General features: G+C 43.6%; 7 protein-coding genes and 1 non-coding gene across 9 annotated transcripts in view; 2 read left to right on the top strand and 6 right to left on the bottom strand.

Annotated features, from left to right (window-relative positions):
* Window positions 1–2,287, bottom strand: part of LOC139375854 (3',5'-cyclic-AMP phosphodiesterase 4B-like) — an 87,450-nt gene extending 85,163 nt beyond the window's left edge. The window contains exon 1 of the mRNA XM_071117777.1: window positions 2,233–2,287. Coding sequence (XP_070973878.1) covers window positions 2,233–2,274 — 42 coding nt within the window. The 5' untranslated portion in view covers window positions 2,275–2,287. The remainder of the gene's footprint in view (window positions 1–2,232) is intronic.
* A 37,982-nt stretch (window positions 2,288–40,269) lies between these two features.
* On the bottom strand, window positions 40,270–47,504 carry LOC139375853 (leptin receptor gene-related protein). Its single transcript, XM_071117776.1, has 4 exons — window positions 47,370–47,504; window positions 43,546–43,621; window positions 43,083–43,269; window positions 40,270–42,406 (listed from the first exon to the last, which is right to left on the bottom strand). Exons 1-4 carry the CDS (start codon window positions 47,383–47,385, stop codon window positions 42,290–42,292), a joined length of 396 nt encoding a protein of 131 aa, XP_070973877.1. The 5' UTR covers window positions 47,386–47,504; the 3' UTR covers window positions 40,270–42,289.
* A 239-nt stretch (window positions 47,505–47,743) lies between these two features.
* Window positions 47,744–70,915, top strand: LOC139375851 (tyrosine-protein kinase JAK1-like). The gene is made up of 25 exons (XM_071117775.1): window positions 47,744–47,957; window positions 50,787–50,982; window positions 51,537–51,654; window positions 51,845–51,983; window positions 52,108–52,271; window positions 52,418–52,622; window positions 52,808–52,960; window positions 53,684–53,866; window positions 53,969–54,126; window positions 54,310–54,424; window positions 54,650–54,839; window positions 57,095–57,198; window positions 57,589–57,744; window positions 60,452–60,539; window positions 61,376–61,503; window positions 62,334–62,469; window positions 62,543–62,694; window positions 63,067–63,217; window positions 63,702–63,796; window positions 64,215–64,395; window positions 64,494–64,618; window positions 64,912–65,084; window positions 68,192–68,309; window positions 68,750–68,860; window positions 69,628–70,915. The coding sequence occupies exons 2-25, from the start codon at window positions 50,799–50,801 to the stop codon at window positions 69,751–69,753; spliced, it is 3,453 nt and encodes a 1,150-aa protein (XP_070973876.1). The 5' UTR covers window positions 47,744–47,957; window positions 50,787–50,798; the 3' UTR covers window positions 69,754–70,915.
* A 1,448-nt stretch (window positions 70,916–72,363) lies between these two features.
* On the bottom strand, window positions 72,364–79,044 carry LOC139376772 (ubiquitin-conjugating enzyme E2 U-like). Its single transcript, XM_071119689.1, has 10 exons — window positions 78,976–79,044; window positions 78,713–78,794; window positions 78,444–78,536; window positions 78,259–78,350; window positions 77,174–77,300; window positions 74,181–74,217; window positions 73,610–73,698; window positions 73,414–73,504; window positions 72,609–72,727; window positions 72,364–72,524 (listed from the first exon to the last, which is right to left on the bottom strand). Exons 1-10 carry the CDS (start codon window positions 79,042–79,044, stop codon window positions 72,364–72,366), a joined length of 960 nt encoding a protein of 319 aa, XP_070975790.1.
* A 6,762-nt stretch (window positions 79,045–85,806) lies between these two features.
* On the bottom strand, window positions 85,807–89,661 carry LOC139375850 (angiopoietin-related protein 3-like). Of its 2 annotated transcripts, none has more exons than XM_071117774.1 (7): window positions 89,049–89,661; window positions 88,594–88,698; window positions 87,931–88,054; window positions 87,663–87,776; window positions 87,283–87,378; window positions 86,903–87,175; window positions 85,807–86,689 (listed from the first exon to the last, which is right to left on the bottom strand). In XM_071117774.1, exons 1-7 carry the CDS (start codon window positions 89,562–89,564, stop codon window positions 86,472–86,474), a joined length of 1,446 nt encoding a protein of 481 aa, XP_070973875.1. In that variant the 5' UTR covers window positions 89,565–89,661; the 3' UTR covers window positions 85,807–86,471. The 2 variants fall into 2 exon arrangements, with proteins under 2 accessions (XP_070973875.1, XP_070973874.1); XM_071117773.1 differs by having other exon boundaries at window positions 88,588–88,698; window positions 89,049–89,660.
* Window positions 89,662–96,119: 6,458 nt separating this feature from the next.
* trnav-cac (transfer RNA valine (anticodon CAC)) lies at window positions 96,120–96,192 on the bottom strand. Its single transcript has one exon. It is a non-coding gene; the product is annotated as a tRNA-Val (tRNA).
* Window positions 96,193–97,985: 1,793 nt separating this feature from the next.
* Window positions 97,986–128,584, top strand: LOC139375849 (KN motif and ankyrin repeat domain-containing protein 4-like). Its single transcript, XM_071117772.1, has 10 exons — window positions 97,986–98,181; window positions 116,751–116,892; window positions 117,077–118,717; window positions 120,528–120,603; window positions 122,989–123,348; window positions 123,533–123,617; window positions 124,707–124,926; window positions 125,639–125,781; window positions 126,064–126,264; window positions 127,298–128,584. The coding sequence occupies exons 2-10, from the start codon at window positions 116,874–116,876 to the stop codon at window positions 127,394–127,396; spliced, it is 2,844 nt and encodes a 947-aa protein (XP_070973873.1). The 5' UTR covers window positions 97,986–98,181; window positions 116,751–116,873; the 3' UTR covers window positions 127,397–128,584.
* Window positions 128,585–137,111: 8,527 nt separating this feature from the next.
* Window positions 137,112–144,179, bottom strand: part of LOC139377244 (low-density lipoprotein receptor-related protein 8-like) — a 166,253-nt gene continuing 159,185 nt past the window's right edge. The window contains exons 17-18 of the mRNA XM_071120250.1: window positions 142,432–142,500; window positions 137,112–139,747 (exon numbers count right to left, since the gene is read on the bottom strand). Coding sequence (XP_070976351.1) covers window positions 139,401–139,747; window positions 142,432–142,500 — 416 coding nt within the window. The 3' untranslated portion in view covers window positions 137,112–139,400. The remainder of the gene's footprint in view (window positions 139,748–142,431; window positions 142,501–144,179) is intronic.

The following is a 144,179-nucleotide window of genomic DNA, read 5'->3' as shown; positions in this document are numbered from 1 at the left end:
TCAGGTGGATGGATAATCTTAGCAAAGGAGAAATGTTCAACTAACAGGGATGCAAACAAATGTGTGCACATAATTAGAGAGAAATAAGCTTTTTGTGCGCATGGAACATTTCTGGGATCTTTTATTTCGGGTCATGAAACATGGGACCAATACTTTACATGTTGCGTTTATATTTTTGTTCAGTGTATTCCTTATGAATGTGATATGAAATACTTATTTACCTACATAGTGCACTTAAGTAATCATCATTTGTTACGAAGTCCTTATTTACAGTGCATTCGGTAAGTATTCAGACCCCTTGACTTTTTTCACATTGTTACATTACAGCCTGATTCTAAAATGGATTAAATCATTTTTTTCCTCATCAATTTACACACAATACCCCATAATGACATCACAATACCCCATAATGACATCACAATACCCCATAATGACATCACAATACCCCATAATGACAGGTTTTTAGAATGTTTTTGCAAATGTATTACAAATAAGAAACCGTATTTACATAAGCATTCAGACGCTTTGCTATGAGACTCGAAATTGAGCTCAGGTGCATCCTGCTTCCATTGATCATTCTTGAGATGTTTCTACAATTTGATTGGAGTCCACCTGTGGTAAATTCAATTACTTGGACATGATTTGGAAAGGCCCACACCTGTCTATATAAGGTCCCACAGTTGACAGTGCATGTCAGAACAGAAACCAAGCCATGAGGTCCAAGGTATTGTGAGTAGAGCTCTGAGACAGGATTGTGTCGAGACACAGATCTGATGAAGGGTACCAAAACATGTCTGCAGCATTGAAGGTCCCCAAGAACACAGTGGCCTCCTCCATTCGTAAATGGAAGAAGTTTGGAACCACTGAGACTCTTCCTAGAGCTGGCCACCCGGCCAAACTGAGCTATCGGGGGAAAAGGGCCTTGGTCAGGGAGGTGACCAATAACTGGATGATCACTCTGACAGAGCTCTAGAGTTACTCTGTGGAGATGGGAGAACCTTCCAGAAGGACAACCATCTCTCAAACACTCCACCAATCAGGCCTTTATGGTAGAGTGGCTAGACGGAAGCCACTCCTCAGTAAAAGGCACATGACAGCCCGCTTGGAATTTGCCAAAAGACACCTAAAGACTCTCAGACCATGAGAAACAAGATTCTCTGGTCTGATGAAACCAAGATTGAAGTCTTTGGCCTGAATGCCAAGCGTCACGTCTGGAGGACACTTCCCTACAGAAGCATGGTGATGGCAGCTGGGGATGCTTTTCAGAGGCAGGGACTGGGAGACTAGTCAGGAATCAAGTAACATAGAGATCCTTAATGAAAACCTGCTCCAGGGCGCTCAGGACCTCAGACTGGGGTGAAGGTTCACCTTCCATCAGGACAACGACCCTAAGCACACAGCCAAGACAACACAGGAGTGGCTTCGGGACAAATCTCAATGTCCTTGAGTGGCCCAGCCAGAGCCTGGACTTGAACCCGATCAAACATCTCTGGAGAGACCAGAAAATAGCTGTGCAGTGACACTCCCCATCCAACCTGAAAGAGCTTGAGAGTATCTGCAGAGAAAAATGGGAGAAACTCACCAAAAATACAGGTGTGAAAAGATTGCAGCGTCATACCCATGAAGACTAGAGGAAAAGGTGCCAAAGGTGCTTCAACAAAGTATTAAGTAAAGGGTCTGAATACTTATGTAAATGTAATATTTAAGTTTATTTTCCATTTGTTAAAATTACTAATAACGTGTTTTTGCTTTGTCATTATGGTGTATTGTGATGTCATTATGGTGTATTGTGATGTCATTATGGTGTATTGTGATGTCATTATAGTGTATTGTGATGTCATTATGGTATATCGTGTGTAGATTGATGAAGAAAAAAAACGATCTAATACATTTTTATAATAAGGCTGTAAAGTAACAAAATGTGGAAAAAGTCAAGGGGTCTGAATACTTTCCAAATGCACTGTAGGCACTCTTCATGCAAAGTGTAAGGCTACCGATAAGGCTGTATGGAAGAACTTACTAGCTAGCTAACTCTTCCACACTGGGTTTTGTAGCCATTTGAGAGGGAAGCTAATGCCATTTCACTCAGTGGGGTAAATTATTATCAACAGTAATGAATGGATACATTGCTACATTGTTGCCTTGCAACCGATGACTACCTAAAGCAGACTGCTCAACAACCTGAATGGAACAATACTGTCAAAACAAGGTGTAAGTAGCTAATGTACTCACACCGCCTGGTGACACCGCTAACACACTTCTGCTCTTCTTCATCCTCAGTGGTGTCAATCAGTCAGTCTCTCTCTTCTTTCATAAACTCCTCTTCTGTCCCTTTTTCACTGGGCACCTCTACCAGCGCACCTGACCATGGAGAGGGAGGGAGGGATGGAGGGAAAGAAGATCATTAAGTTAAGTAATCAGACAGTAGTATCCCTTTAAGTGGTGAAGTTATCAGCAGTGGTGGGATGACTTCTGACACAAACCAAGAGCGTATAAAAGGCAAGAGGCTACTCTTCTAGGAATTTTACGTCACACAGCTATCGTACTGCTTGAGAGTAGAGTGAACACCAGAGCACATGAAGGCTGCTGAGGGGAGAACGGCTCATAGTAAAGGCTGGAATGGAATGGAGTGAATGGAATGGAGTGAATGGAATGGAGTGAATGGAGTGAATGGAATGGAGTGAATGGAATGGAGTGAATGGAATGGAGTGAATGGAGTGAATGGAGTGAATGGAATGGAGTGAATGGAATGGAGTGAATGGAATGGAGTGAATGGAATGGAGTGAATGGAGTGGAATGGAGTGAATGGAATGGAGGAATGGAGTGAATGGAGTGAATGGAATGGAGTGAATGGAATGGAGTGAATGGAGTGAATGGAATGGAGTGAATGGAGTGAATGGAATGGAGTGAATGGAGTGAATGGAATGGAGTGAATGGAGTGAATGGAGTGAATGGAGTGAATGGAGTGAATGGAGTGAATGGAGTGAATGGAGTGAATGGAATGGAGTGAATGGAATGGAGTGAATGGAATGGAGTGAATGGAGTGAATGGAGTGAATGGAGTGAATGGAATGGAGTGAATGGAGTGAATGGAGTGAATGGAATGGAGTGAATGGAGTGAATGGAATGGAGTGAATGGAATGGAGTGAATGGAGTGAATGGAATGGAGTGAATGGAGTGAATGGAATGGAGTGAATGGAGTGAATGGAATGAATGTGAATGGAGTGAATGGAGTGAATGGAGTGAATGGAGTGAATGGAATGGATTGAATGGTGAATGGAGTGAATGGAATGGAGTGAATGGAGTGAATGGAGTGAATGGAGTGAATGGAATGGAGTGAATGGAGTGAATGGAGTGAATGGAGTGAATGGAGTGGAGTGAATGGAGTGAATGGAATGGTTTGATGTGTCTGATACCGTTCCATTTATTCTGTTCCAACCTTTACTTTGAGCCCGTCCTCCCCAATTAAAGTGCCACCGGCCGCCGGTGACACACACAAATGCTTTCACAGCCTCTCTGAATGAGATCGGCCTCTTTGGAAGCCCTGCTGTTTACACGACATGCTGGGTCTCTGTAGAAAATTGAGTGAAGCAGAGCCATTAGAAAACAATAGGGTTAATCATGAACAAAGTAGGTTGAAGGGTGTGACAGTTAATCAACCCACAGCAATCAATCTTGTACCGTCACACACTGTGCCTGAAGGTCTTGGCCTGTACAGTCTGTAATCTTTGAACTACAGGACTTCAGCTGGGGGCTTGGAAAGAGCTCAATAATAAATCAGGAAAGGGCGGTACATCTTTGTGACAGGACAAAGTCAATATCTGACACCATTATGGATTTTTTTTAGTGACAGGGAGAATTTGCGTCATAGTGATAAGGCTGACATAAAGTCCATATAATATGTTGGCCTGTCTGGTGCTCCAAGGCTAGTGTCGAGGTGAGTGACCTGGAAACACAACGGACAGTGGCTCTCATATAATATGTTGGCCTGTCTGGTGCTCCAAGGCTAGTGTCGAGGTGAGTGACCTGGAAACACAACGGACAGTGGCTCTCATATAATATGTTGGCCTGTCTGGTGCTCCAAGGCTAGTATCGAGGTGAGTGACCTGGAAACACAACAGACAGTGGCTCTCACTAGGGTAGCCTAGTGGTTAGAGCGTTGGACTAGTAACCGGAAGGTTGCAAGTTCAAACCCCCGAGCCGAAAAGGTACAAATCTGTCGTTCTGCCCCTGAACAGGCAGTTAACCCACTGTTCCTAGGCTGTCATTGAAAATAAGAATTTGTTCTTAACTGACTTACCTAGTTAAATAAAGGTTAAAACAAAATTGGGTGGTAGGATCACTGAGAGGTCAGCCCACTCACTCCCTTATCAACTGACCCAGTTGTTAAAATGACCTTACCAGTCCAATACATTGAACTGTACTGCAGTGTCTGATGCTATGATTCACTGTGCCCTTAGCGTAATGGCTGCTGACATTCAACATTGCGTGAATGTGGCCCTAAATTTCATCAGGTAGAAATGTTGGAGCGAGTAATTGTTTTCTTTTTTAAAACAAGAAAGCAATAGGAGTGCTACTGTATCTGGGGAAATTATATATTGCAGATTCAGAAGCAAATGACTGACTCCGTATGTCCGTTATCCATAAAATATCAAGTAGCCTCCTTCAGAATCAGTTTTCTTGCCATTCAGATTCCTACATTTTCCACAGAACAACTACACACTGTCCTTTGTAGTTGTCATGAAGGAATTCAATAACTATTCAATAACTATTCAAAATAGATTCTTAAGTTTCATAATTTTATGTTCATTAATGAGGGAAAAAAATTGCCATTTTCCCATGGTGCTCTAGGGACTCGTGTGGCGGGCTGGACGCATGCACATTGATACGGTCACCAGGTGTACGATGTTTCCTCCGACACATTAGTGCGGCTGGCTTCCGGTTTAAGTGGGCATTTTGTCAAGAAGCAGTGCGGCTTGGTTGGGTTGTGTTTCGGAGGACGCACGGCTCTAGACCTCCACCTTTCCCAAGTCAGTATGGGAGTTGCAGCGATGGGACACGACTGTAACTACCAATTAGATACCACGAAATTGGGGAGAAAAAAAAGTAATATATATATTGTCGAAAGGAAAAGGTGCAACACAATATATTATAAAAAACAATGCATTGTGTTGCACCTTTTCCTTTCGACAATCTTTAAAAATATATATATATTATTTAACTTTTATTTAACTAGGCAAGTCAGTTAAGAACAAATTCTTATTTACAATGATGGCCTACCCCGGAACTACATTAATTTCTAATCTGCTGTCTTGCAGCATAGCGTTGCAGAGGCAGTTGCAGTGCGTTCTGTGTGGTGCAGATGATGGATGTATCGAACGTATGTGTAGACGGCTTGACAGAAATGGTAGCAGAAGGTGAATATTTAACTGAACTTCTGTTGCGCACATCCAGATGATGCTGCGTACCACTGTAGGTCTGATCGAGGCACAAAGCTTTGATCACACAGAGTCATTGCGCAAAATAGTATTTATTTAATATTTATTTAACTAGATAAATCAATGACAGCCTACACCAGCCAAATCTGGGACAATTGTGCGCCGCCCTATGGGACTCCCAATCCAGTCCGGTTTTGATACAGCCTGGAATCGAACCAGAGTGTCTGTAGTGACGCCTCTATCACTGAGATGCAGTGCCTTAGACCGCTGCACCACTCTGGAGCCCGATGACTCTATAGAAGAAATAATTCAAACACTGAGCATAACCTTAAATGAGAACCAATTCACTGTCAGGGTGCTTGTGGCAAATTGCCTTTGGTGCGCTTGAGAGCCTTTCTCATTCGCAGTCACCACCAGCAGTCTCTCATGCCCATCGAACGTTGTCCAAGTTCTTCAGATATTTTCATCTGCTACACTGCCACCGCTTTTGCTTCAATTTATTTCAGTCTCACTGTGTCAATTAAGACCGTGCACAGAGCACGCCAACACAGCCTTCAGCGTTTCATCCACTTAAACCACTTACACATGTAGTCGGTAAAGGCATACCCAGATATGATTTCAAAAGCAAAACCTGTGTGAAAAGCATTACTAGACATCGAGATTTCTTTGTATTTTATTAGGATCCCCATTAGTTGTTGCAAAAGCAGCAGCTACTCTTCCTGTGGTCCAATACAAAACATGATACATAATACAGAACGACATGATACAGAACATCACTAGACAAAAAGGGCTCAAGGACAGAACTACATGAATGTTTTAAAAAGGCAGACGTAGCCTACATATCAATGCATACACACAAACTATCTAGGTCAAATAGGTGTTGTGCCTCGAGGTGTTGCTTTATCTGTTTTTTGAAACCAGGTTTTCTGTTTATTTGAGCAATATGAGAAGGAAGGAGGTTCCATCTCATAATGTCTTTAAGAGACCCTTTGTAAAACAGCCGTCACTAAAAAAAAATAGCAGAGGGGGGCAATTCCAGTCCTTGAGGGCCTGATTGGCGTCACAGCCCCAACTAACACACCTGACTCCAATAATCAACTAATCATGATCTTCAGTTTAGAATGTAATCAGTTTAATCAGCTGTGTTCTCTAATGAAGGAGAAAAAGTGTGACACCAATCAGGCCCTGGCGGACTGGAGTTGCCCACCTCTGGTCTACAGGATGAAAACAACCCAAAACAACAGTTTTTCAATCTTTTTTTATCCTTTATTTAACTAGACTACCTGCCGTCCCTCCACTCTAACCACTAGGCTACCTGCCGTCCCTCCACTCTAACCACTAGGCTACCTGCCGTCCCTCCACTCTAACCACTAGGCTATCCTGCCGTCCCTCCACTCTAACCACTAGACTACCTGCCGTCCCTCCACTCTAACCACTAGACTACCTGCCGTCCCTCCACTCTAACCACTAGGCTATCCTGCCGTCCCTCCACTCTAACCACTATGCTACCTGCCGTCCCTCCACTCTAACCACTAGACTAGACTACCTGCCGTCCCTCCACACTAACCACTAGGCTACCTGCCGTCCCTCCACTCTAACCACTAGGCTACCTGCCGTCCCTCCACTCTAACCACTAGGCTAACTGCCGTCCCTCCACTCTAACCACCTGCCGTCCCTCCACTCTAACCAGTAGACTACCTGCCGTCCCTCCACTCTAACCACTAGACTACCTGCCGTCCCTCCACTCTAACCACTAGGCTACCTGCCGTCCCTCCACTCTAACCACTAGACTACCTGACGTCCCTCCACTCTAACCACTATGTCCCTCCACTACCTGCCGCCCCTCCACTCTAACCACCTGCCGTCCCTCCACTCTAACCACTAGACTACCTGCCGTCCCTCCACTCTAACCACTAGACTACCTGCCGTCCCTCCACTCTAACCACTAGGCTACCTGCCGTCCCTCCACTCTAACCACTAGACTACCTGCCGTCCCTCCACTCTAACCACTAGACTACCTGCCGCCCCTCCACTCTAACCACTAGGCTACCTGCCGTCCCTCCACTCTAACCACTAGACTACCTGCCACCCCTCCACTCTAACCACTAGACTACCTGCCGTCCCTCCACTCTAACCACTAGGCTACCTGCCGTCCCTCCACTCTAACCACTAGACTACCTGCCGCCCCTCCACTCTAACCACTAGACTACCTGCCGCCCCTCACCTGCCGTCCCGCCACTCTAACCACTAGGCTACCTGCCGTCCCTCCACACTAACCACTAGACTACCTGCCGTCCCTCCACTCTAACCACTAGACTACCTGCCGTCCCTCCACTCTAACCACTAGGCTACCTGCCGTCCCTCCACTCTAACCACTAGACTACCTGCCGTCCCTCCACTCTAACCACTAGACTACCTGCCGTCCCTCCACTCTAACCACTAGACTACCTGCCGTCCCTCCACTCTAACCACTAGACTACCTGCCGTCCCTCCACTCTAACCACTAGACTACCTGCCGTCCCTCCACTCTAACCACTAGACTACCTGCCGCCCCTCCACTCTAACCACTAGGCTACCTGCCGTCCCTCCACTCTAACCACTAGGCTACCTGCCGTCCCTCCACTCTAACCACTAGACTACCTGCCGTCCCTCCACTCTAACCACTAGACTACCTGCCGTCCCTCCACTCTAACCACTAGGCTACCTGCCGTCCCTCCACTCTAACCACTAGGCTACCTGCCGTCCCTCCACTCTAACCACTAGACTACCTGCCGTCCCTCCACTCTAACCACTAGACTACCTGCCGCCCCTCCACTCTAACCACTAGGCTACCTGCCGTCCCTCCACTCTAACCACTAGGCTACCTGCCGCCCCTCCACTCTAACCACTAGTCCCTCCACTCTAACCACTACTACCTGCCGCCCCTCCACTCTAACCACTAGGCTACCTGCCGTCCCTCCACTCTAACCACTAGGCTACCTGCCACCCCATCTGGATGCTTTGATCTTGTGTCAAGGTGATGAGAAAAGGTGGGAAACGACAAAGGGTTTCATGTGGGGGTTCATCAACTCAGAGACCACACCCCACTACAGCATGAGGAATCATCATAACCTCAACATCAAGACCACCTCTACACGGACTGCCTGTTGATGTGGGAGGGACCTGTTACCGTGGCAGCGGGGTACTTAAAGGCACCGGGCATGAACACTCGCCGGGGACGTTGAAGTGGCAGGTAAGGGTTAGTGGATTATATTTTTACCCCAGCGCATAAAATGGCTCCGCAATACCCTAAATATGGATCTGTAGTTCAATCGGCATCAGTGCTCGAGGTCTGGCTTTCTGAGGCTGATAAAGGAGAGGCCTGGCTTTCTGAGGCTGATAAAGGAGAGGTCTGGCTTTCTGAGACTGATAAAGGAGAGGCCTGGCTTTCTGAGGCTGATAAAGGAGAGGTCTGGCTTTCTGAGGCTGATAAAGGAGAGGCCTGGCTTTCTGAGGCTGATAAAGGAGAGGTCTGGCTTTCTAAGGCTGATAAAGGAGAGGCCTGGCTTTCTGAGGCTGATAAAGGAGAGGTCTGGCTTTCTGAGGCTGATAAAGGAGAGGTCTGGCATTCTGAGGCTGATAAAGGAGAGGTCTGGCTTTCTGAGGCTGATAAAGGAGAGGTCTGGCTTTCTAAGGCTGATAAAGGAGAGGCCTGGCTTTCTGAGGCTGATAAAGGAGAGGTCTGGCTTTCTGAGGCTGATAAAGGAGAGGCCTGGCTTTCTGAGGCTGATAAAGGAGAGGTCTGGCTTTCTGAGGCTGATAAAGGAGAGGCCTGGCTTTCTGAGGCTGAGTTAAGGAGAGGTCTGGCTTTCTGAGGCTGATAAAGGAGAGGTCTGGCTTTCTGAGGCTGATAAAGGAGAGGCCTGGCTTTCTGAGGCTGATAAAGGAGAGGTCTGGCTTTCTGAGGCTGATAAAGGAGAGGCCTGGCTTTCTGAGGCTGATAAAGGAGAGGTCTGGCTTTCTAAGGCTGATAAAGGAGAGGCCTGGCTTTCTGAGGCTGATAAAGGAGAGGTCTGGCTTTCTGAGGCTGATAAAGGAGAGGTCTGGCTTTCTGAGACTGATAAAGGAGAGGTCTGGCTTTCTAAGGCTGATAAAGGAGAGGCCTGGCTTTCTGAGGCTGATAAAGGAGAGGTCTGGCTTTCTGAGGCTGATAAAGGAGAGGTCTGGATTTCTGAGGCTGATAAAGGAGAGGTCTGGCTTTCTGAGGCTGATAAAGGAGAGGTCTGGCTTTCTGAGGCTGATAAAGGAGAGGTCTGGCTTTCTGAGGCTGATAAAGGAGAGGTCTGTCTTTCTGAGGCTGATAAAGGAGAGGTCTGGCTTTCTGAGGCTGATAAAGGAGAGGTCTGGCTTTCTGAGGCTGATAAAGGTTGCCGTGTCTCACTACAACGTGAGTGCTGATAATTTTATTTGTTTGTTTATTTGATTTGCTTACTTAAGGTTGTGTTCATTAAAACCTGCACTAGGGAAACGTTTACCTCTCATGGCCACATGGTGCCATCTTTAATGTTATTATGTTAAATGTTTATGCACACAAAAAGCGCATAGTGTTGGTAATTTTATTTTTGTTTGCTGGTTTTCAATATAAAACTTGGTGAAACTATTTCAGTGTCAGTACTTTAAAAAAAATTCCAGTACGTTTGAACAATACAGTGATAACACTGATAGTACTGATAACACTGATAGTACTGATAACACTGATAACACTTAACACTGATAGTACTGATAACACCGATAACACTGATAGTACTGATAACACTTAACACTAACACTGATAGTACTGATAACACTGATAACACTGATAACACTGTTAACACTGATAACACTTAACACTAACACTGATAGTACTGATAACAATGATAACACTGATAACACTGATAGTACTGATAACACTTAAAACTAACACTGATAGTACTGATAACACTGATAACACTGTTACCACTGATAGTACTGATAACACTTAACACTAACACTGATAACACTGATAACACTGATAACACTGATAACACTAATAGTACTGATAACACTTAACACTAACACTGATAGTACTGATAACAATGATAACACTGATAGTACTGATAACACTTAACACTAACACTGATAACACTGATAACACTGATAACACTGTTAACACTGATAGTACTAATAACACTTAACACTAACACTGATAGTACTGATAACACTGTTAACACCAACACTGATAACACTGTTAACACTAACACTGATAGTACTGATAGCACTGTTAACACTAACACTGATATTACTGATAGCACTGTTAACACTAACACTGATAGTACTGATAACAATGATAACACTGATAGTACTGATAACAATGATACCATTGATAGTACTGATAACACTGACACTGATAGTACTGATAACAATGATAACACTGATAGTACTGATAACAATGATACCATTGATAGTACTGATAACACTGTTAACACTGATAGTACTGATAACACTGATAGTACTGATAACACTGATAACACCGATAACCCTGATAACTGTTAACACTGATAACTGTTAACACGGATAATGGTTAACACTGATAACACTGATAACGGTTAACACTGATAACACTGATAACTGTTAACACTGATAACGGTTAACACTGATAACACCGATAACTGTTAACACTGATAGTACTGATAGTACTGATATCAGTGTTATCAGTTATCATAACACTGATAACTGTTAACACTGATAACCCTGATTACACTGATAGTACTGATAACACTGATAGTACTGATAACCGTGATCATTTTGGTCACTATAATTGTGATATGAAATTTTCATACTGTTTCATCTCTACTCAACAAGAGTGAGACTCATGTCACCTACGGTAGGGCCTACAGTATTTAGAAAAATATGGCGTGACTCTCTGCCAATAATTACATATAAAGGATTAGAGGATTCTAAATTAAAACCAAAAGCCGCCTCATGGGTCTCCCGGTGCCGGCCGGCACGGGTATCTGTAGCAACGCATTTTGCATTGCGATGCGGTGACTTAGACAGCTGAACCACTGGGGAGGCCCCATTCACAAAGTATCAAGATACAGAGAGGTGTTAGTGAAGGTTTATTGTCCTGCCAATAGCCCATAATGGGCTATAATAATACTGTACATGGTGTCCAGGTCAGGATAACCAAAACATTTCTTTATTAAAGACTATCAGAAAGAATGTTGATACTTATTTATTTTGATCCAAAGCCATGAATGACTGAGTCACTCAGCTTTATGTAGGTGCTGAGGCTATATGACTGAGTCACTCAGCTTTATGTAGGTGCTGAGGCTATATGACTGTGTCACTCAGCTTTATGTAGGTGCTGAGGCTATATGACTGAGTCACTCAGCTTTATGTAGGTGCTGAGGCTATATGACTGAGTCACTCAGCTTTATGTAGGTGCTGAGGCTATATGACTGTGTCACTCAGCTTTATGTAGGTGCTGAGGCTATATGACTGAGTCACTCAGCTTTATGTAGGTGCTGAAGCTATATGACCGAGTCACTCAGCTTTATGTAGGTGCTGAGGCTATATGACTGAGTCACTCAGCTTTATGTAGGTGCTGAGGCTATATGACTGAGTCACTCAGCTTTATGTAGGTGCTGAGGCTATATGACTGTGTCACTCAGCTTTATGTAGGTGCTGAGGCTATATGACTGAGTCACTCAGCTTTATGTAGGTGCTGAGGCTATATGACTGAGTCACTCAGCTTTATGTAGGTGCTGAGACTATATGACTGAGTCACTCAGCTTTATGTAGGTGCTGAGGCTATATGACTGAGTCACTCAGCTTTATGTAGGTGCTGAGGCTATATGACTGTGTCACTCAGCTTTGTGTAGGTGCTGAGGCTATATGACTGAGTCACTCAGCTTTATGTAGGTGCTGACTCAGCTTTATGTAGGTGCTATGAGTCACTCAGCTTTATGTAGGTGCTGAGGCTATATGACTGAGTCACTCAGCTTTATGTAGGTGCCGAGGCTATATGACTGAGTCACTCAGCTTTATGTAGGTGAGGCTATACGACTGAGTCACTCAGCTTTATGTAGGTGCTGAGGTGCTGAGCTATATGACTGAGTCTCAGCTTTATGTAGGTGCTGAAGCTATATGACTGAGTCACTCAGCTTTATGTACTGAGTCACTCAGCTTTATGTAGGTGCTGAGGCTATATGACTGAGTCACTCAGCTTTATGTAGGTGCTGAAGCTATATGACTGAGTCACTCAGCTTTATGTACTGAGTCACTCAGCTTTATGTAGGTGCTGAGGCTATATGACTGAGTCACTCAGCTTTATGTAGGTGCTGAGGCTATATGACTGAGTCACTCAGCTTTATGTAGGTGCTGAGGCTATATGACTGAGTCACTCAGCTTTATGTAGGTGCTGAGGCTATATGACTGTGTCACTCAGCTTTATGTAGGTGCTGAGGCTATATGACTGAGTCACTCAGCTTTATGTAGGTGCTGAGGCTATATGACTGAGTCACTCAGCTTTATGTAGGTGCTGAGGCTATATGACTGTGTCACTCAGCTTTATGTAGGTGCTGAGGCTATATGACTGAGTCACTCAGCTTTATGTAGGTTCTGAGGCTATATGACTGAGTCACTCAGCTTTATGTAGGTGAGGCTATATGACAGAGTCACTCAGATTTATGTAGGTGCTGAGGCTATATGACTGTGCCATCAACTTGACAATATATAATGATATTTTGGAGGTTATTTTGTTTTCAAGAAAACGAAAGTGAGCGATTATAATGTGAATAAAGGCCAAATAAATATTTGTAAATGCCAAAACATTTATTTCTGTTTTTAGAGGGGGAGAAAGGCTGGGCCAGTTGTGCGTAGCCCTATGAGACTCCCAATCATGGTCGGATGTGATACATAATCACAATAATACTTATTGTTGTATTATTTGTTTGGTCTTTTCTGGTGGATTAAACTGAAATTGCAACCAATCACGGCCAGTTGTCATACAGCCAATTTAACTAAGAAATACATTTGACGATAGAATTCTCCCCCTACCCTCCTTCCAGGCAAGTCTGTTTTCCCGCTACCTGCTAATAGCCATAATGGCACTGTATGACGTGACCGTTTGTGTGTGTGAAGGAGAATATTCAGTATGCAACCATTTGTTGACCTTCATTAGACAACTTTGTTCCAATATTTCTGTAATTCAGTGATATTTATTCCCACAGTAATTCATTTTCATTTTGAAAGTGTATTTATGTCACTAAGAACAGCGAGAACGTTTCTCTAGTCAGCTCCATTATTAGTGCATTATTAGGGCCCACCCCCCACCACCCCCACGGGCTAGGTCCGTCTTCTGTGTGCGGCTCTGATGCCCATCCCGTGACCCCTGCAGCTGGAGAACTGCAAGTCCCATTGTGCGCCACTCGGGAGCCATGACCAATATGACCAATATATATATTGTCCTGCTAATAACAGGGTTAATAATATATCTGTGAGAATATCCAACTGGCTTTTATATAAATCAAAATTATTTCTAATAATAATACATCTCTTTGATTAAAAAAATAACAATATTTTGGAGATGATTTTGTTTACAAATAACGTAAAATTATTGAGAAAAAGGCCATTCTTGAACATGGGGTGAGACATTGTTACTAATTTGTAAATAAAGCCAGTTTGTTATTGAGAATGATTTATTTATATTTTTAGAGAGAGAAACCAAAAACCTAGTCATCTCATGGTTCACTCAGTCAAGGCCGGCACGGGTATTGAACCAGCATCTGTAGCAACACAGCTTGCACTGCTATGCAGTGTCTTAGACCGCTGCATCACTCAGGCACTGTACAATGTGACCTGTCGGGAGTAGGCTACAATACTACAGTAAGAGCAAAAATAATCTTAACAAAATAAAAATTAGTGTAACAACAGTTTTAGTAAGTAATACTGAAGTCGTGGACAATTATCAGTTTCTATATAGGTTTATGTCACCCATCCATTCATTGTCAGTTAGAGACACAGTAGGACCCAAAAGCATAATCAGTGCTCTAACTCCCCCTTGAGCTGGTCTGGAGTGATGAAGTGGTGACGGAGGGTACCGTACTAAACCACAAATGACCTCTAAGTCCCGCAGAATAATCACACAACTTTTAGTGGAGCAACCACTGTATATTCAATGTGCGGCACGTTATGCTCCCTGCCCCTACCCTACCCTGCCCCTACCGATATCTGAACAAGAGAGCCTCATCGAAATTGCGACAAGCGGTTCTGTGAAATTTGAATTCAATCAGAAGCCACTGCCAGATTTCTGGATTGGGCTGCACTCAGAGTATCCTGTCTTGGCAAATCACGCTGTTAAGACACTATGTGAGAGTGGATTCTCGGCCCTCACCAGCATGAAAACTAAATACAGGCACAGACTGTGTGTGGAAAATGATTTAAGACAGACTCTCTCCAATACAACCCAACATTGCAGTTATGTGGATCCTTTCAAGCACACCCTTTTCATTAACCTGTGGTGAGTTATTCACGATAAACAAATAAGGTTTTATATGTAAGATGGTTAAATAAAGAGCAAAATGATTGATTATTATTATTTGTGCCCTGGTCCTATAAGAGCTCTGTCACTTTCCACAAGCTGGGTTGTGACAAAAACTCACACAAATTTGTATGTTTAATAAATGTATCGTATAGTGTGTGCGTGGCAGGCTTACATTAATGGTAAAAACAACAACATATGAGATTGCGCTGACCCTGGTGCTAGAGGGGGTACAGCTGGAGGTTGAATGTTTGAAGGGGTACGGGACTATAAAAAGCTTGGGAACCACTGATCTAAGGCTAACTGCTGTCAAATGCCGCCTCCGTGTAGATTAGCACGCCAAGACACACACTAAATGAAGGGGTACACGCAGAGGACGAATTGTCAAAAGTTAACAAGGGGGGTGGTAAAAGTTGTGTAGGGGTGGTGGTGTTGGGTGGTTCTGTTAACGTGGGTTTTTTTAGTCAACGAGGAGGGTGGTATTAGTTGTGTAGGGGTGGTGGTGTTGGGCGGTTCTGTTAACATGGGTTTTTTAGTCAACAAGGGGGGTGGTATTAGTTGTGTAGGGGTGGTGGTGTTGGGTGGTTCTGTTAACATGGGTTTTTTAGTCAACAAGGGGGGTGGTATTAGTTGTGTAGGGGTGGTGGTGTTGGGCGGTTCTGTTAACGTGGGTTTTTTAGTCAACAAGGGGGGTGGTATTAGTTGTGTAGGGGTGGTGGTGTTGGGCGGTTCTGTTAACATGGGTTTTTTAGTCAACAAGGGGGGTGGTATTAGTTGTGTAGGGGTGGTGGTGTTGGGCGGTTCTGTTAACGTGGGTTTTTTAGTAGGGGGGATGGTATTAGTTGTGTAGGGGTGGTGGTGTTGGGTGGTTCTGTTAACATGGGTTTTTTAGTCAACAAGGGGGGTGGTATTAGTTGTGTAGGGGTGGTGGTGTTGGGTGGTTCTGTTAACGTGGGTTTTTTAGTCAACAAGGGGGATGGTATTAGTTGTGTAGGGGTGGTGGTGTTGGGTTAACATGGGTTCTGTTAACTGTTAAACATGGGTTTTTTAGTCAACAAGGGGGATGGTATTAGTTGTGTAGGGGTGGTGGTGTTGGGTGGTTCTGTTAACATGGGTTTTTTAGTCAACAAGGGGGGTGGTATTAGTTGTGTAGGGGTGGTGGTGTTGGGCGGTTCTGTTAACATGGGTTTTTTAGTCAACAAGGGGGGTGGTATTAGTTGTGTAGGGGTGGTGGTGTTGTGTATGGGTTTTTTAGTCAACAAGGGGGGGGTTGTAGGGGTGGTGGTGTTAACATGGGGCAAGGGGGGTGGTATTAGTTGTGTAGGGGTGGTGGTGTTGGGTGGTTCTGTTAACGTGGGTTTTTTAGTCAACAAGGGGGATGGTATTAGTTGTGTAGGGGTGGTGGTGTTGGGCGGTTCTGTTAACTCAACAAGGGGGGTGGTATTAGTTGTGTAGGGGTGGTGGTGTTGGGTGGTTCTGTTAACAAGGGTTTTTTAGTCAACAAGGGGGGTGGTATTAGTTGTGTAGGGGTGGTGGTGTTGGGTGGTTCTGTTAACATGGGTTTTTTAGTCAACAAGGGGGGTGGTATTAGTTTTAGTAACAACAAGGGGGATGGTATTAGTTGTGTAGGGGTGGTGGTGTTGGGTGGTATTAGTTGTGTAGGGGTGGTGGTGTTGGGCGGTTCTGTTAACGTGGGTTTTTTAGTCAACGAGGGGGGTGGTATTAGTTGTGTAGGGGTGGTGGTGTTGGGCGGTTCTGTTAACGTGGGTTTTTTTAGTCAACGAGGGGGGTGGTATTAGTTGTGTAGGGGTGGTGGTGTTGGGCGGTTCTGTTAACGTGGGTTTTTTAGTCAACGAGGGGGGTGGTATTAGTTGTGTAGGGGTGGTGGTGTTGGGTGGTTCTGTTAACATGGGTTTTTTAGTCAACGAGGGGGGTGGTATTAGTTGTGTAGGGGTGGTGGTGTTGGGCGGTTCTGTTAACATGGGTTTTTTAGTCAACAAGGGGGGTGGTATTAGTTGTGTAGGGGTGGTGGTGTTGGGCGGTTCTGTTAACATGGGTTTTTTAGTCAACAAGGGGGGTGGTATTAGTTGTGTAGGGGTGGTGGTGTTGGGCGGTTCTGTTAACATGGGTTTTTTAGTCAACGAGGGGGGTGGTATTAGTTGTGTAGGGGTGGTGGTGTTGGGCGGTTCTGTTAACATGGGTTTTTTAGTCAACGAGGGGGGATGCCAAACACCCCCGATCTCCACTCAAATCCCCTGCGTCGTAAATAACCATTTGAGACCTGCCATGAATTCACATGAACTAACAATGGGATATCTGTTGCCGTACACCAGAGGGGCTAGGTTTCAGAGCTCAGTCAGACAATACGAATATCAGATGAGACCTCAATCATAATGTTTACAGTAAAGAGAAAACATCCTCTGTCTCACAAGACATAAGTGTACAAAGGAAGACTGTGTAGAGGGTGAGGCAATGCCCAACACACACTCCAGGTCATTGGGCACCCAGTCACCCATACAAAGATTGCTTTTGTGAAACCAAAACAAAGGAGTTTAAAGACGTCATGTGTTCAATTGCGTTAACATTACGTTCAAATACCATGTGAAGAACAGTGAATGCATTCAAGGCTATCTTGGCACAATCATTAATATTAATTCACTTATTTTTGGGGTATATGAAACATCTTTATCTGTCCTTGAGGAAAAGGCGCCGTCTGCACGATTAAAAAATCAAGGATTGATGGATTAAATGGAAATCAAACCAAAGAAGAACCGTCTTCCATTGCTGCATGGGGTACTAAACTATAATTGGCTTGGCCATATTCAGGGATTAGTAGCAGATTATAATAGCATGGGGTACTAAACTAGAATTGGCTTGGCCATATTCAGGGATTAGTAGCAGATTATAATTGCATGGGGTACTAAACTAGAATTGGCTTGGCCATATTCAGGGATTAGTAGCAGATTATAATTGCATGGGGTACTAAACTAGAATTGGCTTGGCCATATTCAGGGATTAGTAGCAGATTATAATTGCATGGGGTACTAAACTAGAATTGGCTTGGCCTTATTCAGGGATTAGTAGAATATTATAATTGCATGGGGTACTAAACTAGAATTGGCTTGGCCATATTCAGGGATTAGTAGCAGATTATAATAGCATGGGGTACTAAACTAGAATTGGCTTGGCCATATTCAGGGATTAGTAGCAGATTATAATAGCATGGGGTACTAAACTAGAATTGGCTTGGCCATATTCAGGGATTAGTAGCAGATTATAATTGCATGGGGTACTAAACTAGAATTGTCTTGGCCATATTCAGGGATTAGTAGCAGATTATAATAGCATGGGGTACTAAACTAGAATTGTCTTGGCCATATTCAGTTTTTGTAGCAGATTATAATAGCATGGGGTACTAAACTAGAATTGTCTTGGCCATATTCAGGGATTAGTAGCAGATTATAATAGCATGGGGTACTAAACTAGAATTGGCTTGGCCATATTCAGGGATTAGTAGCAGATTATAATAGCATGGGGTACTAAACTAGAATTGGCTTGGCCATATTCAGGGATTAGTAGCAGATTATAATAGCATGGGGTACTAAACTAGATTATAATTTAGGACAGATCAAGTGCCCATTAAGACATTAAATGGCTAGAGTTCCAGCTATCCATTAATCATCTATGTCGTAAAGGACCATTCGACAAAACTGAAAAAATATAGCAAGCTAAAGACCTCCTTTTGCAAGTGGAAAGAAAACAGTTGACAGAAACTTACTAGCTATGTTAGCCTACTGGGCTGATAGAGAGCTACTCTCTCAAGTTCTTGTTGGGGCGAGTGACTCTTTGAACTTACAATGGCTAGCCCCAAGTCTTTATATATATATATTTCTTGTGCTTTATGCTATTTGTCTCATGACTCCTGCGTGCTTTGTTGACTATGAACTTGCTTGTTTACCCAACTGTGGGACAGACTGTTTGTTCCCACACTCGGGACTCTGACTCTCTATTGGATACACGGACTCTTGGCCTCCCATCCTATTCTAACCACCTCTCGCCAGCTTTGTATTCCTGTTATCTGATGAAATTGCTGTAAAATATGATCTTGTTGCCATCTGATGCACATTAAAATGTCATAACAAAGCTCTCCTTGACCTCTATATACAGTGGGACAAAAAAGTATTTAGTCAGCCACCAATTGTGAAAGTTCTCTCACTTAAAAAGATGAGAGGCCTGTAATTTTCATCATAGGTACACTTCAACTATGACAGACAAAATGAGAAAAAAATTCCAGAAAATCACAATGTAGGATTTTTTATGAATTTATTTGCAAATGATGGTGGAAAATAAGTATTTGTCATGTTTGACAGTCTCCTGGAGGGGAAGGAGTCTCTCCAAGAAATGGGCATATCACAGTCTGCCAATATGGACAGCCCCATCAAGAGGATCCTCCTGGATGATGTATTTTGGGAGCGTGGTAAGCGGCCTGAAACCTATAGCAGTAGCCATTGCACGGATTGAGGGAGACAATGCCATCCAGTCTGATGTTCAGACTCTGCTTTCAGATGTAAGAGAAGAAATCCGTACTGCCCTGCCCACTTCACTGTTGCTCCAAGCAGAGGAAACTGCAGTTCTGAAATACATCAAAAAGCGTGAAGACTACTACTGCCTGAAGCCCATACACGCCACAGCGTACATGTTGGACCCCAAGTACGCTGGCAAGAGCATCCTGTCTGGTGTAGAGATCAACAAGGCCTATGGTGTCATCACTACCGTGTCTCGCCACCTTGGCCTGGATGAGGGCAAGGTTCTTGACAGTCTAGCGAAGTACATGGGATGGAGATGCAATATGGCAGTCGTGCCAACATATCTCATCAGCCACCTGGTGGAAGGGATTTTGTGGATCTGAGGCTCTTTCCCCTGTTGTCTCCATCCTCCTCCAAATCCCACCAACATCAGCCGCCTCAGATAACAACTGGTCCTTGTTTGGGAACAGACACACCAAAACACTCAACAGGCTGACCAATACAAGGGTTGAAAAATTGGTGGCCCTCCGGGAAAATTTGAGGCTTTTTGAGCCTGACAACGAACCATCCTCAACAGGGTTGGAAAGTGACAGTGAAAATGAGGCCTCAGAGTCTGATGTTCAAGAGGTGGACATTGAGGAGGTCCAGGAAGAAGACATGGAAGCCAGAGAGGGAGACAACCAAAGCTTTAGTTTCTAGACTGTCATTTTATTATATGTTGAAAACGTTTTTGGGAGATGTGATGGATCATTGGGGATCATTCAATATTCCCTTTATTTTGTTGTTCAGTGAAATCATCCCATGTGAAGAGTCAACTCATTTAATTAAAGTTCAATTCATAAATGTTTTATTTATTTTTTCTATTGGAAGGATTTAATCATTTGCAATTATGTCTACTTATGATAAGGTAAAAGGTTTATGTTTCTGTCTCCATGTGATATTGTATATATATATATATATATATATCTCCAATGCAAAAAAACATCTACATTTCAATGGTATTAATATTAAATTTGCATATATTTCCGTTAATTCCCATATATTTCCGTTAATTCCCATATATTCCCATTAATTCCCATGGAAAGTTTCCACCTCTGAATATTCCCCAAAATGTGCAACTCTACAAAGCAAAAACAGGTTTTTAGACATTTTTTCAAATGTTTTAAAATAAAAAAACGGAAATATCACATTTACATAAGTATCAAATTATATTTGTCACACCTGCCCGAATAGAACAGTAAAAAAATGTTTTTAATTGTTTAGCTTTACTCAGCACTTTGTTGAAGCACCTATGGCAGCAACTAGAGCCTAGAGTCTTCTTGGGTATGACGCTACAAGCTTGACACACCTGTATTTGGGGAGTTTCTCCCATTTTTCTCTGCAGATCCTCTGAAGCTCTGTCAGGTTGGATGGGGAGCGTTGCTGCACAGCTATTTTCAGTTCACTCCAAAGATGTTAGATCGGGTTCAAGTCCGGGCTCTGGCTGGGCCACTCAAGGACATTCAGAGCCTTGTCCCAGTCTGAGGACCTGATCACTCTGGAGGAGGTTTTCATCAAGGATCTCTCTGTACTTTGCTCCGTTGATTTTGCCTTGATCTATACTAGTCTCCTAGTCTCTGCTGTTGAAACACATACCCACAACATGATGCTGCCACCACTATGCTTCACTGTAGTGATGGTGTCAGGTTTCCTCCAGATGTAATGTTTGGCATTCAGGCCAACGAGTTCAATCTTGGTTTCAGCAAACCAGAAATTCTTGTTTCTCATTGTGTGAGAGTCTTTAGGTGCCTTTTAGCAAAACTCCAAGCGGGCTGTCATGTGCCTTTTACTTAGGAGTGGCTTCCGTCTAGCCACTCTACCATAAAGGCCTGATTGGTGGAGTGCTGCAGAGATGGTTGTCCTTCTGGAGGTTTCTCCCATCTCCACAGAGTAACTCTGGAGCTCTGTCAGAGTGATCATCCAGTTATTGGTCACCTCCCTGACCAAGGCCCTTCTCTCCAGATAGCTTAGTTTGCCAGGCGGCCAGCTCTAGGAAGAGTCTTGGTGGTTCCAAACTTCTTCCATTTACGAATCTGTGCCTCGTCAAAATCCTGTCTCGGAGCGCTACTGACAATTCCTTCAACCTCATGGCTTGGTTTTTGCTGTGACATGCACTGTCAACTGGTGGAACCTTTTATAAACAGTTGTGTGCTTTTCCAAATCTGTACATTGAATGATCCTATCTAGACCTAATCTATTTCAGAAGATCGGCACTGACTGCAATGCATATCACAAAGGGTCAATTTCAAGTCTCATAGCAAAGGGTCTGAATACTTATGTAAATAAGGTATCGTTTTTTTATTTAAAATAAAATTGCAAACATTTCCAAAAACTTGTTTTTGCTTTGTCATTATGTGGTATTGTGTGTAGATTGCTAAGGATGTTTTATTTATTTAATCCATATTAGAATAAGGCTGTAAAATAACATTTGGAAAAAGTCAAGGGGCCTGAATACTTTCTGAAGTATATTAAAATAATTGTATCACGGGAAACCTGTTTAATGTTATAGAAGTTAAAGGATGTATTCATCAATTATATCTAATCATCTCAGCCTATCAATCCCAATGTCAACTGCCTCCGGATCATGAGTTGAACATCCCAATTTACCTTCTTGATTGACGATTGATCTTTTTTTTTTATTTTATTGACCATGGATCAATTACTGTACATTGAATTACCCTCTCTAGGCCTAATCTATTGCAGGAGATCGGCACTGACTGCAACGCATATCACAAAGGCTCAAAGCCAAAAGTCATAGCACATGACCTTTGTAGGCCACTTAAAACATTGTGACCACAAATCCCAAGACAGTTGACTGGTCTTCAACGTTTGGCCTGTTGTAGACATCAATAAGTGTTCCAAGTGTCTCGAAAATGCTTATCTACATGCCAACTAGACAGAAAGACAACACGCAGACAAAGACAGGGACAGCAGTTTGTTTCTTCAAACAGAGACAGAATTAGCCATGCTTGATGGAAAGAGAGAGCAGGGAGATGTAGGCCACTGACAGATGGCACAGACAGACATACAGACAGACATACAGACAGACAGACAGACAGACAGACAGACAGACAGACAGACAGACAGACAGACAGAGGGAGGGAGAGACACAAAGACAGAGAGGGAAAGAGAGACAGAGAGACAGACAGAGAGACAGACAGAGAGACAGCTGTGTGTAGCAGCTGTGAGATGAGATAATGCTGGGCTACTGTATATGGCACAGACTGACAGACAGACAGACAGACAGAGAGACAGACAGAGAGACAGACAGACAGACAGACAGACAGACAGACAGACAGACAGACAGAGAGACAGAGAGACAGACAGACAGACAGACAGAGAGAGAGAGAGACAGACAGACAGACAGAGAGAGACACAAAGTCAGAGAGGGAAAGACAGACAGAGAGACAGCCATGTGTAGCAGCTGTGAGATGAGATAATGCTGGGCTACTGTATATGGCACAGACTGGACAAGACAGACTACCCCAGGGCACTGCCAGAGATGCCAGGGTTGTTAACTAGTTTTGGCCATGTTGGAACCAAATGTTCCATGACAATAACATTGTAATTTACATCCTTAGTAAAATGTAATGATCTTTGAACTATGGGTGCCAAAATGTGTTGTGATGGGTTAAGTGCCTTGCTCAAGGGCACAATGGCATCGAGCATTTGATACCAGCGATCCTCCGGTTGCCAGTTCAATTCCAGACAGATTTTTCCCATCGGACAGGAAACCCTCCGGGTGCTGGCTGGCTCGCCTCTCTACCCACTAGGCCACCAACTGTCCCCTTTTGTAGAGCACTTGTCTCTAAGACTATTGGCCATTAAACTTCTCCACCAACGGGAGAACAGTAGTTACGGTAGGGACTAATTCATCACAGGATTTTAGTGCGCTAACGCAGAGCGCTGTGGCTAAGTGACACGGCCACCCGTCCACAGGAAAATCTAATTGCGCGGACACATTTATGATCTGGGTGAGTGATCGTCTGGTAGGAGAGCTGAATAAGCACAATAAAATCAGCATGGTAACTAAGTCTGTCGCTGCCTAACACACATTTTTGATCTATCATATTGAGGGCAACCCATTAAAACTCCATTGAGGTATCACTGATTTTATATACTGACGGTGTAAGAACTTAGTCAATGGCCCCCATTCAATGGCTGTGGACTGTGTTGCCTGGCGGATTAAAACCCCTCCTGAGTCACAGTGGCAGACAGAGAAGTATAACGGAGGAATTGTCAACCGGGAGACAAAGGAAGGGGCAAGTCCCGTGTGAATTTCACTAGATGACATGTACTGAAATCAGGCCCACGGCACCTCAAAATGTCTGCAGATGGGAACATAATGCAAGGTGCGGCTTTGACCGACCTACCACGCATCTGTCAACGCTTCAGCTATGCGAATCCATATGTGAATCAAATTTACAGTTGAAGTCGGAGGTTTACGTACACCTTAGCCAAATACATTTAAAAACTCTGTTTTTCACAATTCCTGACATTTAATCAGAGTAAAAAATTCCCTGTCTTTGGTCAGTTAGGATCACCACTTTATTGTAAGAATGTGAAATGTCAGAATGATAGTAGAGAGAAATATTTATTTCAGCTTTTATTTCTTTCATCACATTCCCAGTGGGTCAGAAGTTTACATACACTCAATTAGTATTTGGTAGCATTGCCTTTAAACTGTTGAACTTGGGTCAAACGTTTCTGGTAGCCTTCCACAAGCTTCCCACAATAAGTGGGGTGAATTTTGGCCCATTCCTCCTGACAGAGCTGGTGTAACTGAGTCAGGTTTGTAGGCCTCCTTGCTCGCACATGCTTCTCAGTTCTACACACAAATGTTCTATAGGATTGAGGTCAGGGCTTTGTGATGGTCACTCCAATACCTTGACTTTTTTGTCCTTAAAGCCCTTTTGCCGCAACTTTGGAAGTATGCTTGGGGTCATTGTCCATTTGTGACCAAGCTTGAACTTCCTGACTGATGTCTTGAGATGTTGCTTCAATATAGCCACATCCTTTTCTTCCCTCATGATGCCATCTATTTTGTGAAGTGCACCAGTCCCTCCTGCAGCAAAGCACCCCCACAACATGATGCTGCCACCCCGTGCTTCACGGTTGGGATGGTGTTCTTCGGCTTGCAAGCCTCCCCCTTTTTCCTCCAAACATAACGATGGTCATTAAGGCCAAACAGTTCTATTTTTGTTTCATCAGACCAGAGGACAATTCTCCAAAAAGTACGATCTTTGTCCCCATGTGCAGTTGCAAACCGTAGTCTGGCTTTTTTTATGGCGGTTTTGGAGCAGTGGCTTCTTCCTTGCTGAGCGGCCTTTCAGGTTATGTCGATATAGGACTCGTTTTACTGTGGATATATAGATTTGTACCCATTTCTTCCAGCATCTTCACAAGGTCCTTAGCTGTTGTTCTGGGATTGATTTGCACTTTTCGCACCAAAGTACGTTCATCTCTAGGAGACAGAACGCATCTCCTTCCTGAGTGGTATGACGGCTGCGTGGTCCCATGGTGTTTATACTTGCGTACTATTGTTTGTACAGATGAATGTGGTATCTTCAGGTGTTTGGAAATTGCTCCCAAGGATGAACAAGACTTGTGGAGGTCCACAAATTTTTTTCTGTGGTCTTGGCTGATTTCTTTTGATTTTCCCATGTTAAGCAAAGAGGCACTGAGTTTGAAGGTAGGCCTTGAAATACATCCACAGGTATACCTCCAATTGACTCAAATGATGTCAGTTAGCCTTTCAGAAAAAAAAACATTCTAAAGCTATGACATCATTTTCTGGAATTTTCCAAGCTGTTTAAAGGCACAGTCAACTTAGTGTATGTAAACTTCCGACCCACTGGAATTGTGATACAGTGAATTATAAGTGAATTAATCTGTCTGTAAACAATTCTTTGACCGACCTACCACGCATCTGTCAACGCTTCAGCTATGCGAATCCATATGTGAATCAAATTTACAGTTGAAGTCGGAGGTTTACGTACACCTTAGCCAAATACATTTAAAAACTCTGTTTTTCACAATTCCTGACATTTAATCAGAGTAAAAAATTCCCTGTCTTTGGTCAGTTAGGATCACCACTTTATTGTAAGAATGTGAAATGTCAGAATGATAGTAGAGAGAAATATTTATTTCAGCTTTTATTTCTTTCATCACATTCCCAGTGGGTCAGAAGTTTACATACACTCAATTAGTATTTGGTAGCATTGCCTTTAAACTGTTGAACTTGGGTCAAACGTTTCTGGTAGCCTTCCACAAGCTTCCCACAATAAGTGGGGTGAATTTTGGCCCATTCCTCCTGACAGAGCTGGTGTAACTGAGTCAGGTTTGTAGGCCTCCTTGCTTTGTGATGGTCATTAAGGCCAAACAGTTCTATTTTTGTTTCATCAGACCAGAGGACAATTCTCCAAAAAGTACGATCTTTGTCCCCATGTGCAGTTGCAAACCGTAGTCTGGCTTTTTTTATGGCGGTTTTGGAGCAGTGGCTTCTTCCTTGCTGAGCGGCCTTTCAGGTTATGTCGATATAGGACTCGTTTTACTGTGGATATATAGATTTGTACCCATTTCTTCCAGCATCTTCACAAGGTCCTTAGCTGTTGTTCTGGGATTGATTTGCACTTTTCGCACCAAAGTACGTTCATCTCTAGGAGACAGAACGCATCTCCTTCCTGAGTGGTATGATGGCTGCGTGGTCCCATGGTGTTTATACTTGCGTACTATTGTTTGTACAGATGAATGTGGTATCTTCAGGTGTTTGGAAATTGCTCCCAAGGATGAACAAGACTTGTGGAGGTCCACAAATTTTTTTCTGTGGTCTTGGCTGATTTCTTTTGATTTTCCCATGTTAAGCAAAGAGGCACTGAGTTTGAAGGTAGGCCTTGAAATACATCCACAGGTATACCTCCAATTGACTCAAATGATGTCAGTTAGCCTTTCAGAAAAAAAAACATTCTAAAGCTATGACATCATTTTCTGGAATTTTCCAAGCTGTTTAAAGGCACAGTCAACTTAGTGTATGTAAACTTCCGACCCACTGGAATTGTGATACAGTGAATTATAAGTGAATTAATCTGTCTGTAAACAATTGTTGGAAAAATGACTTGTGTCATACACAAAAAGATGTCCTACCCGACTTGCCAAAACTATAGTTTATTAACAAGAAATGTGTGGAGTGGTGTCATGTACTGTCATGTTGTGTCTTGTCTCTGTCCTTTCCTTTCACCCTGTCTCCCTCTGCTGGTCGTCTTAGGTTACCTTTTCTCCCCCGCTTTCCCCCAGCTGTTCCTTGTCTCCTCCTAACTACCCATTCACCCCGTTTCCCACCTGTTCCCTTTTTCCCTCTGATTAGGTCCCTATATCTCTCTCTGTTTTTGTTCCTGTCCTTGTCGGATTCTTGTTTGTTGTGTTTCATGCCTGAACCAGACTATCGTCATGTTTGCTGTAACCTTGTCCTGTCCTGTCGGAATCTGCCGGTCTATCTGAGCCTACCTATGTTTGGTTATTAAAGAAGCTCTGTTTAAGTTAATTCGCTTTTGGGTCCTCATTCACTCAGCGTAACAGAAGAATCCGACCAAGAATGGACCCAGCGACTTCGGATCCTCTCCACTCAGCCGTCGGGATCCAGGGAGCGATGCTAGGCAGACACGAGCAGGAAGTGTCTGCTGCTCGACATGCCGTTGAGACCCTGGCCACCCAAGTCTCCAACCTCACAGAACAGGTTCACCATCTCCGCCTCGATCCACCGGCCACTTCCAGGGCTTTCGAATCTCCGGAGCCCAGAATCAATAACCCGCCGTGTTACTCTGGGGAGCCCACTGAATGCCGCTCGTTCCTCACCCAGTGTGATATTGTGTTTTCTCTCCAGCCCAACACTTACTCCAGGAGCACTGCTCGTGTCGCCTACGTCATATCTCTCCTTATTGGACGGGCTCGTGAGTGGGGCACGGCAATCTGGGAGGCAAGGGCTGAGTGTACTAACCAGTATCAGGACTTTAAGGAGGAGATGATACGGGTTTTTGATCGATCTGTTTTTGGGGAGGAGGCTTCCAGGGCCCTGTCTTCCCTATGTCAAGGCAATCGATCCATAACAGACTACTCTATTGAGTTTCGCACTCTTGCTGTCTCCAGTGGCTGGAACGAGCCGGCCTTGCTCGCTCGTCTTCTGGAGGGTCTCCGCGCAGAGGTAAAGGATGAGATTCTCTCCCGGGAGGTTCCTTCCAGCGTGGATTCCTTGATTGAACTCGCTATTCGCATTGAGCGACGGGTTGATCTTCGTCACCGAGCTCGTGGAAAGGAGCTCGCGCTCTCCGTCGCCCCCCTCTCCGCATCACTACCATCTTCCTCTGCCGGCTCGGGTGCTGAGCCCATGCAGCTGGGAGGTATCCGCATCTCGACTAAGGAGAGGGAACGGAGAATCACCAACCGCCTCTGTCTCTATTGCGGTTCCGCTGGTCATTTTGTCACTTCATGTCCAGTAAAAGGCCAGAGCTCGTCAGTAAGCGGAGGGCTACTGGTGAGCGCTACTACTCCTGTCTCTCCTTCAAGATCCTGCACTACCTTGTCGGTCCATCTACGCTGGACCGGTTCGTCAGCTTCCTGCAGTGCCTTAATAGACTCTGGGGCGGAGGGCTGTTTTATGGACGAGACCTGGGCTCGGGAACATGACATTCCTCTCAGACAGTTAAAGGAGCCCACGGCCTTGTTCGCCCTGGATGGTAGTCCTCTCCCCAGGATTCAGCGTGAGACGCTACCTTTAACCCTCACTGTTTCTGGTAATCATAGCGAAACCATTTCTTTTTTGATTTTTCGTTCACCTTTTACACCTGTTGTTTTGGGCCATCCCTGGCTAGTTTGTCATAATCCTTCCATTAATTGGTCTAGTAATTCTATCCTCTCCTGGAACGTCTCTTGTCATGTGAAATGTTTAATGTCTGCTATCCCTCCTGTTTCCTCTGTCTCTTCTTCACAGGAGGAGCCTGGTGATTTGACAGGGGTGCCGGAGGAATATCACGATCTGCGCACGGTGTTCAGTCGGTCCAGGGCCACCTCTCTTCCTCCACACCGGTCGTATGATTGTAGTATTGATCTCCTTCCGGGAACCACTCCCCCCCGGGGTAGACTATACTCTCTGTCGGCTCCCGAACGTAAGGCTCTCGAGGATTATTTGTCTGTAGCTCTTGACGCCGGTACCATAGTCCCCTCCTCCTCTCCCGCCGGAGCGGGGTTTTTTTTTGTCAAGAAGAAGGACGGGTCTCTGCGCCCCTGCATAGATTATCGAGGGCTGAATGACATAACAGTTAAGAATCGTTATCCGCTTCCTCTTATGTCCTCAGCCTTCGAGATCCTGCAGGGAGCCAGGTTTTTCACTAAGTTGGACCTTCGTAACGCTTACCATCTCGTGCGCATCAGGGAGGGGGACGAGTGGAAGACGGCGTTTAACACTCCGTTAGGGCACTTTGAATACCGGGTTCTTCCTTTCGGCCTCGCTAACGCTCCAGCTGTCTTTCAGGCATTAGTCAATGATGTCCTGAGAGACATGCTGAACATCTTTGTTTTCGTTTACCTTGACGATATCCTGATTTTTTCACCGTCACTCCAGATTCATCTTCAGCACGTTCGACGTGTCCTCCAGCGCCTTTTAGAGAATTGTCTTTTTGTGAAGGCTGAGAAGTGCACTTTTCATGCCTCCTCCGTCACATTTCTCGGTTCTGTTATTTCCGCTGAAGGCATTAAGATGGATCCCGCTAAGGTCCAAGCTGTCATTGATTGGCCCGCCCCTAAGTCACGCGTCGAGCTGCAGCGCTTTCTCGGCTTCGCGAACTTCTATCGTCGTTTCATCCGTAATTTCGGTCAGGTGGCAGCTCCTCTCACAGCCCTTACTTCTGTCAAGATGTGCTTTAAGTGGTCCGTTTCCGCCCAGGGAGCTTTTGATCTCCTCAAGAATCGTTTTACATCCGCTCCTATCCTTGTTACACCTGACGTCTCTAGACAGTTCGTTGTCGAGGTTGACGCGTCAGAGGTGGGCGAGGGAGCCATTCTTTCTCAGCGCTCCCTCTCTGACGACAAGGTCCACCCATGCGCGTATTTTTCTCATCGCCTGTCCCCGTCGGAACGTAACTATGATGTGGGAAACCGCGAACTGCTCGCCATCCGGTTAGCCCTAGGCGAATGGCGACAGTGGTTGGAGGGGGCGACCGTTCCTTTTGTCGTTTGGACTGACCATAGGAACCTTGAGTACATCCGTTCTGCCAAACGACTTAATGCGCGTCAGGCGCGTTGGGCGCTGTTTTTCGCTCGTTTCGAGTTCGTGATTTCTTATCGTCCGGGCTCTAAGAACACCAAGCCTGATGCTTTGTCTCGTCTCTTCAGTTCTTCAGTAGCCTCCACTGACCCCGAGGGGATTCTCCCTGAGGGGCGTGTTGTCGGGTTGACTGTCTGGGGAATTGGGAGGCAGGTAAAACAAGCGCTCACTCACACTCCGTCGCCGCGCGCTTGTCCTAGGAACCTTCTTTTCGTTCCCGTTCCTACTCGTCTGGCCGTTCTTCAGTGGGCTCACTCTGCCAAGTTAGCCGGCCACCCTGGCGTTCGGGGTACGCTTGCTTCCATTCGCCAGCGTTTTTGGTGGCCCACCCGGGAGCATGACACGCGTCGTTTCGTGGCTGCTTGTTCGGTCTGCGCGCAGACTAAGTCCGGTAACTCTCCTCATGCCGGCCGTCTCAGGCCGCTTCCTATTCCCTCTCGACCGTGGTCTCACATCGCCTTAGATTTTGTCACCGGACTGCCTTCTTCAGCGGGGAAGACTGTTATTCTTACGGTTGTCGATAGGTTCTCTAAGGCGGCTCATTTCATTCCCCTTGCTAAGCTTCCTTCTGCTAAAGAGACGGCACAAATCATCATCGAGAATGTTTTCAGAATTCATGGCCTTCCGTCAGACGTCGTTTCGGACAGAGGTCCGCAATTCACGTCTCAATTTTGGAGGGAGTTTTGCCGTTTGATTGGGGCTTCCGTCAGTCTCTCTTCCGGCTTTCACCCCCAGTCTAACGGTCAAGCAGAACGGGCCAATCAGACTATTGGTCGCATCTTACGCAGTCTTTCTTTTCGTAACCCTGCGTCTTGGTCAGAACAGCTCCCCTGGGCAGAATACGCCCACAACTCGCTTCCTTCGTCTGCGACCGGGCTATCTCCTTTTCAGAGTAGCCTCGGGTACCAGCCTCCGCTGTTCTCATCTCAGTTCGCCGAGTCCAGCGTCCCCTCCGCTCAGGCTTTTGTCCAACGTTGCGAGCGCACCTGGAAGAGGGTCAGGTCTGCACTTTGCCGTTATAGGACGCAGACTGTGAGGGCTGCTAATAAGCGTAGAACTAAGAGTCCTAGATATTGTCGCGGTCAGAGAGTTTGGCTCTCCACTCAGAACCTTCCCCTTAAGACGGCTTCTCGCAAGTTGACCCCGCGGTTCATTGGTCCGTTCCGTATTTCTCGGGTCATTAATCCTGTCGCAGTTCGACTTCTTCTTCCGCGATACCTTCGTCGCGTCCACCCGGTCTTCCATGTCTCCTGCATCAAGCCCGTCCTTCGCGCCCCCGCTCGTCTTCCCCCCCCCCCCCCCAATCCTTGTCGAGGGCGCACCCATCTACAGGGTCCGTAGAATTTTGGACATGCGTCCTCGGGGCCGTGGTCACCAGTACCTCGTAGATTGGGAGGGGTACGGTCCTGAGGAGAGGAGTTGGGTTCCCTCTCGGGACGTGCTGGACCGTGCGCTGATCGAGGATTTCCTCCGTTGCCGCCAGGTTTCCTCCTCGAGTGCGCCAGGAGGCGCTCGGTGAGTGGGGGGGTACTGTCATGTACTGTCATGTTGTGTCTTGTCTCTGTCCTTTCCTTTCACCCTGTCTCCCTCTGCTGGTCGTCTTAGGTTACCTTTTCTCCCCCGCTTTCCCCCAGCTGTTCCTTGTCTCCTCCTAACTACCCATTCACCCCGTTTCCCACCTGTTCCCTTTTTCCCTCTGATTAGGTCCCTATATCTCTCTCTGTTTTTGTTCCTGTCCTTGTCGGATTCTTGTTTGTTGTGTTTCATGCCTGAACCAGACTATCGTCATGTTTGCTGTAACCTTGTCCTGTCCTGTCGGAATCTGCCGGTCTATCTGAGCCTACCTATGTTTGGTTATTAAAGAAGCTCTGTTTAAGTTAATTCGCTTTTGGGTCCTCATTCACTCATCGTAACAAGTGGTTGATAAACTAGTTTTAGTGACTCCAACCTAAGTGTATGTAAACTTCCGACTACAACTGTACCATAGATGGCCTTTAGGCAAAGTCCAAAAACATATTCCCTCTGTGCATATATTTTGATACGTCAAACGGCACCACACACTATGATGCTTCAGCTCCAGCAGCCACAGACTTGATATTTCATATCAGAGACCAGCCTGAGACGGAGTGGGGATCTGGGATTTCATTTTCACTCCCCTGACTTAGGGCTGGGACTATGACCTTATAACCGACTGTTATGGATGAAGACCAGGGCTCTAGCCTTTTTGGGGCCCCAAGCTGAAACATGGACTCTTTAACAAAGTGATGAAACTTTGTTGCTCCTTTCTGAAACAAGCAAACGAGTTTTGCACTAGCACACATATAAATAGAATGAATAGAATGGGCTTGGAAGTTGGAACCTCTAACCCGCGTTTTGAATGGTCAACTCATGGGTACAGTGCATTCGGAAAGTATTCAGACCCCTTGACTTGATCCACATTTTGTTACGTTACAGCCTTATTCTATAAAATATATTAAAATAAATAAATACAAATACTGAATCTACACACAATACCCCTTAATGACAGGGCAAAAACAGGTTTTTCAAAATGTTTGCAAATTTATTTAAAAAAATTAAATTACTTCAATATCACACTTACATAAGTATTCAGACCATTTACTCAGTACTTTGTTGAAGCACCGATGGCAGCGATTACAGCCTTGAGTCTTCTTCTTCCCATTCACATTGACGGAGCTGACGAGAGCTTCAAGTTCCTCAGTGTCCACATCACTAAGGATCTGTCATGTTCCAAACACACCAACACAGTGGTGAAGAGGACACGACAACACCTTTTCTCACTCAGGAGGCTGAAAAGAGCCCTCAGATCCTTAAAAACATATACAGCTGAGCCATCGAGAGCATCTTGACTGGCTGCATCACCACTTTGTTATGGCAACTGCTTAGCAGCCGAGGCAGGGCTCTAGATGCAGGGGTGCACAACTCCAGTCCTCGGGGGCCTGATAGGTGTCACTTTTGCTCCATCCCTAGAAAACACAGCTGATTAAACTGATTACATTCTAAACTGAAGATCATGATTAGTTGATTATTGGAGTCAGGTGTGTTAGCTGGGGCAAAACTGTGACACCAATCAGGCCCCCAAGGACTGAAATTGCCCACTCCTGCGGCTAGAGGGTAGTGTGTGCGGGCGGACCAGTACATCACTGGGGCCGAGCTCCCTGCCATCCAGGACATCTATACCAGGCGGTGTCTTTAGCCACCCAAGTCATTAGACTGTACTGCTACAGCACGGCAAGCTGTACTGATGCACCAAGTCTGGTATCAACAGGACCCTGAACAGCTTCTACCCCTAAGCCATAATACTGCTAAATAGTTAGTCTGGGTGGTTATTTGGTTAACTATTTAACCATCTGCATTGACCCTTTTTGGACTCAATTTGGAGACTCGTCAAATACCCTGCTGCTGCTACAGTTCATTTTCTGTCACTGTAATCCTAGTTATATGTACATATCTGCCTCCATTACCTCGTAGCCGTGCACATCAACTCGGTACTGGTACCTCTTCTATATAGTCATCGTTACTCATTGTGTATCTATTGTTACTCTTCATTATTACGTGTTTTACTTTTCTATTATTTCTCTATTTTCTTTCTCTCTGCATTGTTGGGCAGGGCCTTAGGTAAGCATTTCCCTGTTCGTCCACATCTGTAGTTTATGAAGTATAAAATTGGATTTGACCTTGTGTGTGTTAGAGATACACCCTTCTCCATCACTTTAGGGTAACTGCCTAAATGAGGGCTGCAAAGTATATTGAAAGCAGGTGCTTCCACACAGGTGTGTTTCCTGAGATAATCTAGCAATTAACATCGCCACATGGCTGTGTGTAAAAATGCTGGCTGGATAGACCATTATTTTGGCTATGCCCACATGACTGCCGACTCAGGGCATTGACTGGTTTGATGCGCATGAAAACCATATGGCCGTCTCAGTCACCAGAGCTCAACTCAATTGAACACTTTCCCCCACCATCAACAAAACACCAGACGATGGACTTTCTTGTGGAAATATGTTGTGGCATCCCTCCAATAGAGTTCCAGTGGAACCTATGCCAAGGTGCATTGAAGCTGTTCTGGCTCGTGGTGGCACAACGCCCTATAAAGACTCGGTTTGTTTTCCCTTTATTTTGGTAGTTACTTTTACCCTTCAATAAACTTGGCTTCTCTCATTAGTTTAACCTAATGGTCGCATACTCAGTGAAAGGCACAGATGTACGCTGTTTTAGGTGAAAGAGTTATGCAAAACAGACAACCTAGTAACCTACACAAGATTATGGGATGAGATGAACAGAAAGCAGTCATCAAACTATCTATTTGAGATGTTAGCATACCTAGGCTACACTGTAGCGACTTCTAATTTATCCACACCTTGGTAATAGTCGAATGCAAGATGACATTTGTTACCACCGGGCAACATCTACGTGGAAAAACTAACACCGTGGGGTGCATGGACGACAAACTACAGGTTAATGGACTTGAAAGGGACAACATGGGTGAGTTAATGGTTTAGAATATATATTATTAGATAAGGTAGACAGGCCTACGTACAGCTACGTCTATGATATGTTAAAATCATCCTCAGCCCCTCGAACAAAAGCGACCCCCCCCCCACACAAAAAAACAAAGTAGAAGACGCCTTACCCGGAGAATCGTCCACTTTATAAGATGACTTAAGTGTATTTATGAACATACGGTCCGGACTCTGTTAACCGTCTTGACTTCAGCGCACTATCCTATGTGCTCCGTCGCGTTGTTCTCTCTATTCGCGGTGGATTTTGGTCGCTCTCAGGACCTATTTAGCTATGATGCAGACTACAGACGAAACACACCCTTGAATCCCTCTCGCTCTCTCTGGCGGTTGCCCGTGCTTCCCCACTCGCTCTCTCTGGCGGTTGCCCGTGCTTCCCCACTCGCTCTCTCTGACCGTTACCCGTGCTTCCCCACTCCCTCTCTCTGACCGTTATCCGTGCTTCCCCACTCGCTCTCTCTGACCGTTACCCGTGCTTCCCCTCTCGCTCTCTCTGGCGGTTGCCCGTGCTTCCCCACTCGCTCTCTCTGGCGGTTGCCCGTGCTTCCCCACTCGCTCTCTCTGACCGTTACCCGTGCTTCCCCACTCGCTCTCTCTGGCGGTTGCCCGTGCTTCCCCACTCGCTCTCTCTGACCGTTACCCGTGCTTCCCAACTCGCTCTCTCTGACCGTTATCCGTGCTTCCCCACTCGCTCTCTCTGACCGTTGCCCGTGCTTCCCCACTCGCTCTCTCTGGCGGTTGCCCGTGTTTCCCCACTCGCTCTTTCTTGCGGTTACCCGTGCTTCCCCTCTCGCTCTTTCTGTTGTTGTTGACAAGCGTCGCTCTCTCCCTCCCTTTTTTAGTGTTGATGCTGGCCAGCCTACAGAAGAAATTACACCAAACTGACATCATCAGCATTCATGAATGGGATAGGTTCTCAGTCAATCCAGCTGCCATCCAGCCAGGCTATTAAAAATATCCTGCAGTCATTATACTGCATTAGCCATCCCACATAGCAGGGCCACCCAGTGTCCTAACCTTCCCTGCATATCTCACCTCATCTAGATTGCTGAGTTTTTGGATCCAGCAGCGGCCACTGGCCAGGATATCCTGCCAACTCTAAAGACATTGTAACTGTTGGGCAGCCAGCTGTGAGCGCTACGGGGTGAATTTTCCCCCAGGTGCAGATCTAGGATCAGCTTCCCCTGCCCCAAATCCTAACCTTAACCATTAGTTGGAGAAATACAAAACTGACCCAAGATCTGTGTCTAGGGGCAACTTCACCCTACTCCAAAGGCAGGCACCTGCATGGTAACTGTGAGCACTGACTATAACCATCCGTTTGAGGAGTTATGATGTTCAAGGCTAGGGCCGGTGCAAACCGTTTTGATTTCTATGCTGTTGCCAGGCAACCGTTGTCCCAGGTGCCAATGATGGATGGTCTTTCCAGGGCCCCTTCTTTTTCATCCTACCGTCATCCTACTCCCTGACCTATATAGTACCCGTCAATCACATATGTACAGGCACGCACGACACACACACACACACACACACACACACATACAAACAAACATGTACGCTCACACACACAGTATATCATTGTGTCATCGATATCTGCCTCAGAGGCTCCTCAAGTCTGAAAAGCCTGATGACCAGAATCGTATGGCCCAGGATCAACTATCACAACTTACTGAAGTTTATGCTTGACGTATACAAACCCCATCCGGCCTTGCAGCTTTGAATTGCTCCATGACTGCATCCTAAACGGCATCGTGTTCCCCACATACAGTAGTGCACTGCTTTTGACCAAAGCCCTCATGGAGGTATTCACAGCTTCCAGGCCAGATGGGGTTAGCACCTCTGACAATCAACAGTATATTGCTTTATCTGACCCTGGTGAACTCCATCATGATGCCTTAAATCATTAATCCAACTGCACCTTCATCTCTTTCACACACACACACACACACACACACTCTCATACAGTTTCTCTACTACCTCTCTCACACACACACATCTCTCTTTCTCTCCTACAGTCTCCTCTCTCTCTCTCTCTCTGACAGAACAAAATGGATATCGTGAACACAGCCACCAGTCAAGTTCCACCCTACATCAATGTTTCCCAACCAAATAAGGACATGTCTGTCTGATAATACAATCCCTCGATCCTGCGTCATCACACTCCCATTCACAGCCCAATGCATCCTACAACCAATGACATGCCAATTCTGATAAATCCAAAGCACAGTGACATGTGTATCATTAAATCTCCCTTTTGTCTTCTTAAACGCTGCTAAAACACAAAGTGGCAACACAAAGACAGCCTGAAATAAAACAGCCATTGATTTCTATCTAATTAAATAAACATTAAAACATCTAATCATGTTTCTTTTACTTCGTTGGTGAATTGAATTGGCATTGAATTCGTTATGTAAATAAGTTGAATTTGTGCCTCCAGGACATCTGTGTGTTTGAGGAAGATCATAAAGGACTCGAACCACAGACTTTTCACTGTTACCATCTGCTGAGCGGTGTTGGAGCATCGGGTCTCGGACGAACAGGCTCTGAGACAGCTTCTACCGCCAGGCCATCAGACTGCTGAACAGCTAACCCTAGCTGTCTCCCTGCGCAGACATGCACTTTAGAGCCTAGCTGTCTCCCTGCGCAGACATGCACCTTAGAGCCTAGCTGTCTCCCTGCGCAGTGATGTACCTTAGACCCTAGCTGTCTCCCTGTGCAGACATGCACCTTAGACCCTAGCTGTCTCCCTGCGCAGACATGTACCTTAGACCCTAGCTGTCTCCCTGCGCAGACATGCACCTTAGACCCTAGCTGTCTCCCTGCGCAGACATGCACCTTAGAGCCTAGCTGTCTCCCTGCGCAGACATGCACCTTAGACCCTAGCTGTCTCCCTGCACAGACATGCACCTTAGACCCTAGCTGTCTCCCTGTGCAGACACGTACCTTAGACCCTAGCTGTCTCCCTGCGCAGACATGCACCTTAGAACCTAGCTGCACCTTAGACCCTAGCTGTACCTTAGAACCTAGCTGCACCTTAGAACCTAGCTGCACCTTAGAACCTAGCTGCACCTTAGAACCTAGCTGCACCTTAGAACCTAGCTGTCTCCCTGCACAGACATGCACCTTAGACCCTAGCTGCACCTTAGAACCTAGCTGTACCTTAGACCCTAGCTGCACCTTAGAACCTAGCTGCACCTTAGACCCTAGCTGCACCTTAGAACCTAGCTGTACCTTAGACCCTAGCTGCACCTTAGAACCTAGCTGCACCTTAAACCCTAGCTGCACCTTAGACCCTAGCTGTACCTTAGAACCTAGCTGCACCTTAGAACCTAGCTGCACCTTAGAACCTAGCTGCACCTTAGAACCTAGTTGCACCTTAGACCCTAGCTGCACCTTAGACCCTAACTGTACCTTAGAACCTAGCTGCACCTTAGACCCTAGCTGTCTCCCTGTGCAGACATGCACCTTAGACCCTAGCTGTCTCCCTGCGCAGACATGCACCTTAGACCCTAGCTGTCTCCCTGTGCAGACATGCACCTTAGACCCTAGCTGTCTCCCTGCGCAGACATGTACCTTAGACCCTAGCTGTCTCCCTGCGCAGACATGCACCTTAGACCCTAGCTGTCTCCCTGCGCAGACATGCACCTTAGAGCCTAGCTGTCTCCCTGCGCAGACATGCACCTTAGACCCTAGCTGTCTCCCTGCGCAGACATGCACCTTAGACCCTAGCTGTCTCCCTGCGCAGACATGCACCTTAGACCCTAGCTGTCTCCCTGCGCAGACATGCACCTTAGACCCTAGCTGTCTCCCTGCGCAGACATGCACCTTAGACCCTAGCTGTCTCCCTGCGCAGACATGCACCTTAGACCCTAGCTGTCTCCCTGCACAGACATGCACCTTAGACCCTAGCTGTCTCCCTGTGCAGACATGTACCTTAGACCCTAGCTGTCTCCCTGCGCAGACATGCACCTTAGAACCTAGCTGCACCTTAGAACCTAGCTGCACCTTAGAACCTAGCTGCACCTTAGAACCTAGCTGTCTCCCTGCACAGACATGCACCTAGACCCTAGCTGCACCTTAGAACCTAGCTGTACCTTAGACCCTAGCTGCACCTTAGAACCTAGCTGCACCTTAGACCCTAGCTGTACCTTAGAACCTAGCTGTACCTTAGACCCTAGCTGCACCTTAGAACCTAGCTGTACCTTAAACCCTAGCTGCACCTTAGACCCTAGCTGCACCTTAGACCCTAGCTGCACCTTAGGACCTAGCTGTACCTTAGAACCTAGCTGTACCTTAGACCCTAGCTGCACCTTAGACCCTAGCTGCACCTTAGACCCTAGCTGCACCTTAGACCCTAGCTGCACCTTAGACCCTAGCTGCACCTTAGACCCTAGCTGCACCTTAGACCCTAGCTGCACCTTGTTCATTATCTGTTCTATATATCCTATTGTTCATGGTCTGTTCTGTGTATCCTATTGTTCATGATCTGTTCTATATATCCTATTGTTCATGGTCTGTTCTATATATCCTATTGTTCATGGTCTGTTCTATATATCCTATTGTTCATTATCTGTTCTATATATCCTATTGTTCATTATCTGTTCTATATATCCTATTGTTCATTATCTGTTCTATATATCCTATTGTTCATTATCTGTTCTATATATCCTATTGTTCATTATCTGTTCTATATATCATATTGTTCATTATCTGTTCTCTATATCCTATTGTTCATTATCTGTTCTATATATCCTATTGTTCATTATCTGTTCTATATATCCTATTGTTCATGGTCTGTTCTATATATCCTATTGTTCATGGTCTGTTCTGTGTATCCTATTGTTCATGGTCTGTTCTATGTATCCTATTGTTCATTTTCTGTTCTATATATCCTATTGTTCATTATCTGTTCTATATATCCTATTGTTCATTATCTGTTCTATATATCCTATTGTTCATTATCTGTTCTATATATCCTATTGTTCATGATCTGTTCTATATATCCTATTGTTCATGATCTGTTCTATATATCCTATTGTTCATTATCTGTTCTGCAAATCCATTCACAATCTATTCTGTATATCGTATTGTGTACTAAGCATACTACATCTTCTATTACGTGTAATTTTGTGTTTGACCTATTAATGTTGATTATTGTACTGCAATGTTGAGGGAACTAGCACACATTTCCCTGCACCTTTTATACCTGCTGTAAACTGTGTACATGACTACATAAAAAAACATGGATTTGATTGAAAGGTTAAGTCTATTTGTGATGTCTCATGCTAAAGAAAAACCCATGTTTAGACCTATCATCTGAATTTAGGGTCAGGCTCCAATTGACAATTGGTTAGTGTCCAAATAACATCCTCCCTCTGCCTGTCTCTTGATGTATCCCTCTCCAGCTCTCTCTCCCGTGGGGAGCTCTTCACAGAGATTTCTCTAGTTATTATGGCTGCTGTGTAAATCCAGGTGTCTACTAAAGTGCTCCATCCATGAATAATACTCAGGGAATGGCCATGGTATACAGATACAATGATTCTGTATAGAAATACATTCTGTGGTTGACTACAACAACAACAAAAAAAGTGTCAAGTGATCTAGTTAAATCAGCATATCACTCAATTTGTTAAATGTTGCATACAGTACAACGATCTCAGAAGAAACTAACAACTGTACCATTATTAATATGTCTAAGTATATCTGATTCAGTAATACGTTTTCCTAAAATGGATCTCTTTACTTAACCAAGTCTCCTGTGTGACCGTGCCAGCAAACTGCACTTGTGGTCTTTCTGTCCCAATGCTCTCTCCCTCTCCTTTGTGATGTAAAACTGCAAAAATATTACTCAAAAAATGGCCATTGAAATATTGACATATTAAAAAATGTTTTATTTCAAGTGTTTTAATTCATGTTAGAAAACAGACTGTGTAGTTTTTTTTGTCAGGAGTTTAAATACAGGTCTCTAGTGCCCTCTAGTGTTTTGAAAGTGATGTGTTAAGTTTCGAGTTGACGCCTGCAGTACATGTGCAACACGAAGGCGTCATAATGAACGATCGCTAAAACAATGTTTATATTCATGAGATAAGATCATGTAGAAATGTTAAATATGTTTATCTTTGGTGGGTGATTATATTTGTCCTATTACACATGCACAAGTGTATCAATAATACACACACGAGTGAAATGGAAAGTCATATTTTTTGTTGTTGTTGAAAGTTTGTTGTTGCATATGGCCACACTCTCTGAAACAACTTTCAATAGACCCTTCAGTGAAAATAAGACATTGATTGGAAGTAGGCCTACTTTCTACTTAGTGATTGCATGTTGCTAAAGCTAAGTATAAAGTAGTTTGGTTACATCTGGTCACTAATGTACTATATATATATATATATTCCCAGGCTTTACCAGTACAGAATGTAAAAAGTGACTTTTATAAGTTATATAAAAATGTTTTGAATAAGTAATTTTTTTGTTGTTGATATTTAACAGGCACTTGTCAATGAGTTTTTTGGTGAATAGAAATGTGGGCACTTCATTTGAACACAAACAGACCTGGTCTACAAAACATAGTGTTTACATTCCATGTGTGAAATCAACATTCCCGTACTAAATGTAGACAATGATTCACAAACCCTTATGTTAGCCTATGTCCTCAGTGAAGACAACCAGCTTATAATGGCATAACAATGTTGTTTTCATAATTAATATGAACTGTGTGTTTCATAAATCATAGACACATCAGAAACCTTAGTGGGGGGAATGAATCATGTCTACCTTATTTTCTTAAAAATGGCCTTTGGTATTGGTGGAAACATTTGCAGAAGGGCAACATGTTGAAAACAACAAACTACAGACAGAAACCTTGACCTGGTTATGAAGTCATACCCAAAGTGATCATATGAAATAGATGCATACAAACAAAAAAAGGTACACACACAATCAGCTGTAAGAATTTGAAATGCTTACGCTTAAATAAGATTTCCACAAACAAACAGAATAATCCCTAAATGAAGTGGAAACAGACGGCGTAGTGGTGATTACAACAAAAATCATTCAACAGTATCCCTCATAACAACACGTACAAGTTATCATTATCCTTAAACTAGCATCTGGCTTTATAGATATGAATGTAGAGAGGTGGTCCTTGTCCAGAAACAACCACTCTAGCCCTAGACACTTGTGTAGATGTTAAAAGAACGTTTCCCCTTGGTGATATTTCACCACGTGCTTACACCTATCCAGTCTTCTCACTGAGATCAACAAGTTCCTAGGGAGGGGGGGGGCCTGGCCGGGACACTGGTTTTCAATTACTCTCCCTCAGCATAGGGGACAGGTAAGGCAAAAAAAGGTTGAAGAGAATAATGGAGCGAATACTATAAGAAAAACTGATCAGGTGTCTGTGGAGGAAAAAAAGGACAGACATCGCAGTGTCCATTAACATCCCAGACACCCTGTTTAGTGCCACCCCCTCCTCACTAACCAGGAGGGGAGGGCACTCCTGGTGCCACCCCCTTTCTCATAGGACATTAAATAGTCAGCATCAGCTTCTTAAAACGTCAGTTAGTAGCGACGTTAGGCCGTAGTAGCTTTTTGGTTTATCATATCTGTCGTCCACCACTGTAACCTTGTTGTTAATAACAGGAATGACTGACTCCCTCCGTCTCTGTGTCCCAATCGATCCCTAGACCCTACACCCTATGCACTTTTAGAGATCAGAGTAGATTTAATTGGTTTAAACCAATATGGTGAAACTTCCACATAGCCTATCAGAGGGCAAGGTGAAGCTACTACCATATTGCTTGCACCGGTCAAATCTCAGATCTCCACAAGTCCATAGGGCGTAGGGTCTAGGGGTCCATTTGGGATGGTGCCAGAGATCCAGACGGTCTACCACTGCTCCCAGCTGAAGTCGTCTCCCCCGCCGAACACCAGGAAGAAGCCCAGGATGGTCAGGAAGATGACAGCGTTGCCAGCCATCACCAGGCCACAGGCCCCCCACTGGATCTGTAAGAGAACGGGGCCATGTTTCTTAGGCACCAGACAGAATTAAAAGGGGAGGGACTTCCTGGACCTGTCCAATGACAAATGGCCTTTTACCCCCACAAAATTGTCAAACGTTTATCTGTTGCGTGACGTTATGAACAAAACCTAGATACAGTCAGTCACTGGTTGTGCTCTGTCTTATCAATTTGATTTATTAGGTGTTAACTACAGCTCTGCTAACAAGTAATATAGGTGTAGTGTTTTACCTTTATTTAACTAGGCAAGTCAGTTAAGAACAAATTCTTATTTACAATGGTGCCCTACACCGGCCAAACCCGGACGACGCTGGGCCAATTGTGCACGGCCCTATGGGACTCCCAATCACATTCGGTTGTGATACATCCTTGAATCGAACCAGGGTATGTAGTAATGCCTCTAGCAGTGCCTTAGACCGCTGCGCCACTCGGGAGCCACTTTCAGTTACCTTAGCTATTATTGGGTATCATCAGGACTCGTACCAGCATCTACCATTCACAACTACATTAATTCTAGGATCAGCTTTACCTACCTACCCAAGTCATTATGACCATTATGAGCATCAACACTTAAACTGATCCTAAATCAGCTTATAATGACATAAGCAACTAAAGTGACACATGACAGTCATTGGCCATTGACAATATCAGGCAGGACTCACTAATGCAACCCGGGCCAGTATGATGGGAAGCCCGAACGCAGACACCACAATGCCCGTAGTGAAGAAGCATGCCAGCTCTCTGCAAGCGTTGCTGGCGGCGTCACTGTCATCACTGAGCCTTCTGGATATGAAGGTGGGGATAGGAGACAGTATGTAGAAGATGAGGACGAAGAGAGGCCAGTACACCCTGAGAAATCAATGAAAACAAAACCGGTTCAAATCAGTTGTGGTCATATTCATTTAATTATCAGAGACGCAGAACATAACACCCCTTGCCGGTTTTGAACCTGGGTCAACCAGCCCATATGGAAACACACTAACCAATGCTCTGATAGGGTTAACCACCTTGGAGAAAATCAGGACACATTGCATCAGAGTTAGCTACACTACTAACTTCCATATGTGGTCCCATTTAACAAGTGTCTTCACAGATTTCAGAGGTAAAAAGGGGCAAAATACATACCCATACTGCTCCAATGCACAGCCCAACAGCAGGAAAGTCAAGCCAATAGCTCCACTGAAGGACAAGCCAACCAGCGCTATAGGACGACAGAAACAGAGATGGTGAGGCAGTTGTCACTTTTACAGACAGGGTTCTTACTGGCTATCCAGCAAAGATGGATCCTAGTCAGTAGTCTACTCACTCTAAGCAGCATGGATCCTAGTCAGTAGTCTACTCACGCTAAGCAGCATGGATCCTAGTCAGTAGTCTACTCACTCTAAGCAGCATGGATCCTAGTCAGTAGTCTACTCACTCTAAGCAGCATGGATCCTAGTCAGTAGTCTACTCACTCTAAGCAGCATGGATCCTAGTCAGTAGTCTACTCACTCTAAGCAGCATGGATCCTAGTCAGTAGTCTACTCACTCTAAGCAGCATGGATCCTAGTCAGTAGTCTACTCACTCTAAGCAGCATGAATCCTAGTCAGTAGTCTATTCACGCTAAGCAGCATGGATCCTAGTCAGTAGTCTACTCACTCTAAGCAGCATGGATCCTAGTCAGTAGTCTACTCACTCTAAGCAGCATGGATCCTAGTCAGTAGTCTACTCACTCTAAGCAGCATGGATCCTAGTCAGTAGTCTACTCACTCTAAGCAGCATGGATCCTAGTCAGTAGTCTACTCACTCTAAGCAGCATGGATCCTAGTCAGTAGTCTACTCACTCTAAGCAGCATGGATCCTAGTCAGTAGTCTACTCACTCTAAGCAGCATGGATCCTAGTCAGTAGTCTACTCACTCTAAGCAGCATGGATCCTAGTCAGTAGTCTACTCACTCTAAGCAGCATGGATCCTAGTCAGTAGTCTACTCACTCTAAGCAGCCAAATGTCCCATCCAAATAAATACTAAAATACAAAAAAAAAAAAAAGTAGCATGCAACTTATAACAGTGCAACTAATAATAAGGTTCTGTCATCATGAACGTAAATAAAAGGATAAATGGAATTTACACAATTAAGTTACATTTTGGTTGACCGTTTGCAATGTGGATTGCCTTCACTGACAATGATATACACTACTGTTCAAAAGTTTGGGGTCACTTAGATATGTCCTTGTTTTTGAAAGAAAAGCTCATTTTGTCCATTAAAATAACATCAAATTGATTAGAAATACAGTGTTGGCATTTCCAACTACAATGGTCGTTAACAACGGCTGATTTTTAATGGAATATCTACATAGATGTACAGAGGCCCATTATCAGCAACCATCCCTCCTGTGTTCCAATGGCACGTTATGTTAGCTAATCCAAGTTTATCATTTTAAAAGGCTAATTGATCATTAGAAAACCCTTTTGCAATTATGTTAGCACAGCTGAAAACTGTTGTTCTGATTTAAAGAAGCAATAAAACTGGCCTTTAGACTAGTTGAGTATCTGGAGCATCAGCATGTGGGTTTGATTACAGGCTCAAAATGGCCAGAAACAAAGAACTTTCTTCTGAAACTCGTCAGTCTATTCTTGTTCTGAGAAATGAAGGCTATTCCATGCGAGAAATTTCCAAGAAACTGAAGATCTCGTATAACGCGGTGTACTACTCCCTTCACAGAACAGCTGGATCTAACCAGAATAGAAAGAGGAGTGGGAGGCCCCGGTGAACAACTGAGCTAGAGGACAAGTACATTAGAGTCTAGTATGAGAAACAGACACTTCAAGTCCTCAAAATCTTCAATTTCCAGCTACAATAGTCATTGACAACGTCTACACTGTATTTCTGATCAATGTGATGTTATTTTAAAAATGGGGAGGGAAAAAAAGTGCTTTTCTTTCAAAAACAAGGACATTTCTAAGTGACTCCAAACTTTTGAAAGGTAGTGAATTATATACTTTATTGTCCACATGAATAGACAAATACATAGAATCAATTGAGAATAACACCCCATCATACACCCCTTCCCACCCACAGAAAAAGTGAATATGTTCACGCCAGGCAAGGCTGTGACTAGGTGGCCACATGATGAAGCCATACAGGCCAGGCTCCAGTCTGTCACCGCCGTCGTCCCTGCTCTTACGCCTCGAACACACCGACGGCGTCACTGCTCTCCCCTGCTCTTACGCCTCGAACACACCGACAGCGTCACTGCCATCTCCCCTGCTCTTACGCCTCGAACACACCGACAGCGTCACTGCCATCTCCCCTGCTCTTACACCTTGAACACACCGACACTGCCGTCTCCCCTGCTCTTACGCCTCGAACACACCGACAGCGTCACTGCCATCTCCCCTGCTCTTACGCCTCGAACACACCGACAGCGTCACTGCCATCTCCCCTGCTCTTACGCCTCGAACACACCGACAGCGTCACTGCCATCTCCCCTGCTCTTACGCCTCGAACACACCGACAGCGTCACTGCCATCTCCCCTGCTCTTACGCCTCGAACACACCGACAGCGTCATAGCATTTTGATAAACCGGAACTACATTAATTTTCACTGGAACACTGAGTTTGACATTCAGCGTTGCGTTGGAGAGGCAGTTGTTGTGCGTTCTGTGCAGTGCAGATGTTGGATCATTGAATGTATGCGTCAAACTGTATGTGTAGACCGCTTGACAGAAATGGTAGCAGAAGGTGAATATTTAACTTCTGTTGCACACATCAAGAAGATGCTGCCTACTATTTCCCCAAGTGGCACAGCGGTCTAAGGCACTGCATCTCAGTGCTGGAGGCATCACTACAAACCCTGGTTCGATTCCAGGCTGTATCACAACCGGCCGTGATTGGGAGTACCATAGGGCAGCGCACAATTGGCCCAATGTTGTCCGGGTTAGGCCGTCATTGTAAACAATTTACAATATAATCTTAACTGCCTTGCCTAGTTAAATAAAATCCAACTCTATGCGTAGACGGCTTGAAAGAAACTGTAGGAGAAGGTGAATGTTGAACTTTTGCTGGATACATATCCTGATGATGCTGCTTGTTACTTTGCGTAAAAACACTGGTGTGTTCGAAGCATGACGCATAAATCCAACATATGCACAACACAGAACGCACTGCAACGCAATGCTGCAAGGCAAACGCAGCGTTCCATTTGAAATGAAATGTACTTCTGGTGTACAAAAATGTAAACACTGTCGGTGTGATCGAGATGTTTTTCGAACACACCGATAGCGTCATTGCGCAAAATAGCAAGCATCATCTTGATATGTATGCAACAAAAGTTCAACATTCACCTTCTGCTACCATTTCTATCAAGACGCATACATTCGATAAATCAACGTATGCACCACAACGGCATCTGAGAGCAATACCGGAAGGAAAACGCAGTGTTTCAATGGAAATGTATGTAATTACGGTGTCGGTGTTTTCGAAGCAAGCCTGCATTTGTTGCGAACTCTCAAGTAGCCAAATAACTCGTACTTGAGTCTTAATTATAGGGAAATACACAAGCACATTGTATAATTATGTTATATTGCAATACTGCATTAAACATTAACATGTCAATGTGACAGTGTACGCCACGGCAACGTATCATAACAAAGCAAAAGTTATGTGACACCATAACAAGGATCATGGATAGAACGGTTACATATTTTTTTAATTAACGTCAGATTTTACTTTTTGTAGCAGGTTTTTGGAATAGGGCTAAGGTTAGGAAAAGGGTAAAGGTTAGCTAAAATAAAAATCTACCTTTGACGTTAATTTGACAAAAGCTAGATCCCTTCTAGCCAAGACCCATAATAAGTGTTCGTAGCATACGTGGAATCGATACAATGTTGAACTTGGCTTGCCAGTGGCGGGGAGAAAACGTTTATGGAAACAAGAGAGTTGTGTAGAGCAAGTATCAATCAATTTACCTTTAATACCCGCCATTGTCTTATGTCTGAAATTGTAAATTTCTCTTCTTTGTGCCTGGTTTGTTCGTAAACGACTTCCTACTTCCTCCTTCGAACTTTTTATTTGCACCAGCTGACTTTCTTAAAGGAGCCATTTGTTCTCTCTGCGTTTAGTCTACTTTTCCATTTCCACTGTATTTATATTTCACAATGTTATTATTGAGCTCAGCTACGGAATGTTCTTGACACCTACTGTGCAAAATATTCCTTGCTGTAAAATTGCTCCTGAATTGAAGTATTTCATCGTAACTAATTGAAATAGCCTGGTAGTAGTAGTACACGGGTTCATTCTGTTTCCGCTAGATCGGTTAACCAATAGACGTAGTTGGGCGTGGATTTTCGAAAGCGTTTTCGGGAATTGACACAACGCTTGCCTGGAAGACCCAAGACCGAGATTTGCAAACTTCATTACGCAGGACTGAACACCTTTTATCAATGGTAAATGCCGAGAAAGTCATTATAATACATAATAATAATTGTACATTGATTTTGAGGCACTCGTGAAAGACAGCGTTGTTTTTCCAGAGATTCGTGGACGGCAATACATAGGTGAGTTTCATTATGAGTTGTTTCATCATGAGTTATGAGTTGTTTCATCGTGTACAGGTCAACTGTATACTGTAGAGGACTGTATGTTATGTATAATGACAGATACCTGTAACAAATCGAACTTCTCTGAAATGAAAATGGATGGCCCTCCCTTCAACAATATATATGTTTTACGTGACCCTCCCTGAACGCTTAAAAAAATAGTAAGTGATCCTCCCCTATACCCAAAATAACAATTAAAAACTAAAGTGGATAGCAGAGAACATGCCTACCCTACCGTTTAGCCTCACTCTTAGGGAGGACACGAGCCGTAGATGTGCCGTTTTAGTAACTGTTCTTATAAGCATTACATGGCAATGTAGTCATTTTGACAGTGCTGCAGGCCAGAAGGTTGTGGGTTCGAAGACCACCACTGACAATATATATTTTATAACAACATTATTGAATTCATCTATCATTTTATTTGTGGGTCCCAGAAAAAAAGCCTTTTATAAATGAATTTCATGCAATTCTAAGTTATCTTACATAACTGGAGGCAAGCAGTTATTTTTTTGTAATACTACACAAAAGCATGTGAGCGGAGCGGAACGAGGAGCCGAATGTCGTTCAACACAAAACACTCTAGACAAGGTTACATCTTTTTGTGCCGGTAAAATGAATTATGCCAGACATGTAGTTGGAAACGTTATTTTTATGCGCAAATAATGATACAATAACCAACATATCGAAGTGAACTTGGAGTCATGCGTTGACATGTTGTGTGGTCCTCCCACTTTGACTGCTCAGGAAAGCATACAGTTTATTAGGTAGGTAGATTAACTTTACAGGGTGTTGAAGGTTCAAGGCGATGAGCTTGATGCTCTTTTCCAATAAATATCGAGGGTCTTATTCTTGTGACGTGATAATCGATGCTTGGCTGCCGTTTGACAAATAAAAATAATATTGCTCTTTTGTCCATGATAATAATCTTATCATGTAGACTATGCGTGCGCTCTAGCCAACAACACACATATAGCGATGTTGGCTAGAGCGCACGTGCTAATAAGTGGTCCCCTATATAACTTTTTTTGTGAGAACCGTAAGTAGAGGTGTTTCAATGGAAACCTATTTAACTTGTATTTTTTTATTCGGTACATGGTAATTTAACCACAAAAGGTACTTACTACGTCATCACGTGCAGCCTTTTTTCTGCAACAAGTCAATTTGATGGAAACGTCTCAGGTGGGGAAATGCGCATATTGTTTTTATGCGGATTTTAAAATATTCACATGAAAATCTCGCCAATTGGATGGAAACCTAGCTATTATCACTATTATTTTTTATTTTTTTAAGGCATTCTGTTGTATTTAATAGCCTACCCAAACACAAGTAATGCGCAGAAGTGTTTAGTATCTAGGTTTCCATCCAATTGGTGACAGATTTTCATGAAAATAATCTACAATCCACATAAATAAAATATGCGCATTTTCCCACTAGAGATGTGTTTACTAGAGATGTGTTTCCATCAAATAACTTTTGCGGTTAAATTCCCATGTACCGAATAAAACATTGTTTCATGGGTTTCCTTCGAATTTTCAACTCTACTGATGGTTTTGTCACTAAATGTTTAGCGTTATATAGGGACTGTGCCCCCTCTGGTATTGGCAAGTGAGCTGTTGCCAACAGCTCGCGAGTATAGCCTACACATTGAGATTACTATGGACAAAAGAGCGAGATTATTTTAATTTGTCAAATGGCAGCCAAGCATCAATCATCATGTCACCAGAATAAGACTCGATATTTATTGGAAAGGGGAATCAAGCTCATCACCTTGCACTTTCACCACCCTGTGAAGTTCATCATTAATTTAATCTTTAGCCGAATAAATTGTACGCTTTCCCGAGTGGTGGTGGTGGGAGGACCACAACATATTTTCACGTGACTACAAGTTTACGTCTAGATGATGGTTATTATATCAATATTTGCGCATAAAAGCGTTTCCACCGCAGTGGCATGTATTCATGGATTCCAAGGGAAGCCAGGCATCCTCAAATATTTGACCAATGAACAAAATTATCATTATTTTATTTATCTTTCATCTCTGTGTTTTCATAATTTTCTGTCAATTCGCAAGTGGCTGAATCTCACTGGAGAAATCATCCGATTGAGGAAAACAGCGCCCCTCTGTCTCTGTATGTGTAGCCCATGGATCTGATGCTGTCTGGAACAAAAGAGTATGACATGTTACCACCGTAGCATTTGATTGACTGATGCCAGCAAGTATTTGGCCTCCTCCCTTGATAATTTTTTTAAAATAAAACAATTAGCCAATCAGCATTGCACTGAGCTCAACTGTGGGTTGTCCTGGTGCAGCAAAATGCCTCTCAAGGGAGGCCAGTTTGGATTTGGCTTGACAGTGCCCTGTGCACAAAGCGAGGTCCATACAGGAATGGTTTGTTGAGATCGGTGTGGAAGAACTTGACTGGACTGCACAGAGCCCTGAACTCAACCTCATAGAACACCTTTGGGATGAATTGGAACGCCGACTGCGAGCCAGGCCTAATTGTTCAATATCAGTGCCCGACTTCACCAGTGCTTTTGTGGCTGAATGGAAGCAAGTCCCCGCAACAATGTTCCGACATCAAGTGGAAAGCTTACCCAGAAGAGTGTGGGGGAGAGGGGGACCAACTCCATTTTAACAAAGGGTGTACCAACTCCATATTAATGCCCATGATTTTAGAATGAGATGTTCAACGAGCAGGTGTCCACATACTTTTGGTCATGTAATGTATTAAAGCCACATAGTAACCTACTTCTTCACCCTCTCAACATTCACATTATCTCATTCAGTGAAGTAGGGCAATGGAAGTGGGCAGGCAACTGTTGGTAAAGATGAGGATGAAGAGGAAGGGCGAGTTCACCTCAGTTCCTGTAATGGTGCAGGGCCTCGAGGTCCATCTCTACCTGGAAGACTCTCCCCAGCTGGAGTTTCTCCGGGGTTGTTACACTGCTGAGGAGCTGTGCACAAAGGCAGCCAAGAAGTGCGGTGAGTCTGAGTCACGTTAGTGTTGGCACATACACTGAGTGTACAGAACATTAGGAACACCTGCTCTTTCCAACTTGACACAACTGTAGGAAGTAGTCAACATGGGCCAGCATCACTGTGGAACGCTTTCGACACCTTGCAGAGTCCATGCCCCAACGAATTGAGGCTGTTCTGAGGGCAAAAGGGGGGGGGATGCAGCTCAATATTAAGAAGGTGTTCCTATTGTTGGTTAAACTGTGTATGTTTCCCCGACTCTGTTCTCACACACACACACACACACACACACACACACACACACACACACACACACACACACACACACACACACACTATTACTTGCTGCTCCATCTCAGTTTTTTCTACTCTGTTTTGTATCCTTCTTTTCAGAGTAGAACATTCAGCAGGATATTTTCACTCGGACCGTGTTCTCGAGAAATTCCAAAAGTCTTCCTTCTCCCTCCTGACTTATTTGAATGTTTGTCATGGATCATGAATATGACATCATGGGTGGTTCTTGTTGAGGGAAATCATGTCTCTTTTTTTTTTTTTTTTAGGCATTTCTCCTCTTTGCTGCAATTTGTTTGCCCTGTATGATGAGGTCAGGAAAATCTGGTTCCCTCCGAATCACACCTTCAAGGAAAGCAGCTGCTTAAAGCTCCACTATCGCATGAGGTAAGCATTAGGATAAGCTACTCCTCAGTTTGTCACAACTATTGAAGAGGGACCATTTTAGGATACAGCAGCTACTTGGTCTGTAAATTCAACAAACTTGTTGAATTAAAACCATTTCTTTCTTACAAAACGTTCATACTGACAGTGAAATACTTTTTTTTTTAAAGATAACCCTGATCTCTTTATTCAGGTTCTACTTCACCAACTGGCATGGTGCGAATGAGAGTGTGCCACGTGTTTGCAGACACGCCCTCAAGAGAAAGAACAGCAATGAACCAGAGGGTAACCCTCTCCTTGACACTGCCTCACTGAAGTATCTGTTTGCCCAGGTATCCTCTCACACTCAGAACATATTTTCACACAGTTTAAAACAGCTATATACTCAAATGGAATGCTCTAGCATACACAATCATATATCTTGAATCATGTGTTTGTGTGTTTTGATTTTCCCAGGGTCAGCATGACTTCCTGAAGGGGTGGGCCGCAGTGCGTAACCCTCAGAATGAAGAGGAGGTCCGCTATATTGAGAATGAGTGCCTGGGGATGGCAGTGTTGTCTATCTCACACCATGCCCTGGACAACAACATCGTCATCCCTGGTGTAGCAGGGCAAATCAGGTAACCAGTCACAATCCCAGAGGCTCAAAATTAAACCGTTTACCATCTTTCTTAATACACAACCATTTACGCTCATGCACTCACACACACACACACACACACACACACACACCCGACTCACACACGACTCCTTCCGTCCCACCCAGCTATAAGAAATATATCCCAGATAGAGTGAACCAAATCATCAAGCAGCGCAACTTCCTGACCCGACTCCGTATCTCCCGGGTGTTCCAGGACTTCCTCAGCGAGTTCAACAACAAGACAGTGCAGAGCGACAACGTCAGCACCCACGACATCAAGGTCAAATACCTAGCTACATTGGAAACTCTGACCTGTGGGTTCGGCTGTGAGGTGTGTAGCAAGATGTACTACAGTACCCATAATGCTCTGTGCAACTGTGTTTACAGACACACTCTCAGAAAAAAAATTGCGCTGGGCCAAAGACAGAACCAGGTGGTACTCCGATAGTCTGTCTAAGGTCTGTGTAAAGAAGTTCCTGAAGCTAACAAAATGGTGTCCTGTCTCATCAATACAAGGAGTACGAGCCCAAAGTGCTCCGTGTGACGGACAGCGAAGGGGAGATCCAAGGAACACCCACTTCCTGTAACCAGGGTCAGCCCACCCAGTACCAAGTCCTTGTGTCTGGAAATACAGGGATCAAGTGGCGGAGGAAGCTACAGAATGTGACAGTGAGTATATTATTTTGGCACTTATAATGTGTAAATTATGGCACACCTTGTATCTGTATTGTATGTATTACTTATTAGTCACATGCTGAATACAACAGGTATGTGAGTGAGTAGCCATTTGACTATATGTTCAGGAGTCTTATGGCTTGGGGGTAGAAGCTGTTTAGAAGCCTCTTGGACCTAGATGTGGCACTCTGGTACTGCTTACCCTGTGGTAGCAGAGAGAACAGTCTATGACTAGGGTGGCTGGAGTCTTTGACAATTATTAGGGCCTTCCTCTGACACCGCCTGGTATAGAGGTCCTGGATGGCAGGAAGCTTGGCCCCAGTGATGTACTGGGCCATTCACACTACCCTCTGTAGGTCCTTGTGGTCGAAGGCCGAGCAGTTGCCATACCAGGCAGTGATGCAACCAGTCAGGATTCTCTCGATGGTGCAGCTGTAGAACCTTTTGAGGATCTGAGGACCCATGCCAAATCTTGTCAGTTTCCTGAGGGGAATAGGTTTTGTCATGCCCTCTTCATGACTGTCTTGGTGTACTTGGACCATTCACGTTTGTTGGTGATGACCAGGGAACTTGAAGGTCTCAACCTGCTCCACTGCAGCCCCGTCGATGGGAATGGCTTCGTACTCGGTCCTCTATTTTCTGTAGTCCACGATCGTCGTCTGGTATTTTGTTTATCAAGAGATAAAAAAAAAAATGTCATGTTCATCTATTTCTCAGAATGCATGGACTGCCAAAGAGAAGAAAAAATCCCTAAAGCACAAAACCAACATCAACCTGACGAACGAACCACCTCAAGGCGTTTCGAACGACTGGAAAGCCTTCTCCGATTTCCATGAGATCACACACATCAACATAAAGGGCTCTGCAGTCACTGTCCACAAGCAGGACAACAAAAATATGGTAGTTCCATTGCTTTACATTACGTCGGTGTATTCTCTTCGTGCCCACTGTTACGTTGGACATTCACCTTCTTCGTTTGTTGTCACTTTATTTCTACCACAGGAACTGGGCCTGGGTTTCCATGCAGAGGCGTTGTCTTTTGCCGCCCTTATTGATGGATACTTCCGTCTGACGGTGGACGCACATCACTTCCTGTGTACAGACGTGGCCCCTCCCTCTGTGGTGCGGAACCTGCAGGAAGGCTGTCATGGGCCAATCAGGTGAGTTTAAATATCCCCATTCAGTTGTCATTGGATAGAGAACATGTAAATATTAGTACCATGCAAAAATGTAGTACTTCTATAGTCAAATTTGTTTGATTTATACAGATATTGATATAAAAATACTTCTAATACTAGTGTAGAACTGAATTGATCCAACCCTTTTGGCCCCTCCCCTTCCAGCATGGACTACACCTCCCACAAGCTGCGTCAGGAGGGCGAGGAGGAGGGCATGTACGTCCTGCGCTGGAGCTGCATCAACTATGACCACATCCTCCTGACTGTCACAGGCAACGAGGTACAGCACCACAAAACACCACCTGCCTCACCCACAGTCATGTATACAACGACTCTCATTTTTAAGACAATCGTACATTTATTTATTTTGAAAACAGGTCTATCTTGTTAGTGACCATAATTTGCCTGAACTGAATTGTGGTAATTCGTTGCTGTATGAATTCCTGTGTTAATAAATGGACTGATGTATTGCTCTATAACCTCTTTCTCCTCTTGGCTGCTGTAGGTGGACCTGACCAATAGTCGTCCGTACCGTAGCTTTAAGATCGAGGTGGGGCCGGAGGGCTACAGCCTGAATGGTACGGACCTGAGGCAGCCCTCCCTCAGGGAGCTGACGGAACAGCTGAGGGGCCAGACTCTCAGTACAGACAGAGGCTTCTTCCAGCTCCGCAAGGCCTGCCCTCCCCAGCCCAGAGGTATGGTATGATACCCTGTCCATGGCACCTAATGCCTTACCATAGTCTTGCCCTCCCCAGCCTAGAGGTATGGTATGATACCCTGTCCATGGCACCTAATGCCTTACCATAGTCCTGCCCTCCCCAGCCCAGAGGTATGGTATGATACCCTGTCCATGGCACCTAATGCCTTACCATAGTCTTGCCCTCCCCAGCCCAGAGGTATGGTATGATACCCTGTCCATGGCACCTAATGCCTTACCATAGTCCTGCCCTCCCCAGCCCAGAGGTATGGTATGATACCCTGTCCATGGCACCTAATGCCTTACCATAGTCTTGCCCTCCCCAGCCCAGAGGTATGGTATGATACCCTGTCCATGGCACCTAATGCCTTACCATAGTCCTGTCCAGAAGTTTTGGGGCAGGGTACCAAACCATCATCACAGCAATTCATTCCTTACCATACAGGCATTGGTACATTATACCATACAATACACCAGGGGGCCTCATTTATAAACATCACGTACACACAAAATATGCCCCAAAACATGCGTGCACCAGTTTCCACGCAAAAGGTGGCTTTTATTAAAAATTGAACTTGACTTGAGAATGTGCCTTTCCTCCCGCTAACTTTAGACCATGTAGTTGATATATTGTAAGAAGGCAAAAGTAGCCATGTAGGCAAGTAGCCATGTAGGCCAGTAGCCATTTAGCCCAGTAGCCTTGTAGCCTTGTGCAAATGGAGAATATAATGACACTCATGAAATCATGCAATCGTTTGCCATTTAGTGAGAAGAGTGATAATCTATTTAGGCCTATGTTATCTCTACATTCTAAAATAATTAGAAAACAGGCATATATATTTCCTATGATTCATTTAATTTCCATGATCATTGCAGAATACATTCTTCGCCATTTCTGATAGGTATGGTTTCATACTGGTGAAATAGCCTATAGGCCTACAACTAGTGAAGATCCAATCCGCAGCGCAGTTTCTACGGTACAACAGATGGTTCACCTGGTTGACCAGGTGAATCCAGGTGAAAGCTATGATCGCTAATTGATGTCACCTGTTAAATCCACTTCAATCAGTGTAGAGGAAGAGACAGGTTAAAGAAGGATTTTAAAACCTGGAGACAATTGAAACATGGTTTGTTAATGTGTGCCATTCAGAGGGTGAATGGGCAAGATGAGATTTAAGTGCCTTTGAATAGGGTATGGTAGTAGGTGCCAGGCACACTGGTTTGAGAGTGTCAAGAACTGCAACGCTGCTGGAGTTTTCACACTCAACAGTTCCCAGTGTGTATCAAGAATGGTCCACCACCCATAGGACATCCAGCCAACTTGCCACAACTGTGGAAAGCATTGGCGTTAAAATGGGCCAGCATCCCTGTGGAACGCTTTCAACACCTTATAGTCCATGCCCTGACAAATTGAGGCTGTTCTGAGGGCAAAACGGGTGCAACTCAATATTAGGAAGGTGTACCTAATGTTTTGTACACTCGGTGTATATCATAACCATTGCAGAATAAATTCCTCACCTTTTCTGCCCATGATGAGTTCATATTCCCTGAGTAGCCATACAACAAGTTACCATGCACATCTCTCATTTAATTGGGCCTAGTAGATAGGCTATTATAATTTCATCCGGCAGGGAGTGTGGTTTATAACATACAGTAGAATTGAACATGGAAGTGTGTAGGATACCACTTTAAGTAGGGCTACTGTAGTTTTCATCAGAGTAGATCAATGTTTCAGAATTCGCGGGCAGTGCAGCTGGTAGTCATGGTAGTCATTTACAGCATTCACTATGTTTACACTGTATTTCTGATCAATTTGATGTTATTTTAATGGACCCAAAATGTGCTTTTCTTTCAAAAACAAGGACATTTCTAAGTGACCCAGAACTCTGAATGGTAGTGTATTTATTGTCATGTTGATTTCAAGCTGTAACCCAACAAAATGTGGAATAAGTCAAGGGGTATGAATACTTTCTGAAGGCTCTGTATGACGAGTGCCAAGTTTATAAATCTCTATCTTTGTGCGTGCGCTGTCTTTTCAGAAATGGATATTTAGTGTTACATTTACACACCGGTTAGAAATGAGGCCCCTGAGCTGGATGAGTTCTTCTGTTCATACCAATATCAAACAGGAAATGTTGCTCAGTAACCGTGGTTTTCTCTGTTACCTCATCTCACTTTAGAGGGATGTGTTTGGCGTGTCTTTTGTTTCCTATTTCAGTTTCCTATTTCAGCGTGGTTTTTCGTTTTCTTTAGAAATCTCTAACCTTCTGTTCGTGACAAAGAGAGAGGCGGAGCCGACACATCCCATACAGAGTCAACTCATCTTCCACAGGATCCACAAAGAGGACATTTTGCAGGTGTGTGTGCTTGTGTGTGTGTGTGTATGCATTGGGGTCCCGAGTGGCGCAGCGGTCTAGGGCACTGCATCTCAGTGCTAGAGGTGTCACCACAGACCCTGGTTCGATTCCAGGCTGCATCACAACCAGCCATGATTGGGAGTCTCATAGGGCGGCACACAATTGGCCCAGCGCCATCTGGGTTAGTGTTTGGACGGGATAGGCCAGTTAAATATGTTTTTAAATAAAAAATGTATGCATGTGTGTTTTCATGCTAGGCTGTGTACAGTATGTTCGTGTGCACAGGATGCCCTACACTGGCAATGCTACCTTTTTCCTTCATTTGTTTGACATCTACAGTTTTGCTTTTCTGTCATTAACCAGGTCTATGTCTGCCATATGTCTATCTAGGAGGAGCACTTGGGCTGTGGCACCAGAACTAACATCTATGCTGGCAAACTGAAGATAAAGTGTGAAGAAGAGAAGGATGTATGGGGTTCCCAAACCCACCACCAGGTCAAAGTGGTCCTGAAAATGCTGCGGTCCCAACACAGGGACATCTCTATGGTGAGAACAAGCGCGTGCACACCCTCACATGTTCTGTATAAATATAAGGGGCTTTATAAATATATTTGATTGACATTCACACAGTGGTGTAAAGTACTTAAGTATACATGTTTTTTAAAGTACTACTTAAGTTGTATTTTGGGGTATTTGTTCTTTACTCTTTATATTTTTGACAAATTTGACTTTTACTACATTCTTAAAGACAATCTCTACTTTTTACTCCTGTACATTTTCTCTGACACACAAAAGTACTTGTTCCATTTCGAATGCTTAGGCAGCACAGCAGTATGTTCCAATTCACGCACTTATCAATATAACGTGTTGTCATCCCTACTGCCTCTGATCTGGCAGACTCACTAAACACAATTGGATGAACATACTCTAAACTTTTAGAAATGTTTAAATCCAACAGATTTTGATTGAATTATAGGACATAAAACATTTTACTGGCACAGACAAATAAACATTAACATAAAGGGGTGGAACAACCTCCAAAACTTACTCTGTCTAGGCCTACCTGCACTCACCTGCGCTGTCTAGACTGACTCATTAATTACTGTGGTTGTCACGTTCTTTTGCATAATTTAATAGCAGGATAGTCTAAGATTAAAAATCAACAGGTTAGATTACACCTATTTATATATCACTATAATCTGAGTGTTCACTTACGAAAGTTGCTTTCATTTCAGCACATCGAAATTTGTTAACATTTCAACTGTGTGTAAAAAAAAATAAAAAGATATTCCCCGTAAAATGAACACCTATCAAAATAAAGTGCTCTTTCTCCTGATGTAAGTGTGGAGACTATGCGTTAAATCCCAGACTAAGCTTTAGCGTTCTTATAAATGCAATGCAAAGACAGTATATTCCGTTGAGTCCATTTCAGCCATTACCGGGGTGTGTTTGACAGGCATTTGTGGTCCGTGCCGTTTAAGATGAGGGAAGGCGATTTAAAATAAATAATAATAATGATCATGACCTTATTTCTATTACAAAATATTGGATGACTGTCTTTCATATTCCATTCACCCAGTTCAATGTAACAGCGATAGGTTTAGGATTACATGATACTCACATGTTCTTTGGCTACAACCTAGCCTATGAATGAACGATTACAACGTAGGTGCACACAGGTCGAGAGAAACATTTGAGGTGACAGACAGTGACACATTCAATACATTGTTGCACACTGTTGTCTGCATCTAGCTGATATATAGGGTTTAATCATTAGTCCAACAGTTGCAAACAAACGTTTCTATTGGAAAAATTCAGATATATTTATCCCTGTTTGCTTCCATTTAAGACATTTTTTTTTAAACAGAATCGGCTTTAATGAATACACCCGCTGAACACATTTTACTTTCATAGCAGCCACGTTGTATTCCTTCTCGCATCTACGCGGTCTCCTCTCAACTTTTGCCTTCGCTTATGGACTTCAATGCACAACACATCAGCTGTATGTGACCAGGTGTAAAAAAACCTTTCCAAGCCAAACCATGTCATAACCACTACACACAGCCTACATCGTTGTCACCATATTAGCTAACGTCATAGTCAACATAGCTAATAGAACTAACGCGTTAGTAAACCCGCTACAATCATGCGTTAACATTACAGTGTACAGTCAGCAAGCAGTTTAGAACTTACACCGGGGGGCCCAGTGGCAATACATTTTTAAAACCAAAAGCTTACCTTGACTTGGAAGAGTTCCAGTGTTGTGTTGGATAGTCATAGCCAGCTAGCTAACATAGTATCCCTTTGTTTGAGCAGGCTAAACTAGCTAGCTGTATTTGCTAGCTAAGTAAAACTGGAAAAAATTACTCTCTCTCGCTTCTCCTTCATTTTGGAATAAATTAATTAGTTAAACTGTTCAAATATTGTCTTTCTCTCTCTGAGTCAACTGCTCACCACATGTTATGCACTGCAGTGCTAGCTAGCTGTAGTTTATGCATTCAGTACTAGATTAATTATTTTGATCCTTTGATTGGATTGACAACATGTCAATTCATGCTGCAAAATCTCTGATAGGTTGGGGGACATCCTCCAGATGTTGTCATAATTACTGTATTGACATCAATGTACCCAGAGGAGGACGAAAGCTAGCTGTCCTCCAGCTACACCATGGTGCAACCCTACAGAGTGCTGTTGAGGCTACTGTAGACCTTCATTGCAAAATAGTGTGTTTTAATCAATTAAAACACACTATTATTTGGTGATTGTTTTTAGAATGATTTTAACAACAAACAAAAAAATACCTTTTTTTAAATGTTTAAAAATATGAAATTCACTGAGGAGTATGGTCCTCCCCTTCCTCTGAGGAGCCTCCACTGCTGACGGGTCTTTACAAACATTTCCTCGGTTGTAGCATTACCTGGAAAAAACTTCAAGCAAGAGTATGAAAGAGTCTCAGGAGTAAAATCAATCCATCGAGATTTAAATGACAAATGACCCTCAACCACAGGAAAAAGATAGAGGGCTGGCCATGCGCATTGCTAATTTTACTGGGCTTTACTTTTACTAAAGTATCTTTTACTTTTAGTCAAGTATGACAATTGAGTACTTGTTCCACCACTGCACACATTTCCTTCCTCCATTACCTGTCTGACTTTGTGACCACTTTATTTGACCTTTTGACTTTGATCTTTTACGACGGACCTCTTTCCGTCAGGCTTTCTTTGACCTTTTACCCCTGAGCTCTTTCCGTCAGGCTTTCTTTGAGACGGTCAGTATGATGCATCAGGTGTCCCACCAACACATCGCTCTGCTGCATGGTGTCTGTGTTCGCAACCAGGACAGTAAGTCGCCCTTCCTTCCACCATTCCTCGTCTTCATTTTTTTTTCTTTTTTTAACCCCCTTTTCTCCCAAATGTTCGTGGTATCCAATTGTTAGTAATTACTATATTGTCTCATCGCTACAACTCCCGTACGGGCTCGGGAGAGACGAAGGTCGAAAGCCATGCGTCCTCCGAAACACAACCCAACCAAGCCGCACTGCTTTAACACGGCGCGCCTCCAACCCGGAAGCCAGCCGCACCAATGTGTCGGAGGAAACACCGTTCACCTGGCTACCTTGGTTAGCGTGCACTGCACCCGACCCGCCACAGGAGTCGCTGGTGCGCGATGAGACAAGGATATCCCTACTGGCCAAACCCTCCCTAACCCGGACAACGCCAGGCCAATTGTGTGTCGCCCCACGGACCTCCCAGTCACGGCCGGCTGCAACAGAGCCTGGGCGCGAACCCAGAGTCTTTGGTGGCACTGCTAGCCCTGCGATGCATTGCCCTAGACCACTGCGCCACCTGGGAGGCCTTTATCTTCATTCTTAAACTGACACTCAGCGATATGCCACAAGCCGCAGGATGAACCTAAGTTATTGTAGATGATTGTGATGCTAGACTATGTACTCGCAACAGAGTATCTGCTACAACGTGATAAGTTCTTAGATACTGCTGTTTACGTCATGCTTCGCTGAAGTCCTAGATGTAATGACATAGTGTCTACATTTGCAGTATGTTGCGTAAAATACTTAATATCTCTGACAGTTAAAAATAGCAATTTGCTAGTGCTTTTTCATCTGAAAATGGGCTAGACTTTTTTTGGGGACCTCAACCTGTGTGTGGTCCCTGTTCAGATATCATTGTGGAGGAGTATGTGAAGCTGGGTCCTCTGGATGTGTTCATGAAGGGGTGTCGTCTTCAACTCAGCACTTCCTGGAAATTCCAGGTGGCCAAACAACTGGCCAGCGTCCTCAGCTACCTGGTGAGAAACCATCAATCAACCCTGATTCACACTATAGGGCCAAGCCTAGCTGTACTGGGACGGCCTGCTTACGCATCCACCATAGTTAATGGAACTGTGCTGGAAAGGACAATGTGCAAGGAAAATATCAGAGCCAGTCCAGTATGGTTCACGTTGGCCCTATAGTATAAAACAGGCAGAAAAATGTGCCATGATAACATTACAGTCTGTATTCTTGCCAGAATGTAAGCATCTGGGAACTTGGTGCCAACCCGGAGTAGACAGTAGTTTGTTAAAACTTGAACAGATGCAGTCAAATATATTGACACCTTTGCTCTTTTACAATGGAGTACAATGTTCTGTTTTTTTCTTTACAAAACTGGCTGAATGGCTATTTTTACCACGTAGGCACCTGCAACTTACCACAGGTAAAATTCATTATACATTGAACAAAAATCATTGCTTCCAACCAAATTTTGAATAATTTAGTCCAGGCCATTTTTGACTTTCAAGATCTTAATTTCAGTTATAAATGTTTTTTCCTTCTTAGTCCTGTGCCGTTGTCAATCAAACAAATGCATTTTTTTTATATCAACTTATTTGAAAAGAAATCATGCGAAAGTGGCAATATATTTGTCTGTATATGTCAGTGGAGGCTGGGAGGACAGCTCATAATAATAGCTGGAACGGAGAAAATGGAAACCATGTGTTGGATGTATTTGGTACCATTCCACCTATTCCACTCCAGCCATTACCACGAGCCCGTCCTCCCCAACTCAGGTGCCACCAACCTCCTGTGGTATACGTCTATATGGCTGTGGACCTGACCCTTCCCTGTATTTCCCTCTCAGGAGGATAAGAAGCTGGTCCATGGTTATGTGTCTGCTAAGAACATCCTAGTGGAGCGGGATGGCCTGGAGGGAGAGACTGGGCCCTTCATCAAACTCAGTAGCCCTGGGGTCCCCATCTCCGCACTCAACAGACAAGGTGTGTGTGTGTGTGTGTGAGTTTGTGTGTGCGTGTGTGTGTGTCTAGCTGATGAGGCTGTGTTGTATTACAGAGTGTGTGGAGAGGATTCCGTGGATCGCCCCAGAGTGTGTGAGGGACAGCCAGGTCCTGAGTGTTGCGGTGGATAAGTGGGGCTTCGGCACCACGCTGTGGGAGATCTGCTATGATGGAGAGGCTCCTCTCAAAGACAAGAAACTCATAGAGGTACACACTAACTTCCCCTCACAACAAAACAGAATTACTAACAACACAACAGAATTACTAACATACATCGAACAACGCGATCTCTCCCTCACAACAGAATTACTAACAACACAACAGAATTACTAACAACACAACAGAATTACTAACAACACAACAAAATTACTAACATACAGCGAACAACGCAATCTCTCCCTCACAACCACCCCCTAGACTGCCCATACAAAACATGAATGTATCCCTTATTTACCCAGGTGATATCTCTCTTTCAGAGGGGAGGTCTTTCTGGAGTTATTTCATTGAATACACCTGTTGTTATATACCCAAAGTCGTCTTGGTCCCTGATCTGTCTCCTATCTTTCTCTCTGTGAGCAGAAGGAGATGTTCTACTCGGCCCAGTGTTCCCTGGTGACCCCAGACTGCCCTCAGCTGGGTGAGCTCATCACCAAATGCATGACCTACGACCCCAAGAGGAGGCCCTTCTTCAGGGCCATAGTCAGGGACCTCACCGGGGTGGCTGAGCAGAGTAAGAGAACAAAGAGGACTCAACTTCCCTGTTTCTCTCTGTCACCTTCCCTCTGTTTGTCTGTCACCTTCCCTCTGTTTGTCTGTCACCTTCCCTCTGTTTGTCTGTCACCTTCCCTCTGTTTGTCTGTCACCTTCCCTCTGTTTGTCTGTCACCTTCCCTCTGTTTGTCTGTCACCTTCCCTCTGTTTGTCTGTCACCTTCCCTCTGTTTGTCTGTCACCTTCCCTCTGTTTGTCTGTCACCTTCCCTCTGTTTGTCTGTCACCTTCCCTCTGTTTCTCTCTGTCACCTTCCCTCTGTTTCTCTGTGTGACCCCTCTGTTTCTCTCTGACCTTCACTCTTGTCATTGTCATCTTCTGTCGGTCATGCTCTCTCAAATGCATGTGAAAATGTGTGTGTGTGTGTGCGTGCAAGTGCCTGTGTTTATTATAGGCAATGTCTGAGTATAAGTAGTATAGCCCTGCCTCTGTGGCCCCTCCCCCAGACCCAGCTCTGCCTCCTGGTAGGGTGCCCATCCAGGAAGTGGACCCCACCGTGTTTGAAACCAGGTTCCTCAGGAAAATCAAAGACCTGGGTGAGGTAGGGAGACTCCTAATACATGTAGACTTTTGGAGTGCTTGTCCACATTAAAGGGGCAGTCTGTGATTGGTACAATACATCCATTGTTGGACTTTTGAATTCTAGCCAATGATTGTTGAAGAATATCACTTCTAAATGTCTCATGAGCTTAGTTCAATTGTCTTACCCAATCAGAACCCAGAATATAAATATACATTTTTAATTTAAATATAAATATAATGGGGCTTTGTTTTATGAATCAGTTTGTTCCCCTGTAATGTGATGATTGTGGTATGTAACAGTGTGTGTGGGGTGTGAATATAAACTGTACCTGTATGGCTTTCATCAATATGGTTCACGATGTCTGTGGCTTTATTCTTTAAAGTGTGTGTGTGTGTGTGTGTGTGTGTGTGTGTGTGTGTGTGTACACTATTCGCAGGGTCACTTTGGCAAGGTGGAGTTGTGTCAGTATGACCCCCGTGGGGACGGCCGGGGGCAGCTTGTGGCGGTCAAGTCTCTGAAGCCAGAGAGCAGAGGTCAGCTGTGGAGAGAGATAGACACCATGAGAGAACTCTACCACCACAACATTGTCAAATACAGAGGAGTGTGTAGCGAGGATGGTGAGGAGAGCTCTGCAGTCACACACACACACACACACACACACACACATCTCATCCCAGTGACGGGGTTTGTGTTAACACTGTGTTTCTCTGTCTAGGTGGGAGAACCACTAAGCTGATCATGGAGTACCTGCCAGCGGGGAGCCTGAAGGACTACCTGCCCTGGAGGAAACACCAGACTGACCTAAGGAGACTCCTCCACTACGCCCTCCAGATCTGCCAGGTGTAGTAGTATGGAGCTTCATTAATACCCCCAAAATGAATTACATTTTAATTTCATCCTGTTAATCCCACCCTATTAGGTGTTTACTGCAGTTTGTATTGATGGAAAGAGTTGGACAGAATCTAAGCCATTGCACTCCTTTAAATGCACTTTCTGTTACTTGGTAACGGTTGCCTTGTACCAAATGGAATGTTGTGGTAAATGTTTCAAAGACTTGAAGAAAAGCACAAGACTGCCAGGTAAATAGCAATACAAATATACAAACTATAAAAGTGTGTGTGTGTGTGTCTCAGGGAATGGATTACTTGGGATCCCAGCGGTTCATCCACCGGGATCTGGCGGCTCGGAACGTTCTGGTGGAGAACGAGAGCACGGTGAAGATCGGAGACTTTGGCCTGACCAAGAGCATGAAGGAGGACAAGAGTTACTACACTGTCAGAGAGGAGACCGACAGCCCTGTGTTCTGGTGAGCAAATGTATACATAGAATGACAACACAGGAGGTTGGTGACACCTTCATTGGGGAGGATGGGCACGTGGTAATGGCTGGAACGGTACAAGTGGAAAGGTATCAACAACATCAAACAAATGGTTTCCATGGTTTTCATGTGTTTGATGCCATTCCATTTACTCCGTTCCAGCCATTATTATGAGCCGTCCTCCTCTCAGCAGCCTCCACTGAATGACAAGATCAGGTCCTAGAACTTAACATGATCGTTGTCTCCCAAATCAATGTGAAGAACATGAGGTCAGGTGCATTTTAAAGCCTGGATCCCAGTCTATTTCATTGCTATTGGCGCTACACTCCACGACCAAAAGTAAGTGGACACCTGCTTGTCGAACATCTCATTCCAAAATTATGGGCATTAATATGGAGTTGGTCCCCCATTGCTTCAGTAACAGCCTCCACTCTTCTGGGAAGGCTTCCCACTAGATGTTGGAACATTGCTGCGGGGACTTGCTTCCATTCAGCCACAAGAGCATTAGGTCAGGCACTGATGTGCGATTAGGCCTGGCTCACAGTCAGTCGGCATTCCAATTCCTCCCAAAGGTGTTCGGTGGGGTTGAGGTCAGGGCTATGTGCAGGCCAGTTAAGTTCTTCCACACTGATCTCGACAAACTATTTCTTTGTGGACCTTTGTGCACAGGGGCATTGTCGTGCTAAAACACAAAAGGTTCTTCCCCAAACTGTTGCCACAAAGTTGGAAGCACAGAATTGTCTAAAATGTCATTTGTAAGCTGTACACTGTATTCCTCCTCCACCAAAATGTACAGTTGGCACTATACATTGGGGCAGGTAGCGTTCTCCTGGCATCCGTCAAACCCAGATTTGTCTATCGGACTGCCAGATGGTGAATTGTGATTCATCACTCCAGTGAACGTGTTTCCACTGCTCCAGAGTCCAATGGCCGCTTTACACCACTCCAGCATTGCACATGGTGATCTTAGGCTTGTGTGTGGCTGCTTGGCGAAGGAAACCCATTTCATGAAACTGCTTCCAGAGGCAGTTTGGAACTCGGTAGTGAGTGTTGCAACCAAGGACAGATGATTGTTACGCGCTATGCTCGATTTTATACACCTGTCAGCAACCGGTGTGGCTAAAATACCCGAAACCCTTCAAATTAGTGGTTTTCCACATACTTTTATGTATATTCTGTAAGTATTCAGACCCCTTGACTTTTCCCGCATTTTGTTACATTACAGCCTTATTATAAAAATGTATTAAATCGATTTTTGTCCTCATCAATCTACACACAATACCCCATAATGACAAAGCTAAAAACCTGTACTTGGGGAATTTTTCCCATTCGTCTCTGCAGATGCTCTCAATCACTGTCAGGTTGGATGGGGACTGTCGCTGCACATCTATTTTTAGGTCTTTCCAGAGATGTTCGATCGGATTCAAGACCGGACTCTGGCTGGGCCGCTCGAGGACATTCAGAGACTTGTCCCAAAGCCACTCCTGCTTTGTCTTGGCTCTGTGCTTAGGGTCATTGTCCTGTTGGAAGGTGAACCTTTGCCCCAGTCTGAGGTCCTGAGCACTCTGGATTAGGTTTTCATCAAGGATCTCTCTGCACTTTGCTCCGTTCATCGTTCCCTCGATCTTGATTAGTCTCCCAGTCCCTCCTGCTAAAAAACACCCCCACAGCATGATGCTGCCGCCACCATGCTTCACCTTAGGAATGGTGCCAGGTTTCCTCCAGACGTGAAGCTTGGCATTCAGGCCAAAGAGTTCAATCTTGGTTTCATCAGACCAGAGAATCTTGTATCTCATGATCTGAGAGTCCTTTAGGTGCCTTTTGGCAAACTCCAAGCGGGCTGTCATATGCCTTTTACTGAGGAGTGGCTTCCATCTGGCCACTCTACCAGAAAGGTCTGATTGGTGGAGTGCTGCAGAGATGGTTGTCCGTCTGGAAGGTTCTCCCATGTCCACAGAGGAACTCTGGAACTCTATCAGAGTGACCATTGGGTTCTTGGTCACCTCCCTGACCAAGGCCCTTCTCCTCCGATTGCTCAGTTTGACCGGGAGGCCAGTTCAAGGAAGAGTCTTGGTGGTTCAAGATTTCTTCCAATTAAGAATGATGGAGGCCACTGTGTTCTTGGGGACCTTCAATGCTGCAGAAATGTTTTGGTACCCTTCTCCAGATCTGTTCCTTGACACAATCCTGTCTCGGAGCTCTACAGACAATTCCTTCAACCTTATGGCTTGGTTTTTGCTCTGACATGCACTGTCAACTGTGGAACATTATATTGACAGATGTGTGCCTTTCCAAATTATGTCCAATCAATTGAATTTACAACAGGTGGACTCCATGTTGTACAAACATCTAAAGTATGATCAATGGAAACCAGGCTGTATCACATCTGGCCGTGATTGGGAGTCCCATAGGGAGGTGCACAATTGGCCCAGCATCGTCCGGGTTTGGCCGGGTAGGCCATCATTGTAAATAAGAATTTGTTCTTAACGAACTGGCCTAGTTAAATAAATACAAATATTTAAAAAATAATTATGTCTCATAGCAAGCGGTCTGAATACTTATGTAAAAAACTTTTCACTTTGGCATTATGGGGTATTGTGATGTCACTATGGGGTATTGTGATGTCACTATGGGGTATTGTGATGTCATTATGGGGTATTGTGTGTAGATTGATTGAATACATATGAATTAAGCTGTAATGCAATTGTTTTGTTGAAAAAGTCAAGGGGATCAGATTCAATTCTGATTTTCGCTCCTATGATGTTAACAGGACGGGGCTCATTGTATTTACATTAACTCACATGGGCGGCAGGTAGCCTAACGGTAGAGTGTTGGGCCAGTAACCGAGAGGTTGCTGATTCGAATCCTTGAGCTGACTAGGTGAAAAATCTGTTGATGTGCCCTTGCTCTGCATAAGAGCGTCTGCTAAGTGACTAAAATGTACATATTAACCTTGGTTGTGTTCATTAGGCAGTTGGCACCCAACGGAAGAAAACAAACCGGAAGGAACTACCTAAACTTGTCCAATAAGAAGCTCATTTTCGGTTGCAGAACAGTTTGCTACGTTGTGCCCTAACCCATGTGTTGCCTTGTAGGTACGCTCCCGAGTGCCTGGTGGACTGTAAGTTTTACTCTGCGTCTGACGTGTGGTCCTTCGGAGTGACCCTCTATGAGTTGTTGACCTACTGTGAGACAAGCAGCAGTCCTACCACGGTAAAGAACTTTGTCTCTTTGTTAACCTCACTATGAAAATATGTTAATACAAATTCCTAAAACTTTATTGATTTGACAAATACCAGGGGTCAGACCTGTTAACATGTATCTGATGAGACCAGGGGTCAGACCTGTTAACATGTATCTGATGAGATGTATCCTAGTCTTAGTTAATTAAACTAGCGTCTGTCTGTTTTGGGGTCAAATAATTCTGAAGTTCAATACTCTGAGCGGTGCACTTTTCCACACGATTTATAAAGGAAATGACTAGAAACTCCTTCCCCATGCTTGTACCAATCCAATGCTTCTAAATGCATGGAAAGAGTGCATAAGTGTATGCTTTGGGAGAAACGACTGTGGTGTTGGTAGGGATTGAACTGGAGCGTAGGACCAGTGTTTCATCTGTTTTGGTTTTGATCATATGTTATGGTTGTTCACAGGTATTCTTGGAGATGCTTCGTCCAATCCAGGGTCAGATGAATATCACCCAATTGGTGGAAGTGCTGATGGCCGGCAGGAGGCTGCCCTGTCCACCTCACTGCCCGGATGCGGTAAGAGAACTGGGAAATGGTGTAACCTGCTCGAAAAAGGCTGTAGTCGTTCCTTCTCTTTCATCTGAAAGCTGATACTCTGGGGTGAAGTTTCCTCTAGGTACAGATCTAGGATCAGCTTTCCCTCCCCCAATCCTAACCTTAATCATTAGTGAGAAAAAATGCTACACTGACCCACGATAGCACCCTTTCTAAATAAAAAGTCAGTAGTGTTACTCTACAGATGTAGGATCTTAATTTGACCAGTTTTTCACAGCAGGAAAATAATCCTACAGCAACAGGAAATGGGAATTATTATGTGGATTATAATTAACTGACATTTTTGTAGGGGTTTATACATGTTTTGTTAGGACAAATCAAGTCTGACATTTTAAAAGTGCAATTTAAAAACTTTAGAAGCCTTTTTAAACCTTAAATACATGACAAGTTTGCATTTCCTGCAGGAACTTTCTTGCAACAACAGGGTGATCAAATTAAGATCTGACACATGTAGGAATAGAACAACCTGCATATCTAATGGCTTTGAGCAGGTTGCTCGTTATCAACGCCGATGTACATCAGCATAAAAAGGAAAATTGAATCCACAAGGATAAACATGTCTTCCCAGGTGTGTTTATCATAGCAGCGTTTTGACCCTTAGCTTGCAGGATATTTATTTGTTATGCTTCTCGACCCCCCCCCCCCCCCCCCCCCCCAAAAAAAACAAAAACAATTTGACGATTTTTCTATCTGGTCTCTGGTCTTTGCACTTCTGTGTGTGTGTGCAGGTATACTCTCTGATGAGGAGGTGTTGGGAGAGTTCCCCGGAGAACAGGATTCAGTTCAAAGACCTGATCACAGAGCTGGAGCTGCTGCTGGATGAGAGGCACGGAGGAGATGAACTGGCTGTCTGACCTGACGAAGCTGAAGCTGCAGCTGGACGAGAGGCATGGAGGAGATGGACTGGCTGTCTGACCTGACGAAGCTGCAGCTGGACGAGAGGCACGGAGGAGATGAACTGGCTGTCTGACCTGACGAAGCTGCAGCTGGACGAGAGGCACGGAGGAGATGGACTGGCTGTCTGACCTGACGAAGCTGCAGCTGGACGAGAGGCACGGAAGAGATGGACTGGCTGTCTGACCTGACGAAGCTGCAGCTGGACGAGAGGCACGGAGGAGATGGACTGGCTGTCTGACCTGACGAAGCTGAAGCTGCAGCTGGACGAGAGGCACGGAGGAGATGGAATGGCTGTCTGACCTGACGAAGCTGCAGCTGGACGAGAGGCACGGAGGAGATGGACTGGCTGTCTGACCTGACGAAGCTGAAGCTGCAGCTGGACGAGAGGCACAGAGGAGATGGACTGGCTGTCTGACCTGACGAAGCTGAAGCTGCAGCTGGACGAGAGGCACGGAGGAGATGGAATGGCTGTCTGACCTGACGAAGCTGCAGCTGGACGAGAGGCACGGAGGAGATGGACTGGCTGTCTGACCTGACGAAGCTGAAGCTGCAGCTGGACGAGAGGCACAGAGGAGATGGAATGGCTGTCTGACCTGACGAAGCTGAAGCTGCAGCTGGACGAGAGGCACAGAGGAGATGGACTGGCTGTCTGACCTGACGAAGCCGACACATAGATGGATAGATAATAATACTAGTGATGCACTGATATGACATTTGACCGATATCCCATATTTTTCTCCCAAAAAAAACAGAAACTGAAATTTTAGCAGCCGTTTAAGGATTCTAGTACAGTTAAATAGTTAACACACACACGGCCGCAGCGGTCTAAGGCACAGCATCTTAGTGCAAGAGGCGTCACTACAGTTCCTGGTTCAAATCCAGGCTGTATCACATCCGGCCGTGATTGGGAGTCCCGTAGGGCAACGCACAATTGGCCCAGCGTCTTCTGGGTTTGGCCGGGGTAGGCCGTCATTGTAAATAAGAATTTGTTCGTAACTAACTTACCTAGTTAAAGAAAGGTCACACACACACACACCACACTGACCAAAAATGTATTTTGTTGGCATTTACGCATGTCCCCATTACCAGTAAAACACATCAATCTATTTCTTTCACTTACTTACTGTGCTGTTTCATTGTTCAGTTGTTTCATTCTCAACCAGGATTTCATCATACATGTCAAGAAGTGAAGTTTCAGCTCTGCCTGTGACCGACCAGTTGGCGAAAGCCAACATCACCCACGACAGAGAACGGTTGATTGTCAAGGGCAATGATTTCCATTATCTTGTCGTTAATGAATTTCACCTTTGAGTTGTCTCGCTGAAATGTTCTTACTCTTTCAAATGACTGCTGGACGTATTGGCGGCTCGATCCACACAGCAGACATTGTGGGCCAGGTTAGTAATGCTGTGTTGCACGTGTAGTGTAAAATGTTACGTGATGTCATTACGTCATGTACCTGTGTTATATAGGTATGCACGTCAGCTTTGACGTCGGCGTTAAACTAGACATCGGGCCGATGCCGATGTTGGCATTTTTAGCTAATATCGGCCGATTTCGATATGTTCACTGATATATCGTGCAACCCTAAATAATAGAATTCATATCATAATATTTATGCCATTTAGCAGACACTTTTATCCAAATAGATAGATGGGTGGCTGGATGAAAACACAGTCGACAAAGACGGACAGAAAGCACAGACAAAAGCTCACTTGTCAAACGATAACAGGCAATATATTTTTTACAATAGGAAAACAAATATAGGCTAGATTGAAAACTGGACACTGTACCACTCAGCCATTAGGTTAGCCACTGTAGCCCCTTACCACACCCAACCCTGTTCTCTCCCACTGGAGCCCCCTACCACACCCAACCCTGTTCTCTCACACTGGAGCCCCCTACCACACCCAACACTTTTCTCTCACACTGGAGCCCCTTACCACACCCAACCCTGTTCTCTCACACTGGAGCCCCCTACCACACCCAACCCTGTTCTCTCCCACTGGAGCCCCTTACCACACCCAACCCTGTTCTCTCCCACTGGAGCCCCCTACCACACCCAACCCTGTTCTCTCCCACTGGAGCCCCCTACCACACCCAACCCTGTTCTCTCCCACTGGAGCCCCTTACCACACCCAACCCTGTTCTCTCACACTGGAGCCCCTTACCACACCCAACCCTGTTATCTCACACTGGAGCCCCCTACCACGCCCAACACTGTTCTCTCTATGACCAGTTTGGCCTACCATCCCTCACAAGCAGATTACAAATGAACTGGTTCACCCTTACTTACTAACCCTTACTGGCTAAGCCCCACTCCTGTCCTTCTCCCAGTCCTTCTACAGCCTACACTCTCAAATCAAATCACACTTTATTTGCCACATGCACCGAATACAACAAGTGTAGACTTTACAGTGAAATGCTTTCTTACAAGCCCTTAACCAACAGTGCAGTTCAAGAAGAAGAACATATTTTTATATAATAATAAAGTACAAGACGTTTTCACATTTTATTGGTCAAGTGTATCTAATTGCAAGGCGTGTATGTACATGCACGTGGAGGCATCACTCCTCCTCCAACTCCTCGAATGACAGTGAGTGTGTCCAGGCCACCAGTTTGTCCACCTCGTTCTCCCAGAGGTCCTGTTGCTGTTTGTCATGTGCTCGACAGAGACTCCTGGTGGCCATGGAGTCTCTCTGCACATTCACCTGGGGGGTCAGCATGTCTACAAGGACACATAAATGATGGGCTCTGTCATTGCTCACAGTAACACACACACACACACACACTGAATTCATCATAGACTTACCTGGTGTTCTGTAGAGGAGGTAAATCTTTCTCATTTGGTCCATCCTCGCCTGTCTCCACTCACTCACTGGTTTGGTCTTCTTAGGCTGGTGCACGGTACCATACATTAAGGCTCTGAACCTGTCACAGAGCACATCTGGTTATTATGGCTCTGAACCTGTCACAGAGCACATCTGGTTATCATGGTTCTGAACCTGTCACAGAGCACATCTGGTTATTAAGGTTCTGAACCTGTCACAGAGCACATCTGGTTATTAGGGTTCTGAACCTCTCACAGAGCACATCTGGTTATTAGGGTTCTGAACCTCTCACAGAGCACATCTGGTTATTAGGGTTCTGAACCTGTCACAGAGCACATCTGGTTATTATGGCTCTGAACCTGTCACAGAGCACATCTGGTTATCATGGTTCTGAACCTGTCACAGAGCACATCTGGTTATTAAGGTTCTGAACCTGTCACAGAGCACATCTGGTTATTAGGGTTCTGAACCTCTCACAGAGCACATCTGGTTATTAGGGTTCTGAACCTCTCACAGAGCACATCTGGTTATTAGGGTTCTGAACCTGTCACAGAGCACATCTGGTTTCAATTTCTGAATGAGTGAGATGTTGCCTTTGTATAGCATGGTTTATAAACAAACAGTGAATTACGGAAAGTTGATGCAAAACCCAAATCATATTTAGGAAAGGCAGCAGCTATGGGAAATCAGACACGTGTTTTAACCAGCAATCTTACAAGCCAAGAGGTCATCTCTTATTTTATTTATTTACTGCTCCTCTTTATCTTTCAGAGTAAACAGACTTACGTTTCACACTGTGTCCCCATGGGAGAGTCCTTGTCTGGTGTCCCATGATACATGGCAAAGGTCTCAGGGCGCTTGATGAGATCCTCCAGGGCTGGAATACATCATCAGATTAACCTGTTACACGCCTAACAGTGCTAACTCCTAATGTACACTCCAAGGTCATGAGGAGTGCATGTATTTAGATGGAAAGACATACATTCCTTCCTCATCCACGAGCCAGCTTTAGTGGTGGCCATCTTTGTCCATGTCTTCAGATAATCCTCAAAGGGGATTCTCCTCACAGGCCTGGAGGCATTACATTTAGCCATGGAACAGAGAATATTACACTGAACTGCCGTAACTACAGTAATCAACAGTAGAGTACTATCATGATACTGTGCAAGAAATTCATAATGATTTCACTTTGATTGTGTCATGTCAAAGAAAGAGGACAAACCAGAATATAATACTGTGATGTCAGTGGCATCATTTGTGAATTAACTAATCAATCACTAATCAATCAAGGGAAAACAAGAGGAAAAATATTCTGGAAATGAAAGAGATGAGCACATGGAAAGTGGAAATATTCACTTTGCTCGTTATATATTTACATGTTCTTAATTCCATTTCTTCCTTACAAATGTGTGTGTATTTGGATATATGTTGTGAAATGGTTAGATATTGCCGCACTGTTGGAACTAGAAACACAAAGCATTTCGCTACACCCGCATTAACATCTGCTTAACACGTGTATGTGACAAAATAACATTTGATTTGATTTCTCTCACCTGTTGTGTGAGTTCAACTGCACAGCTTTCCTGTTCCCTACAGGAGAGGTGGTGATAATAGACAGATCATTATTACCACTCAGTGTGAGACGGGATATGATCGCCTTATCTTAGAATAGACTAGCGGCATCGCACCTTTACCGGCGGTAAATCATTTAATCTTTGAAGACTGAGAGTGAAACCACAGACTCTTCCACTCAGTAACAAAAATCCAAAGCACAGTGGAATGTAAAGTAGCCAACGTTCATGGTGCAACATGAAGAAAATCAGCAAAGAAATTGCAGGACGCAAATCAACCACCAGTAGAAACAAAAAGAGGGGCTTCAACTGAATAACACATGGAGTTAACACACAGCCTTTTACAGTGACACGTTCAAATGACCTGCTATGAGGTAAGGTCACCCAGTGGTGGTGGAGCAGAGTGTCACCAAGACTGAGCTGAGGAACATGGAGTTAACACACAGCCTTTACAGTGACACGTTCAAATGACCTGCTATGAGGTAAGGTCACCCAGTGGTGGTGGAGCAGAGTGTCACCAAGACTGAGCTGAGGAACATGGAGTTAACACACAGCCTTTTACAGTGACACGTTCAAATGACCTGCTATGAGGTAAGGTCACCCAGTGGTGGAGGAGCAGAGTGTCACCAAGACTGAGCTGAGGAACATGGAGTTAACACACAGCCTTTTACAGTGACACGTTCAAATGACCTGCTATGAGGTAAGGTCACCCAGTGGTGGTGGAGCAGAGTGTCACCAAGACTGAGCTGAGGAACATGGAGTTAACACACAGCCTTTTACAGTGACACGTTCAAATGACCTGCTATGAGGTAAGGTCACCCAGTGGTGGTGGAGCAGAGTGTCACCAAGACTGAGCTGAGGAACATGGAGTTAACACACAGCCTTTTACAGTGACACGTTCAAATGACCTGCTATGAGGTAAGGTCACCCAGTGGTGGTGGAGCAGAGTGTCACCAAGACTGAGCTGAGGAACATGGAGTTAACACACAGCCTTTTACAGTGACACGTTCAAATGACCTGCTATGAGGTAAGGTCACCCAGTGGTGGTGGAGCAGAGTGTCACCAAGACTGAGCTGAGGAACATGGAGTTAACACACAGCCTTTTACAGTGACACGTTCAAATGACCTGCTATGAGGTAAGGTCACCCAGTGGTGGTGGAGCAGAGTGTCACCAAGACTGAGCTGAGGAACATGGAGTTAACACACAGCCTTTTACAGTGACACGTTCAAATGACCTGCTATGAGGTAAGGTCACCCAGTGGTGGTGGAGCAGTGTCACCAAGACTGAGCTGAGGAACATGGAGGCCAGTGGTGGAGCTGAAGACAGAGAACACAGCCCAAGCAGCTGAACTGTCTGCCAATGGGGGCCAGAGTGACAGCCAATGAGAAGGAGGTGGAGGAGCAGCTGAACTGTCCGCCAATGGGGGCCAGAGTGACAGCCAATGAGAAGGAGGTGGAGGAGGAGCTGAAATGTCCGCCAATGGGGACCAGAGTGACAGCCAATGAGAAGGAGGTGGAGAAGGAGCTGAACTGTCCGCCAATGGAGGCCAGAGTGACAGCCAGCGAAAAGGAGGTGGAAGAGCAGGACAAAGTAGCTGACAGCACTTAGAGAGGAGATGAGCATCACCAAGACTGATCTGCAGCTCCAGAAGAACAAGATGGAGGAGCTGAAGAGGGAGAACACAGTCATGGAGGCCAGAGTGTCAGCCAATGAGAAGGAGGTGGAGGAGGAGCTGAAGAGGGAGAACACAGTCATGGAGGCCAGAGTGTCAGCCAATGAGAAGGAGGTGGAGGAGGAGCTGAAGAGGGAGAACACAGTCATGGAGGCCAGAGTGTCAGCCAATGAGAAGGAGGTGGAGGAGGAGCTGAAGAGGGAGAACACAGTCATGGAGGCCAGAGTGTCAGCCAATGAGAATGAGGTGGAGGAGAAGCTGAAGAGGGAGAACACAGTCATGGAGGCCAGAGTGTCAGCCAATGAGAATCAAATCAAAATCAAATCAAATCAAATTTATTTATATAGCCCTTCGTACATCAGCTGATATCTCAAAGTGCTGTAAAGAAACCCAGCCTAAAACCCCAAACAGCAAGCAATGCAGGTGTAGAAGCACGGAAGGACGGAGGAGAAGCTGAAGAGGGAGAACACAGTCATGGAGGTCAGAGTGTCAGCCAATGAGAAGGAGGTGGAGGAGGAGCTGAAGAGGGAGAACACAGTCATGGAGGCCAGAGTGTCAGCCAATGAGAAGGAGGTGGAGGAGGAGCTGAAGAGGGAGAAAACAGACAATATGTTCTCTGCTGGTTTGACTGATTCAGGAACTGTAGGACCATTCAATACTGAAACCCAACTGATCTACAAGAGAGTCACCACCAACATTGGATCGGTCTATAACCCAATAACTGCTATGTTCCCAGCACCAGTGAGATGAGTCTACTACTTCAGATTCACTGCCTGGGAATACCATGAGAGTAGGCCTGTTCCATGATGACCAAAAAGGGTTGTATTTAATTATGTACGCACTGACCATCGTGGTAAGTATGTTTCAAAGGCATTGTCTCTAGAGCTGGACCATTGGGATGTGGTCTACATATGTCTCCCCTCAGGGAAAGGGCTCTATGACAGTACTAATAACTACAATACCTTCAGTGGCTTCCTGGTCACATAGGGAAGCACCGTTGCTGTAATGAACTCTGCTTTCTGATAGGAGCAGAAAATCTCCAATGTTCCTCTCTAACCAATAGGAAGCATTGAAAAAGAATGCTGCCGTTTGTGTCTTAACATTACTATAAACGTTCATGGTAATTATTGCATGTATTTCTGCTCAACAACATTTTCACACACAAACTTTTTGTTGCGAGTTCGATCAACAACATTTTTGTTGTGCAAACTCACAATCCTATTGCAATTGTACAATAATATTTTTGTAACGTAGCCCAATGTAACCAATAGCTAATCCTTGTACTTGGTGGTGCTCACTCACTCTCCAGTTCCTGGCTGGCCCTGACACATTCCAGCACCACACGGTGGTAGGAGGATGGGCTGGACCAGAGCATGTCAGCAGCTTCGGGGTTCACCGCTCCCTGCAGGACTGGGTTGGACAGCATGGTCTAGAGGGGACATAGGAGAGGAGACCATACAGACTTGATATTACTACACTACTACTGCTGTATGGGTCTATGAACACAGCAAGTGGCAGTGCTTTTTTAAAATGAGTATGTGATAAAACTATCTTTATCACAAACTACAAATTGCTGTATCCAACCTGGACTCAGAGGTAGACGTAGCATAGTAAACGTACATCTGGGACATTCCAATTAGTATGATATGTTTTGTATGGTATTAATTTGTGGATGTCCATCATCCAATTCATATGATATGTTACGAATTACAATTTATGATATGTTAGCAATTGCAATTCCTACAATATGTTAACGAATTTGTTGTGGCTAATGTTAGCTAGGTGGTTAGGTGGCTAACGTTAGCTAGGGTTAGGGGTTAAGTTTAGGGTTAAAGTTAAGAGTTAGGTTAAAGGGTTAAGGTTTGGGGAAGGGTTAGCTAACACTAAGTAGTTGCAAAGTAGCTAATAAGTAGTAAGTAGTTGCTATTTAGCTAAAGTGTTAAAGTTGTCCATGATGAGATTTAAACGCGCAACCTTTGGATTGCTAGATATTCGTGTTATAAACCCAGCCATCTGTTCCGACTAACCACCCTACTTTCATTTTTGTCTTAAGTAAACTTCTGTCTTATGTGGGGACTCCCTAGTAGCGCAGCAGTCTAAGGCCCTGCACCTTAGTGCTAGAGGCGTCACTACAGGCCCTGCTTCGATTCCAGACTGTATCACAACCGGCCGTGAATGGGAGTCACATTGGGCGGCGTAGGCCGTCATTGTAAATAAGAATTTGTTCTTAACTGACTTGCCTAGTTATATAAAGGTTATGGTTAAAAAAAAATGTAACCATACCAAACGTAACATATCATATACTGTACATTTTTGTGTCCTGGCTTTACGTTTACTTCTAGACCAGGCTGCTGTATTTCAACATGTGCAGTGAAATGGGTGCCAACCTGGATGCTCAGAAGAATACTGCTGATTGAGATGCTGGGGTTCCACTCGCTGTCCAGGCAGGGGATACATGGGCTACCTGTGTCCTTGTCCACTTCGGTCACAACAGACATGTACAGGGTGAAATTAAACACCTTTTTCCTTTTTATGACACATTCATGGACAATAGATATTGCCAGCAACTCACCATTGGGGTGGAAAGGGATGGCGGTGAATTTGACGGTTGGAGGGACAGAGTTGTAAGACTCAGTGAAATGCAATGTCAGCAGCAAAACAGCACCTTATAGAATGGAAAGATTTTAAAACTAAAATTGAATTATTTTTTTCTCCAGAATGTACTTTTGGTAGTTCAGACACCCAAGCCCTAAATGTAGACCGCGTGTAATCATCATCAGTAGCTGATCATCATCATCGATATTATTTTGTGGAGGCTGAACATTCATGGCCATATCACACCTTCCCACAACGTGTCTTTCAGTCCTTCCACTTTAGCCTCCCATTCAAGCAGGCTGTGACTTACTGGCTTGGCCTCCACTCCCTTGTCATAAAAAAAACAACTACTTTTAGTGCTTCACTGGTTATTTGAAGGTGACATTGATTACCCGCTTGTTTCCTGTGAGAGATTTTGTTTTTGATGAGCACACAGAATAACCTAAAATCTTAAAATATATATGATGGATACATAAAACATAATTGTAAATAAAGTTCTAAAAACGTACTTTTAGATTCGCTGTCTGCAGTTTGAGGTATTGGTTTCGCAGCAAGAAGTGAGCGTGGGTATGCATCATTGGATGTCACTCGGTCCTTCACAATTAGACAACTGTATGGGCGAATATTTCATAGAACAAACGCATGCTTTCATAGTCTGAAATTATAAAATATTACACTGGCGCAACGCATAGACATACTGTTTTCCAAGAGAACAATGGAGCAAGGTGATGTAATGTTTTGAAGCTGTTGTCAAGCAACATGTCGGTCAATTTGGTGGGAAGAACAGCTTTGTATGGAGCCAATTTCACTTGCTTGTCGTGTCGCTATAACAAGCTCCGTATTAAAGGGGGCAATCTGCGATTGCTACATCCATGTTTTTACTTAAATTAATGATATTCAACCATTGATTCTTGAAGAATAGAACTTATTAATGCCTCATGCCATTAGTTCAACTGTCTAACCCCATCAGAATCCAAAACATAACTTTGTTTTACTTCATTGTTTATAGACATCGTAATTGTAAACACACTGTATAGCTTCACATATAACTTAAACTATAATGATGATCTTATTGATGGTCTGACTTTGCATCTTTGCATAGCTCTGTCTATGAATTTGAGAGTGGTTCTCCGTCTCCATCCCTAAGGCATTTATTTACCTAAAAAAAAGTTGTCGCGTTGGCACGTCGATGTTGTTTGAACTGCAGGCTGCCTTTTAAATCACATTATATGAACACCGAATTTATACCTTTTCCTGTTTGGGATGCATTTTTCACATGTTTCATTTTGATTATATAATTATTTAGGTTACTCATTAGGCTACCCATTTATGAAAGACTCCATTCTTTATACCTTGTGGGATTTGACTAAGGACAACAACTAAATAAGAAGTTGATCATGTTTTATTTTTGGTACAGTACACTCTTGCTCAATGTGAATCTGAGTGGTGAGTGTTTTGAGTTGGGCTATTTCGCACAAAGATGCAATATCGCACAACGATGCAATATCGCACAACGATGCTATATCGCACAAAGATGCAATATCGCACAAAGATGCTATATCGCACAAAGATGCTATATCGCACAAAGATGCTATATTGCACAAAGATGCTATATCGCACAAAGATGCTATAGCTATATCGCACAAAGATGCAATATCGCACAAAGATGTGATATCTCTTCTCCATTTGCCTGCGTCCATCAGGTTGCCAAAGAACTTTCACCCCGTGGGGTCTCGTAGAGTTCAATCTTTATCACTCTGGCCACACTACGAGATGGGGATATAGTCATTTAGTTTTTTTTGGTGATCTTACATGATTACGGTTTCTGATCATTCTGTACATGTAAACCTTACAGTGTCCACTAGTTTGTTATTTCTTGAGACAGGATGAGATGCAGTAATGGTCAATGGCTCATTTTCTAATTGGATAATACCGAGGTGTTAGATGTCCAGGGCTGGTGGGCATGCTGCGTGCGTAGCCTCTATTAAAAGGACCGTTAAATTATTGGTTGATTGAACACCCACCCCGTCACCATCAAAGGCAGCTCCAAAATGGTGCTGGCCACCCCTCATGGCCTCAGCCAGGTCGGCTGCATAGGTGAGGTTAGTATCATGGTGCTGACCCCCAAAGTCTTCCAGGGGGACATACTTAATGGCACATTTAGCAGGGGAGCCCAGCCCAGATCCTCACATTGGGACCTACCTCTGATGATTAAACAGAGGGAAGGAAGGAAGGAAGGAAGGATAGAAGGATAGTCAAGTTTAATGATGAACAGGTTGATGGGACAAGTGACATGGGGTCCATGGGCAGAGGTATTAAGGGACAGGATTAAAGAATAATTCAATCATTTGATTTAGAGAACTCTCCAGTGCCCCACTGGGACTGTTGAAAGAGACTATAATTAGAGAAATCTCTCAGTCTTTGAGAGAGAAGTTCAGAGAAACTGGGTTATTGGATAGGGAGTGAGGTTTAGGGCGAAACCGGCCTTAGACTTTGAGGGTTTCATAGATGGAGACATTTGGTAAACCAAAATGAGAGATATTATTGAGAAATATGAATAGACAACTGAAAGTGGGGCAGCAGATGGCCTAGTGGTTAAGAATTTAGTGCTAATAACCAAAAGGTCACTGGTTCACATCCCTGAGCTGACCAGGTGAAAATCTGTCAATGTTCCCTTGAGAAAAGCGCTTAACCCTAATTGCTTTGGATAAGCTTGTCTGGTAAATGTTATCACAGGGGAGGTCCTGTGATATGGTTCTAGGAACAGCTTGAGTTATACATTTTTTCCTAGCTGGATTTTTCCATAGCAGACAGTTTGTGTAACCCCATCCTCACCTCTCTCCTGAGAGACCGGATCATGTAACAGACAGTTGGAAACAACAGCTGAACTCTCAACTAGGCTCCTCTCATCTTTACGATGGCACTGTGTGACATTAGATGGATATCAACATCTGCACTTATAGAAACGGTATAACTATATGTTCTGTACTGTACATCGGAATAGAGCAGCCTTCTTCTTACCTCCTAATGTTGCAAAGCCAGACGAGTGGCTCTCTAAATACTGCAGATACTCCAACTACACGTTGTAGCTGGAAGGTCTGGCACTGTCTGGCACACTAGATTCCTAACCTCCATGCATGGCGTTCTATACGGATCTTGATGTGGTTCTCGCCAGACAACAGCTCCTTCAGTGCAGCAAAGTCAAAGGTGTTCCTCGGCATGTTGGCACAAGACTCTGCCGAGTCCACTATCTCCACTGTGAGAAGACAAAGATCCTCAGGGATCCAAATAGGGAAACAGTTGAAAGAATAAACACAGAGGCCATGTTCTGTGGCCAGATTCAATCAAAACCAGAACCTATGCTGTTTAAAAAAGTCACATTGATCTGGCACTGCAAGCTTGTAATGTTTTTATTTGTTTTTCTATAGTGCAGGTTGTATTGAGATCTAGCCTAAGTGTGTAAGTGACGTTTTTTCTATTGCCTATGTAACGGATGTGAAACGGCTAGCTTAGTTAGCGGTGGTGTGCGCTAAATAGCGTTTCAATCGGTGACGTCACTTGCTCTGAGACCTTGAAGTAGTAGTTCCCCTTGCTCTGCAAGGGCCGCGGCTTTTGTGGAGCGATGGGTAACGATGCTTCGTGGGTGTCAGTTGTTGATGTGTGATGTTCGCGCCCGGGTATGGGCGAGGGAACGGTCTAAAGTTATACTGTTACACCTACTCTAAAACTGCCAACAAGGAATTCCGTTTATTTCCTTCTATTCAAACATCAGGTACCTGATTTATTTCTCCAAAACTCTTGTCAGGTTGATGTGAGTGATGTGTTTGTGCTCACCTGTGAAGGGTTTAAACTTGTTCTCCAGGTCAAACATCTGTTTGCACGGAGTTCTGGGCACATGGCGTACTCCTCTATGGATCTACTGATCAGGGATATTTTGTTAGTGACTGCCTCCTGGGCCTAGGTTGGTTCAAACAAAAGCATGACTTCATGATGTTACACAAGGACACTCATTTGTGTTGATCTTAATTGTGCTGCTCTAGTCTATTCAATTGTGCTGCTCTAGTCTATTCAATTGTGCTGCTCTAGTCTATTCGATTGTGCTGCTCTAGTCTATTCAAGTGTGCTGCTCTAGTCTATTCAATTGTGCTGCTCTAGTCTATTAAATTGTGCTGCTCTAGTCTATTCAAGTGTGCTGCTCTAGTCTATTCAAGTGTGCTGCTCTAGTCTATTCAAGTGTGCTGCTCTAGTCTATTCAAGTGTGCTGCTCTAGTCTATTCAATTGTGCTGCTCTAGTCTATTCAATTGTGCTGCTCTAGTCTATTCAATTGTGCTGCTCTAGTCTATTCAAGTGTGCTGCTGAAGTCACCCATTATTGATATAGAATGCCATTGTATCAAAGTGTCACATCTGCATCACTGAGCATGATACTTGTGGGAAATGTCTCTATCTTGTAATGCACTTGGCTAACAACCTTTCCTACTGGTCCCTGTTCTCTAGTTACAGTATCTCCATTAGCAGTGTTGAACTTGATGCCAAAGTCTCCATTGGATCCCTTCGGGGGTTGTGACTGGCAGTGAGGATGATACCACCGATGGCCTTGTACTTCCTGATCACACAGGAAACTGCGTGGATATGATCCCGTGATGACCCATCATGAGCTGACCAACCTGCCAAGATGACAGGTCTTTCAGGTTAGTATCTCTGTTGTGGTCACACATTTTAGCTATTGAAAAAAGCCACTATGGCTTGGAGTTATACACATTTCATGACTTAATGTGGATGGTAAAGATTGCATTTTATTCAATATTCACTTCTGGATTTTAACATGAGAAATCCATAGGCTATGTTTGCTGGTGGTTATACTTAGCCAACCGAAGTATACTACAGTCATTGTGGTAGAAACACATGAAATATACTACAGTCACATGAAATATACTACAGTCACATGAAATATACTACAGTCGCATGAAATATACTACAGTCACATGAAATATACTACAGTCACATGAAATATACTACAGTCACATGAAATATACTACAGTCATATGAAATATACTACAGTCACATGAAATATACTACAGTCGCATGAAATATACTACAGTCGCATGAAATATACTACAGTCGCATGAAATATACTACAGTCGCATGAAATATACTACAGTCACATGAAATATACTACAGTCACATGAAATGTACTACAGTCACATGAAATATACTACAGTCATTGTGGTAGAAACACATGAAATATACTACAGTCGCATGAAATATACTACAGTCACATGAAATATACTACAGTCACATGAAATATACTACAGTCATTGTGGTAGAAACACATGAAATATACTACAGTCACATGAAATATACTACAGTCACATGAAATATATTACAGTCACATGAAATATACTACAGTCATTGTGGTAGAAACACATGAAATATACTACAGTCACATGAAATATACTACAGTCACATGAAATATACTACAGTCACATGAAATATATTACAGTCACATGAAATATACTAGTCACATGAAATATACTACAGTCGCATGAAATATACTACAGTCGCATGAAATATACTACAGTCACATGAATTATACTACAGTCACATGAAATATACTACAGTCGCATGAAATATACTAGTCGCATGAAATATACTACAGTCACATGAATTATACTACAGTCACATGAAATATACTAGTCACATGAAATATACTACAGTCGCATGAACTATACTACAGTCACATGAATTATACTACAGTCACATGAATTATACTACAGTCACATGAAAAAACTACAGTCACATGAAATATACTACAGTCACTGTGGTAGAAACACATGAAATATACTACAGGGTTTACGGGAGGGAAAAGTCTTAGGCACGCCCAGTATTTCACGGGCTGGTAGGGGGAGGCTATGGGTCCAAAAATAACCATGGAGACTAGTATGTGTGTACAGGCAGATGGTAACTGAAGACGCTCCTTAGTTCACACATGTGCAGGGGGATCACTGTCAGGGCTGTTGTCTCCAGTAAGAGAGACCCTAAGCACTGATTCAGGGTCAGTGTTGATTTGTGATGGTAATACCAAAGGCAGTACAGTATGAAGTTCGGCAGAAACTGCTTCTCCAATAGAAATCCCCGATCGCGCTTGTATGCGATGTCATGGTGACGTTGGCTAAGCTCATGCACAGAAACACTTAGTCAGGTCTAACGGTCGTCTTGGGCCGACGTGCGCATGTACAAGCTGTTAAATGAAAGGCACTCGTTCGATATAAAGTCGTTTTTTTTAACGAAAATGAAAACGTGGCTGTTTGTCACTTTCATAAGGTTGGATTAATATGTTTAGCTACTTTAAGACATTGTGCCTTAAGAGTTTGAGAAAATTAACAACGAAGGAAAAAATGTTCACTTCTCATTGACTTCTCAAACCCGGGTCTGGTCTGCCGAGTCTGCTTCCCAAGCGTTCCTGTAAATCTCGCAGTGTTGCTCCTCTGGGATTAGAAGCTGGTAATACTATCGCAGAGCAGTGTGAAGGGTCAACTTCTTCTCAGAGAGTAGAATACAATGCTGCCTCCTGGGGATAATGTGGTCTGTTTTGAGAGGCTTGTGCATAATTCCCAAACGTTATGAACGTCTTGACCTACCTTAAGCCTTTCAACGTTTCTTGTGACCTTCCAGTCAGACTAAACAATATTTCTAGCCACAACTCAGTTGAAAGCTGCTTTGATGTCCAAAGTGCACTTTTTGGGGGGGAAAACTACTAGTGCTGTAGTGCACTACTGTTACATCATGTCCACTCATTACGTCCACTCATTAGCCTGATTTAAGAAAACAATTATTTGTAGGTCTGATTGCATCAGAGGTCAGTGAGACACGTGATGTTCTTCAGGTCAAGGCTGAACAGAGGAAAACCAAAAGATACCTGTCAGACACTCACCATGTTGTCGTACCCTCACTAAAGGCCATCCCTCAGTTGACGTAAAGGAACCAGCTTGTTTTAGCCTGGGTACCAGTCTGTTTAGCTAACATCCCACTCCTTGTGCTCATGTCATTGTGAAACATGACACGAAGTCAGACTGGTGCCCAGGCTAAACTTATTCTGCCGATCATGATATCAGAGCCTATGGGAGGGTAAGTCCATTCAAGAACATTTTGATCGAGTTGTAATACTACTGTATACTGTAATACTTTATATTTACAGGTATAGTTATTAATAGCTACAGATAGACCTTTTTGGAACATGGCTATAGAGCTGGCTAGAAATCAAATTATTTGTTCATTTGGACTGTCATGTTACCGACTGTTGTAGTCTTTCGAGGATAATTATTCAGAACCACACCAGGTGTCATAAATATGCTTTATTTATTAAAAATACACTATTTACAGTACATATGTGCTGAGAGTCAATGTGACTCAGTAAGTGGTGATAACTGCTGTTATTCAGGTGGATGCCTGTGTGCTGTCCATTCAGCTCCTCATCACTTCATACCTGGTTGTATCCAGACTTACAGTAAGATCTGCACGCTCAACTCAAATGTTCACATGAAAGAATGATGTACGTTTTGCATATTTATGAGGTTTGTGTGCAGATCTCAGGTATGAATACCATCCATCATTAATACAGTCTGAAATACAGTTACACAGAGGATTCCTCAAGTGCATGTAATAATAACGAGGATTTGTCGAACAATTTCACCCTAAAATTAGAACGCTGAACTGAGTATAAAAATGTTAGACAATTAATATGGTTCCTTGTGTCCCAAAGCCTTTAATACCGAAGAGGAGAAGTGAATCCTTTTCAGACTAGCTATAAGGCAAACTGTGGTTTAGAGACACAGATTCAGAGTCCTATTCAATCAACTTGGTCCGACTGTGCAGTCGACAGAAGAGACTCACTAAACTGACCTCCTAAATCTCCTTATAGGCCTTGTTGTCAGAGACTTATCACATATTTTCGCCAAAAGGTTGTTCAAGGTCTTGTTTCTGTCCACAGGTAAATGTCTGGTGTTTATTCTGAGCTGAAGTTGCCTGTCTCTGAGGAGGTTGAAGCGAAGGTAGTGGCAGGGGTGGAGCGAATGGAGATCTGGGTGGATCGGAGGAAGTAGGAGGCCCCTCGGGTTGGCTTCCAGTGGATTCCCCTCCTACGCTCTGACCGTCCCTTGGGTCTCACGTGGATATATTTCCCGTTCAGATTGGTGTCTCCGCAAGCGTTGAACCACCAGCCGCCTGCAAAAACCCATCGGATTAGTTCAACTGGATGCTGGTGTGAACAATAGCAATCTGCATTCAATCTAATGTTCCATTAAATAGTATGCTTCATAAATTAGAGGAAATTAAATAATTTCATTCAAACAAACCCTGTACTTGAGCCCTACGATAAACCATGCATCCATAAAATCCTATAACATCCTCCCCACTCCTCACTCCCCACCACTTTACCTGTGTAGGTATAGGCACAGTGTGAGTCTTCAAGTTTGTCATTGTCCTGGTCCTTGGTGGAGAACATCATACCGGTGTGGTTGCTCATTGCGTCAGGCAGATTTCCGGACGCCTGTGAGAGGTGGATTCTATAGTGGGCCTCGGGTCCATCCAGAGAGAAGTTGTACTCAATGAAGCGCTTGCCCCTTTTCCAGTCCTCCAGTTGGATGTTCAGGAAAGTGTCACCTTGACTAGCGAGGGAGTGGATCTTCCTCAGGCCCAGCCAGAACTCTCCTGTGACACAGACAAATCAATAAGGTACACACATACCCAGGCAGGTGACTGGTCTGGTTCACTGGTCATGGGAAGTACACATTACACCTCACAACTTGATCACTCACCTTGAAAGTCTCCAAATCCGTTTTCATATTTCTCCCAATTCTGATGGAAATTCATCGACCCATCCTTCCTTCTCTGGATGACAGTAGCGCCTCCATCTGCAGAAAGGAAAGAAGAAATGCTTAACTTCAAATCAATAAATCTACATTAGTACACAATGTTTCAGCTCATACGAATGGCTGGAATGGTGAAAATGGAATGGTATCAAAAACATGGTTTTCACGTGTTTGATACCAGTCCATTCCCTCCATTCCACTCCATTCCCTCCATTCCCTCCATTCCACTCCATTCCCTCCATTCCACTCCATTCCAGCCATTATTATGAGCCGTCCTCCCCTCAGCAGCATTCAATGGGAGCATTGGTGCTACTCGTCTGTCTTACCTTCACCCATGTCACAGTAGACCATGAAGGGCTCAGATTGGTTAGGCTTGATGGCGTACACTCCACTGGCTCTCTCGCCCTTGTTGAATAGCTCACTGCAGTCTGATGAGAGATCTGTGACACAACCATATTTTACAGTCTATCAGCAGCACCTTGCTGAAACCTGTTGTTCCTCAAACATTGTGTTTTAGTGTGGACCCTGAAAGAGTAGCGGCTAATGGGAATACAAAATAAACAAAAAGATCATGACCCTTTTAAAGCACCTTACCCGTCATGTCCAAACTGCCATTGGTGGAGGTGTTGGTCAAATACCCAGCGAGGGTGGGTGTGGCAGACTGGAAGTTGTCAGATGGTTTCTCAATGGTCTCTTGCATGAAAGGGTTGTAGGTGAGCTGAAAATGAGAAGGAATAGTGTTGTTACGGCACAAGCAGTCATTTCTGTCACTCTGCACAATTGTCGTTTTTATAGGTTTGAAGCGTACACACAAATAATCCTGGTAGATGAGGTGAATAATCGCAGGTTAGCATTTTTAGTCATGAATCTTGTTCTGGAGGCAGCTCTGCAGAGTGGTCACTAGCTGGCAGAGCCACAAAGTCATCAAGTCTGATTTTAAACCTAACTCTAACCTCAATTATTTTTTTTACACTATAGACAATTTTAACTTTGCAGCTGGCCCATCTAGCAGAAATCGCTCGGTTCTACCTCCAGGACAAGATTCATGACAAAAAACGTCAACCTGCTGAATAATCACAGTAGATGAAGTGAGTTTCACACATTTAATGAAAAGCACCTTGAGCATCTGGTGATAAATACATCCAAATAATTATCGTTACTATAATGGATTGAACATAAAAATGAAGTAATTTGCCTGTTCTCATGGTTGTAAGACTGTAAGGCTCAAGCTACATGTTGTACAATAACTACCTTCACCTCCAGAGTTTTCATCTTGCTCCTCTGGTGGTCGAGCTGGTCGCTCTGCTCTCTCACAGCCTTCAGCAGCTCACTGATGCTCCTCTCCTGGGTGTGGATCACATCCTGTGTGACACATGACGGGACAGGGATGGGTCATTTCTCCAGACATGACTATTTATCCTTATAGGGTTCAACAGTTCTATCTGGTACTATAGTGGTGTTAGGGAGTAAGCTAATCACTAGAACCAAAGGTTCAAAGGTGACTTTGGTCAATGTATCTTCTTGAGGTTGGTTGAAGTGACTGAAAACCCTGTCAAATTTCCCCATAAACCTTACCTTGTCCTTGGTATCTTACCACGTCAGTATTATACATGGATATTGCAGTGAGTATTGGGAGAATCTTAATCAGCTTTAACACTATGTCCCCCCCCCCCCCCCACCCATGGGTTAAGGTCAGGTTTGGGGTGGCTCACCTTCAGTGAGTTGATCTCAGCCAGCTGCTCGGCGGGGACCAGGCCCTGAGACAGGCTGCTCAGCTTCACCTCCAGCCCTCCCACCTTGCTCCGAAGCTGGCTACGCTCCTGCAGGATGCTCTCCACTTTTGAATTGATCTCCAGCGACAGGTTCCGTATCTCCTCGTTGTTGGCCTTGAGCACCACTGTGGTTTTCTTCAGCTCCTCCTCTTCCCCCTTGATCTCGCTGGCCAGCACGGAGAGCTGGTTGAAGGAGCTGTCGAAGATGTTGAGTTTCTGGAAGATGTCGTTTATCTGGCTCTTGGTCTTATGGACGAAGTCCCTGAGGCTGTGGCCGAGCTGGAGGAGACCGTTGGCCAGGAGGCGCACGTCATCCAGAGCGGCGAAACGGGAGCGAGTTTCAACGGCGGGAACCTGAGGTAGAGGAGAATCTTTGGACATGGGCTCCTCCTTGGCGCAGAGGACCAGGGGCCAAGAAGCCACAAGAACGAACAGAAAGGTTAGCGTTAGCTTCATTATGTGTTTTTTTTTCTGTCTTGAGACCTTCAAGGTGTTGGTAGTGAGCTGGCCAGCCGCTTCAGTCCCCTCTTCCCTTGAAAAGACACCACAGGACACAGAGCTAGTAAACTATATAGGCTGCCTGGGATGAGGTTGATTATTAACTTACTCAACTGATTTTACCTCTACATATATGGATGCAGCGTTCACGAGTCCAATTTACAAAGAGCTTAACTCCTTCATGAGTAGACTCTGTTTGAAATGACTGGAGTCTGACTATTATTTCAGTGTTCTATTCTGAAATTCAAAAGAAAATAACTGAGTGGGCAGCTGTGTGTGATGCATTTAATCGGAATGTTCAGTTCAAAACACACTGGTGTGCCAGTCTGGTACAAGAATGCCAATTCCAAAATTGGTACCAGTCTGGTACCATCGATGCCAATTCCAAAACTGCCACATCCGTGTGCCAGTCAGGGAATCGTCATGGAAGACCAAATAAGATGTTCTTGTTGGTTCTCAGAAAGCATCTTAAGCAAAAAATTGTTGGAATAAAGTTCCAAGTCCAAATGTATTTAGACTTGAACGGGGCACACAATAATCAACAACCCCTGTGTATAATTATTATATCTTTGGATATGATTGGAGTTTCTTTTTTAACATTTTGAAATAGACATTCATAACATTTACTTTGGGTGAGTTGCAGGAAATTAAGCTACAGAAGTGCAGTACAGTGATTCTAAAGCCTTGTTCAAATTGGCAGTTTGAAGTAACACATTTTTTTTTGGGGGGGGGGTTAAATATCGTATTCGAATCTGTTCTTTTTCCTGCAGTCTGAACAGCCAAAAAGCAGATGGAATAAGATATTTCAAGCCCCATTTCAAACGACCTCTGATTCCTGGCCATGCGACTTGTGTCTGTTCGCCATGCGAACGGTCAAATCTGATTTATTTTCCCTCAAGTGGTTTTTAGACTGTTATTTGGCATATCTTGTTCCGTGCTAGCTACTCTGTTGACAGTTTTGACAAGCACATGTGGTAGCTAACTAATTTGTTTACAAACAAATTAGTGAATGTGCTAGAATGCAAAACAGCTACTTAGCTAGCTAGTTGACTTCTGTGGCTAGCCAGAAAGGACTTGTTTTGAAAGTTGGATCATCGTCCAATGGCGGCAAGCTTTACACCACTCCAGCCGACGCTTGGCATTGCGGATGGTGATCTTAGGCTTGTGTGCGGCTTCTCAGCCATGGAAACCCATTTCGTAAATCTCCAGACAAACAGTTATGTGCTGACTTTGTTTCCAGAGGTGGTTTGGAACTCTGTAGTGAGAGTTGCAACCGAGGAGACCATTTTTATGCCCTACACGCTTCAGGAATTGCCAGTCCCATTCTGTCAGCTTGTGTGGCCTACCACTTTGCGACTGAGCCGTTGTTGCTCCTAGACAACACCACTTCAGAATAATAGCACTTACAGTTGACCGGGGCAGCTCTAACAGGGCAGAAATTTGACGAACTGACTTGTTGGAAAAGTGGCATCCTAAGATGGTGCCACGTTGAAAGTCACTGAGCTCTTCAGTTAGGCCATTCTCTTACTGATGTTTGTCTATGGAGATTGCATGGCGGTGTGCTCGATGTTATACACCCGTCAGCAACGGGTGTTGCTGAAATAATTTGAAGGGATGTCCACATACTTTTGTATATTTAGTGTACTTGCAAGCAATAATGGTGCATTTGGAAAGTGACTTTTTCCACATTTTGTTGCCGTTACAGCCTTATTCTTCTCATCAATTTACACATAATACCCCATAATGACAAAGAAAAAACAGAAATATCACATTTACATTAGTATTCAGACCCTTTACTCAGTACTTTGTTGAATCACCTTTGGCAGCGATTACAGCCTCGAGTCTTTTCGGCTGTGACGCTACAAAGCTTGGCACACTTGTATTTGGGGAGTTTCTCCCATTCTTCTCTGCAGATCCTCTGAAGCTCTGTCAGGTTGGATGGGGAGCGTTGCTGTACAGCTATTTTCAGGTCTCTCCAGAGAGGTTCGATCAGGTTCAAGTCCGGGCTCTGGCTGGGCCAGTCAAGGACATTCAGAGCCTTGTCCTGAAGCTACTCCTGCTTTGTCTTGGCTGTGTGCTTAGGGTCGTTGTGCTGTTGGAGGGTGAACCTTCGCGCCAGTCTGAGGTACTGAGCACTCTGGAGCAGGTTGTTATCAAGGATCTCTATATGCTCCATTCATCTTTCCCTCGATCCTGACTAGTCTCCCAGTCCCTGCTGCTGAAAAACATTCCCACAGCATGATGCTGCCACCACCATGCTTCACCGTAAGGGATGGTGCCAGGTTTCCTCCAGATGTGACGCTTGGCATTAAGGCCAAAGAATTCAAACTTGGTTTCATCAGAACAGAGAGTCTTGTTTCTCATAATCTGAGAGTCCTCCAAGCGGGCTGTCATGTTCCTTTCCTGAGGACTGGCTTCCTTCCGTCTGGCCCCTCTATCATAAAGGCCTGAATGGTAGAAGGCTGCAGAGATAGTTGTCCTTCTGAAAGGTTCTCCCATCTCCACAGAGGAACTCTGGAGCTCTGTCAGAGTGACAATCGAGTTCTTAGCCCCTCCCTTACCAAGGCCCTTCTCCCCCAATTGCCCAATTGAGCTGGGCTGCCAGCTCTAGGAAGAGTCTTGCTGGTTCCAAACTTCTTCCGTTTAAGAATGATGGAGGCAAGTGTGTTCTTAGGGACCTTCAATGCTGCAGAAATGTTTTGGTAGCCTTCCCCAGATCTGTGCCTTGACACAATCCTGTCTCTGAGCTCTACGGACAATTGGCTTGGTTTTTGCTCTGTGTGCCTTTCCTAATCATGTCAAATCAATTGAATTTCCCACAGATGGACTCCAATCAAGTTGTAAAACATCTCAAGGATAATTAATGGAAACAGGATGCAGCTGAGCTCAATTTTGAGTCTCATAGCAAACAGTTTGAGTACTTGTGTAAATAAGCTATTACAGTTTTTTAAATTGTTAATACATTTGCAAAAATGTCTAAAAACCTAATTTTGCTTTTTCATTTTGGGATATTGTGTGTAGATTGATAAGATGTTTTTTTTATTTTATAACTCAACATCATTTTATAAAAGGGGAAGGGGTCTGAATACTTTCTGAATTGACTGTATATGCCAGAGGCGCGATCAATTCCGCTGAAATTCTTGTAAATGTAGGAATTAAATCACACTCCCTTGAAAAACTCCAGCTCCAACAGCTGATTAAAACATCAGTGAGGTCATACATCTCTATCGTGTATAGTAAGTTAATTCATACAATCATCTGCAGGAAATAAAAGTTTACACCGCTAGGATTACATCCTGGGCTGGTTCTACTCTTCAGCAATAAGGCCCGAGGAGGTGTGGTATATGGCCAATATACCACGGCTAAGGACTATAACTCGCAACGACGCAACGCCGAGTGCTTGGACACAGCCCTTAGCCGTGGTATATTGGCCATATACCACAAACCCCCTGAGGTGCCTTATTGCTATTATAAACTGGTTACCAATGTAATTACAGCAGTAAAAATACATGTTTTGTCATACCCATGGTATACGATCCCATATACCACGGCTGTCAGCCAATCAGCATTCAGGGCTCCCACCACCCAGTTTATAATAGAAAATAGGATATTGATACAGCAAATACTGCTACTGTACAGTAGTGCTGATGTGATTTTGATCCATACAACCTATATAGAACCTATATACAACCTAATAAACAAACTCTGATGCAACATAAGATATGCCCGTGCTCCAGAGGTCCCTCTGTTAAATGTTAACTGATTGGTCCGACATCAAACCCCAGTGTGTGGACACAGCAAACACTGCCCTCACCCCTGTGTTGAACCAGAGACCCCTGTCTCTGGTCACTCTCTGGATGGGAGCGGCTCTAACCCTCTATGCTGTGTGTGTGTGCGCGCATATGTTTGCGTGGGCGTATGTGCTGAAGTTTGGGATAGTTTCATGGGGCACGGTGGAGAAGTAAGTTGGAACTGGTCAACAGGAGTTGACACATTGCCCTGTTGCCCTACATTTTGCTTGATCACTTCAAATGGAAGTACCTGTTAACCTGACAGTGACCATAAAGGCTAGTTTATAGTCAGTGTTAAAAATGCAACTAGCTACGCAAAATGCCTGGTTGACTGCTATGCTAAAAAAAAACTCTAGTCATGGTTGCCAACAGCCTTTTGACTTTTGGTCGTGGAACCATGTGTCTCGTGATGCAAGAGAAGCTACTCTTGCCTCACATATGCTTTCTGTCGGTAGCTCAGTCAGGCTGGAACGCAGTGTAATGTGACGCAACTACACAACGTAGTCATTTTGAGTAGCTAATTGCGCTGTCAGCTTTATCTATGTAGACAATAAATGAGGCTTTACAATTGTCTCGTGGAGGAAAATCTGATTTGACCAATTGAATATAAAGCTAATTTGTATCTGAAGATTCGGTTAAAGATCCAGTAAGATAAGGTTTCATCTGGCACACGCTTGACAGTAGATAACTGGTTTCCCTTGAACTGTCTGCGGCCAGGCATGCTATACGAGTCTACAGTGGCTTTTTATCATCGACTAGTCAAACAGTTTCGCCAGACAGCATATCTACAGTAGACACAGCTTGCTAATCAAACCAAAGCCAATGTGTGTGTTTGAGCAATCGATAAGTCACGTTTCAAGCTCAACCAGTGATGAATGTCACGTTTTTGTCCTCGCTGTCAATCACCCCCTATAACCCCATTTTGCCTCATCATGTTCCTATCCATGTCATCTGTGTAGCAGTGGCTAGATGTTCTTTACCATTCGGGCCTATCAGATTTGCCACCAATGCTCCTTATAGGCCACATCACTGCACTCTATACTCTTCTGTAAACTGGTCATCTCTGTATTTCTGTCACAAGACTCACTGGTTGATGCTTATTTATAAAAACCCTCTTAGGCCTCACTCCCCCCTATCTGAGATGTCTACTGCAGCCCTTGTTCTCCACATACAGTACAACACCCATTCTGCCAGTCACATTCTGTTAAAGGTCCCCAACGCACACACATCCCTGGGTCGCTCGTCTTTTCAGTTCGATGCAGCTAGCGACTGGAACAAACAGTCAAACTGGGCAGTTATATCTCAATCTCTTCATTCGAAGACTCTCAATCATGGACCCTCTTACTGAGAATTGTGGCTGCTTTGTGTGATGTATTGTTGTCTTTACCTTCTTGCCCTTTGTGCTGTTGTCTGTGCCCAATAATGCTTGTACCCTGTTTTGTGTTGCTACCATGTTGTGCTGCTACCATGCTGTGTTGTTGTCCTAGGTCTCTCTTTATGTAGTGTTGTTCCTCTTGTTGTGATGTGTGTTTTTGTCCTATATTTTAAGTGTTTGTATTAATCCCAGGCCCCCGTCCCGCAGGAAGTATTTTGCCTTTTGGCAAGGCGTTGTTGTAAATAAGAATTTTGTTCTTAACTGACTTGCAGACTTATTTCTAATACTTGTTTTGATTAAGTCTGTAGTGCCAGACGGGTTCGCATATTTATTTAACTAGGCAAGTAAGTTAAGAACAAATTGTTACTTTACAAATAAAAAATGTGTAAGGAAAGGGAAAGGATACACAGAGACAAGTAAATATGGAACGTATTTGATCCTTGATATATATACAAAGGGACAGGACTTCACACTAAACTGCATAGACCTTTGCGGTAAAGTCGAATCGTCGCTATAGTAACTGTTTGGATAGTGCAATACATACTACACCGACAGGTAATCCTTTTGTGGATGTGGATTCTAGTAAGATAAGTTGTGATTGGTCCCTCTTGCTGAAAGAGGCCAGCTCAGTTTGAGGTCTATGAACTCTCGATCAAGAGGAGACCTCTGTAGCATAGAGGACTATACTAATACTGCCAATAGGAACCAATAACCACACTGACCTACAGTAGCATAGAGGACTATACTAATACTGCCAATAGGAACCAATAACCACACTGACCTACAGTAGCATAGAGGACTATACTAATACTGCCAATAGAAACCAATAACCACACTGACCTACAGTAGCATAGAGGACTATACTAATACTGCCAATAGGAACCAATAACCACACAGACCTACAGTAGCATAGAGGACTATACTAATACTGCCAATAGGAACCAATAACCACACTGACTTACAGTAGCATAGAGGACTATACTAACACTGCCAATGGGAACCAATAACCACACTGACCCCTACAGTAGCATAGAGTTACATAATGCACATCAAATTCATGTATACTGTAGTCCAGATTTATGATTTACAATAACCCAGCACGGATACCTTCATATAGTTACTGTGGGGACGCCGTAGTCTATGCACTTATTGATGAAGCCTGTGACAAATGTGGTAAACTAGCCTAGCCTCTGATTCATCAGAACCACTTTCGTATTATCATTGCATTGCTGCTGTTTTCTATTTAAGGAAATGTTCAAGCCTGTTCTATTTATGTAGCCTATACGGTAGTCCTATGAATTTGTTAGTTTATTTTCAGTTATCGACTCTGTCAATTTTGTTAAAATGTGTTTCCGCCCGGTCTCGAACCGGGGACCTTTCGCGTGTGAGGCGAACGTGATAACCACTACACTACGGAAACCTTGAAAAGTATTAGTTGCAGTCTGCCATCACTGTCAACACCAATGGCACAGTCCTATGGATTGTGTATCACTTCCAATAGAGAAATGTTTATGGAGTGAATTCAGTCATACTTAGATTAACATATTTCTTACTTAGATAAACATGTTTTTTCTACTTAGATATTTTCAGTTATGCAAATTACGCAACACTACATGCAACAAAATCTCCTGAGTTTGGAAAGTTACAACAAAATCTCAAAGTAAAACTTTAACTTAAAGCCTCCGTTATAAAAGGGCCATACATGCTTAAAACACATTATACAGTATTATACCGTCACCAATATCAAATATGTACGTAATAAAAGCACCAATTGGAGCTCTCCTAAACCTGACCTTTATGTGATGATCACCTTTCACCACTAGAGGGCATTCTTGACAAATTAACAATATAAGCATTGGGGAAAGTTGACATGGAACAGATTTTAGATTGTTTTTTTTATTGTCACAGCTAAATGCTTTTTTTTTATTGTCACAGCTAAATGTATTGTTTTACAGGGTACGGCACCCCTAGATGAAATTAGGGTTAAGTGCTTTGCTCAAGTGTTGACAAAAAACGGACCGTTTTTTTTTTTTTACCTTGTCTGTTTTGGTATTTGAACGGGAGACTTTTTGGTTACTGGCCCAACGCTCTAACCGCCAAGCTAACTACCTGCAGGCCAAAATACAATGCATGTCCCAAAGATGTAGAACAAGGATTTATACAGGTAGGAACAAACATCTACATGAGTTGCAGTCTTAGTACTAATCAAGAGAGAGTGATCTTCAACTAGCCTACATTCACATGTTTTTAATGTATGCCTTTCCTTACCACAGTAAAGTAACGATAACTCTTCCCTTTATACTGTAGCTGCCCAGACCTGCAGGGGCGGAATGGGACCAAAAATTTGTCTGGCCATTTTTAACACAACGTCCCATTCTTTTCCTTGAGGCTCACCATTATTAGCCACATAATGATCATTTTGCACAAAACTGTAATTTAGACTGGTCCACTGGGCTAAAATGGACCAGCCCATCTGGAATTTGCACAAACTGCCCTATGGCCAGTCCATTTCTGCAGACCAGCTATGGCAGCTCAGAGTTTTCTGTTGTGTACGCTGCAGTATGTAGTCATTCTGCAGTGCTTTAGTCCAGTGTTTGGTTTTTTTGCCTGCGGAGTTAAACAACAATCTCTTTCGGAGTCAGATGTCTGTGTGTGTAATGGAAAAGGAGCCTTTCTTTGCTCATTCCTTTTCTATCCGTGTTAGGAACACGGTGAATGTGAAATGCCGTGGTTAATGCTCCATGGGCATCTCTTTCTGTGTAATTCAATTCAGCAGAATATTATTTTGACTATGTCAAGAAGGTTTTTTGTTAGTTTGAACAAACTCGTTTAAGTACAGTATTTATGTTTTGAGATTGGTAATTTGTTTTTTCAGTTTTCCTCTATTGCTGGGAGGACTATATTTATCTTGGCCTGGGTAGATGAAGTGCCATTAGGCGAATTAAAATAGAAGTGTGCTTGTTTGTAGGAGACACACATTACTGACTACCTAGGGGAGTTTATTTTGAAAAGTCACATCCAACAGCACGGGTCTCCAGTGAGCTGCTGTCCAGTGCTTTGAGTGAGGGACCCAACCTGCAAGCTCCTATTGGTTGATATCTAATAACGTGGGTGTGGCTGTTCAGTGTGGGCCCCCACCCGCAGTCTATTTGGACGGAGGGAGAAAGGCATGCTCTGAAACCCATCCCCACAACAACAGTACAGCCTGTGCTATGAGAGGATTCTAAATTTGCCAAGCAGCTCAGGCATCCCATTCTCCGTGTTGGTACCTCCCTCTAGGAGACAGACTGACAGACAAGCTGGGCTGAGAGAAGCGACTGGAGAAGTACTGGAACTCAGACTGGAGTGGACACTCTGACATCAGGTGACAGTAGAACACTCTGAACAAGCCGGGGCAGAGTTGGTAAAGGTAAAGTTGGACACTGTTGTTTCTTCCAGTTCTGTGCTGCTTGCTTGTATTATAATAATTCACAAGGTGGATACTACTTGTAGGTGCTGTATGTTTCAGAATGTATGTATGTTGTCTTTAATTGTCTTGAATTAAACATGGGTCATTTTAAACTTAGAACTTAAATAACAAGTAGATAGCAAAGGGGGTATTCGGTTGTCCGAGATTCAGGTATACAGGTTGGACTTGGAGACCTTACAGTTATTCATCTGACTGTCTGACAGACAGTCGACTTTTAGAGGTCAGATGTCTACCACACCCCTCACTCACTCACACACACAAACTCTCTCTCTCACACACACACACACACACACACACGCACACACACACTTTCTATTTGAGCCTAACCATTTAAAATACCATGTTGTTTTTCTTCCTTGCGTGAAAGACCCACTGGCAGCTGTTTCATCCTATTGGCTTTAGCACTATGTCCTGCTGCACACGGAGAGGAGACCCTGTTGTTGATATTTTAGTTGATTTATTTGACCATTTTGAACACAATGCAACCACTCACGTGGATACAGAACAATGGTATTAAAATTCATTGAGGATGACACAAAAACAGTTTTAAAACGTATTTCCATTGGGGATATATACACATCTCAATCAAAATACATCTCAAACACAATAGGGAGGAAACGGAATGGATTACCAAGTGACAGTAAGTTAATTGAAGCAATTATACTTTCTTTTAGGCTGTGCAGTTTTAAAGCATTTTGCCCATAAACCATTTCTTAAGGTATGGATTTGATATGGTTTGGTGTGGATTTCATATGGTTTGGTATGGATGGGATAGATATATGGTTTGGTATGGATGGGATAGATATATGGTTTGGTATGGATGGGATAGATGTTAAATGGTTTGGTATGGATGGGATAGATATATGGTTTGGTATGGATGGGATAGATATATGGTTTGGTATGGATGGGATAGATATATGGTTTGGTATGGATGGGATAGATATATGGTTTGGTATAGATGGGATAGATGTTAAATGGTTTGGTATGGATGGGATAGATATATGGTTTGGTATGGATGGGATAGATGTTAAATGGTTTGGTATGGATGGGATAGATATATGGTTTGGTATGGATGGGATTTCATATGGTTTGGTATGGATGGGATAGATATATGGGTTGGTATGGATGGGATAGATGTTAAATGGTTTGGTATGGATGGGATAGATATATAGTTTGGTATGGATGGGATAGATGTTACATGGTTTGGTATGGATGGGATAGATATGGTTTGGTATGGATGGGATTTCATATGGTTTGGTATGGATGGGATAGATATATGGTTTGGTATGGATGGGATAGATATATGGTTTGGTATAGATGGGATAGATATATGGTTTGGTATGGATGGGATAGATATATGGTTTGGTATGGATGGGATAGATGTTAAATGGTTTGGTATGGATGGGATAGATATATGGTTTGGTATAGATGGGATAGATATATGGTTTGGTATGGATGGGATAGATATATGGTTTGGTATGGATGGGATAGATGTTAAATGGTTTGGTATGGATGGGATAGATATATGGTTTGGTATGGATGGGATAGATATATGGTTTGGTATGGATGGGATAGATATATGGTTTGGTATGGATGGGATAGATGTTAAATGGTTTGGTATGGATGGGATAGATATATGGTTTGGTATAGATGGGATAGATATATGGTTTGGTATAGATGGGATAGATGTTAAATGGTTTGGTATAGATGGGATAGATTATATGGTTTGGTATGGATGGGATAGATATATGGTTTGGTATGGATGGGATAGATATATGGTTTGGTATAGATGGGATAGATATATGGTTTGGTATGGATGGGATAGATATATGGTTTGGTATGGATGGGATAGATGTTAAATGGTTTGGTATGGATGGGATAGATATATGGTTTGGTATAGATGGGATAGATGTTAAATGGTTTGGTATAGATGGGATAGATATATGGTTTGGTATGGATGGGATAGATATATGGTTTGGTATGGATGGGATAGATATATGGTTTGGTATGGATGGGATAGATATATGGTTTGGTATGGATGGGATAGATATATGGTTTGGTATGGATGGGATAGATATATGGTTTGGTATGGATGGGATAGATATATGGTTTGGTATAGATGGGATAGATGTTAAATGGTTTGGTATGGATGGGATAGATATATGGTTTGGTATGGATGGGATAGATATATGGTTTGGTATGGATGGGATAGATATATGGTTTGGTATGGATGGGATAGATATATGGTTTGGTATGGATGGGATAGATATATGGTTTGGTATGGATGGGATAGATATATGGTTTGGTATGGATGGGATAGATGTTAAATGGTTTGGTATGGATGGGATAGATATATGGTTTGGTGTGAATGGGATAGATGTTAAATGGTTTGGTATAGATGGGATAGATATATGGTTTGGTATGGATGGGATAGATATATGGTTTGGAATGGATGGGATAGATATATGGTTTGGTATAGATGGGATAGATATATGGTTTGGTATGGATGGGATAGATATATGGTTTGGAATGGATGGGATAGATATATGGTTTGGAATGGATGGGATTTCATATGGTTTGGTATAGATGGGATAGATATATGGTTTGGTATAGATGGGATAGATATATGGTTTGGTATGGATGGGATAGATATATGGTTTGGAATGGATGGGATTTCATATGGTTTGGTATGGATGGGATAGATATATGGTTTGGTATAGATGAGATAGATATTTGGTTTGGTATGGATTGGGATCATATGGTTTGGTATAGATGGGATAGATATATGGTTTGGTATGGATTTCATATGGTTTGGTATAGATGGGATAGATATATGGTTTGGTATGGATGGGATAGATATATGGTTTGGTATAGATGGGATAGATGTTAAATGGTTTGGTATGGATGGGATAGATATATGGTTTGGTGTGGATGGGATAGATATATGATATATGGTGGTATAGATTTATAGATGGGATAGATATATGGTTTGGTATAGATGGGATAGATATATGGTTTGGTATGGATGGGATAGATATATGGTTTGGAATGGATGGGATTTCATATGGTTTGGTATGGATGGGATAGATATATGGTTTGGTATAGATGAGATAGATATTTGGTTTGGTATGGATTTCATATGGTTTGGTATAGATGGGATAGATATATGGTTTGGTATGGATTTCATATGGTTTGGTATAGATGGGATAGATATATGGTTTGGTATGGATGGGATAGATATATGGTTTGGTATAGATGGGATAGATGTTAAATGGTTTGGTATGGATGGGATAGATATATGGTTTGGTGTGGATGGGATAGATATATCTTTTGGTATAGATGGGATAGATATATGGTTTGGTATAGATGGGATAGATATATGGTTTGGTGTGGATGGGATAGATATATGGTTTGGTATGGATGGGATAGATATATGGTTTGGTATAGATGGGATAGATATATGGTTTGGTATGGATTTCATATGGTTTGGTATAGATGGGATAGATATATGGTTTGGTATGGATGGGATAGATATATGGTTTGGTATAGATGGGATAGATGTTAAATGGTTTGGTATGGATGGGATAGATATATGGTTTGGTATGGATGGGATAGATATATGGTTTGGTATAGATGGGATAGATATATGGTTTGGTATAGATGGGATAGATATATGGTTTGGTATGGATGGGATAGATATATGGTTTGGTATGGATGGGATAGATGTTAAATGGTTTGGTATGGATGGGGATAGATGGATTAATATGGTTTGGTATGGATGGGATAGATATATGGTTTGGTATAGATGGGATAGATATATGGTTTGGTATAGATGGGATAGATATATGGTTTGGTGTGGATGGGATAGATATATGGTTTGGTATAGATGGGATAGATATATGGTTTGGTATGGATGGGATAGATATATGGTTTGGTATAGATGGGATAGATATATGGTTTGGTGTGGATGGGATAGATATATGGTTTGGTATGGATGGGATAGATGTTATATGGTTTGGTATGGATGGGATAGATGTTAAATGGTTTGGTATGGATGGGATAGATATATGGTTTGGTATAGATGGGATAGATATATGGTTTGGTATAGATGGGATAGATATATGGTTTGGTGTGGATGGGATAGATATATGGTTTGGTATGGATGGGATAGATATATGGTTTGGTATAGATGGGATAGATATATGGTTTGGTATGGATGGGATAGATATATGGTTTGGTATAGATGGGATAGATATATGGTTTGGGATAGATATATGGTTTGGTATGGATGGGATAGATATATGGTTTGGTATAGATGGGATAGATATATGGTATTGGTATGGATGGGATAGATATATGGTTTGGTATAGATGGGATAGATATATGGTTTGGTATTGGGGTATGGTATGGATGGGATAGATATATGGTTTGGTATAGATGGGATAGATATATGGTTTGGTATAGATGGGATAGATATATGGTTTGGTATAGATGGGATAGATATATGGTTTGGTATAGATGGGATAGATGTTAAATGGTTTGGTATGGATGGGATAGATATATGGTTTGGTATAGATGGGATAGATATATGGTTTGGTATAGATGGGATAGATATATGGTTTGGTATAGATGGGATAGATATATGGTTTGGTATGGATGGGATAGATATATGGTTTGGTATGGATGGGATAGATATATGGTTTGGTATAGATGGGATAGATATATGGTTTGGTATGGATGGGATAGATATATGGTTTGGTATGGATGGGATAGATATATGGTTTGGTATGGATGGGATAGATATATGGTTTGGTATAGATGGGATAGATATATGGTTTGGTATGGATGGGATAGATATATGGTTTGGTATGGATGGGATAGATATATGGTTTGGTATAGATGGGATAGATATATGGTTTGGTATAGATGGGATAGATATATGGTTTGGTATAGATGGGATAGATATATGGTTTGGTATAGATGGGATAGATATATGGTTTGGTATAGATGGGATAGATATATGGTTTGGTATAGATGGGATAGATATATGGTTTGGTATAGATGGGATAGATATGGTTTGGTATGGATGGGATAGATTCATATGGTTTGGTATAGATGTTTGGGATAGATATATGGTTTGGTATGAATGGGATAGATTTCATATGGTTTGGTATAGATGGGATAGATATATGGTTTGGTATAGATGGGATAGATATATGGTTTGGTATAGATGGGATAGATATATGGTTTGGTATGGATGGGATAGATTTCATATGGTTTGGTATGGATGGGATAGATACAGTGCCTTGCGAAAGTATTCGGCCCCCTTGAACTTTGCGACCTTTTGCCACATTTCAGGCTTCAAACATAAAGATATAAAACTGTATTTTTTTGTGATGAATCAACAACAAGTGGGACACAATCATGAAGTGGAACGACATTTATTGGATATTTCAAACTTTTTTAACAAATCAAAAACTGAAAAATTGGGCGTGCAAAATTATTCAGCCCCTTTACTTTCAGTGCAGCAAACTCTCTCCAGAAGTTCAGTGAGGATCTCTGAATGATCCAATGTTGACCTAAATGACTAATGATGATAAATACAATCCACCTGTGTGTAATCAAGTCTCCGTATAAATGCACCTGCACTGTGATAGCCTCAGAGGTCCGTTAAAAGCGCAGAGAGCATCATGAAGAACAAGGAACACACCAGGCAGGTCCGAGATACTGTTGTGAAGAAGTTTAAAGCCGGATTTGGATACAAAAAGATTTCCCAAGCTTTAAACATCCCAAGGAGCACTGTGCAAGCGATAATATTGAAATGGAAGGAGTATCAGACCACTGCAAATCTACCAAGACCTGGCCGTCCCTCTAAACTTTCAGCTCATACAAGGAGAAGACTGATCAGAGATGCAGCCAAGAGGCCCATGATCACTCTGGATGAACTGCAGAGATCTACAGCTGAGGTGGGAGACTCTGTCCATAGGACAACAATCAGTCGTATATTGCACAAATCTGGCCTTTATGGAAGAGTGGCAAGAAGAAAGCCATTTCTTAAAGATATCCATAAAAAGTGTTGTTTAAAGTTTGCCACAAGCCACCTGGGAGACCCACCAAACATGTGGAAGAAGGTGCTCTGGTCAGATGAAACCAAAATGGAACTTTTTGGCAACAATGCAAAACGTTATGTTTGGCGTAAAAGCAACACAGCTGAACACACCATCCCCACTGTCAAACATGGTGGTGGCAGCATCATGGTTTGGGCCTGCTTTTCTTCAGCAGGGACAGGGAAGATGGTTAAAATTGATGGGAAGATGGATGGAGCCAAATACAGGACCATTCTGAAAGAAAACCTGATGGAGTCTGCAAAAGACCTGAGACTGGGACGGAGATTTGTCTTCCAACAAGACAATGTTCCAAAACATAAAGCAAAATCTACAATGGAATGGTTAAAAAATAAACGAATACTTTCGCAAGGCACTGTATATGGTTTGGTATGGATTTCATATGGTTTGGTACGGATTTCATATGGTTTGGTATGGATTTCATATGGTTTGGTACGGATTTCATATGGTTTGGTATGGATTTGATATGTTTTGGTATGGGTTTCATATGGTTTGGTATGGATTTCATATGGTTTGGTATGGATTTCATATGGTTTTGGATTTGATATAGTTTAGTATATCTTCTCATTCTAATGTAAAACCAAGAGGGCAGCATCATCCACATACATGAACAGGCAGAGTCCATGAACAGGAAGAGTCCATGAACAGGCAGAGTCTATGAACAGGCAGAGTCCATGAACAGGCAGAGTCCATGAACAGGCAGAGTCTATGAACAGGAAGAGTCCATGAACAGGCAGGGTCCATGAACAGGCAGGGTCCATGAACAGGCAGGGTCCATGAACAGGCAGAGTCCATGAACAGGCAGAGTCCATGAACAGGCAGAGTCCATGAACAGGCAGAGTCCATGAACAGGCAGAGTCCATGAACAGGCAGAGTCCATGAACAGGCAGAGTCCATGAACAGGCAGAGTCCATGAACAGGCAGGGTCCATGAACAGGCAGGGTCCATGAACAGGCAGGGTCCATGAACAGGCAGAGTCCATGTCAAAAGCAAAGGTCTCAAAATGTTGAAGAGATAGCAGAATGATCTAAATTCTCTAGAACACACAGAACAGAGTCATTAGAACACAGAACAGTCATTAGAACACAGAACAGAGGCATTAGAACACAGAACATAGACATTAGAACACAGAACAGACATTAGAACACAGAACAGAGGCATTAGAACACAGAACAGAGACATTAGAACACACAGAACAGAGACACTAGAACACAGAACAGAGACATTAGAACACAGAACAGAGGCATTAGAACACAGAACATAGACATTAGAACACAGAACAGAGGCATTAGAACACAGAACAGAGACATTAGAACACACAGAAAAGAGACATTAGAACACAGAATACAGACATTAGAACACTACAGAACCACAGGGAATCAAACTGGATGGAGGGAGAGAAAGAGTGCATGTGTGAGAGAGTGACAGATACAGGAAGTTGGGAGAAGAGAAAGACAGTGGTTGGTTAGGGGCGGTTGGAGTCCAACAAGTTGGCTTGAGTTTCTAAATCAACTCCAAATAGAAGACAAGGAATAGAGTTATGTACTGGAAATACCACATAGTCAGCATGGCCAAAGTGGAGGAAGAAAATATCCCTTTTCCTGACAACAGAACACAGATGAGAAAGTCACTGCGCCCTCCAGTTGTAGAGTACGTCCCAAAAGGCACCCTAATCCCTATCTAGAGCACAACTTTTGACCAGAGCCCTATGGATTGAAAGTAGTGCACCAAATGGGGAAGGGAGGTCATTTGGGATGCATCTGTAGTCATGCCTGTAACTAGTACACTGACTACAGAGCAAAACTAACACATGACCTTCTGTTCTACCATTGCCAACAATGGTCAGTGTCACCATACATTATAGGTGTTAATACAAATAGATCTGGGACCAGGCTAACTGGTGTTCTAGGAACAAAAATCTAAACAATGTGTCTGTGTCCCCATTATGGATCTAAAATCAGAAACTAAAATGGTGGCCTTAGTGTTCTAGAACATATCATAAACCAGTAACTAAAATGGTGGCCTTAGTGTTCTAGAACATATCTAAAACCAGCAACTAAAATGGTGCTTGTTTTGCTTCAACTGCTGATTCTAGAACATCTGATCTTATCAGAGGAACCAGTCCAGGAACAGCTGAGATACCAGGAATCTTCTGGACTCATATGTTGATGACAGCTTTATGTCTTCTACGACAACTAAAATGGTGGCCCTTAGTGTTCTAGAACATATCATAAACCAGCAACTAAAATGGTCAGTGTCACCATACATTATAGGTGTTAATACAAATAGATCTGGGACCATATCAAAAATAAATGTGTCTGTGTCCCCATTATGGATCTAAAATCAGAAACTAAAATGGTGGCCTTAGTGTTCTAGAACATATCATAAACCAGTAACTAAAATGGTGGCCTTAGTGTTCTAGAACATATCTAAAACCAGCAACTAAAATGGTGCCTTAGTGTTCTAGAACATATCATAAACCAGAAACTAAAATGGTGGCTTAGTGTTCTAGAACATATCATAAACCAGCAACTAAAATGGTGGCCTTAGTGTTCTAGAACATATCATAAACCAGAAACTAAAATGGTGGCCTTAGTGTTCTAGAACATATCATAAACCAGAAACTAAAATGGTGGCCTTAGTGTTCTAGAACATATCATAAACCAGAAACTAAAATGGTGGCCTTAGTTTTCTAGAACATATCATAAACCAGAAACTAAAATGGTGGCCTTAGTGTTCTAGAACATATCAGAGAGAGGCGACCGTTTTAACAGTGTCATGAGTTCAAATTTAATTTGCGGTTTTTAGTCAAGAATGCTGTGGCTGGAGATTTTTGGTTTGTAACGATGTGAGGAGAAACCAATGCATTTATACACAGGACAGAACAGTGGTGGGAACAGGAAGAGAAACAAAGCCCTCAAATTGGCCCCAAAATGGCCATTGAAAAATATTGAGACTTCTTTCTTTGAATACCTTTACAATGGGGAAAAGGCTTTAAGGGCCATACACACCAAGGACGATAACTATAGCGATAAATTATACATACTGTAACTATAAACATTGACGAGCATCCACACCAGCGGACAGTTTATTGTTTATTGTTCTGCAGTAGGGGAGAGTGGGGTAAGTTAGGCCAAAGGGGTAAGTTGAGCCAAAGGGGTAATTTGAGCCATCCTTGTCTCTAGGTAAAAAAAAAAAAAACGTATTTTCATCAAGTCAAATGAATATATTTTGTAAGATGATACTTGTATCAAAAACAAAGTAGATCATTTTAAGATTGTTCAATACATCAGTTGGGGTCTCTATACATTTTAATATTAGGACCTAAACCTAGCCTGAATGTGCATACTGTACTTATAGCTGTGTGGGCTAATATAATCTAAATGTTTGCCTTGGGGTAAGTTGAGACAATGGCCTTGGTGTAAGTTGAGCCAATGGCCACGGGGTAAGTTGAGCCAATGGCCATGGGGTTAGTTGAGCCAATGGCCATGGGGTTAGTTGAGCCAATGGCCATGGGGTAAATTGAGCCAATGGCCATGGGGTAAGTTGAGCCAATGGCCATGGGGTAAGTTGAGCCACTGGCCATGGGGTAAGTTGAGCCACTGGCCATGGGGTATGTTGAGCCAATGGCCATGGGGTACGTTGAGCCAATGGCCATGGGGTAAGTTGAGCCAATGGCCATGGGGTTAGTTGAGCCAATGGCCATGGGGTTAGTTGAGCCAATGGCCATGGGGTAAGTTGAGCCAATGGCCATGTGGTAAATTGAGCTAATGGCCATGGGGTAAATTGAGCCAATGGCCATGGGGTAAGTTGAGTCAATGGCCATGGGGTAATTTGAGTCAATGGCCATGGGGTAAGTTGAGCCAATGGCCATGGGGTAAGTTGAGCCAATGGCCATGGGGTAAGTTGAGCCAATGGCCATGGGGTATGTTGAGCCAATGGCCATGGGGTAAATTGAGCCAATGGCCATGGGGTTAGTTGAGCCAATGGCCATGGGGTATGTTGAGCCAATGGCCATGGGTAAGTTGAGCCAATGGCCATGGGTAAGTTGAGCCAATGGCCATGGGGTATGTTGAGCCAATGGCCATGGGTAAGTTGAGCCAATGGCCATGGGTAAGTTGAGCCAATGGCCATGGGGTAAATTGAGCCAATGGCCATGGGGTAAATTGAGCCAATGGCCATGGGGTATGTTGAGTCAATGGCCATGGGGTAATTTGAGCCAATGGCCATGGGGTAAGTTGAGCCAATGGCCATGGGGTAAGTTGAGCCAATGGCCATGGGGTAAGTTGAGCCAATGGCCATGGGGTAAATTGAGCCAATGGCCATGGGGTTAGTTGAGCCAATGGCCATGGGGTATGTTGAGCCAATGGCCATGGGGTAAATTGAGCCAATGGCCATGGGGTAAGTTGAGCCAATGGAAAATTGAGCAAGTTGAAGTTTTTTCTTCCCAGGCATAATGTAAGGCCTTATTGCTGGGATGTGAGGTAACAACAGGGCCTGGCCTATGTTAAGTGTTTACGTTTTTTTTTTTTAAGTACAAAGACAGTTAAAGTCATGTCTGTAGCTATAACACCATAGTTTTAAGTCATGTCTGTAGCTATACACCATAGTTAAAGTCATGTCTGTAGCTATACACCATAGTTTTAAGTCATGTCTGTAGCTATAACACCATAGTTAAAGTCATGTCTGTAGCTATAATACCATAGTTTTAAGTCATGTCTGTAGCTATAACACCATAGTTAAAGTCATGTCTATAGCTATACACCATAGTTTTAAGTCATGTCTGTAGCTATAACACCATAGTTAAAGTCATGTCTATAGCTATACACCATAGTTTTAAGTCATGTCTGTAGCTATAACACCATAGTTAAAGTAATGTCTGTAGCTATAACACCATAGTTAAAGTCATGTATGTAGCTATAACACCATAGTTAAAGTCATGTCTGTAGCTATAACACCATAGTTAAAGTCATGTATGTAGCTATAACACCATAGTTAAAGTCATGTCTGTAGCTATAACACCATAGTTAGTCATGTCTGTAGCTATACACCATAGTTAAAGGCATGTCTGTAGCTATAACACCATAGTTAAAGTCATGTCTGTAGCTATAACACCATAGTTAAAGTCATGTCTGTAGCTATACATCATAGTTAAAGTAATGTCTGTAGCTATAACACCATAGTTAAAGTCATGTCTGTAGCTATACACCATAGTTAAAGGCATGTCTGTAGCTATAACACCATAGTTAGTCATGTCTGTAGCTATAACACCATAGTTAAAGTCATGTCTGTAGCTATAACACCATAGTTAAAGTCATGTCTGTAGCTATAACACCATAGTTAAAGTCATGTCTGTAGCTATAACACCATAGTTAAAGTCATGTCTGTAGCTATAACACCATAGTTAAAGTCATGTCTGTAGCTATAACACCATAGTGAAAGTCATGTCTGTAGCTATAACACCATAGTTAAAGTCATGTCTGTAGCTATAACACCATAGTTAAAGTCATGTCTGTAGCTATACACCATAGTTAAAGTCATGTCTGTAGCTATAACACCATAGTTAAAGTCATGTCTGTAGCTATAACACCATAGTTAAAGTCATGTCTGTAGCTATACACCATAGTTAAAGTCATGTCTGTAGCTATAACACCATAGTTAAAGGCATGTCTGTAGCTATAACACCATAGTTAGTCATGTCTGTAGCTATAACACCATAGTTAAAGTCATGTCTGTAGCTATACACCATAGTTAAAGTCATGTCTGTAGCTATAACACCATAGTTAGTCATGTCTGTAGCTATAACACCATAGTTAAAGTCATGTCTGTAGCTATAACACCATAGTTAAAGTCATGTCTGTAGCTATAACACCATAGTTAAAGTCATGTCTGTAGCTATAACACCATAGTTAAAGTCATGTCTGTAGCTATAACACCATAGTTAAAGTCATGTCTGTAGCTATAACACCATAGTTAAAGTCATGTCTGTAGCTATACACCATAGTTAAAGGCATGTCTGTAGCTATAACACCATAGTTAGTCATGTCTGTAGCTATAACACCATAGTTAAAGTCATGTCTGTAGCTATAACACCATAGTTAAAGTCATGTCTGTAGCTATAACACCATAGTTAAAGTCTTGTCTGTAGCTATAACACCATAGTTAAAGTCATGTCTGTAGCTATAACACCATAGTTAAAGTCATGTCTGTAGCTATACACCATAGTTAAAGTCATGTCTGTAGCTATAACACCATAGTTAAAGTCATGTCTGTAGCTATAACACCATAGTTAAAGGCATGTCTGTAGCTATAACACCATAGTTAGTCATGTCTGTAGCTATAACACCATAGTTAGTCATGTCTGTAGCTATAACACAGTCATGTCTGTAGCTATAACACCATAGTTAAAGTCATGTCTGTAGCTATAACACCATAGTTAAAGTCTTGTCTGTAGCTATAACACCATAGTTAAAGTCATGTCTGTAGCTATACACCATAGTTAAAGTCATGTCTGTAGCTATAACACCATAGTTAAAGGCATGTCTGTAGCTATAACACCATAGTTAGTCATGTCTGTAGCTATAACACCATAGTTAAAGTCATGTCTGTAGCTATACACCATAGTTAAAGTCATGTCTGTAGCTATAACACCATAGTTAGTCATGTCTGTAGCTATAACACCATAGTTAAAGTCATGTCTGTAGCTATAACACCATAGTTAAAGTCATGTCTGTAGCTATAACACCATAGTTAAAGTCATGTCTGTAGCTATAACACCATAGTTAAAGTCATGTCTGTAGCTATAACACCATAGTTAAAGTCATGTCTGTAGCTATAACACCATAGTTAAAGTCATGTCTGTAGCTATAACACCATAAGTCATGTCTGTAGCTATAACACCATAGTTAAAGTCATGTCTGTAAGTCAGTCATGTCTGTAGCTATAACACCATAGTTAAAGTCATGTCTGTAGCTATACACCATAGTTAAAGTCATGTCTGTAGCTATACACATAGTTAACACCATAGTTAGTCATAGTTAATGTCTGTAGCTATAACACCATAGTTAAAGTCATGTCTGTAGCTATAACACCATAGTTAAAGTTAAAGTCATGTCTGTAGCTATAACACCATAGTTAAAGTCATGTCTGTAGCTATACACCATAGTTAAAGTCATGTCTGTAGCTATAACACCATAGTTAAAGTCATGTCTGTAGCTATAACACCATAGTTAAAGGCATGTCTGTAGCTATAACACCATAGTTAGTCATGTCTGTAGCTATAACACCATAGTTAGTCATGTCTGTAGCTATAACACCATAGTTAAAGTCATGTCTGTAGCTATAACACCATAGTTAAAGTCATGTCTGTAGCTATAACACCATAGTTAAAGTCATGTCTGTAGCTATAACACCATAGTTAAAGTCTTGTCTGTAGCTATAACACCATAGTTAAAGTCATGTCTGTAGCTATAACACCATAGTTGACCAAAGTCAATCTGGCGACATCATGATGATGTCCTACTAATTATTTGCCTCCTTTTGAAATGTCATTGTATTGCCAAGCCACAATAATGCACTTCTGATGAAATCTGCATTGATTAGAATGCATCAGTCCAAAACAATATTGTGAAAAAACATGAAACCCATGAATACACCACAGTTAAAGTTTCTAATTAGCTATGCACCATAGTTAAAGTTTCTAATTAGCTATGCAGCACAGTTAAAGTTTCTAATTAGCTATGCACCACAGTTAAAGTTTCTAATTAGCTATGCACCACAGTTAAAGTTTCTAATTAGCTATGCACCACAGTTAAAGTTTCTAATTAGCTATGCACCATAGTTAAAGTTTCTAATTAGCTATGCAGCACAGTTAAAGTTTCTAATTAGCTATGCACCACAGTTAAAGTTTCTAATTAGCTATGCACCACAGTTAAAGTTTCTAATTAGCTATGCACCACAGTGTGGCAAATCGTTTGGGGGAAGTCCGACCAAGACTCGAACCAAGATCCAGCAAATGTCAAGCCAACACCTTAAGCCAAGACATCTGAACCGCTTGAGGAGGTGCCTATGTGTTAGTTTAAGGCCGTTACAATGGGAACAGTCATGTACAGTACATAGCTTCATACAGCGGCCTCATCCTAGATGCGGCATTCCGTCTCGGGGTTAACAACATCCGGACCATTATATCCTCCAATCATCTGCTTCTCGGGCATTATCACTTGATCACACCACAGAATAGATAGACATGTGTGTACAGTTTAGTATCTAGAGGTAACAGAGCGTCTCAGTCAACACCCTGCTCTCTCTCTCTTCACTAACTCCTAAGACAGTGTGTTTTGATTGACATTTCCCTTTCTCTTTCCTTCCTAAGATGTCTCTGTTTGTTTCACCCCATTGAAGATACTAGAGTATTCTGTCAACAGTCACCTGTGAACATTAAGATTGCGTGCCCTGGTCTATACCCTCTGCTGACACAGCCCCAGGCCTGATCAGGTGTTCAAAGACTACTTTCATCTCAGTGAAAAGGCCTGGCACCACAATGTCTCCATCTACCTTTGTACTCTGATTTGTATTGTTTGTTTATACTGGGGGGCAATTGGTGTCAGCGATGATGTGTGTAGCCTGGGGAATAAGGAATAAGTCACACGTTGTGTGTGGATTGTTGTGGGTCACAGGTTGTGTGTGGATTGTTGTGGGTCACAGGTTGTGTGTGGATTGTTGTGGGTCACAGGTTGTGTGTGGATTGTTGTGGGTCACAGGTTGTGTGTGGATTGTTGTGGGTCACAGGTTAAGTGTGGATTGTTGTGGGTCACACGTTGTGTGTGGATTGTTGTGGGTCACAGGTTGTGTGTGGATTGTTGTGGGTCACACGTTGTGTGTTGATTGTTGTGGGTAACAGGTTGTGTGTGGATTGTTGTGGGTCACACGTTGTGTGTGGATTGTTGTGGGTCACACGTTGTGTGTGGATTGTTGTGGGTCACAGGTTGTGTGTGGATTGTTGTGGGTCACAGGTTGTGTGTGGATTGTTGTGGGTCACACGTTGTGTTGGTGTGTGGAGGTTGTGTGTGGTTGTTGTAGGTCACAGGTTGTGTGTGGATTGTTGTGGGTCACAGGTTGTGTGTGGATTGTTGTGGGTCACACGTTGTGTGTGGATTGTTGTGGGTCACACGTTGTGTGTGGATTGTTGTGGGTCACACGTTGTGTGTTGTGTGTGGATTGTTGTAGGTCACAGGTTGTGTGTGGATTGTTGTGGGTCACAGGTTGTGTGTGGATTGTTGTGGGTCACAGGTTGTCTGTGGATTGTTGTGGGTCACACGTTGTGTGTGGATTGTTGTAGGTCACAGGTTGTGTGTGGATTGTTGTGGGTCACACGTTGTGTGTGGATTGTTGTGGGTCACAGGTTGTGTGTGGATTGTTGTGGGTCACACGTTGTGTGTGTGTGTAACAAGAACTGTGTGTCAATACATTCCATTGACACAGTATATTTTTTATTAAATGTATTTGACCTTTATTTAACTAGGCAAGTCAGTTAAAAACAAATTCTTATTTACAATGACGGCCTACCAAAAGGCAAAAGGCCTCCTTTTGGGACGGGGGCTGGGATTAAGCAACACATGACAACACAGCATGGTAGCGATACAACATGGGAGCAGCACAACATGGTAGCAGCACAAAACATGGTACAAACATTAAGAAGGTAGAGACAACAATACATCACGTGAAGCAACCACAACTGTCAGTAAGAGTGTTCGTGATTGAGTATTTGAATGAAGAGATGGAGATAAAAACTGTCCAGTTTATCTTATTTTATTTACAGTAGTGTGCACATGTATGTAAGTGATCTTTATGAATGTATGCACAGTATGTTCTGTATGCATGGAGAGTGTGTGTGTGTGTGTGTGCACGCCTGTTATTGTGCTTATCGCCTGTGTGTAGGGCGTCATTCACAGCGGGACTGTTCAGTCAGTGGTGTTTCTCTGTTTACTGCATAGCTGACATTGTTTGGGTCTGTGGCTGCGTGTGGCTGTCACTGTGGTCCTCCAAGAGGCCAGAGACTCTAGCACCTACCCACTGAGGGGTCTGGAGAGAGAGGGGTTTAGAGTCTAGCACCTACCCACTGAGGGGTCTGGAGAGAGAGGGGGTTTAGAGTCTAGCACCTACCCACTGAGGGGTCTGGAGAGAGAGGGGGTTTAGAGTCTAGCACCTACCCACTGAGGGGTCTGGAGAGAGAGGGGGTTTAGAGTCTAGCACCTACCCACTGAGGGGTCTGGAGAGAGAGGGGGTTTAGAGTCTAGCACCTAGCCACTGAGGGGTCTGGAGAGAGAGGGGGTTTAGAGTCTAGCACCTACCCACTGAGGGGTCTGGAGAGAGAGGGGGTTTAGAGTCTAGCACCTACCCACTGAGGGGTCTGGAGAGAGAGGGGGTTTAGAGTCTAACACCTACCCACTGAGGGGTCTGGAGAGAGAGGGGGTTTAGAGTCTAGCACCTACCCACTGAGGGGTCTGGAGAGAGAGGGGGTTTAGAGTCTAGCACCTACCCACTGAGGGGTCTGGAGAGAGAGGGGTTTAGAGTCTAGCACCTACCCACTGAGGGGTCTGGAGAGAGAGGGGGTTTAGAGTCTAGCACCTACCCACTGAGGGGTCTGGAGGGAGAGGGGAGTTTAGAGTCTAGCCCCTACCCACTGAGGGGTCTGGAGAGAGAGGGGGTTTAGAGTCTAGCACCTACCCACTGAGGGGTCTGGAGAGAGAGGGGGTTTAGAGTCTAGCCCCTACCCACTGAGGGGTCTGGAGAGAGAGGGGGTTTAGAGTCTAGCACCTACCCACTGAGGGGTCTGGAGAGAGAGGGGATTTAGAGTCTAGCCCCTACCCACTGAGAGGTCTGGAGAGAGAGGGGGTTTAGAGTCTAGCCCCTACCCACTGAGGGGTCTGGAGAGAGAAGGGGTTTAGAGTCTAGCACCTACCCACTGAGGGGTCTGGAGAGAGAGGGGATTTAGAGTCTAGCCCCTACCCACTGAGGGGTCTGGAGAGAGAGGGGGTTTAGAGTCTAGCCCCTACCCACTGAGGGGTCTGGAGAGAGAGGGGATTTAGAGTCTAGCCCCTACCCACTGAGGGGTCTGGAGAGAGAGGGGTTTAGAGTCTAGCACCTACCCACTGAGGGGTCTGGAGAGAGAGGGGGTTTAGAGTCTAGCACCTACCCACTGAGGGGTCTGGAGAGAGAGGGGATTTAGTCTAGCCCCTACCCACTGAGGGGTCTGGAGAGAGAGGGGGTTTAGAGTCTAGCACCTACCCACTGAGGGGTCTGGAGAGAGAGAGGGGATTTAGAGTCTAGCACCTACCCAATGAGGAGTCTGGAGAGAGAGGGGGTTTAGAGTCTAACACCTACCCACTGAGGGGTCTGGAGAGAGAGGGGGTTTAGAGTCTAGCACCTACCCACTGAGGGGTCTGAAGAGAGAGGGGGGTTTAGGGTTATAGAGGGGAAGGAGGGAGGACGCTTTGGAAGAGGGGAGTGACTAAAAGAAGAGTGATATGGGTGGTCAGGATAGATTAAAAGAAGAGTGAGATGGATAGATATGGGTGGTCAGGATAGATTAAAAGTAGACAATATGGCTGGAGGACAAGAGGGGAGAATGTAGAATAAGTAAAGAGAGTTGAAGGAGAGAATTATCAGGAGAGAAATATATTGAGGAAGAGAAACAGAGAAAGCAGGGAGGCCGAGAGAGTAGGAGAGACATTTTTATATGTAGGAGTGTATTGGGTTCCCTGGCTATTGGTCTCAACCGTCTAGGAGTTATTTTGAGATCTGTATTTGGACTGAAGGTCTATAATCAGGGGCGGACTGGCCATTTGGCATTTCGGGAAATTACCAGATGGGCTGGTCCATTAAATGGCTAATAATGGGGGCCTCAGGGAAAATAATGGGCCGGTGTGTTAGAAATGCCAAGGCTGATATAATCAAGGGAACAAAATAATGGGCCGGTGTGTTAGAAATGTCAAGGCTGATATAATCAAGGGAACATCAGGCCTTTCACTGTTATACGCAAGTCAGTAGGGTTAATTCTGATGTATGGATGAAGCAGGTGAGTGAGTGAGTGAGTGAGTGAGTGAGTGAGTGAGTGAGTGAGTGAGAAGTCAATGTTACTGCCACAAGTTCATGATCAGCTGTTCACTCGAAAATCCAGGGCGAGTCCTCATTTGGAAATACCAGAAGTAAAGAACACACAGAAAAGAGACATTAGAACACAGAACAGAGACATTAGAACACACAGAAAAGAGACATTAGAACACAGAAAAGAGACATTAGAACACACAACAGAGACATTAACAACAACAATCTACAAATGTTCTCACCCTCCTCCTCTGTCCCCTGTTTGCTCTCTCTTGCCAGGCAGCCAAGTTGCTTTCCATCACGAGAAAAGAGTCACAACGCCTGTAGAGGTTGGCCAGAGAGCTGAAACTGACACTCAGACTACCAACAGACATATAATGTGCTAAAAAACAAGGCCTGACAATGACGGACAAACAAAATGGTAACAGCTTTAAAAATATATCATATCAAATGTATCAATGAAAATTGGCTACCTTTTTGATAGTTATATGAAGCAAAATGTTTGTTAGATAATTCCTAAACACATTTATGCTCCACACACTATAGTGCTTATTATGTATCAATGCTATGATAACAAGTATAGAAACACTGCAATCCTTTTTTAGGAAATGGGCCCGAAGCCCCAGAGAATAGGGTGAAGGGGAAGCCTCCTCCGTACTCTGTGGAGACGCCCTATGGCTTCAGCCTGGACCTGGACTTCCTCAAGTACGTTGACGACATCGAGAAGGGCAACACCATAAAGAGGGTCCCCATCCAGCGCCGGAGCAGGGGGCAGAGGCCCAGCACTCTCCCCAGGAACCTCAATCTCTCTGGGCATGGCTACCAGCCTAACGCCTGGGGCTCCACTGGAGCTCTGGCCTCCAGGTCTCGCCTCCCCAACCCCCACCAAGGCTATGGCTCTTGGGCTTATGACGGCAGATCGCCAGCCTCCCCTGGAGGATACAAGTCTGTGGCAGAGATGGAAGCCAGTATCAGGGCCTTTGATGAGCAGCCCTTGGGGGAGCACATCAGGCCCAATCTCCTGCGGGCCTCCAGCCTGCCTCTCACCGTCCTGCTAAGGAAAGGTTCAGAGTCAACTGAGAACCCGGCCAGTCTCCGAAGCTCCAGAGACCATCTCAGAGGAAGGGACACTTCCACGGAAGACATCTTCTACTCCCTGGACCGTTCGTCCAACTGTCAGTCCAACCAGGATTTTTCTGGAACCATGCGCCGACTCAATGAAGCCCTGGAGCACATGGGCAAGCTGGAGGAGGAGGTCCGGGTCATCCCAGAGCTCAAGGCACAGATATACATCCTGCAGGAGGAGAGGGAGATGCTCCGTCTTGGACTGAACCCCAAACCCGCATCCCGAACCTTCTCCAACAGGGCCAAAGACCACTCTTACGTGACCTCTGACCTCAAAAGACCCAGGAAAGAGAGTAATCTCTTCCTCGCCAACAATGACGTCACCGATGACGACTCTAACCAGACACACGAATGGAGGACAAGCACAGACCTGGATGAGCTTCTCACAGTGACGTCTCTGCAGGCCAAAGTAGCCATGCTGGAGCAGAGGCTTCACGAGAGCAGCCTGGACCTCCAGAAGGCCACCGTGCTACTGAGAGAACAGCAGGAGGAGGGCCGGAGGAACGATGAGAGGATGTGCCAGCTGATCAGGAACACTGGGGACTGGGGGAGAGCAGAAAGAGTCCCTGTGGTGCAAGATGAAAAACAGACTGAGAATTCTTCTCGGTGGGTCTTAGCAGGTGTGCATGGTACATCCATTAGAGAAAGCTTGAATGTAGAAGCTTTGTCGACAAATACAGTGACCATTAGAACAAATAGACAAAACCCAGGCACTCAGATTGAGGACCTAGAAGATGATCAAGTTTGGGTTTCAGCTAGCTCTTTCATGATGGAGGCCCAAGCGAACAGTCTTGGAGCTGGTCAACACAGTTCAAAAACGGTGGTCCATTGCTCCGTCAGAGAACCAGGCCTAGCAGTACCCATGGAGCACATGCCCCAGGAGGAAGCCCCCCCAGGGAGCATAGATCAAGCTGTGGCAGCCCTCCACGTAAAGAGGATCCAGTGTCTCCTGGAACAGCAGTGGGAGTGTCTGTGTGGGGGGACAGCACCAGAGGGGGGCAAGGCCCTGGAGCACCCAGACCCCAAGGTCAATTCACTGCAGGAGGAGATGATGAGTCTGGTTCATACTCTTTCCTCCTACTACATCCATGGATCCAGTGACAGAGAGGTTTCTCAAGGAGGTATAGCCTATTTTCACACGTCTTTCGGGTTGATTTCCAGAACACAGATTAAGCCTTTTTTCTGGACTAAAAAGTATAGTCAATGAAGAATCTCCATTGAAAGGGCTTTCTAGTCCAGGAGAAGACTTGATCTAGGACTGGGAACCTGGAAAACAATTGCCAGTCTACATTGACAATAAATATTTTCAATTAAATATAAAAAGAAAAGTTATTTGGAACAAGGAATAATTTTCTCAGGTTCCCTTATAAAGCAAATTGAATTCCAATGTTTATTTTATAGAACAGAGCTCTTTTGTCTTTAAATAAATGAGACATTTTCGAACTCATTTGAATTTCAAAGCACAGTCATAATGTAATACAATCGATTCCCAATGCTTTTGAAACGCCATTCACGTCACCTCAGCACATTTAACTCGTAGCTTTGAGCTATTTCTCCATCTAGCATGAAAGATTAGGTCCGATTTATGAGTCAATGACAGGAATTTACTGCACACAAAATCCCATTACCATGTCAGAGACTACTTACAGACAACTTTCCTTGCCTCTCTCACATTGAGACCCACAATTCACGATGCAGTGTAAATGAATGGTTATAGCTGGCCTGGCTTTATTCACGATAGATGTGTATTGATGACTGTAACTCTCTCATACTGTATGTATTTTATGAAGAATTTAGATTTTGCCATATTGGAATGACTCTACAGTTCCTACAAGTACTTCCCTTCTCTACCTTTGTACTAGCACTTTGGTCATAGTTACAGGGAAATTGTTTTGTTCTTGTGCTAAAGACAATTCAATGCTGCCGAGGACACAACTTACCAGACTCGTGTGTCTAATTAAAGCAAAGAAATTAACATAAATACAGTTTATATGTAGTTATCAAACTTCCCGCATAGTGTCCCATTGTTATTAGGCTACCAACCATGTATAATGGAGTATGTTTAAGGACTGTCTATTTCCATGTCATACTGTGTGGTTGGTCCCACCTGAAATGACAATAATTTGCAAAGTATTTACAATTCTGTCTTTTTTTATAAAGGGTTCGAGCTTCACCAACCTTTAGTTGTTGTTGTTTGTTTAGCCGTTGTTGTATTCAAAGTGGGACCGTGTGATTTAACAATTCCTACGCCTTAAAAAAAAATTGTCTTTTGGGGGTACTTTAGATTATCACAGGTGTCTGTAATTATCTCTGTCCCACTGTGTGGCCCTATCACATGTTAAATATGAATATAGACCATCAACTTAGTGAATACCATAGGGTGTTTAATATGAGACTTTCAGCATGAAATATCCTTTATACTGTTTTTATATTACTATGTCAATATGTCTTTGTTGTAAATGTTTTGGCGCCAAACTGGTGGTAGTTGTGTAAGAAGTCAATAGTTGGAAGAGTCTCATAATTAATGGAAAATAATGCCATTGTTCATTAGATGCTTTTTGTTCATTTAAGTAGGCTATTTTCTCTTGAATTATGTGGCCAGAGCAGTGGTTCACAACCTTTTTTGGCTGCTGTACTACCAACTGAATTTTGCTCTGCCCGGAGTACACCTGAAGTACCCCCTCATTTTACCAGTAGATCTATGGTCACATGTGTCTTCTCATGTACCCCCTGTGGATAGACCAAGTACCCCCAGGGGTCCTAGTTCCCCTGGTTGGGAACCTCGGCACTAGAAACACATTGGCAATATGAATAATAGATATGAATACATTTGTTTAAAGTTATTCAAGTATAAATTACCAGAGTTCCTATAGGTTACCATAGCTTTTACCAGTAGCTTTGCAATCCTAATCTTGGTGTTTTCTCTCCCAGTCCCAAAATCCATCATGAAGAGAAATGGGAGTGCTCGGATGTCAAAGAACCTCCACTTTGCTGGTGTGAACGGAGGGTAAGACACTAGACCCCTGACATTTATGTTGTTAACAAATAACTAACTTGAGCATCACCCTCTGAATGTATGACCAATTTATGACTAACCCTGAAGATCTCACTGTGCAGCAACTCAAATTGGGTACAGTCTGCGTTTAGCTATGAAAATTTATTGTACAGGGCCTTCAGAAAGTATTCACACCCCTTGACTTTTCACATTGTGTTGTGTTACAGCCTAAATTTAAAATAGATCCAATTGAGATTCTGTGTCACTGGCCAACACACAATACCCCATAATGTCAAAGTGGAATTATGTTTTTGGAAATGTTCACAAACAAATTAAAAATGATAAGATGAAATGTTTTAAGTCAATAAGTATTCAACCCCTTTGTTATGGCGAGCCTAAAGTTTAAGAGTAAAAATGTGCTTCACATAATAAGTTGCATGGACTCACTCGGTGTGCAATAATAGTGTTTAACATGATTTTTGAATGATTAGCTCATCTCTGTACCCTCAGCCGAGGAGTGAATTTCAAACACAGATTCAACCGCAAAGACCAGGCAGGTTTTCCTATGCCTCACAAAGAAGGGCACCTATTGGTTCAATGGGTAAAACATTTAAAAGCAGACATTGAATATCCCTTTGAGCATGGTGAAGTTATTAATTACACTTTTGATGGTGTATCAATACACTCAGTCTCTACAAAGATACAGGCGTCCTTCCTAACTCAGTTGCTGGAGAGGAAGGAAACAGCTCAGGGATTTCACCATGAAGCCAATGGTGACTTTATAACAGTTGCAGAGTTTAATGGTTGAGATATGAGAAAACTGAGGATGGATGAACAACATTGTAGTTACTCCACAATACTAATCTCATTGACAGAGTGAAAAGAAGGAAGCTTGTACAGAATAAAAATATACCAAAACATGCATCCTGTTTGCAATAAAGCACTAAAATAAAACTGCAAAAATGTGACGAAGAAATTAACTTTATGTCCTGAATACACAGTGTTATGTTTGGGGCAAATCCAGCACAACACATCACTGAGTACCACTCTTCATATTTTCAAGCATGATGGTGGCTGCATCATGTTATGGGCATGCTTGTCATTGGCAAGGACTAGGAAGTTGTTTTAGGATAAAAAGACACGGAATAGAGCTAAGCATGGGGAAAATCCTAAAGGAAAACCTGGTTCAGTCTGCTATCCAACAGACACTGGGAGACAAATTCACCTTTCAGAAGGACAATAACCTTAAACACAAGGCCAAATATACACTGAGTGTACAAAACATTAGGAAAACCTTCCTAGTATCGAGTTGCCCTCAGAACAGCCTCAATTCATCAGTAATGGACTCTACAGGATGTCGAAAGCATTCCACAGTGATGCTGGCCCACATTCACTCCAATGCTTCACACAGTTGTGTCAAGATGGTTGGATGTCCTATGGGTGGTGGACCATTCTTGATACACACAGGAAACTGTTGGGTGTCAAAAACCAGGCAGTGTTGCAGTTCTTGACACACTCAAACCGACGTGCCTGACACCTGCTATCACCTACTACCCCGTTCAAAGGCACTTAAATCTTTTGTCTTGCCCATTCACCCTCTGAATGGCACACATACACAACCCATGTCTCAATTGTCTCCAGGTTTTAAAATCCTTCTTTAACCTGTCTCTTCCCCTTCATCTACACTGATTGAAGTGGATTTAACAACTGACATCAATAAAGGATCATAGCTTTGGTCACCTGGTCAGTCTGTCAGGGAAAGAGCAGGTGTTCCTAATGTTTTGTCCACTCAGTGTACACTGGAGTTGTTTACCAAGATTACAATGAATGTTCCTGAGTTGCCTAGTTGCCTAGTTATGTGCAAATATTGTCAAAGATTATTCAAACATGTATTGACTCAGGGGTGTGAATACTTATGTAAATTAGATATTTCTGTATTTCATTTGCACAAAATAATTTACAAAATGTTTTCACTTTGTCATTATGGGTAAGATTTTTTTTTATTTCAACCATTTTGAATTCAGGTTGTAACCAAAAAATATGAAATAAGTCAAGGGGTATGAGTACTTTCTGAAGGCAATGTACATGGCTAGATTGTCAGGACGGCTGTACACACTTAGAAAAAAGGTGCTACCTAGAACTTAAAAGGGTTCTTTGGCTGTCCGCAAAGGAGAACCCTTTGAAGAACCCTTTTTGGTTCCACAGAGGGTTCTAAATGGAACCCAAAAACGGTTATCATACGGGTACAGCTGAAGAACCCTTTTTGGTTCCACAGAGGGTTCTAAATGGAACCCAAAAACAGTTATCATACGGGTACAGCTGAAGAACCATTCTGGAACCCTTTTTTCCTAATAGTATAATGGCAAAACACATTGGTTCCTACTGATATGCATTTAGCTTTGAAACAACACCAAATGAGGATTTGGATCGTAAGAGCCATGCAAAGGAGGACATGTCAGCCCTACAGCAACAACCAGAAGGACAACCTTACCCTGGGGAGATGGCAGAGAAACTTGCAGACCATGGGGGTTCCAACCATGGATACCAGAAAGAGGGAGACCCAAGCCCAGGTCAAGAGATGATGGAAGGAACCGATCCGATGGACCAGACAACTCAAACTGCAGAACCAGACAAACAGACAGATAGTGGTGGGGATGTGGAAGCTGCAGAACCAGAGGAACAGAACAAGACAGATAAAACACCAGAGGAACCCATGGAAGTAGAACCAGATCCAAACACAGATCCCAAACAAGACAGGTGAGGGGAACTGAGTATATTGTATTTTGTTCATGAATTATACAATTAGATGATTTGCCAGTTGTTTTGGCATATTCATTTTATAATTTTGAAAAGTGTCAAGACGATCTTTATTGTAACGTATTGACGTTAGTGAGAGTATATGAATGGGACTCACGGGACTGATGATTCTATGTCCTCATAGGGAGGCTGTAGAAGGGGAGTTCATAGCAGCATGTCATTTCGTCAGCGATCACATGGATAACATGGATAACCCCAATGATGAAATGGTACGCATGGTACAGAAATACACTTAGACATAGGCCTATAGGAACAAACCTAATTACACAAGCCTTATTCAACATGAATGGCTGTCAACACAGATAAGGCAGGCACTACCAAAACACAGTGTGTTAATGATGAAATAATTTTTCATTTAATGAAGAGGAGCATAGTTATGCACCTCATTACTTTCATTAGCATCATTAAAATCTACAGGTAATTGCCAAAATAAAGGAAACACCAACATAAAGTGTCTGAATAGGGCCACCACGAGCCAGAACAGTTTCAATGAACCCTGACATAGATTATACAAGTGTCTGGAACTCTACCGGAGGGATACGACACCAGTCTTCCATGAGGAAATACATAATTTGGTGTTTTGTTGGTGGTTTTGTTGATTGTGTTCAACTGGGTTGAGATCTGGTGACTGAGACGGCCATGGCATATGGCTTACATCGTTTTCATGCTCTTCAAACCATTCAGTGACCACTCGTGCCCTGTGGATGGGAGTGTTGTCATCCTATGGGGACATAGCCAAGGTAGACAAAATAATGGCCTGCCCAGCATTTTTATACATGACCCGAAGCATGAATGGATGTTAATTGCCTTATTAACTCAGGAAACACTCCTGTGTGGAAGCACCTACTTTCAATATACTTTGTATCCCTCATTTACTCAAGTGTTTCCATTATTTGGGCAGTTACCTGTATATATGCTGTTAGCATCGTTAAAATGTCTATCTGCTGTTAGCGTCGTTAACATGTCCATCTGCTGTTAGCATCATTAAAATGTCTATCTGCTGTTAGCGTCGTTAACATGTCCATCTGCTGTTAGCATCGTTAAAATGTCTATCTGCTGCTAGCATCGTTAAAATGTCTATCTGCTGTTAGCGTCGTTAACATGTCTATCTGCTGTGCGCATTTTCTCCCTGAAATATTCAAGGATTATGGAAATAAGTCTTCAGTTAAACTGATTTTAGATCAGAGTCTATGGCAGGGCTGGGCAACTCCAGTCCAGGTGGACCACAGTGTGTGCAGGCTTTTGTCCCAGCCCCAAACTAACTAACACTCCCCGGTTATCTTCTGTCTGTTCCCCAGAGGCGTGGCCTGGTGGTGCTGTTCCAGCATTGGTTCCGGGTGGCGGCTGAGGAGGACTCTCTGGCCAATACGGTGTCTGTGCACCTCAGAGAGGTGAGGACGGCCACGCCGTCGCTCCTCCCCTTCTTAGTTAACATGGCAGACGACAACGGCAACACAGTGCTGCACTACAGCGTGTCTCACACCAACTACCCCATTGTCAGCCTGCTACTGGACACAGGTAGGCACCACTGTGTATGATTACACTATTATGAGAATGGTGAAGGTAGGACAGTATGTGTACATAAGAACTCACTGTATGGGATATCTACACGGTTCCACAGTCTATCTACACTACCGTTCAAAAGTTTGGGGTCACTTAAAAAGCACATTTTTTGTCCGTTTAAAATAACATAAAATTGATCAGAAATACAGTGTAGACATTGTTAATGTTGTAAATGACTATTGTAGCTGGAAACGGCAGATTTATTATGGAATATCTACATAGGCGTACAGAGGGCCATTATCAGCAACCATCACTCCTGTGTTCCAATGACACGTTGTGTTAGCTAATCCAAGTTTATAGTTTTAAAAGGGTAATTGATCATTAGAAAACCCTTTTTCAATTAGGCTAGCACAGCTGAATGTAGATATTCTATGAAAAAATCAGCCGTTTCCAGCTACAATAGTCATTTACAACATTAACAATGTCTACACTGTATTTCTGATCAATTTGATGTTATTTTAAACAGACAAAAAATGTGCTTTTCTTTCAAAAACAAAGACATTTCTATGTGACCCCAAACTTTTGAACGGTAGTGTACATGGTTCCACAGTGTGTCTACATGGTTCCACAGTGTATCTACATGGTTCCACAGTGTATCTACATGGTTCCACAGTGTATCTACATGGTCCAATACACGTTTCTAAATGAGTGTGTGTTCCCTCTGCAGGTGTTTGTGAGGTGGATCTTCAGAACAAGGCGGGGTACACAGCGGTGATGCTGGCCTCCCTGACGGCCCCGGACAGCTCTGGGGACATGGAGGTGGTCGGCAGGCTCATGGAGCTGGGGGACGTCAATGCTCAAGCCAGCCAGGTCACTGTCACTGCCTCTGTCGACACCCCAAATACACACCTCATACTTCATCCTAACTCTATTATATGGTACATATTGTACTGTAGGACCAGGCATCTTAGTCTTCTAACCCTGGCGTTTTTAAGCGCCATGCTCTATCAACTGAGCCACATGGGGGGTAAACACACTACAAAACATTGTCCTATAAGACCAGCCTCTGTACTAAAGATGGATTTGCCCAAACTGCCTCCTGGCCAGCTCTCTCTGCATGCCTCATCCCTCTGCCTGTCTCTCTCCCTCCAGGGGGGTCAAACAGCTCTGATGCTAGCAGTGAGACATGGCCGGGGCCTGATGGTGCGTCTGCTGCTGCGCTGTGGGGCCGACACCAACATCCAGGACTGCCAGGGGGCCACGGCCCTAGTGTGCGCCTGCGAGAGAGGCCACACACACATCGCCCGGCTGCTGTTGCAAGCGGCCGAGTGTGACACCAGCGTCACTGACAGGGTGAGTGCTGGATGGATACACTACAGAACACACACACACAATCCAACCACCCCCTGAAAGCCTCAGGGTTTTCACCATGAGGCCAACGGTAACTTCAGGAAATAACAATACATCTAACAACCTCCTACCCCACCTAGTGAATAAGACTACAAACTACACTCTTGGGGAGAATTATCAACCATCTCAAGTTAATTATTTTGCCATTATAAGACTCAATGTTAACAGGATGTCAGTCCTCTTTTCTCACTACAATTAGCGACTTTGCTGAAAGAGCAGCTTAGGCAATTGGAAGCATTTGATAGCCCAAATACCCCGGTTGAGTCCCAAATAGCACCCTATTCTCTATGGGCCCTAGTCTAAAAAGAAGTGGACTAAACGAGGAATAGGGTGCAGTTTAGGATGCACCCCGTGACTCATTGAGCTGAGAGTGACAGTGAGTGGCTGTTCTATAATAACACTCAGCTCTCTGTGGATTAATGAAGCCTTTTGTTGAGGCAAACCTCACTGGGCTTTGACAAGCTAATCACTAATCCGCTAAATCTGCAGGGAAAGAGGGCAAAAATAAAAAGGGAAACCCTGTACGCTGTCCGACTTTCCCCGTAGACTGGTAGAGGATAAGAGCGAAGCTTTCTCAGTTTAGGGCCTCCTGCTTTGAATTGACTCCAGCCTATCCTCAGTGTTCATTGAATCAATTCTTATTCACTTGGCAAATCTGCACTATACCCTTTTCTCTCACATTTTTTATTTTATATGACTGTCGTTTAGCATGGTTGCATACTTAAGTATAGTGTGTGCCAAACCTCTCCTGCAGTACTCCCACCCATTTCAGTACTAGCACACCTGATTCATCAAGCCCTTCAGTTGTTGAATCAGGTGTGCTAGTTCAGGAATGTCAATGTGGAATAGCTAGGGTTCCTCAAGGAGAGGTTTAGGGAATACTGACTTAGCATACCCAGAATGATTTATAGTGCATACCTCAAGTATTGATCTTCTTTCTTTCTCATCTCCCTGTTTTCGTCTCCACCTCCTCCAGCGTGGTCGCACGGCCCTGTCTGTAGCACAGCAGGGGTCCCACGTTGACATCACAGCCCTTCTCCAGGCCCACCAAACACACGCTGAGACGTCTGTCTGAGACTCCTTGCCCTGTCCCCGTGGATGGACTCAAAGACACAGATGTTGCAGTGCAAGGAATGTCCAAGTCCAAATGGAACCCTGTTCCGTGCTGTCAGTAGAGCCCTTCCTACTGTATATGGAGCCCTTCTTTATACCACAACTTAGGTCAATTATCTCCTTGTTTCTCTGTCTCCTTCCATCTCTCTGTCTCCGGTCTCCTTTTTCTTCTCCTTCTGTCTCCTTTCTCCTTCGGTATTCTTTCTCTTCTCCTTCTCTCTCTTTCTCTCTCTCTTTCTCTCTCTCTTCTCCTGTCTCTCTCTCTTCTCCTTCTGTCTCTTTCTCTTCTTCTTTGTGTTGGTCACTTATTGGCTCAGTATTGACTGAGCTCAGCTGGTCGCGTTAGTCGCTGACTACTAGGCTCTGGCCAAAAGTAGTGCACTATACAGTAGAGAATAGGGTTCTATTTCAGACACAGATGAAGATCTCTCACCTCCGCTCGTCTGATTCGGTCTCCTTTCCTCACTCCCTCTTGGGCCTCTAAGGATCAGGTTGTGAGGTCAATGACATTGGACTGAGCTCTCCACTTCCTGTTCCTGGACAGGGAAAACAATTATTTAAAGACTGTGTGTGTGTGTGTGTGCTTTACAAGTAGACTGTCATTGTAAATAAGAATTTGTTCTTAACGGACTTGCCTAGTTAAATAACGGTAAAATAAAAAAAGAAATCAAATAAGAATTTGGGGGAAGATGTTCTATCAGTGTGTTAAATGCTTTCTTTTTTTTGTGTCTTCAAATTGTAATGTGTGACTTTAATTTTGATCTGTTACTCTGACTCTGCTTATACTAGCTGTACTATGTGCAGCAGGAAGGAGAGCTGTGTCATCAGACTGATTAAAATATCAAAGAAAGACAATGGTCATCAGGTCTGCACCGCTACCCTCGGGGCATTTCAGCCAGAGACAATTATTACAGTAAATATACAGAGCATTTACATTGAACTGTTTCCTACTATCAACAATATGTTGCATGTTAATCTCAATACGGTATGAAGTCAAATATTGAGCTATACTGTTAAAAATGGATTTCATTGTGATCAATATCCATTGTAGACAAACCCGACTGTTGATTTAGCTACTTATTTCCATGCATTATTCTTAAAGCAAAGCAAGACTGTTGACCTATAACTGTTTTAATAATGTTTTCCAATTTTTTTGTATTGGATGTGGGAAAACACATTACAACACATTGTACTCTGTAATAACAGAAATGGACAGCAGATGGCGCTACCTTTCCATACTGTTATGAATGCATGTTGTGAATGCAGTACTGACTGAATGTCTTGAAATTTTATTCAGAGACGTACATACATTTGAAGTCGGAAGTTCCCATACACCTTAGCCAAATACAACTCCTGACATTTAACCCTAGTAGCAATTCCCTGCTTAAGGTCAGTTAGGATCACCACTTTATTTTAAGAATGTGAAATGTCAGAATGATAGTAGAGAGAATTATTTATTTCAGCTTTAAATTTCTTTCATCCCATTCCCATTGGGTCAGAAGTTTACATACACTCAGTTAGTATTTGGTAGCATTACCTTTAAATTGTTTAACTTGTGTCAAACGTTTCGGGTAGCCTTCCACAAGCTTCCCACAATAAGTAGGGTGAATTTTGGCCCATTCCTCCTGACAGAGCTGGTGTAACTGAGTCCGGTTTGTAGGCGTCCTTGCTCGCACACGCGTTTTCAGTTCTGCCCACAAATTGTCTATAGGATTGAGGTCAGGGCTTTGTGATGGCCACTCCAATACCTTAACTTTGTTGTCCTTAAGCCATTTTGCCACAACTTTGGAAGTATGCTTGGGGTCATTGTCCATTTGGAAGACCCATTTTCGACCAGGCTTTAACTTGCTGACTGATGTCTTGAGATGTTGCTTCAATGTATCCAAATAATTTTCCTACCTCATGATGCCATCTATTTTGTGAAGTGCACCGGACCCTCCTGCAGTAAATCACCCCCACAACATGATGCTGCCACCCCCGTGCTTCACAGTTGGGATGGTGTTCTTTGGGTTGCAAGCCTCCCCCTTTTTCCTCCAAACATAACAATGGTCAATATGGGCAAACAGTTATATTTTTGTTTCATCAGACCAGAGGACATTTCTTCAAAAAGTACGACCTTTGTCCCCATGTGCAGTTGCAAACCGTAGTCTGGCTTTTTTATGGCGGTTTTGGAAAAGTGGCTTCTTCCTTGCTGAGTGGCCTTTCAGGTTATGTCGATATAGGACTCGTTTTACTGTGGATATAGATACTTTTGTACCCATTTCCTCCAGCATCTTCACAAGGTCCTTTGCTGATGTTCTGGGATTGATTTGCACTTTTCGCACCAAAGTACGTTCATCTCTAGGAGACAGAACGAGTCTCCTTCCTGACGGCTGCGTGGTACCATGGTGTTTATGCTTGCGTACTATTGTTTGAACAGATGAACGTTGTATCTTCAGGTGTTTGGAAATTGCTCCCAAGGATGAACCAGACTTGTGGAGGTCTACAATTTTTTTCTGAGGTCTTGGCTGATTTCTTTTGATTTTCCCATGATGTCAAGCAAAGAGGCACTGAGTTTGAAGGTAGGCCTTGAAATACATCCACAGGTACACCTCCAATTGACTCAAATTATGTTTCTAAAGCCATGACATCATTTTCTGGAATTTTCCAAGCTGTTTAAAGTCACAGTCAAGTGTATCTAAACTTCTTATCCACTGGAATTGTGATACAGTGAATTATAAGTGAAATAATCTGTCTGTAAACAATTGTTGGACAAATTACTTGTGTCAAAGTAGGTGTCCTAACCTAACCAACTTGCCAAAACTATAGTTTGTTAACAAGAAATTTGTGGAGTTGTTGAAAAACAAGTTTTAATGACTCCAACCTAAGTGAATGTAAACTTCCGACTTCAACTGTATGTATGGGATTAGCAATAAAATAATTTTGTAAAGTGACACATCAACCTGAAATGTCTTATTTCTCCAATGAGTGCTACTAGTAGTAGTAACAGCAGTAGCAGTAGCAGTAGTAGTAGTAGCAGTAGTAGTAGTAGTAGTAGTAACAGCAGGTGTAGTAGTAGTAGTAGCAGTAGTAGTAGTAACAGCAGTAGTAGTAGTGGCAGTAGTAGTTGTAGTAGTAGTACAGTGCCTTGCGAAAGTATTCGGCCCCCTTGAACTTTGCGACCTTTTGCCACATTTCAGGCTTCAAACATAAAGATATAAAACTGTATTTTTTTGTGAAGAATCAGCAACAAGTGGGACACAATCATGAAGTGGAACGACATTTATTGGATATTTCAAACTTTTTTAACAAATCAAAAACTGAAAAATTGGGCGTGCAAAATTATTCAGCCCCCTTAAGTTAATACTTTGTAGCGCCACCTTTTGCTGCGATTACAGCTGTAAGTCGTTTGGGGTATGTCTCTATCAGTTTTGCACATCGAGAGACTGAATTTTTTTCCCATTCCTCCTTGCAAAACAGCTCGAGCTCAGTGAGGTTGGATGGAGAGCATTTGTGAACAGCAGTTTTCAGTTCTTTCCACAGATTCTCGATTGGATTCAGCTCTGGACTTTGACTTGGCCATTCTAACACCTGGATATGTTTATTTTTGAACCATTCCATTGTAGATTTTGCTTTATGTTTTGAATCATTGTCTTGTTGGAAGACAAATCTCCGTCCCAGTCTCAGGTCTTTTGCAGACTCCATCAGGTTTTCTTCCAGAATGGTCCTGTATTTGGCTCCATCCATCTTCCCATCAATTTTAACCATCTTCCCTGTCCCTGCTGAAGAAAAGCAGGCCCAAACCATGATGCTGCCACCACCATGTTTGACAGTGGGGATGGTGTGTTCAGCTGTGTTGCTTTTACGCCAAACATAACGTTTTGCATTGTTGCCAAAAAGTTCAATTTTGGTTTCATCTGACCAGAGCACCTTCTTCCACATGTTTGGTGTGTCTCCCAGGTGGCTTGTAGCAAACTTTAAACAACACTTTTTATGGATATCTTTAAGAAATGGCTTTCTTCTTGCCACTCTTCCATAAAGGCCAGATTTGTGCAATATACGACTGATTGTTGTCCTATGGACAGAGTCTCCCACCTCAGCTGTAGATCTCTGCAGTTCATCCAGAGTGATCATGGGCCTCTTGGCTGCATCTCTGATCAGTCTTCTCCTTGTATGAGCTGAAAGTTTAGAGGGACGGCCAGGTCTTGGTAGATTTGCAGTGGTCTGATACATTCTTTCCATTTCAATATTATCGCTTGCACAGTGCTCCTTGGGATGTTTAAAGCTTGGGAAATCTTTTTGTATCCAAATCCGGCTTTAAACTTCTTCACAACAGTATCTCGGACCTGCCTGGTGTGTTCCTTGTTCTTCATGATGCTCTCTGCGCTTTTAACGGACTTCTGAGACTATCACAGTGCAGGTGCATTTATACGGAGACTTGATTACACACAGGTGGATTGTATTTATCCTCATTAGTCATTTAGGTCAACATTGGATCATTCAGAGATCCTCACTGAACTTCTGGAGAGAGTTTGCTGCACTGAAAGTAAAGGGGTTGAATAATTTTGCACGCCCAATTTTTCAGTTTTTGATTTGTTAAAAAAGTTTGAAATATCCAATAAATGTCGTTCCACTTCATGATTGTGTCCCACTTGTTGTTGATTCTTCACAAAAAAATACAGTTTTATATCTTTATGTTTGAAGCCTGAAATGTGGCAAAAGGTCGCAAAGTTCAAGGGGGCAGAATACTTTCGCAAGGCACTGTAGTAACAGCAGTAGTAGTAGTAGTAACAGTAGTAGTAGTAGTAACAGCAGTAGTAGTAGTAGTAGTAGTAGTAGTAGTAGTAGTAGTAGTAGCAGCAGTAGCAGTAGCAGTAGTAACAGCAGTAGTAGTAGTAGTAGTAACAGTAGTAGTAGTAGTAGTAGTAGTAGTAGTAACAGCAGTAGTAGTAGTAGTAGTAGTAGTAGCAGTAGTAACAGTAGTAGTAGTAGAAGTAGTAGCAGTAGTAACAGCAGTAGTAGTAGCTGTAGTAGCAGTAGTGGCAGTAGTAACAGCAGTAGTGGCAGTAGTAACAGCAGTAGTAGTAGTAGTAGTAGTAGTAACAGCAGTAGTAGTAGTAGTAACAGCAGTAGTAGTAGTAGCAGTAGTAGTAGCAGTAGAAGTAGTAGCAGTAGTAACAGCAGTAGTAGTAGCTGTAGTAGCAGTAGTGGCAGTAGTAACAGCAGTAGTGGCAGTAGTAACAGCAGTAGCAGTAGTGGCAGTAGTAACAGCAGTAGTAGTAGCTGTAGTAGCAGTAGTGGCAGTAGTAACAGCAGTAGTGGCAGTAGTAACAGCAGTAGTAGTAGTAGTAGTAGTAACAGCAGTAGTAGTAGTAGTAACAGCAGTAGTAGTAGTAGTAGTAACAGTAGTAGTAGTAGTAGTAGTAGTAGTAACAGCAGTAGCAGTAGTAGTAGTAGCAGTAGTAGTAGTAGTGCATCTGGATAAGGTGAGTCCGCCCCCTTAAAATGCTAAATGCATTTAGAAGTTACAAAAGCTCCAATCCATTACTAGTGTTATAATAATCACAAAAGCATTCAAAGTAATCCACCTTGAGCTTACAAATTGAGATACAATGCCCTGTCAGCCATAATAGATCACATGAATTATAACCGGACCAGTAGGACTTATTCTCTATCTATGTGCAAATATTGTACAGTCCAGGTGTGCAAAGCTCTTAGAGACTTACCCAGAAAGACTCGCAGGTGTAATCGCTCTTAGAGACTTACCCAGAAAGACTCGCAGGTGTAATCGCTCTTAGAGACTTACCCAGAAAGACTCGCAGGTGTAATCGCTCTTAGAGACTTACCCAGAAAGACTTGCAGGTGTAATCGCTCTTAGAGACTTACCCAGAAAGACTCGCAGCTGTAATCGCTCTTAGAGACTTACCCAGAAAGCTGTAATTGCTGCCAAAGATGATTCTAACATGTACTCAGGGGTGTGAATACTTATGTCAATTATATATTTCTGTATTTCATTTTCAATACAATTGCAAACATTTCTAAAAACACATTTTCACTTTGTCATTATGGGGTGTTTAATTTAAAAATATATATAAATTCAGGCTGTAACACAACAAAATGTGGAATAAGTCCATTAATATTTTTATGTATAAAAAGGCACTGTATAGAATGATTCATTTATATTCATACAGTATATATGACACATCACTGACACACTATCATCAAATCACTTCTGCTACTGTCTAGTAAACCCAGCTGTGCACTACACAGTATGCCTGAGACCCAAATGGCACTCTGTTCCCAGAGAGCCCTATGGGTGCCAGTTGACTCCCACATCCTCCCAGTCCTGTTTCACGGAGCTCTGATTAAAGATGTCCATCTGGGCTCCAGTCTGGGGGAGCAACATCTGTGACACATTCCTGTCTGCCCAAAGCTCAACTGGGCTTCCTATGCCTAGTGCATCATTTACTGTGGGAACAATACAGGAACTATGCAGACAAATGGCAATTTTACTTTCTGCTGATAAAATGCTTTGCCTCATAAATTAGCACCCTTGTGGAATGAGATACACAGAGGATTCTGTGACTTGGTTTGCTCACGACCATTTTACTTTGTGTGGTTAAAGGTGCCACAACACATAGAAGTTATCTGAATTACACCCCCTATATGTGGAAGCTAGGTGAATTGCAACAGCACTGGGCTGCATTCAAAACAAATCTCCTCCCTCCCCCGCATCCCAAGATGTTGTGTGGGAAAATATTTTTTTTTTCACTCGATCTGTCCAACTTATCGCCTCTAAAATGTAAATAAAACTCTATAAGGAGTTTATATAATGTGTCATTACATACCTATTTGAAGGTTTTGTCTAATTTGAATCTGGTTTTTAGGGCGGTGCTCAAGTGATCTTCAGAAGTAAACAGCGGCTTTGAGAATGATGATCGCAATGCAATGATGACGCAAAAAATGACTAGGTATCCCCCCTTACCCCCGTCACTGTCCATTTCTTGTTTTTAAATGATGATAGAAGTGCTGAACCTGGTGGAGAGAGATTGTAAGACAGAAATAGTTGCTTTATGCGTACTGTACGTTACGACATGACACGTCAAGATGTAACGGAGGGTCAGTTTTTTAAACTTTTCTCCAATACTATAGAGCCATTACCATGTCGATCAACGCAACCTAGTTCACACCCACGATTTTGAAGTCAACACAGTCGCTACAGTCCCATTAGTTTTCTTTGTAGCCTCGTTAGAGTGTTGCGGTTGCGCACATTTATACTGAATGGGGTGAGTTCACGTTAGTGGTTAGAGTGATGGACTAGTAACTGAAATGTCGTAAGATCAAATCCCACGAGCTGACAAGGTAAAAATCTGTCATTCGGCCCCTGAACAAGACAGTTAACCCACCGTTCCTAGGCCGTCACTGTAAATAATAATTTGTTCTTAACTGACTTGCCTAGTTAAATAAAGGTAAAATATATAAAAAATAAACATTTGCGGCTTGACCCGATTTCCACTAGATCACAGTCACAACAGCTGCCGGCCTGGCGGAACAAATCAATAGGCAAATGTCACAGCCAATCAACACTGCCGGATAAGAAATACTATCATTCCAAAATTACTGAATATATTTTCTGAAATTACAATGCAAAAATCCAATGTGTTCTGTAGGTTTGGCTGGTTTCTCAGCTAGCATGACAGTCAGTCTAAGGCAGGAATCATCAACTAGATTCAGTCGCGGGCCGATTTTCTTGAGCAGATGGTCAGGGGGCTGGAACATAATTACAAATAGTTTGTAGACTGCAAATTGACCTCAAGAAGCCCAAACCGATATTTTGTTTGACTAAACCATAATCATTTTAAACCTTGCTCACATTTGTATACAATCACGTGTCTCTCCATTATGGATGGGAATACTTGGGAACAGATTTCTTCAATTAAAATCACGTGGAGCTGATTTCCTGGTGTTTTTACAGGATTTTATGTCCAACACTACAAATAAAATAACACATTTTTTGAGGGCTCAGAAAACCTGGGGGGGCCAAATAAAACCACCCACAAGCTGTCAGTTGGGGAACCCTGGTCTATGGTTTTGCTAGTCTCTCAGCTAGCATAACAGTCTGTTTGGCTGGTCTCTCAGTTAGCATGACAGTCTGTTTGGCTGGTCTCTCAGCTAGCATGACAGTCTGCTTGGCTGGTCTCTCAGTTAGCATGACAGTCTGTTTGGCTGGTCTCTCAGCTAGCATGACAGTCTGTTTGGCTGGTTTCTCAGTTAGCATGACAGTCTGTTTGGCTGGTCTCTCAGTTAGCATGACAGTCTGTTTGGCTGGTCTCTCAGCTAGCATGACAGTCTGTTTGGCTGGTTTCTCAGCTAGCATGACAGTCTAGGGTTTGTGTGGTCTCTCAGCTAGCATGACGGTCTAGGGTTTGTGTGGTCTCTCAGCCAGCATGACAGTCTAGGGTTTGTGTGGTCTCTCAGCCAGCATGACAGTCTAGGGTTTGTGTGGTCTCTCAGCTAGCATGACGGTCTAGGGTTTGTGTGGTCTCTCAGCTAGCATGACAGTCTAGGGTTTGTGTGGTCTCTCAGCCAGCATGACAGTCTAGGGTTTGTGTGGTCTCTCAGCTAGCATGACGGTCTAAGGTTTAGCTGAAAAAGAGGATTCAAATCATATGAGAAACAGTCGGAAGAAAAGACACAAGGAAGAGATGTTCAATAAAATTGTATATATCAATATATAGAAATATTTAAGAATAACTTCAGAAAATAATAAAAAGGTGACAGACCATTTTGGCAATTTGAGTACAGATGTTATTTTCATGTACATAAGATCCCATCTTCCTCCCACAGCAAAACAGTGTAAAAAAATACCTAAAGAAGACAAAAAGGCACGAGAAAACAATTAATTTTCTAAACAGAGGAGGATGAAAGATAATGAGATGATATTGAGAATATTGAGGATGAACCACCTTGTATGACTTGTACTAATAAATAAAATAAAAATTGGAAAAATAAAAGGATATCAGATGAAACAAGACCAAGCGACAACACAAAACACTTTGGTGGTTAATTCATATTTCGTACAATCAGGCAATACAGTGTTCTTTTATACAAATAAATAAATTTACCGTCATCAACAATTTTTTCTTATCTAAAATCTTATGTACATCTTTTTCTTTTACACAATTGTATAATACTTTATCAAACTTTTTTTTGCAATATGACAATGTATTTACAAATCATGATTTTCAACCCCCCCCCCCCCCCCCCCCCCCCAGCCAGCTACTCCGGTCCCAAATACACAAATTCATGTGCACTCACCCTGACAAACGTGCACAACACACACACACACACACACACACCACACACACACACACCTCCCCATGCAATTCACATATCATAGAAGGCATTCTGAGAGGGCTGTGCAACAAAGAGCCTTCAATATGGCTGTGGGGTGAACATAAACAAAACACACACACACCCTCCATCTCACTCATTCCCATTCCATCCTGTCGGTCTCCGTGAACAAAAATACAACAATGGAAGGGACTCTGAAATGTCTATTTACCCAGCACAGCGGAGCACTAGTGTGACAGACAGCACAAAAGGACAGGGGGATAAAAGAGAGGGGGACAAATGAGGGGGGGGGGACAAAAGAGAGGGGGACAAAAGAGAGGGGGACAAAAGAGAGGGGGATAAAAGAGAGGGGGTTAAAGGAGGACCGTGTTTACTGACAGGAGGATCCAACCTGACCGAACCTCATTACTTTTGAGAAGTGCATACCAACTGTCACCCTATTCCCTATATAGTGCACTACTTTTGACCAGAGCCATATGGGTCCTGGTCAAAAGTAGTGCACTATTAAGGGAATAGGGTGCCATTTGGGACAAAGTCTAAATCTGCCACGTGGCCTCGGCCACCAAATCACCTGACAGGAGCCTTTTGTCAACAATCAACCTACTACTGAGTTCCTCCTGTATGATAGACCTCCTACTGAGTTCCTCCAGTATGTTAGACCTTCTACTGAGATCCTCCAGTATGTTAGACCCTCTACTGAGATCCTCCTGTATGATAGGTAGACCTCCTACTGAGTTCCTCCTGTATGATAGACCTCCTACTGAGTTCCTCCTGTATGAGAGACCTCCTACTATTACCCTCCTGTATGAAAGCTCACAATGACATCTGCTCAAAAAACGAGGACAGGGGCATTGTGGAGTGCTTGTGAAGGGTGAGTGAATATGCATTCCTTTGTGTGATCTATCGAGGGTGAGTGACTGTGTGTGTATGAGTTTACTGACAAAGAGAGCAGATGGGAGAATAAAATCACCAAAAACAGATGACACATTTACCAACCACATACCCTATCGCCATGGAAAACAGCTAAAAAGGAGAGAAGAATAATAGCTAACAATTAGCCTGGTAGCCAATAGCCATTTCTGGTTTAGCCTAGATACACATTATCCTGCTACCCAGAAAGCTAGCTATTTCTGCTTTAAGCTTGATAAACAGCCTGTTAGCCAGAAAGCTAGCTATTTCTGCTTTAGCCTTTATAAACAGCCTGCTACCCAGAAAGCTAGCTATTTCTGCTTTAACCTTGATAAACAGCCTGTTAGCCAGAAAGCTAGCTATTTCTGCTTTAGCCTTTATAAACAGCCTGCTAGCCAGAAAGCTAGTTATTTCTGCTTTAGCCTTGATAAACAGCATGCTAGCCAGAAAGCTAGTTATTTCTGCTTTAGCCTTGATAAACAGCATGCTAGCCAGAAAGCTAGTTATTTCCGCTTTAGCCTTGATAAACAGCATGCTAGCCAGAAAGCTAGTTATTTATGCTTTAGCCTTGATAATCAGCATGCTAGCCAGAAAGCTGGCTATTTCTGCTTCAGCCAACTCTGTTGTCATTATCCTGCCTAACACAGATACCCTTGGCCATTAGCTGGTAATTAGACGTATTTTCACTGGGCCTATAAATACAGGCCAACCTTAATAACTACAAAGGCTTCTTTCGCTAAGCCTTCAGTTTTTTCTTGGATCCCACCAAAATCTCTCCTTGACCCTCCTATTCCCTGCTTGCCTTCTGATAGCCTTTGTGGTTCAATAAAGAAAACATCAAAGAGGTTTCTGCCACGGCTCAACTGTACTTCACAGGATATCAACAAGGATGCTTTGAAAACTCCTCTCCAATGGCGAGAGAAAGTACACACACAGGTTTACACACACACACGTAAATCCACACACAAATGCTGGGACAGACAAGCAAACTCACACTCAAGCCCACACACTCTCTCTTAAACCTTTCACTCCACTCCAAGACAAATGCCCCGACCAGAATAACTAAACACTATGACATCTTTAGTAATAATGAGGTGAGCAATAAAACATGTTAAATTAATATCTTAAAACCGTACAGATTGTCCCATCTACAAAGGTGCTGCCGTGGTTTAAACCTCCTCCTAAAAAGTCTCTCCAGAAAATTGAGGTTCCACCAGGGAAATAAAATGGAGAGCCTAAATTTAAAACGTCAAGGATTAAAATAATATTTTGTAACTCCTCTCGCCCTTAAACGTGAGACATATAACACAGCTCAATACTGCTTAGATTGATCAAAAGTGGATGAAAAACATACAGAATTGGAGTTGACTCCTTTTCAAGTCCAGTGAGGAAATGTATCTAAATTCAATTGATACGTAGAGAATTCATGAACTGAATTCTTATCAATTTTCTAAATTGACAGGAATTCAATTGGAACCCACCCAAACTCTGACATCACATTTAAAAACGTAGAAAGTGTAAAACTGTCGATCCTGTGTAATGAACTGGCACATCATGGACTTTAATGGCTGGATGTGATGATATCATAACATCATATGTCCATCCATTCAACAAGTCAGTCAGCTTGAGTGACCTGTAACCTCAGTACTGTGTGTGCGTGTGCCTGAGCGGCGGCCATCTTGAAAATGTACCTCCTGAGCGGCCATCTTGTCTTGTCTCCATACTCATTTCGCCGTAGTAGACAGCATAGGCTGCTCCGTGTACCAATGAGTCCCCGGATCAGGCATACTGTCACCTAGTGGCAGCGCAATGAACTGCGGGCATGTATTTCCGCCCCCGCCGACTACGCCACACCCCACTCCGGCCGGGTACGGGTGGTGCCCGTGGTGGCCGCCCATGATGCCATCCGTCCGGCCGATGTGAATCTCGTCCTCCTCGCCCTCGCCTGTGGTCTTGCGGTAGACAGGGTTGTCGAAATTCATGCTCTTGGTGGCGTTCTGGCGATAGTTCCGCCAAACCAGGTAGACGCCGGTGCAGAGCAGGCCGAAGATCACTGTGGCAACAATAGGAACTGCATGCGTTTAACACACAGTGGCAGGGGAAGGATAGGGGGGACACAGGGGAGATGAGGGAGCGTTAATGTCATCGGAGCATGAGCATCGTGAGACGAAAGGCACAGAGATGAAGTTGAGCAAATTAAGGCATGCGGGGGGGGGGGGGGGACAGAGCGGAGAGGGGGACGCAGAAGGAACTGGCCTTGTGTTGGAGATTTCTTTGCTAGGCTGGTGGATCAATTGCCATTAATATCATCAAGGTATAATCTCATTACTTTGAAAAACAATTATCTAGGCAACATTATGGTTGTCTCAGAACTTCTGGAGCCAGCTAGGCTATGCGTAACAATGACACCAAGTCCTGTCAGATGGGTCATTTCTGAGAGATCTTTGCAAAAACTGGGCTTGAGTCAGTATTCATGAAAAACTGTGGCTATTATGGACTGGACTTTTGGTCAGTGAAGTAGGATTTGACACAGAGGAACTTTAACTGTCCAGCAAGCTCATAAAACTGAGGGTTTACTAGAATCTTTAAGGGTTGTATATTTAACTGATGCATTTAAGTACCGAGAGACAAGGGTGTCTAGAAGACATCCTTTCTTACTGTAGGTAGAAGCTAACATTACCTTCACTAGCTACTTCAACATTATATTTCAATTGAGTATTAATACAGGTTAGCTTTAACTGCAGATTTATTACACTTTAACTTCTTGATTCTACTTGAGACGCATATGTCTCAAGTAGGCACCTGGAAATGCAAATGCGCTACGCTAAATGCTAAATGTACTCGTTAAAACTCAAACCTTGATCAAAATTCACAAGCAGGGTATTGAATTAAAGCTACACTCGTTGTGAACCTAGCCAACAAGTCAGATTTTTAAAATGCTTTTCGGCGAAAGCATGAGAAGCTATTATCTGATAGCATGCACCACCTCAAAATGCCTGAATGCGACGTAAACAAAGACTCTGCTTATCCGACGCAGCACAAAACGCAGAAATAAAATATAAAACATTCATTACCTTTGACGAGCTTCTTTCTTGGCACTCCTATATGCCCCATAAACATCACTATTGGGTCTTTTTTTCGTTTAAATCGGTCCATATATACCCAAAATAGCTTTCTATGGAAGCTGTGTCATTCAGAAAAAAACATCGTTTTTAAACGCTGCGTCATTTTTTAAAACTAAAAAAGTCAACGATAAACTTTCACAAAACACTTCGAAATCCTTTTGTAATCCAACTTTAGGTATTAGTAAACGTTTATAATCTATCAAAATGATTACAGGGCGATGTATATTCAATAGCTCCTCGTCTGCAAATCAATGACTGCCAATGTCCACATTTACAGCATCCTGGTGGAGACTGGAAGAAACGGAAGCCAGATAGTTGGATTTTCCAACAAAAAATTCAATTGAAAATGACGACAATGGCGACATCGTGTGGAATTTGTATGAATTGCATGCAGGTCGATATTAAATTTTGTCCCCTTTTAACAACCCATGGAAGTGACTTATGGAAATTATTTTTAGCTTTCAGAGAGCAGTTTTTCTTGCGTTTTTCAATGAAACACACGATCTGTTATAGTCACAGCCGTGATTTAACCAGTTTTAGAAACTTTCTATCCACACATACTAATCATATGCATATGCTATATTCCTGGCATGAGTAGCAGGACGCTGAAAAGATGCGCGATTTTTAACAGAATGTTCGAAAAAGGAGGGGGTAGAAGTAAGAGGTTTTAATATTAGCTGGATTCCAAAAGGAGTTGCAGATTATCTTCAGAGTAAAAGGTGACATCATTTCATAATCTAAGAGTTCATTGTAATTGATTTACATTTTAGTACAGAGTGACTTACTAACTTTCCCTGAGTAAAAACTCATATCATCATCACGATGCCATTACTTATGCTTGAGGACATTATTACATTATATGGGTAAGTCCTGTCCTGTCTAAATCACCTTATAAAGATTAGGGAGTGGGGCCAGGTGAAGGGGGTCAGCCCAAACATTGCTGGGTTCTTTCTGCTTATTGGCTAATTCTCTGCTAATCTAATTCACCTTGGTGAGTCTTCTGCTGTCCCTGTGACCACCAGTGTGTCAATTACTCTGTAATAAGAAGGTTAGGAGAGACTAGCATTGCCCATATGCCCTCACTATGACCTCAGTACCCTACACGTAAAGCCTCGGCTCCACATGAATTATGATAAAACACTACAGAAAAGGACAGAACGACAGGGTCACGTTCATTAGGGCACGCAACGCAATCATTTGCAGCGGAAAACGAAAATAACATTTCTTATTGGACAAATCCAGTTATCCTCCAGGTGTTTCAGTCTGTTTTTCATCCATTTAGACTACCTCCATCTCTATGCGTTTTCTGACTACCTGCAATAATATATGCAACCAAACCCCGGCCACCTGAAGGTCTATGGTTGTTTTGATTGGAACGTACCCAACACAGACAATAAATGGATGGATATGCAGTGGCAGAATGTCAAGACACTGGCTTCTGCGAGCGGCCATGGCATGATCTCTCCGGTCCAAACTGAACTAGGATCAGTGGATAGGAGAGTAGGGCCATGTCTCTAGGCATGGTCCCTCTCGTCCAAACTGAACCAGGATCAGTAGTTAGGAGATAAATATAGCAGTTGGGACAGGAGAAGCAGCCTCCGTGGAGTACAGAGAGTGGACATGTACTTACCTATGGGGATCACTACTCCCAGAACTGCCACTGTCAGGTTCTCACCCAGGAGGAAATGCTCACTTCCAGCTATAGAGAAGAGAGAGAGGGGGAAAGGAGGAAAGAGAGAGAGAGGAAAGAAACCAAGAGAGAGAGAAGGAGAGAGAGAGGGGGAGAAAGAAAAAGAGGGGGAGAAAGAAAAAGAGAGAGAGAAAGACAGAGAGGGAGTGTCAGAGAAGAAAAGAGAGAGGGGAATTAAAAGTGAGCGAGAGAGAGTGAAAGTGACAGAAAGAGGGAGAAAGAGAAAATCAAATGTTACACAGGTGCCATTTCTCAATGTCTCACTTCTCCCTTCATGACCCCTGGGACAGGGCTGTATTTCCTCTCATGACCCCTGGGACAGGGCTGTGTTACCCCTTAGGACCCCTGGGACAGGGCTGTGTTACCCCTTAGGACCCCTGGGACAGGGCTGTGTTACCCCTTAGGACCCCTGGGACAGGGCTGTATTTCCTCTCAGGACCCCTGGGACAGGGCTGTGTTACCTCTCAGGACCCCTGGGACAGGACTGTTACCCCTCAGGATCCCTGGGACAGGGCTGTATTTCCTCTCAGGACCCCTGGGACAGGGCTGTGTTACCTCTCAGGACCCCTGGGACAGGACTGTTACCCCTCAGGATCCCTGGGACAGGGCTGTGTTACCCCTTAGGACCCCTGGGACAGGGCTGTATTTCCTCTCAGGACCCCTGGGACAGGACTGTTACCCCTCAGGATCCCTGGGACAGGGCTGTGTTACCCCTTAGGACCCCTGGTGCAGGGCTGTGTTACCCCTTAGGACCCCTGGGACAGGGCTGTGTTACCCCTTAGGACCCCTGGGACAGGACTGTGTTACCCCTTAGGACCCCTGGGACAGGGCTGTGTTACCCCTTAGGACCACGGGGACAGGGCTGTGTTACCTCTCAGGACCTCTGGGACAGGGCTGTGTTACCCCTTAGGACCCCTGGGACAGGGCTGTGTTACCCCTTAGGACCCCTGGGACAGGGCTGTATTTCCTCTCAGGACCCCTGGGACAGGGCTGTGTTACCCCTTAGGACCCCTGGGACAGGGCTGTATTTCCTCTCAGGACCCCTGGGACAGGGCTGTGTTACCCCTTAGGACCCCTGGGACAGGGCTGTATTTCCTCTCAGGACCCCTGGGACAGGGCTGTGTTACCCTTTAGGACCCCTGGGACAGGGCTGTGTTACCCCTTAGGACCCCTGGGACAGGGCTGTGTTACCCCTTAGGACCCCTGGGACAGGGCTGTGTTACCCCTCAGGACCCCTGGGACAGGGCTGTATTTCCTCTCAGGAACCCTGACACAGGGCTGTGTTACCTCTCAGGACCCCTGGGACAGGGCTGTGTTACCCCTTAGGACCCCTGGGACAGGGCTGTGTTACCTCTCAGGACCCCTGACACAGGGCTGTATTACCCTTCATGACCCCTGTACTACATTGGCACTCACTGTCCTTACCCTTCTATTCATAAACTCTATAAAGCCTCCATTAGTACACAGTCACCTCCTGCCCTATACCTACCTCTCTATAACACACACACACACACACACACACACGCACACGCACACGCACACGCACACACACCTCCACCAGCTGCTCCCCTCTACCATAACCAGCTGCTCCCCTCTGCTTCATCACTACCATAACCAGCTGCTCCCCTCTGCCATAACCAGCTGCTCCCCTCTGCCATAACCAGCTGCTCCCCTCTGCCATAACCAGC

Source organism: Oncorhynchus clarkii, chromosome 20 (assembly GCF_045791955.1).
Source record: "Oncorhynchus clarkii lewisi isolate Uvic-CL-2024 chromosome 20, UVic_Ocla_1.0, whole genome shotgun sequence".
In the NCBI taxonomy this organism is placed as follows: Eukaryota; Metazoa; Chordata; class Actinopteri; order Salmoniformes; family Salmonidae; genus Oncorhynchus; species Oncorhynchus clarkii.
Note: the sequence above shows the minus strand (reverse complement) of the source record. Positions and strands in the feature narration are given on the sequence as shown.

Bases quoted from the DNA above. Each gene is read 5' to 3' on its own strand.
- LOC139375853 (XM_071117776.1), bottom strand. The intron at 43,270-43,545 runs GTATGTATTTTG...TTGATTTCTCAG, and splicing joins TGTGCATTGGAGCAGTATGG to GGTGTACTGGCCTCTCTTCG. The intron at 42,407-43,082 runs GTGAGTCCTGCC...GTTCTCTTACAG, and splicing joins TACTGGCCCGGGTTGCATTA to ATCCAGTGGGGGGCCTGTGG.
- LOC139375851 (XM_071117775.1), top strand. From the start codon at position 50,799: ATGGAAGTGGGCAGGCAACTGTTGGTAAAGATGAGGATGAAGAGGAAG. The intron at 62,470-62,542 runs GTGTGTGTGTGT...GTTGTATTACAG, and splicing joins CTCCGCACTCAACAGACAAG to AGTGTGTGGAGAGGATTCCG. The intron at 62,695-63,066 runs GTACACACTAAC...CTCTGTGAGCAG, and splicing joins AAGACAAGAAACTCATAGAG to AAGGAGATGTTCTACTCGGC.
- LOC139376772 (XM_071119689.1), bottom strand. From the start codon at position 79,044: ATGATGCATACCCACGCTCACTTCTTGCTGCGAAACCAATACCTCAAA. The intron at 73,699-74,180 runs GTGAGAGAAATC...TAATGCCTCCAG, and splicing joins CAGTTGAACTCACACAACAG to GCCTGTGAGGAGAATCCCCT. The intron at 73,505-73,609 runs GTATGTCTTTCC...GATGTATTCCAG, and splicing joins CTCGTGGATGAGGAAGGAAT to CCCTGGAGGATCTCATCAAG.
- LOC139375850 (XM_071117773.1), bottom strand. From the start codon at position 89,564: ATGAAGCTAACGCTAACCTTTCTGTTCGTTCTTGTGGCTTCTTGGCCC. The intron at 87,176-87,282 runs GTGAGTGATCAA...TCTGTGTCACAG, and splicing joins CGGATTTGGAGACTTTCAAG to GAGAGTTCTGGCTGGGCCTG. The intron at 86,690-86,902 runs GTAAAGTGGTGG...GGGTTTTTGCAG, and splicing joins CTGTGCCTATACCTACACAG to GCGGCTGGTGGTTCAACGCT.
- LOC139375849 (XM_071117772.1), top strand. The intron at 123,349-123,532 runs GTGAGGGGAACT...ATGTCCTCATAG, and splicing joins ACAGATCCCAAACAAGACAG to GGAGGCTGTAGAAGGGGAGT. The intron at 123,618-124,706 runs GTACGCATGGTA...TCTGTTCCCCAG, and splicing joins ATAACCCCAATGATGAAATG to AGGCGTGGCCTGGTGGTGCT.